This window comes from Empidonax traillii, unplaced genomic scaffold (genome assembly GCF_003031625.1).
Source record: "Empidonax traillii isolate 1590-97213 ecotype Southwest subspecies unplaced genomic scaffold, ASM303162v1 scaffold649:size547179, whole genome shotgun sequence".
Taxonomy (NCBI): domain Eukaryota; kingdom Metazoa; phylum Chordata; class Aves; order Passeriformes; family Tyrannidae; genus Empidonax; species Empidonax traillii.
Genome location: NW_020955842.1, coordinates 46,020 through 174,779, shown reverse-complemented (window position 1 = coordinate 174,779; position 128,760 = coordinate 46,020). Strand labels below are relative to the sequence as shown.

At 39.5% G+C, this 128,760-nt stretch overlaps 2 protein-coding genes across 12 annotated transcripts; one reads left to right on the top strand and one right to left on the bottom strand.

Moving 5' to 3' along the window:
• The first annotated feature begins 11,645 nt into the window (after positions 1-11,645).
• CCDC83 (coiled-coil domain containing 83) lies at positions 11,646-33,136 on the top strand. 3 transcript variants are annotated; one of them, XM_027899194.1, is made up of 11 exons: positions 11,646-11,687; positions 14,973-15,077; positions 17,712-17,796; positions 19,979-20,147; positions 20,778-20,945; positions 23,733-23,824; positions 24,980-25,048; positions 27,481-27,602; positions 28,614-28,696; positions 30,127-30,308; positions 32,093-33,136. In XM_027899194.1, the coding sequence occupies exons 2-11, from the start codon at positions 14,992-14,994 to the stop codon at positions 32,282-32,284; spliced, it is 1,248 nt and encodes a 415-aa protein (XP_027754995.1). In that variant the 5' UTR covers positions 11,646-11,687; positions 14,973-14,991; the 3' UTR covers positions 32,285-33,136. The 3 variants fall into 3 exon arrangements, with proteins under 3 accessions (XP_027754995.1, XP_027754996.1, XP_027754994.1); XM_027899195.1 differs by lacking the exon at positions 11,646-11,687 and adding an exon at positions 11,833-11,891; XM_027899193.1 differs by lacking the exon at positions 11,646-11,687 and adding an exon at positions 11,998-12,172.
• A 4,726-nt stretch (positions 33,137-37,862) lies between these two features.
• PICALM (phosphatidylinositol binding clathrin assembly protein) lies at positions 37,863-105,001 on the bottom strand. Of its 9 annotated transcripts, XR_003572935.1 has the most exons (24): positions 104,651-105,001; positions 78,227-78,369; positions 75,931-76,006; positions 74,613-74,715; positions 72,394-72,487; positions 71,766-71,877; positions 70,373-70,479; positions 69,105-69,146; positions 68,322-68,407; positions 66,873-66,996; positions 66,390-66,526; positions 63,969-64,069; positions 59,004-59,153; positions 57,034-57,114; positions 54,505-54,612; positions 53,480-53,611; positions 53,360-53,390; positions 52,431-52,530; positions 50,655-50,678; positions 48,579-48,638; positions 46,350-46,454; positions 40,503-40,605; positions 39,266-39,561; positions 37,863-38,079 (listed from the first exon to the last, which is right to left on the bottom strand). XR_003572935.1 is itself a non-coding variant. In XM_027899169.1 (23 exons), exons 1-22 carry the CDS (start codon positions 104,778-104,780, stop codon positions 40,513-40,515), a joined length of 2,139 nt encoding a protein of 712 aa, XP_027754970.1. In that variant the 5' UTR covers positions 104,781-105,001; the 3' UTR covers positions 38,106-39,561; positions 40,503-40,512. The 9 variants fall into 9 exon arrangements, 8 of the variants coding, with proteins under 8 accessions (XP_027754970.1, XP_027754971.1, XP_027754973.1 ...); XM_027899169.1 differs by lacking the exon at positions 37,863-38,079 and having other exon boundaries at positions 38,106-39,561; XM_027899170.1 differs by lacking the exons at positions 37,863-38,079; positions 50,655-50,678 and having other exon boundaries at positions 38,106-39,561.
• Between the last annotated feature and the right edge of the window lie 23,759 nt (positions 105,002-128,760).

Genomic DNA, 128,760 nt, shown 5'->3' with positions numbered 1-128,760 from the left:
CAAATCCAGAGTCCCCAAGACCACTGAACCAAGTAAATCCTTCAGAGACTGTCATATATTTTGGTGAACAAGGGAATGTGCATTTGAATCTTCTTGGGTTATCTCTCGTTCCTTCCTAAGGCTGAACTACCAAGGATTACACCTCACAGAATGACTATCAAAGTGGTGTCACAACCTTGCAAGCAGAAACGGAAAGCCAGGTGTGCTCTCTCTCAGTCAGGCCACCACAACTAAAATCAGGCTCTCTTCTGACTTGCCTCCTCATCCAGACAGACCTGCATTCCTGACTACATAGCCCAGTTCTAGTACAGCAGGGGGAACAGGAGAGTAATGTGAAGGTATTAATTTTTAATCCAAATCTCTTAACCTCCAGAGAAGTAACGTAATCACTGTGAAACAAGGTAAAATCAATGACATTTCCATTAACATAAGTTATCTCAGGACTAAAAAAATGTTTTGTGTGGTCAGGGCCAGAATATAAGGTCAAAGGCTCACTACTTCTGGCTGTTTGATAGATTTATGTCTAGGACTTAGACACATACCTTTTGCTTACAGTGCATTAAGTGCAATTACACAGGGTTTTTGGACCTCATCCTTAAATTTTCATAACTGTTGTTCTATTTTTAATGTTATTTCCTAATCACACAAGCCACTTAAATTCATTAGAGAATAGATTGGTGGTAGATTTTAACATCTACAAGCTGATGTTGTTGTACAACCATTTCTAACTCAGGAGTTCTTGATTATGCTGACTTACTATTGGACCACTAGCTACATGGCTGAGATTACACAGGCTAACTGTAGTCCATCCAGCCTGTACAGAAGTAAATCTCTGTCAATTTATCAGTCAGCCAGAATCAGACACTGAGTAGGAAATTTCATACAGATTTTTACCAATACTGTTTGATACTTTTGTAGAACAATATCACCTGGCAGTGAATCGAGGACTTTGTTCTGATAGTTACAAATAAGCATTTACTTTCTTCTTACCTTTATTTTTATTTATACTCAGACATATTTAGAGAAAGATGAAATACAAAACTTCCTTGACTATGAGAAAGAAAAATTTACTTTTAGAAGAAGATTTATACTACAGAGGAACATAGCAAGATGGAGGGGGAAAAAATAGGATTATAGAATCACAGAACTGTTTGGGTTGGAAGAGACCTTAAAGATCATTTATTTACAATCCCTCTGCCATGGGCGGGGGCATGTTCCACTAGACCACATTACTCAGAGCCACATCCAGCCTGGCCTAGAACACCTCCTGAAAGATGAGGAGTTTACAATCTCTCTTGGTAACAAATTGTTAAGTTGATCATTAATTTTTGTGTATAGCACAGGATACTGAGTGGGATTCAGGTCAAAAAAAGTCTGGCATTATCGTCCAGATAAAGAATTGTAAAATAAAGAAGGGGAAGAAATATTCTTTTCCTCCTCCTCATATGTATGTTATACCTCTGCCCTTTGCTGCTCTCAATGCAATAGGCAGAGTCAAATTACATATAGAAAGGAAACCTTATAATATGAAGTAAGAATCTGGCACAGCCAGTTGCTGTACCCAGATGAATTGGAAAGACTCCCTACCACAAGAATGAAGTATGAACAAGACTGCTGAAATCAGCTGTCACTTTCTTTATGCCCAAATAAGCCAAAGCACTGGAGAATGCTAATACAGCAACTGCAACATTACTGGCTTGACATACCATAAAGCATAAGTGTTTTGGCATTGGAAGACCAAATTAAGGAGCCTCCTTAAATTGACTTATGAGCAACCCAAATAAGCTGACTTGAAATGCAACAGCACCAGAAGCACTGATTTCAAGCACCAGAAATTTGCCTACTGTTGTCAGCAGTCATTCATTAGTCAGCTATCCTGGGTGAAAAGCACTTTCTATGCAGAGAAAAAAAAGTCTTCACTATGGTTCAGAACAAGTCACTATCGAATGAAGGGTGATTTCCATGGGACAGAACCATCATTTTTAAAGAAAATTAAAATTAAAGATTCTTTTTCCCTACAGAGAGACTATGAATTGCTTTTGTGTTTCCTTGAAAATAATGTTTTCTTATTAGATTTTTGTTTGAAAAATCCCTTTCTGCCATGAGCACAGGAAACAATACAGGGCAGAAAAGAAGCCATTTTAACTTCATCCTACTGCTTTCCTGGTTAAGCCTTCTTTCTAGATGCAACTGTTAAAATCTCACCTTCTGTGCAAGCATCAAAGGTTTTCTCCAAGTACTAAATTGGAACAGTATTTCCACTTGGGAATCTGGCGAATGCCTCCTGCAGAACAACAGGAGTTTACTCCAGAGAATGCCTGACCATGGTCTCTTATCCAGTATTTTAGAGAAAAAACAAATTCACTTTTCTGTCATTCATTTTTGAGGGCAAGGGAGTTTTGTTTACTTTGGCCTTTGTAAGCATTGGAAACAAGAACATGAAGACCTATTTCACTGAATTTTAAAAGTCTAACAGTGAAACTGATAATACATTATTTTGGGCTGCAAGAGATGCTGGAGGACAGTTTCTTTAACAAGAGACAGGTTCAATGACAGCTTCAGGAAATTCAAGAACATGCCTTACAGCCAAAGTAGAGACCTGCTGCACACACAAGGTAGAAGCAAACTAAACAAGATGCTTATTATTTCCTTGCCTTACACCTAGACAGAAGCACACTAAAATATGGTAATTGGTAACAGTGCATAAGCATTTTTTAACACTGCAACAACAGTAGCAGCAGTATTTTATAACTTAGTATACATAAATATATAAATAACGCACAACCACAAATGAACAGAGACTTGCACTATACTCGTCCAAATAGTGCACAGGAAATCATGTGAAAATAGCAAAATCTGCAAGACAAGAACAAAGGATGTAGAGTGGGTAGGAAAGTTGTCAGATGAAACTAAAATAAAACTGCAGAATGAAGAAAAGATACGTCTGATGGAACCAGAATAACCCCGCAAAACAACTAAGAAAGGTGCCTAGCAACACTAAGGTAAGCTTACTCCCTCAAATAATATAAACTATGTGAAAGGCTGATGAGATCACCTCCTTTTCTTCCAGGGAGGTAGCAAAGGTGCATAACACATTAACAATTAGGAAAGAAGGATGGTAATTTATGAAAATCACAAAACGCTTTCTTTGATTCCAGCTTCTCTTGCCAAGGAGTTCTCAAGTGCTTCACTTGGACTCCGGCAACTGAAACAAATCATCAAGAACTGTAGTCATCATTGCTAAATATAGGGCATCAGCTCCAGGGCATTGTGTACTCCTAGGTTTACTACTACATAAGTGATTGCTAAGAACTGTTTGGGAAATGTAGTGATAACGACTGATGGTAATTAAGAACTAATAACTGGAAAACTGCATTGTTGCTGTATACAAGTTAAATAAAGTGGTTTGTTTGGTCAGTCTTTCAAACACTCCATCACAGAGAGCTTCAATTCTCTGATACATGTAAACTCAAAAGTGTTTTGTTGCAACACTTTGATGACTTCTTTTAGCAAATAAAATCAAGTTTCTTTTCAGAGCATCCTGTAAAGCATGTGTTGTAAATGAATGGGGGGGATGCATCACCACAACATGTTCTAATTCCCTTCCCCTTACACTTTTCGAGAAAGCTCAAAAATACTGGTCACTTGACAATCTGTCCCCAGATTTAGGCGACCTTCATCCTGCAATGGCAATCACATAGATCCTTCTGCTCACACAGGAAAGATACAGCCGAGTGCATTAAACTTTAGGGCCAGGTCCAACTCTGCAAGTCATTCCGGAGACAGCGTGGAAGATGCAAATAATTCAGTGTTTTGAAATGTAAGTGTTTACTATTTACACAAAGATCATTAACATCTCTCAGCTGAGATCTAAGTGCTCTTCTTAAATATAGAGAGTCCTTTCATTAAAGCAGGCTACAGGAGCTCGGTGCAGGTAAGTTCTGACAGTTACTCGGCTCTCAGCCTCGGACAGGGGCCTGGAGCTGCCCCCGGCGGCAGCAGCAGCGGGATGTCCCGGAGCACGGCATCCCCTCCGGAGGAGGTTTCGAGCGCGAGGAAAACTGCTGGCAAGCGGCGCTTCAGCAACAGGGGCCGGGCCGACGAGACACCTGTGAGAGTTCTCCCGACCGCAGGTGAACGGGCCCTGCAAACTGACCACGGCACAAAACCACTCCGGACCAGCACGGCTGCCCAAGCCTTGGATCCAGGATCCCTCATAGGACAACGGACTCGCCCTCACTCTATCCCAGCGCTGCGGGCGCGGGGTTGTTTCTATGCCCTTTTTTTTAACTCCGAGTCACTCTATTTACAAGACACCCCCCGCCTACCCCCAGAGACCCTCTTTAGGGCAGCCTCACCTCTCCTGCCGCCCTCTCCGCGGCTCCCCCCAGCTCTTCCGTCCAGCCAGAGACAGCGCAGGTGACCCGTTCCCCGCCGGCAGCCGCAGCCCCGCACCTCCTCCCGGCTTGTCTGAGGGAAGGGAGGCGGCACAAGGAGAGGCAAAGCCCGTCCCGCCGCCCCGGGCCGGTGCCGGGCCAATGCCGGCGCCGCGTCCCTGCGAGCGGGGCGGCTCCCCCCGCCCCGGGCCCGCCCCACCCCGCGGGCCCGCCCGTGTCACCTGCGGCAGCCACCGGGGCGAGGGAGCCCTCAGGGCCGGTGTCAGCGGGCACCTCTCGTGGAGGCAGGAGCTCCACGGCGAACAGTGGCTGTTCCACACAGCGTCCACGCAGGGAGTATCGCCTCGGCTTGACGAGATGCCTGGAGAGACAATGATCGGTATTTCACTTTACCTGGTGACAGGCAACCCGAGAGGTGTGAACATACGCCCCTGTTTGCAGTAAAGATAGGGGCAGAGATAACAGAGGGTTTAGTCATTTATTTGCCCAGGAAGCCGCTGTAAGTGCTTTTCTGTTTAATTAGTGGCACAAAATACACATGCCGCCATTTCACGGGATGGGGGACCTTGCCGTCTCAGTGCCTGCTGCTCAGCACTTGGGCACCACGGAGGTTTCTGAAGCCAGAGTCCCTCCCTTTGTAAGCAGAGACTCAGCACGGACTCCTGGCATGTGGAGAGCTGGTGTGGTGGTATTTTCCCCTTGCTTATGTTCTTCTCGCGGCCCTTGAGTTAATTGATTTAATTCGGGTTTGGGGCAGCCGGAGGATTTTCGTCTCTGGCGTGCCCGGGAGCAGGACTGCCGTGCCCTGAGGGCAGCCCGTGTGTCACCTGCCCAAGTCTGCTGACCGGTGACCTGGCTTGGTTCTCACTTTCAGCAACTCTGCTTCAGTTTACTTCCCTGTTGTGTTCCCAAGCTGAGTCCATTCTCTCCCACACCCTAGATCATCAGCCCTGGCTTCCTGCTAATCATAAATAATTATGTTTCACTTTCTACACAAACTTGAATGTGGTGAAATAATTTTTAAAGGGAATTGATGTAAAGGTTTGGTAAAATACATATCTTTTCAATTTTGTGCATTTTATACATATCCTTTTCCTATATGACAAAATAAGGGACTAGAGCATGCTTTTTGTGCACTATCCAGTAAAATTCTGACTTAATAAGCCTTTAATAAGTTTTACATTCAGCTCCTAAGAATCAGAGTGAATTGGAGACCTTGTGGAAGCTTAAAAGTTGCTTGCTCCCCTCGATAATTTTCATTCAAGCACCTCTTATCTGCATATCCTGTTTATTCATCCCAATGCAGCATACTAAGCCATAGCTATTCAAGTCCACAATGAAATTCTGTTCAGTGCAGATCAATAAACATCACCTAATTAGAACTGGGGGCCCTTTTGACATTCTGGGTACGTGGAGCACGTTTTTCTCTTATGGAAAATATCTTTTTCCCCTCACACAGCAGTCCCAAAGAATAACAAAGAAGGTTAAGGGAAAACAGCATTTTAGGACCAGGCACACTGTATCAGCTGGCAACTGTGGGTACGCTTGGCCCCTGCTGGATGGAGCTGGAACTGATGGGTCTGGTGTACCCACTGCCCCAAACAATTGCCCCTTTAAACAATGACTTAGGTCTTAAGCTTAGGGAAAAGCAGCTCCTCACTGCAAGAAAGCTCCAGGTGGCAGATGTCTCCAGCATTGTGACAGGTGACTGCTGAAAAACTGTGTACAGGGCGTGTACTGTGTCTGTTAAAATACATAATGTGCTCTCTCCTACTCACATTTACTGTAGTTAGTGATTTGTTCTTGAAATGGATTCAGATGAAATTAGTGGGATTATGTTTGTAAGGGCTGTCCCAGCTGAGATCAGTTCCCAGCTGATACCTTGGGTGTTTGTAGTAACGAAGCAGATGAAAATACCTGAATGACCCTTAGAGTCATTACTCAGTAACTTCAGATGGAAAAAATCTGCAACCAGTATACAACTGGACTCCACAGTTACTCTACAGTACTGTAGTAGCTTTGTAGAATCTGTGCATTTTGTGTAACCACAGAAGGGCTGTTTTTCCTGTGAATTGAGCCTGAACACTCTCAATGTGGCAGCAAGAGAACAAAAACTAGTGATGGAAGGATGTACCCTACCCACCCTCCTCTTCCCCATACACAGTCACAGAGTTAAGTTCTCACCACAGTCAAAAGATATAAGCATGTTTTTGATCGCATGCAACACAAAGCGTTATTACATCTTCAGAAAACAAACAAACAAACAACAAAACAAAACACAAAACCAAAAAAAAACCACCAAAAACAAAACAACCCTGCAGGTATCTTTGTGTAGAGGTATTGCTATCAGATTCAGAAAGTGGATCACCTTCCTTTCTTCACCCTTTCATTTAGCATGTTTATCTGTCTAGCCATTATCCACAGTGAAAACAAAGTAATCCCATCTTCTCCCAATAACAGAAAAACTGACAAGTGTTTCAGTGTGGTTACAAAATGGCAGGAAATAGTTGAAGAGACAGTAATTTCCAGTGAAGCAAATCCACCTGATGCTGCTTCACTTCCTCCAGATTACTCCAGTCAAAATCTCAATCTCCTCTGACACTCTCTGATGAACTAACACTAATCACAGCTAACTCAGATGTTGCTGATTTAATTGCTGTAGTGATATTTCCCTGGCTGGTGGCTTTGACCACATCATCTCTTGCTTTTGATCCTGCATTTGGCTCCTAGGCCCCAAGCTCTACTTTTTTTTTTTTTTTCTTTCTTTAAAATCTTCTACGCTGTTAGGTAGTGGGTTAAAAAGTTCTCCATGTGCACAAAGGAAGGCAGAGGAACAATGGTAGGTGGAGGAGCCTGAAAATACCCTCTCTGGCTGCCCCCAAATCCACCACAGGAGCTCTCAGCACTTCAGCGATCCATCTCTGCACACGTGAAGGATCACAGAGGCAGGAGGGGGAGCCCCGGCAATCCCATCAGAGGCACATCCCTTCCCAGGGAGTCCCAGTACCTGACAGACAGGGGGATCACCACTGGTGTGGGGCACAGTGTGGAATGCAAGGGAAGAGGATTTTAAGGTTGTACAAAACCCACTATGGGATATTCAGGGGACGAGCCAAAGGTGCGGAGAAAAGAGGCAGTAACATGTAAAGAGGGCTGGTAAGTTTGCTTATCTGCCCATGCCCTGCACCTGCTGAAGGCAGTTCTTTATGTATTTAAAAAGTAATTCTTCAAAAATATTTTTAAAATAATTTAAAATTTATTTTAAAACATTACAAAAAATGTATACTGAAGGTGTAAACTGTGAAAGGGAATATTGTGGGTAATTTAGGTGTATATAAGTCTCTGGTAAGAAAGAGATTGGTTTGATAGTAATGAAAGAAATGGCTTTAAAGATCACATGTGCATGACTAGGGCTTCATCATTTTCTTTATCCTTTGCTCTCAAACAAAATTATTTTAAGTCCTGATGCCACTGACCAGAGCATCTTTAAATTTACTATCCTACGCTGCACTGCTAGAGACTGCTCTCAAATGCCTAGCTGAGGGAGAGACATGAAACCCTAATTTGCTGTTTAATGATTTCTAGGAGGTGAGAAGGATTCTAGGAATAACTGCAGTTTTCCTCAAGGACAGATCAAGATAGTGTCTGCTTTGTGGTTGATGAGAAATGCTGTCTCATGTTTAATTATATAGTTCTTTGTCATTAAACTCATAAACTAGATGTTTTCTAGTCCTTTCCTCATGTAGTTTTAGTCTCTGACAATTGTTCTGTATCTGCATGTGTCTGTAAAAATGTGAATTTGCCATTTTGAATTTGATCAGAACATTGAGCCAAAACAAATTCCATGTAATAGTGATATACAAAAAATGGCTCTGGCACTGCATGGAAATTTCCAGTCTCATGTGGCTATACCCTCTCTTATCAGATTTCCAAAGTTAAAAAGAAACACAAAGAGAAAAAATTTAAAGAAACATGAGAACTTTTCCTCCAGTTATAAAGTTAGTGGGACAGTTCATTGGGAAACTCAGCATTAGGGATAGGGTCAGAACAGGAACCAGCTCTGGAGTCAGTTTTATTGGAAGACTTGTCTTCCAATGAAGGTTAGGCAACATGAAAACCAGAGTTGAAACTCCCAGAAGTGGCCCAAGGCTGCACCTCCAGACAAGGTCTTGCCAAGAGACCCTGGGTCACAAAGAAGCAGCCCTGGGTTCTGTCTTATGCATAAAGCTTGATTCTTGTCTACTGAGAGCACTGGCTCCACAGTTACACAGCTATCTCTTTGCCTGTGTGGTCTTCCCATTCCTCACTTTCTGAAGGGAGATGATCTTTGATGACTTCTTCCTTGCTCTGAAGGTATTGCAAGTCTGCCCAGCTGTCCCTTAGGACCTCAGCTGCTGCCTGCAGCTGCAGTAGGATACTGGCCTTTCGGCAGTCAGTGGAGGGCTGAAATGACACAGGAAGATGCATCAACGACCGAAAAATTCCAGGTCAGAATGGTCATGCCTTCCCCCGCATCCTGAGCAGCACGACATTTGGAAAAGCTTGAAAGCCTTCCCTGGGTACAGTCTCATACTCATGCTGAGGTTTGGGGCATGGCATCAGAGAGAAGAGGCAGCATAGATAGCGGAAGGTGGTGACATATTTAATCGGTCAAGGAAACAATGTAAAAGAGGAGGGCAATTTTAACTTACATATGCTCAGAAGACTCATAACCTACTCTGCCAGCTGGGGCATCTTGCCACACACATACCCTTGAAACTCTTTGTGAAGAATGGAGCCCATCATAGCTGCCACATCCCTGCTGATGGTCTGAGCTGCAGACACACAGAAGGGAGAAACTTGCTCCAACTAAACCTCACTGAAGTCAGTATCCCCCAAACACAAACTGCCTGAGCCCAGGGGCTCAGTTTTTCCTCCCTCTGGAGGAAAATGACTTGCTCAACTGGATAAGAAGCATTTCTCTTCTTTAGCACCTACAACCTTTCTGACTGAAGGGCCACTGAGATCCAGATGGTTCTCAGGAGGAACTCTCCAGGCCCACCTGGTGGGACAGGTGGAAAGGTGTGATCAACACACCTAGCACTTCAATGCTCTTTAGCAGCACCTTCCAGCTCCCTCTCCAGGCACGTCTGACCTGTCATTGTTGCACATAGGTGGGTGAACCCAGCATCACAGCTACTGCTGAGGGTCAACAGAAACAGCAACTCACCACTCTTTCACAGTCCAGCCAGTTTCTGACCACATTTCAGACCACACAGCAGAACGAAGAGTAAATCTTGCCACAAAATTCATCTTCCCCTATTTGAGGGAAGGAACGTTTTTTTCCAACCTTGGAAGCCAAGATTTACATCTATTGATCACTCTTACAGAACTGTATCAAAAGATGGGGGCGAAGGGAGGTGCCTATGTAAAGTAAGTACGAGGGGGAGTATCTTGTAGTCTCATCCAGATCTGTCTCAAATGGTAGACCCATGCTTATCAGCATTCAACCCTGAACTAGATTTGGATTTGAGGGCATGTGTGAGGTGTTTTTAAATTCCTCCTTTGAAATACTAAGTTATTGCTCTTCTCCATCTTCTTTTCCTGGTTCCCTTTAGGTAACTCCTTTATACATATATAAATGCTATATATATTGCATATATCACATATATTGGTTCCTAATGACCATTAAAGAGCAAATGGGACACCCATTTTCAAGGGCAAGAAGAAGGATCTAGGAAACTACAGAGCAGGCTCCATGAAGACTACAGAGCAGATGGTGCGATTCTTGGGGTTGTCCTGTGCAGGATCAGGAGCTGGACTTGACGATCATTGTGGGTCCCTTCCAACTCAGGATATTCTATGATTCCATATTCAAGCTTATGGGGGTCAAAGAATAGCTGAAAGCACTACCTGATCCTGGCAGCACTGCCAACCTGAAAAAAAAGGACTCATAATTCTCAAAATATTTTTAGTCTTTCTAAAAGATGTAAGTATTTAAGCACTGTTACCTTTTGGCGTAGTGTGATTTAATGTCGAAGTTAAAGATCTTGTGCTATAGAGTATGAAGGTCACAACTTTGTCTTTGCCAGCTGACATAAGACTCTCTTCTTTCTTTTTCTTTGCCTTGTATTCAAAGTCTGGCTTATGTGTCAGCTGGCTACTATATCCTAATAGTATCAGTCAGTTCATAATACAGGAGAAGGAAATTATAGGGCAGTAGTTTTTTTATGATTTGGGGGGTTGTTTGTTTCTTTCTTTCTTTTTTTGGCTTTCTCATTTGGACAGTTAAGTAGGGGCACTGGATGAAAATAAACAGCATCGTCCTACTGTCTTCATACAGATACATTGCATATTATGATGTCTGCCTGTAGAACTAAAAGTGTTTTGTCCTTACTTTAATAAGTATGCCTAAATTACAGAGATTGTTGTACTATGTCAAACAGGACTTGTCATAGGAGAACACAAGTTCCCATAGGGATGGCCAAAAACTCTGAACAAAGTAACTAAGTGTGAATGTTCAGCGTGGAGAAAAGAGAGACCTACGGAGCTATGGAGAGACTTAATTGCAGCCTTGCAGTCCTTAAAAGGGACACATAAAAAAGAGGAAGAGTGACTTTTTTACATGGGCAAATAGTTACAGGACAAGGGTGAATGGTTTTAAACTAAAAGAGGAGAGCCCAAAGAAGCTGTGGATGCCCCATCCCTGGAAGTGTTCAAGGCCAGGATGGATGGGGCCCTGAGCAATCAAAACTAGTGGTTGATATCTCTGCTCTAGGGGATTTGGAACTAGATGATCTTTAAGTTCCCTTCCAACACAATCCTTTCTATGATTTGATTTTGTCCAAGAATGAGGACAAAGGCTGTTTATTGATTCACAGTTTATTTCTGTGGTTGAGTATGGCTCACAGGGTTACGCGGTCCAGGTACTGATGTCCCATTAAGGAGGACAACATACAGAGCCAGTCCAAAATCAAAGGTGGTTTGCTGTCCAGGATGAGAGAAGCAGAAGTAGTTCAGCATCAGCCTTCCTTCTCATTTTCTTCAGCCCTGTCCCCACCTCTGGGTCATGGCTTTTTGCACTGGTGCCTGGGGCAAAGGGGCTGCAGGCACCAGAGTATGGCTGGTGCAGGAGCCATCCAAGGCTCCACTTCAGTGCCCCGGACAGTTTAGGGACCTTGTTCCTAAGAAAGCAACTCTGCGGTCACAGGTGAGCCAGGTCACATTAGGTGTGGGACTGTTCCAGGGCGGGTCTGGGACACGCCCTCTTGAACAGCCCTGTAATTATAGGATTTCAGCCTGGCACCGCGGGTACCCACTTGAGCGAAACGCGGGCTTTGCCCCACGGAACCCGCCGTCGGGACTCCAACCACCCCTGTGCTGTCGCTGGCACTTTGTATTTCCCGTTTCCCGGGGCAGAGGGCGCCGCCGGCCCCCGGAAAGCGCGGCGGGGCCGGGCAGGGCCCCGTTGCGATGGCGACGGGGGTTGCTGCGGGCTGACGGGGAGCTGTGGCGGTGGGGGCGGTGCGGGAGGGCTCGGGCACGGGGCGGCAGGGGCGGCAGGGCCGGCGGGGGGTGGGAGGGGGGGATCCGGCACAGGGTGACAGTGCCGGTGGGGTCTGGGGGCTTTGGGGAGGGAGAGGTGGCCCAGCTTTGCCCGCTGATGTGCCTGCTGGTGAAGGGGGTTGTGGGGAATACGTACGAGGGAAGGGTGGGCTCGGAGCGGAGTTGTTAGTGTACTCTGGAGACTGGGAAGCGGATACAGTGTGACTGCGGCGTGTCGCAGCGTGACTGAGGTAATTAATTCGCCGGATTCTGCTCCTGGGATGTGGATGTACCTACAGGCTGGGGAAAAAGAGGCTGGAGAGCAGCCCCATGGAAGGAACCTGGGGGTCCTGGTCGATGGCAAGTTGAATACGAGTCAGCAGTGCCCTGGCAGCGAGGAGGGCCGACCGAGTCCTGGGGGACATCAGCCAAGGCATCACCAGCCAGCTGAGGGAGGGGATTGTCCCACTCTGCTCTGCACTGGGGCAGCCTCAGTTTTGGGTGCCACAACGTAAAAAAGACAGTAAGCCATTAGAGAGTGTCCAAGGGAGAGCCGCAAGACTGGTGAAGGGCCTTGAAGGGAAGCCATGTGAGGAGTGACTGAGGTCACTTGGTCTGTTCAACCTGGAGAAAAGGAGACTGAGGGCAGACCTCACTGCAGGTCTCATGTACAACTTCCTCGTGAGGGAAGAGGAGGGGCAGGCACTGATATCTTCTTTGTGGTGACCAGGGACAGGACCCACAGGAATGACCTCAAGTAGTGTCAGGAGAAATTTAGGTTGGATATTAGGAGAAGGTTCCTCACCCAGAGAGTGGCTGGGCACTGGAACAGGCTCCCCCGAGAAGTGGTCACAGCACCAAGCCTGCCAGACTTCAAGAAGTGTTTGGACAGTGCTCTCAGGCACATGGTGTGACTCTTGGGATTGTCCCGTGCAGGGCTACAAGTTGGACTCAATGATCCTTGTGGGTCCCTTCCAACACAGGATATTTTATGATTCTATGATTGATGGGGACTGTGGGAGTGGAGGCTACTGGCAGTGCAGCTGCTTGGCATACAGAGATATAGTGTGAGTGGCACCGATGATAGTGATTGAGCTCATGAGAGTGGTGAACTGCCACACAGGTGGTCTCTGCAAAGAGTGTCTAGAAAGTCACAGTATCTGGGTTGCAGTGTCAGGAAACTGCCTGTTTCTTCTACGGATGCAATGGCATTGTAGTTATTGATTGAGAAAGTGGTGGTAGTGATAATGGGGGTTTGTGAAGAGTTATGCCTCATTATATATTTGTTTGGGAGAAGTAATAGATCTTTCCTTCTGCAAAAGTGTTCCTACTGGTTTAAAATGTGCAGTCAATTCTCAGTCTCCCTAAATATATTCCGCTCTCTCTCACATGTGTGTGTTTTCTATGGTTTGCAAAATCCAGAAAATCCCTTATTGTAGTATGGGGAGATTTTACCTCCAAGAAAGCTTGGAGGCTTTCTTGTTGATCCCTGCTTGGGAAGAATTTAATAAATATATCACTGGAGGTCATCGGTGCCTGGAGCTGAAAAAAAAAAAAAAAGCCCTAAACCTTTTCAAAATAACACTGCTCAAAATTTTGCATTTGTAGCCAGTTTTAAGCACGGGACCTGATTATCCATTTAGAGAAAGGGACAGAAATAAAAAACAAAACCAAACCAAACAACCAAACAAAAAACCAAACAAAATAACCAAAAAACCAAACTTAGGGATTGCTCTGGTGACCTTCTATTTCTGAGGAAAATCAGTAAAATAAGCGGTCAAGCGAAAATGGAATCAATGCAAATCCAGTCAATTCTGCACTGAAGAACTATGACAGATTCTTTGTTACACTTAACAAGTGTAACCTGTACTTGTGCATTTGGGCTGGAAATTCCAAGGGGGTCTAGGAGGAGCAAAGTACCTTATTTCCCACCTTAGTGACATTTTTTTCTTAATTCACTTGTTTGTTTTTTTTTTTAATCTCAGTCTTACAACAGCTATGTGCTTAGGATTTTTAAAAGTTTCGTGAAAAAATATTGTTTTGAATAGGAAACGGCAAGGGTTGTATGTGAAATAGGATAGAAAGTTATTTTTTTTACCGAATGCTGACCTTGCCTTGCTGTAGGGTATGGTGAGTGAGGTGAGAAGGCACGGGCCTGTATGTGGATTACAGTGCCTCTGTCGATAGTTAACTTCATTTTACAGGCTTCTTTATGTGGCTTTCCACTGATATTTTCCTGTTTACTTTTGCTCATTTTGATAGCAAAAATGTATCCAGCTTGCTTTGTTTAGTCATGGAACAAGTTATTATCAATTTCAGCTATTATTGTCAGAATTCAGAAAAGCAGTTTAATATGAAGACAGTTTATATATAATCTTTCTACTCATTCAGTAATAAATCCTCCCATATTATGTAAACAGTTCTGGTTCATTTGATTATGTGACTGCTAAAAGTGAGGTATTTTCATAAATGCCCCTTTCTTGTGACTTTTTAATTTTATTTTATATAATATATGATATTAGTTCCATTACAGAATTATTCATTGACAGTTGAATTCTGAGGTTGGTAGTTGTGACAACGTGCCCAGGGAACACTACTGACATGCATATCCCTTCAGAAAGTGGTTTTGTTCCAGCTCTGACAATAAAAACTGGTATCAGAGTTGCAGTGAAAGGGAAATATTTACAGTGCTAGGAGATAAGAAGGAGAGAGAAAGAGATGCATATTACCAAGTGGACTTGATAAAAAAAGGCTGATAAAGAAGGAAAGGACTAGAAAAAAACACCTGCTGATTTGATTTGCAAGAATCTAAAACCCAGCCTGCAGCAAGGGATACAATGAGTAACTAGTGATAAAGTACTCTGAATCTACTCAGAACTTCAGGTTGCCCCAAAAACACTGAGTGCTATGCTGGGCAGGATTATTGCTGTCAAAAACCCAACTAGTTTTGTTTATTTCAGAACTGTTAGAAACTTGTCACAAGTGACAAAGGCCAGTGAATATATGACATTCTATACATTCATCTGTGTCTTTTTTTTCTTTCACTTCTAGCACAAGTACAACCAGAAAAATGGAAGAGAACAAGAAAGGGGAGAAGCCAGGAAAGCAAGTTACAGAACCTGAATCAGATATACCAGAAGCCATACTAGAACTTCAGTAGGTTTAATAAATTTTAACTTTTCACTTATATAGAATATGTGAATGAAGGAAGCAGATGACAAGGACACCTTATTCATTTTAGGGCCTGAGCTGATTTTTTGGGGGTTTTCAAGGTTATTTCAGAAAGGTACACTTTTTAAACTGTAGCTGTAAGGAATCATTTAGATGTGTCAGAAATAATCTTATGCCATTAGGCTGTAACTTGTGAAAAAATGTTTTATTATAAACAAAAAAAGAGAAGCAGCATTTTTTCTGCTAGAAGCAAGCTTTTGATCAGCATAGACTGAAGTTGCAAGATTACATTTGACTGTATTCTTTAGAATTCTTTGGTGTTCATGGAGGTTTTTTGTCCCCAGCCAGAACTTCGACCTGAAGTTTACTCTCTTCCTTGGTGCAGCTGAGAGCAGAGCACAAAGCGTTTTATTTTGAAAGTAAGAGAGGGATAACTTAAAGGTCTTGAAAAATCAAGCAGAGAAAAATAAGAGCCAAGCAGGAAATATCTGAAGCAGTTGCTAAATAGTCCAATTTATTTGATCTCCAATCTCTTGAGTAGATAATTTAAGGAGAAAAAGTAAGCTCCATGACTTTTATCAGAAATTGAAATAGAAAAGCCTCAGCAACATCCAATATTCAACATTTATCAGCGTTTAGGGAGCAAGAAGTAGTGCCTTGGTGTGGAAGTGAAAAGTGAAGTGAACTGAAGAGCAGCTCTAGTGACATCTACAGGAGTTCACAGGGTTTTTATGTGCTATTTCTGGTTTCAGTTTACACAGAACAGAGTACAATTTTCCACAGTGAAAGATCCCAGATTTAGCTTGATCATATCACAAACATACCATCCAAAAAGTCAACAAACCAACCCATCTATTTCACTAATAAGCAAACTGTATTATTAGGCTGGAAAAAACTGCACCACTTTCTGATAAAATTATTCTTATGCATATTCAAATATCCAAGCAAAAGACTCATTTGTCTGAAGAGTTTTCCACTGAAATGGGTGCTGTGCTAACAAGGAGTGTGTAGTTTCTACAAACAATAGGGAAGAAATGGAAGAAAAGTATTCTTCTTGCTGTTTTTATCTTTCTCCCTCTCCTCTCTTTTCCTTCTTCACTTCTGTAATCTGTAACTTCTCTGTACCACTTGACTGAGCAAAGCAGCATAATCACACATCTGTCACATTCCACTTTAGGATTTGTCAAGTGCTTAGTGTTTATTTAACTTCCATTCCTGTTTTTTCTTTCATACATTGAAGGATGGTCGCTGTTGATACGGAGTTTGTTATTTTGCATTTTCATTACAGTTCTCTGTTTCAGCATTTGTTAGGAACAGCAATCTTATGAATTACTTGCCTTAGTAATATTTTGACATTAGCAAGGCGATGAATATATTAAAGGAAAATCTTAAAGTAGGAGAAAATAAGAGCAGCAATATCCAAAATACAGAAGTGGCTTGAATTGGCTTAAAACAGCAGGTAATTTAGGCAATCGCACTATGTGGCCAAGCTGTCACGTCTGTGACATACTTTTGCTGTAGTCATGACCACCATACCCCCATATCTCTGTTCTCTCTAACTAATATCCTTGTACTTAGAAGAAAACCTGAAAAATACTTTGGAGCACACTGGAACTAGAGGATCTAAATTTAGTAACCTGCAGTTTTCATGATTCAGTGACCCAAACTTAGCAACTTAGCCAGGAAAAGAAAAAAAAAAGAAATTCTTTTAAAACAACTTAATACAATAGGGAGGGGAAAAATAAAAATAAAACAAAGCAAACAAACAAAAACCTGCAACAAAAACAAAATGAAAAACTGAAGGAACAATAACTGTTGAAAGAGTAAAAGATATTGTGATAATTGCAATACTTGCCTCTATTGTGCCACATGGTGAATGAATTCTGGGAACAGAGGGAATGATTACAGAGAATTTTGCAAACAGACATCGTTTGCAGCTTAGTGTTTCTCATTCTAGAAGAGAGAACACCAGAAAGACAGACTTATTTTACAACTGTGGTAAAGAGAATGCCTATGAAAATGTGAAGTCAGGGAGCTAGTTCTTTGATAAAAATATATAAACAGAGCATACTACTCAGGCTGGAGTCCCTATTCCCTTAGTGCTTCTTAAAGGCTAACAAATTCTTGGTGTGCAAATACAGTTTATGAAGCTTGACAAACCACATTTTCAGAAGAATTGAATCCCTTTTAATTCTCCAGTTTGGGATTCATCTGACCTGTATCTGAGTGAGTTGCCCAGGCTTCCTCTATGGATAGTGCTGGGTAATATTTCTGGAACACAATCTTGTCCTAAAAGAGACCTCTGTAATTGGCCAGTTAAGCCACGTGCACAAAGATTTATCCAGTTCAAGCTTCTTCAGAGGTGACAAGGGAACAGTATAACCAGGGAATCTGTATCTCTGTAGAGCACGAAATCCAAACTAAGAAGAAGGTCCAGATGTATATGGGAAATAATTTCTTTATGTGTAGTAAGCAGACAGTGATATCTACCCAAATGAGTCAAGCAATATGATATGAAAATAAACATTTTGGTAGTATTTACATCTAATCCATCTTAAATAGCATTCCTCTCTCTCTTAGTTTTGTAAGAATATCTCTTTCTTTATTCTCTCTTCCCAGAATTGAGACAAAAGAAACAACAATTGATCGGGTTTTGGTTCATCTGGAAGAATTGGAAAATAAGATCATAGAGGATCATAAAAGAGTAAGTGACTGTGCATCCTTCTCCCAACACATTTTATATGTGGTATTTTAACTCACAGATTCAGTTTTATTCTTTCAGTCCTAATACTACATACATTACAACTAGTTATTGGAGTGAATTTGTTACAGTCAATGAAACTAGAGTTAGCGAGTCACTTTATGTGCTAAAAGTAAAGTGTTACCTGAATTAAATGTGACAAAGAGCATAAATATCCTATATTTGACATGTTAAAAAGGAGCTCCAGGAGTAAAATGTCGCAGAATAGGACACAGCAGTAAAGTGAGTTCAGTCAAGGTGTTCAACAACTGCCTACATATTTCATGGAATCACAGAATTGTTAATGATGAGAAAGACCTATAAAATCATTGAATCCAGCTGTTAACTCACCACTGCCATGTTCCTCACTAACACATGTCCACAAGTGCCACATCCACATGTCTTTTGAACACTTCCAGGGCTGGTGATTCCACCGCTTCCCTGGACAGCCTGTTCCAATGTCTGACCACTCTTGCAGTGAAGAATTTTTCCTGATATCCAATCGAAACCTCCCTGGCACAACTTGAGGCCATTTCCTCTTGTCCTGTCACTTGTTACCTGGGAGAAGGGACTGGCTACTCCCACTGGCTACAACCTCCTTTCTGGTATTTGTAGAGAGAGACTAGGTCCCACCCGAGCCTCATTTTCTGCAGGCTAAACACCCTCAGCTCCCTCAGGCCTCTGCACCAGACTTGTGCTCTAGTCCTTTTACCAACTCCACTGCCCTTCTTTGGACATGCCTCTTCCTCTGCCACAAACACAGGACAGCAAACTCCCTTTCAGTAGGTACCTTTCCTGCAGTACATTCAGATATGCCTTTTGACCAGTCCTGCAAATGTTCCTCAGTATTTCAATGCACAAAGAATAAATGGTTTAACTTCATTTTTGTCAGTAGCACTAGCAGACCTAATGAACTACTGAGATTTGCTGACCTCTTTTGATTCACTTCTGAGGTAATGGAATTGCTCAGGTTTCTGTGAGAATCTAGTTATTCATGCAAACTTAGTTACAATAAAAACTGAAGAAAGAAAGAGCATCAGGCAACTGACTAGTTGAGCTGTATATAAATAACCATAGTATGGCATCTGATGACTGTGAGCAGTGAACTTTGAAAGTGGATTATATAGAGGGTCACTTATTGAAATTAATTCAGATTACTCAAAAATCCTTACCCTGGATCATGTTGCAGCCTGCAGATGTTATAGCAGTGAAACAATGTCTCTCTGTCCTTCCCATGCCCAGTGGTTGCCCTGCTTTTATAAGTATCCACGTTTAGCGTTCAGTGGTGCTTCTTTCAGTCTTGAAGCCTGGATGGTGTTTCATTTGTGTCTTAACCATCACTGCGAGTGGCATTTGCTCTTCTTTCTGCAGGCACTTGAAGTCTCTTATGATTACTTCCCCAGTTTACTGCTAGTTCATGGCCTCTGGAGGACTCCTTCATATTTTAGACTGTGCAGGGTACTTAAGGTCATAGTTGAAGCGCTATTTGTTTAATTTACCCATGCTTGGACAGCGCTCTGAGCTCCATTCTTTGTTTCCTGCTTAATGTTTCTGAGTGGTTTAGAGTTAATCCTTCCAGAAGTGAGGAATGCTTGAGACTGTCTCTACTGTAGAGTTAGTTACTGTTGGCTCCTGTATGGTATCCTTTGGGAGCAAACATACACCAGTATCACCTGAGAGGGTCATGGCAAAGGGTCACAGCTGTAGAATCAGAAGGTATAACCAATATAACCGATTTCAGCTCTGACAAGACTCTTTGCTGGGGTTTTATGCAAGCGACCTGATTGTCTCATGAGTTTTCTAGATGAAGGTGGTACATTCACATGAAGAATGTTGAATAGCTCCTACATATAAATATTGTTATTAAATTACTCACAAGCAACTTTCTTTCCAGGCAATGGAGGACTATTGATATACTGCACGGAATATAGCAGTTATTTTTTCCTTCCGATGGTCTTGAAGTTACCAAGGAAACTTCTGAAAACTCTCCCTTCTGCTCTACCCTTTTGAATATGAAGAATAGGTGTTTAGCTGGGTTTCCTTGCATTTCATCTGGCATTAGGCCAGACTTTACTTTTGTTACTTAAGTTTGTCACTTTGAAAACCACTTTGAAAATGTGCTGTTTCTTCTGTTGTTCTTTCTTAGAATGACCACCTGAAGGAAGAACAGCAGGCACTTATCAGGCGCATAATAAAACAAATAGAAGAAAAGGAGAAAAAACGAGATGAAAAGGAGGTTGTAACTAGGAATGATGTGGAAGAGTCACTGAAAGCAATTTTTCAGTATGTGAGGGACAAAGAACAACTTTTTGAAGGTATGTTGTGAATTGGGGAAGTGTGGTTTGCAATCTACGTGGTTGGGATCTTTGTTGTTGTTTTGCATTTAGAGTTTCAACGTACTTGTTACATAAAAAGCATATGTTTTCCTCCCCAAAAATTGGGCTGTCTCAATTTGAAATGAGATTGTGGAGGGCTTAAAAGTAAATCTGTTCCTTCCAAGTGATGTATATTATTGTGCAAGTACGGAGGCTTCCTCTTTTCTGTAAATTTGAAACTTATGAAAACCCTAAGCACTGGCTCCACTGGAAGATTTAAAAAAAAAAAAAAAAATCGATGGCAGGAAAAATGATCAGTTTTGACTGTTGAAAATTCTGGCTGTCACCCCTGTGATTCTCTGTGGGAGACACATGTGTCTTTGGTTACAGTATTTCAGTGAGAACTGTTGTCACTCCCTGGAAGAATAAGATCAAGCTGTTTTCAGCAATGATGGTGGCCCTTCACACTGTGAGCCCATCATGTTGTAATGTACTGTACCGTGGAAGAATCCTCCTTCCTTCTCAAACTCCTGTGAAAGTGCCTTTCTTAAAGAATGTGATGAAGTTGTAAGAATTGTCAGTTCAAGAAGTCAGTAACAAACTTGTCTTTTGACATTCTTATTTTAATAGAACTGCGCTCCCAAATTGAAGAAATTCAGCAAAGAATTTCAGTAAAGCAGCGTGAGAGAGATTATTGGTTGGAGTACAAAAATGTAGGAAGTAAAATACACGCTGACAAGATTAGCAGTTTGGAAAAAGACATTAAGGAAGTTAAAGATGAGCTTCAAAGAACTGCAGGTCAGTTTACAGCTAGTGTAATGCATGTCTTACAGGCTTTTTGCAAATTGCTTGCAGGAATCAAATTATAAATTTAATTTGAGGTTAAGTTCTTGTATCAACTTGTATCAACTTTCCTTAAACAGTGCACATAAGGTGGGCTGTGTAACCCTGAAAAATATAAGGACACTCTTTCTTTCTCTCTATAAAAGTTCCTTTATCAAAGATATTGATAAAGTTTACAGAAATGATGACACTTAAAGATACTGATAAGCTTGTCTTCTGATGATTTTCTTGTAAAATACAGGCAACTCATTTTTAAAACATGTTACTGTGATGGACAGCAGTTTTCTAAAAATAAGTCTACATATATTTAGGTCACCTACACACAGGGCTCCCTTAGCACTCGTACTTGAAAATGTTGACTCTGCTGCTGTTGCTTCTCATCATGTTACAAGGACCTCACATATTGAAAGCTTCTTTGACAGGAAAGTAGCATGAGATCATTCTTGGAACAGTCTTTCCTATGGAGCACACTGGTTTACAAGCAGAACTAGAGGGAGCTCTTTAGCCACTGCTCTGAACTTTGCCTCCTAGTTGCTTAGTCTCCTGTGTGAAGCCCTGCAAAATTGCCAGTGCAGACTTATACAGATACTGGGAATTTTTTCAGTAGCATCACAACAGTGGAATTAATTTGAGAGCTGATATATTCTGAGTGATTATATATGCTGAGTGATTTTTACAAAGAATTCTTTACTACTGCATTATTTTTATATTAATATTTTTATATTAAATATTTTGCTTCTTCATAACCCATGCTTCCAGTGGGAGAAGGATGTCCCGGTTTTCCTCCTTTATGTCTCTCTCAGTATGCATGACCACAGCCAAGCAGCTGGTAGTAACAGGCAGTGACACTGCTCTAAGGGTCTCTCTATATTCTGTGCCAAGCATTACCAGGCATCAACTACTGTGGACAAGAGCCAGCTAGCTATCTTTTTGTCTCTTGAAACATATTTTGCCATGATTAAGATCTGCCCCGTGACTTCTACACTGCCAGATAGCTTGTCAGATACCCATCTCTGTTACAGGAGAGATTGAGTTTTTTCCTTATGCATTTTCTATGTTCTTAATCAGTTTAAAACTTTGCTATATAGATGCTGAAATAAAAAAAACAGAATGGGCTTTTATATAGAATGCCAGAGTGAGCCAGTAGGAACATTTACTCTGGCCTCCTGCATGTCGCAGGGTGCAGAGTCAAAATTTCCTGGTCCAACAGAAGTGCATTTATTGAGAGACTGTTACAGAGGTACATACAGCAGCTGCCTACTTAACACACTGCAAAATGATGCTGCCAGTACTGGATGTTAAGTTTTACTTAATTTCCTAAAACTGAACCTGGAAAGTGTCTGGAGAGTACAGCCCTCCAGCATAAATGTAATAAGCTTTCAGAGCAATGCAGCAACAAATTGGACTTTTTCACACCTCAGATGTGTAACAGGCTTAGGGAATAAGCTTAGCTGAACAGGTTTCTGTCTCTGCATGTACCACTGAAGGGTTTGACACTGGCACAATTTGTGTTGTCTGGCGCTGACATTTTAAACAAAACAGCTGAAGAGGAGAAAAAACAAAAGAGAGCCACACACTTAGGTGAGGTGTGGGGGAAACAGTGTTGCAGTGAGAGATTTGGGAAAAAATAGCCTCCTTAGGAACTGTTCAGACACACTGTTTCTCCTTTTCTTCACTCTCCCAGTACCACTCAGGCTATTTAGCTGTCTGAAAGAATGAAACAGTGAATTAATTATAGTATGGAAGTACTTCCATTTCATTTTGCCAAGTCTAGATGGTGGATTCCAGCTTCCACAGTGTTAAATGAAGAACTAATGCACAACTAATGAACTAATACGCCTTCGGTATTTGACTGCCTTTGACTCCACAGCAGGTCCATGACCAGATATTGATTTACAGCCAGATCAGCAATAGGCTGTCTGCAACACAAGTGCAGAGCAAGGCTGAACTTCAAGCCCCTGCAACAACAAGAAGTGCCTTCCTTTTAAGAAAATTACTGCAATCTCATTCATTCCTTCAAAAGGAGGAAATATCAAGCAGGAGTAGGCTATGTAGGAGAGCAGAAAAAAAACTAAAGGGCTAAAGGGAAGGACAGAATAATTAAAAAGCAAGTGACTACAAGGTGAAGCCAAACAAATTGACTTTGATGTAAAACACTTTCTAAATAATGACCACATGTAATGATACAATAAAAGCAAATCATTGAAGCATTTGCCACACTGTCCATTTTATCCTGTTGTCAAATTAGAACCTTAGAGCCTTAAATAAGTAAGAAAATTTTTTAGGTTCTTTATAATAACTGTCTGGAAAAATGCTATGTGGATAAGATGATCCAATACGCTTCTATACCTAAAAAAAAAGTTTTCTAAGCAAATGTTTCACATCACACTAGGAACTGCTATTGATGAAGACAAAATTTAATGTTTGGATGCCAATGTTTTAGCAGAGGATTGCTCAGCTTACTGCTCAGTTAGCAGTGAATTGCTCAGCTGTTGCAGTTATCAGCAGAAATGTGCAAGCCACTTCTGATTTCTGGTTTTGTAGTCAACACTACTGTCCTTTGGGTTTAGGAAGATAATTTCTGTGGGGAAGGATGTTTGAATCCTTTTCTGTGGGGCATCTACGCGTATGACGCTTGCTGATAAGTTCCAGTTCAGTAACAACATGACAATTATGTATTTGTTGCCAGGAGAAATTGATGTCAAATAATGATTTCTGATTTCCTTTTTTATTGTTTTGAAGAATATTATAGAGATGCTTTGAATGCAGTGAAAGAAGAAAATAAGAGTCTGTTTGACAGGCACTTGAAGTTACTTAGTGAACAGGCTCTTAAGGTATTCCTTCTGCCTTTTTTAAAACTGCTAACTGCATCATAGTTAGGATACACGTACTCTGCGTTTATAACTGTTTTAACTCACATTAAGACTTGAAGCTTTTCTAATAAATTGAGAGTAACAGAAACTGTAAATCTTACTTCATTGTTATACATACATGTACCTTTTTTTTTACATCAGACTAACAATGAGTAGATGTGAGGGCATTTTACAAATGAGGTATGAGGAACTGGGGCACCATGCACTGACATGACTTGTTCAAGAATGTGTTGCTTTTACTGTGACTGATTTTGTCATTTGCATAGACTTCAAAAAACAATAACATGCAGAGGGATTGGCTGCATGAAAATATATGTCAACTTGAAAAAAAAATGTTGTACTTTTAAAGTACAACATTTTTAAAATGCCAAAATAGAGCAGTCTCAGGAAAATTTAGGTTTATCGATACATTAATTTTTTTGGTCATCTCTGCCAGCTCTGATTTGAAAACATGGTATACAAATAATTCTAGTGACAACATCGCACTTGCACAAAACACAAAACATACTTCAGTCTGAATCACTAGGCCCATTATGTGTTTAAATTCCCTGACTTCAGTGCTGGAATTTCCAGTCATGTGAGAACATAATCCAAAGGACTGTGTTTGTGGTGATCTACGGGGGCATCTTCCCTCCCAGTTGCTCCTTTCCACTTACTGACATCAATAATTAAATTGTAGCTTGGGCTCATTAGCACAGACCTGTACATGTTTAGGTCACTTGTCATAGATCAGTACTGCTGCATTTGGGATTTTGCTTGGGATTTTTAGTAGCTAAAGGTTTGATTTTCTGAAAACAGGAAGACTTGACCTATAGTGGGAACACAGAAGAACTTGTTAGGCAAAAAAAAAAGGAGAAATGTCCTATTTTAATATGGGAAATTATAAAATATTGGTAAACTGCTTGACATATAATCTGCTCTAGGCAGGATGATGGAGAAGAAACATCTGGCCTTATGAACTAAATCCCCTTGTAATCCCTCAGGGGATGCTACAGTCTGTTGTGTGGATGTTTCTTAATTATTTCCTGCTAAAGACCAGAAGGTTCTCCTTTATAGTCTGCAGGACTGTCAAAATTCCGCTCTCAGATGAGATGATCTTAAACTGTGTTTTCTCAGAGTGCTGTGGGATACTTAGACAAAAACTGTCGCAGAGAAATTCAAGAGAATGAATGGCTAAAAGAAGAGGTAAGAGGATCACTTGCCTACAGTTTATTATGGTAGTTCATGTTTTAAATGCCGTGGCCTACAGCCATAACTGTTTCCAGTGATGGGCCTCTGAAGAATTCCAAAAGAAAAGGAGAGCAGTTTTCCAGTAATTAATCTGTAATCCTGAGCAGCAAACATATAAGTGTAATGTGGTGAACAAAAGTAAACCGTGAACATCTGCTTTCACAAATGAAGGACCCCTTTTCCTGCCTAAGCAGTTATGTGAAGGACTACCATGTTCCATACAAGTAAGTGTTTACATCTGTGAAGACTGGGATGCTATTTAGTGGGAAGGCTCAACTATGTAAGTATCTGAAGAGTGAAGTTTTGAATTGCATTAAAGTTCTAGTGTTGCTGTATTGAAAGAAAATGGATATGGATGTTGGAAATGTGTTTTGAGAAATGGCTTGAGACAACTTTAAATGGAAGGTAATAAAGAAACCATGGGGGCTACACGCTGAAGAGAGGAAAATCAAAATCGTATATAGTTGTAATTGATTACTTGATAGCTTTTATACTGTCCTTTAATGGCAATTTACAGCTATATATTAGATACCTGTAACTTTTCTTGTCAAGAAAAGACTTTTTTTGTGAGCCAGATTTAGAAAACTAATTTTTCCATGGTGAGAGTTTGATTGTGTTTGCTCCAGTCAATACAGGTTCTTTGTTGCAATCAAATCTAAGCATGAAATTGGTGGGTAAAATGCCCTTCCCCACCTTTACAGTCTCACAAGTTTAGAACTGAGCAGAACTTTTGGGGAAGTTAATAAATGAACTTCTTATTTTTCCATGCCACATCAACAAACCTGGCAGAGGTTTCTACATTTTACTTACTAGTTTAAGATACATGCCAGTATGCAGGGATACAGCTTTCCTTCTTCCCCTTAATGAGCCCTGAGCATGCATCTTTTACTTTCCAGGGCAGGTGTCCAAACCACAGCTTATGAAGCAATGAGGATGGGGGTCAATGGGAAAGAATTAGTGTTTTATTCTGTATAAACAAATAGAAGCTCAAATCTATACATCCTGTCACTGAATGAGTATGAATTATCTTCCCATCTCCCTGTGTCACTGAACACTGATGACTTTCACACACATTAGACAGTGTCAACAAGACAGATCCCCTTTGGAGTACTCTTATGTCCTGACAGGCCCTCACCTCGGAGCTGAGGGATTTGGGTTTCTTTCCTCTCAACTAAGATTCCTATGTCATGAATTACTTTCCTATGTTATGAATTAATGCTTTGAATTTTGGGGCAAACAAAACTATTATCACTAAGTTTTCCAGTCCTCTGAATTCACCCATTCATTTTTTCTGCTTTTCTTACATGGATTAAATATTTTCTCTCAGGCTAATGTTTATATGTAGCTGACAGACTCTTCCAGTAGTTTCTTTTGGGGAGATAAACCAAAAATTTCAGTTTAGTCTTACTTATTTTTTTTTTTTTCCCAGATTGGCCACTGAAATGAAAAATGATTTACCAAAACAGCCCTAAACTAGTTATCTCCAAATTTGAACAGATTTGGAGACTGCAGCCACATTTTCCTGTGGTTACTGTGTCACACCAAGATGGTGCAAAACTTCCTCACCTCACTGTGCCAAGCCACATTCCGTTACTGGTTAATGTTCTGTTGTTTTCACCTTTTTAATCCCTGGGAGAAATTTGAACTACTTTTAACTGCAAATTTGGATGATTACAGCTGGGTTAATTTGGCTCTGATGAGAACAGGTGCTTTTAGGTCACTGGGTACTGCTCTTAAACATGGGCATATGGCTAAGTTTTCTGGGAAGGTGTCTCTCCCATACATTCCCCTCTCCAGTGAAGTGGGTAAGAACTTGCTTGTACTTCAGGAAGAGTGGGAGGAACTGTGAAAACTGAATAACTGGCATCCTTTGGTTAGTCTAACTTCATGGCGATATGAGGGGATTACCAGTGAAAGAAAGTAGTACCTGGGGCTTAGCCAATGTTGTAGTAATTGCTAATTCTGGGTAAGAAGGTTTTATGTATAAGCAGGAATTAGAAAAACAATGCTTGCTGAGCAAGACCTTGAATTTAACTCTGCAAAGAAGGTTTTTCTCTCTCAAAGGTCTCATGTGAAAGCAAAAAAGAAAAATCCAGAGCTGCTGTCTAGCAGACCTGCTTGACTACATGAGAAAGTTGTGCTGTCAGGATTGCATAGCCCAAATATGTCTGTGATTGACAGAGCTGTGATAGTAAGAGGGTTCTAGTAAAATTGTGAAAGAACCAGAGAGATCTTCCCTTTGCCTGAAAAGGTGTCATTATGTTTCCCCACCAAATGTGCAGTCTTGCTGATACAGCTGCAGTCTTTCTAGGTATGTGCTGTTAAGGTAGCTGCTATGCAAGCTTTCCAAAATTCTAAGATTTTATTTTTTTTCTAATTGTCAAAAGGTTAAGATCTACCGAAAGGAAGTAAGTGATTTGAAAGCCTCTGTTCAGCTTCTGGAAGAAGAAAATACCAGTTTAGTGGCAAAACTGATTGATACCAAACTTGAGAACCTGATAGGATCCAGGTAAAATGATGCCTTTACAGAACCAAAAGGGACTTTTTTTTTTTTTTTTAAAGACAATTATACCATCTGCCTCTAAAGCTATTTGAGTTCTCCTATATCAAAGCCAAGGTAGTTTCCTAGTTGAGGAGAAAGAGGATTTGACTATGTGTGGGACTTACATCCTTGTAGGATAACAGTAACATTGTGACCTCCTAAACACCAAAATTCAGGGAAGAAACCTGGTTCTTTAATAGTCTATGAAGACCTAGTGCTACTAACTTTTTTTTTTATTAATTTTCTAACTAATTGTGTTGTAATTAGGTGGTCTCAGCCCCAGCTTTTTAGACCAAGTGCTGAAAAATAGATTTTTTCTTTACTGTTGGAAAAATGTGAAGACTAATATGCAAATACAGCAGGCTGTGCAATCTCAAGTGAAACAGATGACCTGGGCACTGAGTAAGGAAGAGACCTTGGGATATGCCTGTCTGTAGAGGCATCTGTAGGATTGGCTCCTTTTGTACTGAAATTATTTAACTCATTCCCCAGAGAAAGACTAATTTAGCTAAAAAATATCAACATTAATAGTATCAAAAGCATAATGCAACAATAGGAATGATCCATTTTAATTTTCCAGTCCCAGCTCAGTGATTTTAGCCATATTACATAAAAAGTTCCAGGTCTTAAGAAGTGACCATTTGTTTCTCCTTTCCAAACTTTGGATTGCTTCTAAGTGAGAGCTGCCAGCTGTGGTTTGAATCTTGGACTGACTGGAGACTATAACATTTGTTTTCTTTTAGTCTCATGGACATAGTTGAACTTAGACACTAAAAATAAAAAAGAGCAGCTTATTAGCCACTAAGCTACCTGGCGGCCTCCATTGCATTTTTAAACCATTGTGCTGTTCTGCATTTATGGTTAAGCAGCAAATGGCTTTCAGAAAGGGTGTCCTCCCTCTCACCCCCAAACATTGCAGTTTAGAGAGAAATTTCAGACCACTAATATAAGTTTCACTATATCTTTTTTATTCCATAGGCATTTGTTTCTTCCTGAGGCAGCTGGCTTGCAAGAAGGATTTCCTAAGTATGGAATGGAACTGGAATATAGAGAATATGCAGGTAATGTGCATGCCAGCAGCTTTTAAGAACTGATAAGTTACTGAACATTTGCAGACTTTTTATTTCTTAAGGTTTTTATCAAACTGCCTGTTTGATGTGGTGAACACCTAATTTCCCACTTGATGGCAGCCACCACAGCAATGACGGACTGTAGTTGGCTCAAAGACAAAATCACAGTTTACCTGTTATACAGTTTTTAAATCAAAATTGGTGTCTAGATTGTGGAATATAATTACTCCTCTAGAGCTAGCCTGGAATGCAGTTAGCAAGACTGGCCATCTTTTATGAAAATATGGTTCATATCTTACTCAGTTCTTTACTGATCCGTATCATCATAACTTCATTATGTCTTGTCCCTGTGACAATACTCTTTAAATTCTGTGCTGGCTTTCAGTTCAAGTGTATGTGCACTTTACGGTCATTCAGCTCATACACTGGAGGTAAATTATAAATAAATCCCTAGCAAGAGCTGTTGAAGCTCAACCCAAACTGAAAATCTTATTAAGCAGTACTAAATTTTGGACTGAATCTCCATATGTTCCGGTAGGTGTGCCCAGGAAAAGGATATAACATTAGGCAAGAAAGAGCTAGTGAACATCCTTATTTGTTTAGCATGGTTTCTGTGGATTCCTTAGTATCACGTTTTATTTCACATCTTTGTGTTAGTACAAGAAAGGGGATGGAAAAAGTACAAAATAAAGAGATAAGTTACAAAAATTTAAGTCATACAGTTATGGATACATGAAGAAGTCTGTTGAAGTTCTGATCAGTCCGAGCCATAGGTGGGGCTTTTGAAACCATCAGGAACCAGCAAACAGGTTAACTAAAACTTCTGAATTAGATATATGTTTACTTTGAATACCTTTGCAATAGTTACTGGGAGGAGTAGGTTTTGTACCAATAAGCCAGGATCAGATCCCAGGCAAACCTGTAACTTGGCAGTCCACGTCCAGCATCGTCTGTCATCCTGAGAATGAGTCAACTGCAACTGTGAGCTCTTCAGGGGAGTTATAAATAGACTAGCTGTGTTTCAGGAACTTGTGTCTGTATACCTATAGATACATGGATATAGAAAAAGCTTATACTTGTTTTTTTGCTGCCTTTCTTATTCTTTTTAACTATTCAGGGCTCTACAGGACTTAAGTTGACCTAATTGTTTCCCCTGCCCCATCCCACAGACCCATTAGTTCTTACGTCCAATCAATTTCAGTTCCTGGTCTCGATCAGAAATTGTGAACAGAAAACACTTTTAAAAAAAACAAAACAGTGAGAATTAACATTTGGCTTGAATTGCCAATTAAAAATCCTACCAAGCTGTTCTTTGCATCACATGGGCCAAGCCATATTAAAGACTGCAGGCAATGCTCAAACGAAGTACCGATTCTGACTTCCATAATTAAATACACATCATTTTACTTCTCTTTAAAAAGCAAAGGCAGATGGAGAAGAGAGCCTCAGAAGTGCCACAGTTCCCTGTAGGAGAAAAAAAGCCTTTCCAAAGGTTCAGTCTAAAACAGAGGATGAGAAGCCTCAAGACAGTGAAGAGCTGCAGGAAAAAATCTTCACTACCGCCTTGGATCGCTTGCTGTACGAAGATGAAGATGATTTCAAGGTATGAGTTAAAGTCATCAGGTCTTTCACTGACACAAACATTTTTCAGAATGGAGCATGAACTACTGTCAGGACCATTCTATTCCCAGTGGTGCTATGGCATCCAGTGTCGTTTACCTAGTGGGCAATTCAGATGCTTAATCATAAGCCTGTGGTGCTATTTGGGACAGTGAGGTCACTCTGTGTCCTTCAGATGCTGGGCCAAAAGAGCACAGGTTCTCTGTCATACAGGCCAGCCTCCCTTGGATGTTTTGGATGCCTTAAGGCATTTCTGGTATGATGGGAAATTGTTTTGGCAATTGAATGGTGTGCTAGGAATCAGCACAGAGGGTCAGGATGAAATTCCCCCTAGAAAGAATTCTGAATGCCAGCTAGTGACAGTGTTCTATGGTATTGCCAGGTTCTTGCTTGGATACTGGTCCTTTAGAATCTGTGTTGCATAGTAGCATTACAGGATTGACATTCCTTCAGCAGAAAGCCGACATGAAGGTGTTCCTGGGTGTAAACTACAGGGGCTGAGAGAATAAAAAGGTACAGGTTATATGTAAATAGCCAGAGTTTGTGTGGTTCTCAGAGAGGGGATGGTGGTACCTACTTCTGAAGATCCTCAAACCTAGGTTGCAAAAAATGCTTCCTGGGTGCCTTTGATACTCTTGAGTTACAAAAACTTGAATACTATTAGAAAATACATTTCTCTACATCGATTTCTACTCCAAATTAAAGAAGATATAAACATGGTGCAAACTGCAGGACTGTGTAAAGATACTTCCCCATAATGTTTCTTTATTCCTGAATATTCTATTCAAACTTTCTCAATAATGAGTTAAAAGACCCAGAAAAGCAAAACAAACAAAAAAACCTCAACAACTCTTTCTGTAGAAATTTGGCTTTAGTTTTATCAATACCCTGCAACTTGTGTTCAGAGAAATCACCCTGTTGCCTTGATCGCAGACTAACTTACGGGGTGGCTCTGTCCTGAAGAGGCATTACAAAGAGAAGTTTTAACAAAAGACTTCTGTCCAGGTGTTTGTTTCTTTGCAGTCATTGCCTAGGGAGAGGAAGCTGTCCTTCTTTTTCCCTGCTGGTAGCACTGCAGAGCCCACCCCACTGAGGGCCACCGGTGCTGCTGACATGGGTGCTGTTACCTCCTAAGAATGAAGGTGCAGCTGCAAACAGTGGTGTTGCACTGGCAACCATTATGAAAGTATTGATTAAACAGAGGTGCTTTAAGAGCTTGCACTGGAGGGTTTCTTCTTCCCCCTCTCTGGTTTGGCAGTGCAGTACAGCTCCTGCCCTCAGGGAACCCATAGTGCACATCAGCCTTTTCTGTAGCTGATTCACTCTCTAACCCAGCAGGAAAACTTTCCCCCTCTCCCCCTGAATTAATTTTCTGTTGGGTTAGTCAACCAAATTGACTCAGAGGTTTGACCAGAGCCAGTGCAAACGTGGCAGAAGCACATGGCTGGGCTTGGACCTCTCTTTTTGTCAGGAATGAGCTCTTGGATTAGTTTAATTCTTCTCACAGAACTGAACTTGAGAGCAGAAATTGGTTTACAGAGGTGGTGTTATCAGTAAAAACACAGCAGAAGAAGAGGGCAGCATGGCTGCAGCCTCCTATAATGAGCTGGCTTGTAAAAGAAGCCCATTATCACTGACATTACCAAACAGCAGCTTTAGGGCAGCATCTCTACAGTTGCTTTGAAAAAGGAAAGTTGCTGGGTTTTGTTTTTTTTTTAAAAGGGCTCCTTTTCTATCTAATAAAGAATAATATTCTTTCTTCTTAAGGCATACTTAAAACTGGGTCCTCTGAAGAGAAAGCTGTATGTGGTTGGAAGAGCCGCACCTACTCATCATAAGGAACCAGAAGAAATGCCAAGCAGGAGCGACAGAGAGGATGGCAGTGTTGGTAAATCAGATGGGCACATCACAGCTGAGATGATCAGGGCCTTATTTAAAGAAAATGATGATGGAAACTAGACAAGCTGTGCTGTTAACACAGAAATGTAACAATCTCAGTTCCTCAAATATTTGTTCTGTTCTTCAAGGACTGTATGGCATTGGGCTTTGTGGAAACTATTTTTGAGTGCCTGAATCATGATTAGCACGTATAAGTTTAATGAGAGGTAAGTCTGTGTGCAGATGGCTAATTGAAAGGTTCCTTTCCTTACCTCTGAGAGAGGTCTTGTGCACATTTTGGGCTACTCAGTCCACATAGCAGCAACTGTATCTACAAAAGGATCTGAGTCAATATTTAGTTTGTGTTGTCTCCACTTGCAGACTGTCAAATGTGGGATTCCCTCTTGATTGGACACTAATGGGTAAATGCAGGGCTGCCATAAGATATAGAACTGTTACAAAATACTTAATACTCTGCTAAAGCAGAATTAATTTGTCCAGGCATAATTCAACTATTGGTACAAATTGAGTGTTGGAATGAATTATATCTGTCTCCATAAGACCCCTACTTAAATATATGGAAATAAACAAAAATTAATTTTAAAAAAATAAAACCAGCATAAAAATCTTGAAAGTCTTAAATATTTTGTTTTTTTAGAATTGGCTAAATATGTTGTGTAACCCTGTATCTTCGGTTTGTGACTGGTCTCTATGAACATATATCCTAGTGCACTGATGCAGTGGGGGAGTTTTCCACTCCCACTGTGCACCCTGGATACCCTCTCAGGAGCACACAATGCAGTTATTTCCCACAGGTAAGCTCTGATGGGTGTATTTCCTAATTAGAAACTTGTGACAGCATTGAATAATCTCATTTAAACCCCTGACAGGTTAATCAGCTGTTTGGAATAAAGCTTTTCAAAAAATTTAAAACATTTGAAACAACCTGTATTTCTATGAAGTGTCTCGGCTTACCCTGTGCTTCTGTGCAAACATTTTTTGTTTTCCAAGCGAGCTCAGCTGTTCTTGTCCAGCAGGTGTCTACTTGAGCTGCAGGTGAGTCCAGCTGTTCCCTGGGCCCCACTGAGCTCAGCTCCTCCGGAACTGTGCTCAAGAACAGGCAGGTCAAGGCGGCAGGCCCCGTCTCAGACTGACTCTCACTTGCTCTGCCATGTGTTAACAGTTCATAGAGTTTGGACCTGTCCCTGCTGTAACCCAAGTGAGTTACAGCAAAGGCTGAGGTGATTCCCAGCCCTCGAGTGTCCAGGGAATGGGGATCTGGATGCGTGAGGTGGTCGTGTTTACAGCACAACAGAAGCCTCCCCTCAGCTACGCTGCCTTGCTTTGAGTGCAGGGCAAGCCCCATGAAATGGCTGATTTGGGAGATTAGTTCTGCTCAGTGATTAGTTTAGCTCCTTGTTTAGATGCAGAATTAGAATATGGCTTATGCTGAACAGCTTTTCAGTAAAAGAAAAGCCTCTCCTTCCCACCACTCCCCAAAGGGGATTTACATTTTCTAGTGGTGTAAATACAGGGCCCATCTCTAGGCTTCTCATGGCTTATGCCCATAAGGCACCATGTGCAGGACATGTGGCAGGACAACATAAACCTTCATCTTGGAAAAAAGAGCCTTCACCTCCTCCAGTCTCTGTTTAGCCTTTTCCTTTAAGTGCCTGTGTGGGTGAGAGGGAGTTAAAAAGAAATCCCAAACATGCTAATTAAGGTACAAGCCACAGGCAGCCTGCACAAGCAACAGCCTGTAGCAAAACATATTTAGCGGAGTGTCCCAAATCCCCTTGATTTCTATAGGATTAACTTTAGGGCCAGTGTGAGGCTTTCATATGGAGAAAGCTGGATCTCCAGCACAAGACATCTGGATTTGATAAATTTGTTACTGGCAGAATCTCAGAAATGAGCAGCATGTTGTAGAACAGAGGGCTGATCAGCCCTCTTTCCTGCAGCACGGTCAGTGCTTCCAACCTCTACTTAAACAATGCGAGTTCACTACTCCAGTTAGGGCAAAGCTTTCAGGAGTCATCCTTACATTCTCAGCATTACGAAATACCTTTACTGTGTTGCACAAGAAAACTATAGGACACAAGAAAGTGTCCGTGTGTCCCCACAACTACAGTCCAAGCAAAGCCTCAGTTGAGCTGGGGTTATGTACTGAACCAGAACATAGCTCTAAGAAACTTGCACTTTTAACAGGAAGAAAAAAAAAAAACAAGTATTCCTTGGAATTAAGTTAAAAAAATACAAGCACCACTGAAGTTGCACAGATATAAAAGCTATTTTAATAGAACTGAGGCCCATGACCTGGAATTGAGAAACATTAATCCATGGAATACCTAAAAAGCACAATGGGTTGGGGTGTGCTGACAGCCTGTATCCACTCCAGTGATGAAAGGAGGTGCTTATCTCAGCATACTGCTGGCTTGAACCCTCCCTGAGCAACTTCCCTGTGGAGCCAAGCAACTGGATTATATTGCTTTATAGTCTGGCTGTGCAACTACGATCTTCCCCCAGACTGAGCTGCAGGGAATGTGGGTTACTTTGCTTTTGGTCTAGTTCTTGAGAGGTTTGCAGCTTCTGCTGCAGCTAGGTTATATAACAAAGCACTCTTTCCACAGGTTCAGACCTGCATGTTTTGGGAAATGAGGGTAAGAGACTTGTTCTGCAGCATTTGTTCTTGTTTGGCTGCTTTCTGAGAGAGAAGTTATTAAGCACTCTGCTTCTGTGGGCTAAAAGGAGTTTGCCAGAATAAGGTCAAAGCAGAAATTAATGGACTGAAAAGTTACACTAAAGACAAGCACAGAACAGAGCCTAATGGTGTTAGCATCTTTAGCCACTGATGTTTTGCAGCTGGATGTTCCTCTAAAAAATACTTTCCCTTGGATTTTGAGTCCATTGTGAAAGGAAGGATGTTTTTTTGTAATACTACACTTCAGAGCTCATGTTCTGCACTATCCTACAAACACCATGCTGTTTTAGGACATGACACGACAATAAGATGCCAACAACTATTCCCATACGTGGCCCATTGAACAGCTCCACTGAGCCACGGATTAAACTGGGATTTAACATGGTGCTGGATCTATTCCTCACTTTAATCACAAAAAGTGAAGCAAGGAGCTAAAATTGTATCAAGATGCTAAAATTGTATCAAATACTGCTTTTCTAAAAAAACAGTCCTTGGGCCATTGCTGTAACTGGCAGGGGCAAGTTCAGCAGTTACCACCGTGAACAAAGCAGAGATCCACACTATCAAAATAAACCCGAGGCCCAGTGCTCCTTGTGCTGCCGGATATCCAAAGCAATATGCTTGCATCCAGCGTGTTCCCTGTACCATTATCGCCCCACACAACAGAAATTTAAGGAAGTTGGCTCTTTGTTCCAAGGCTTTTTGATCTTCGCCTCAGGAAATTTCATCATCAGAGAAGCAAGAAAAGAAGTAAATGTGTTTTACTCACTCAGACTTATCTGTTATCTTGGGCAGGCCATCTCCCACAAGTGAAATGGATACAGTATTACTCAACCTTCAGATACAAAAAGGGTGCTGAGTGGGTGGCAGCAACGTTACACCTTCAGTGAACCTGCTCAGGATTCTCTCCTCCTCACTCACTCTCCTGATCTAGCCAGGTGGCAGCAGGCAGATCAGCCATGTCCCTTCGCTCTCCAGTTTGAACATGGAAAACATCAGCAATTCTCCTCAAAGACTTCTCTTGCTGGGCAAACTGCGTGGGAGATGTCAAGCCCGTTTCTGCTCTCTCCACGGCGGTGTGAGAGCTCCAAAGGTCGAGTCACCAGATTGCCAACAGGCCAGGGAGAAAGCTCTTCTTCAGTTCACATATGTTCACATATGCTTCCATTAGTGTTGTTTTTCTGTCTGTATTTAGCACATTTCTTCGCTACCCCTCACATTATCTTGTCAAGCTGCTGCTCCCATCAGCATTTACTATCGTTCTCAAGTGTTTTTAGCGTTTAATTCTAATTTCTCTGCCACAATCGTTATCTCAATTGTGTCATGGCCTTCTAGTTGCAATTCATTTAGGTTGCTACAAAATTCGTGTCAGGCTCTGGAAACAGGCACTTTTTCTCTAATAAAAGATGCAGGGTTTCACCCTGTCCCTTCTTCTTGCTGAAGGGCTGTTTGGCAGCTGGCAGAGTCTGTGACTTATTCCAGTAGCTGGCTAAATAGACCCTCTGATGTCACAAAGTCATGCAAAGACAGCTTTTAAACATGTCCTGAGGTTCAGCTCCCTTTAGTTTGTGACTTTGAAACAAAGAACAGAAGCAGCAAAGGAATTTAGATCGGCCTCCAGATGAAGATTCTACATTTGTGCTTTTAGAAAACACACGAAGTTCAGGTTCTTGTTCTGGCAAGAGTAAGAGTCTCAAGGGGTAAATCCAGCTGTTTTAATTATATAATTCTCTGATTAAAAAAAAAAATAAATTAAAAATACTGTGGCTATTCTGAAACACCAGTTTCCTACACAAAGGTCTAAGTGCAACAACATCCCTCTAACCAAGCACTGCATGCTCCCTTGCTTGCTAAGAGCAGGCAGCTTCCCTAGACAGAGTTTGCTCCTCCAGATTAAACAGCCTTTTGAACTCAATTCTGAAGAGGATCAGGTTTTTACAATCCCCCATTATTGAAAAGGGCCAGTAATTCAAAAAAAGCATGTCTATGTGCTATGCTTTTTAAATTAAGCTAAACTGAGTATTATTCCAGTGGTACCAAAAGCAAACATTGTGAACAAAGTAAATGGAAAGGAATGATCAGAAAAATTCTCAAGCCAGTTTGTCTCCAAGGAGTAAACCAAACAGCAAGGGTTACAAGCAAGGCCTTCAACAAGAAAGTTTAACATGCACAGCATCTGTATTAAGGAACTCAGAGAAACAATGAGTTAGCACTAAAGGATAACAGGAATTCGTCATCCTCGCAGAAGAGGTGGTTTAGCATGTTGGGAATTTTTTGTCATCCTCCTGATTTGCAACCTCAAGTCCAAAGCTGCACAAAAAGGGGTCCAAAGGATCAAAGAGCTCTAGGAACGCAAATCTATTTACAGTCAAAAGCCTCAAACTAGACTTAAACCACTCTGCAGAGAGCACCACAGACCTAAAGAGATGAGAAGTTGGAGTCTGTTTTTATCATAACCCAGCACATCAGGCTATGGAGGAGGAGGAAGGTCTGCCTTCATCCTTCACACAAACTCTGGACTGCTTCAGAACAGTCTGTACCCTGGCAGTTACAGGTTTAGCTCACAGGCCACAGATGTGCACCTTTTTTTCCAGCTGACCCCCGATTCAGATAATTCACATCTTTTATATTCTCACCACAAGCAAAAACTGAGTTGTTCTTTGAGGGCACAGTCCCACGCAGTCTCAGTGGTAGGAAGACAAAGATTTAAGGAAACCCCATATCAAACTCTTTGGACTGGGGCATGTGCATTACATACTCTAACAGCTTCAGGGTTTCTTTATTCACACTTTTAGAAAGAAACTTTAAATCTACCATCCTGTTCTGACCATTTTATGATGTAAGCCTTCAGGACAAGCCTGAGGTGGTTGTGAGGAGCAAATTTGTGTTTAATTAGAGATGAGGGTCCCATCAAACTGCCCACACCTTTTCCAGCATTACCTTTTGCTAAAATATTAAGGAATTTGGGGGGAGGGCATATTTATGCCTTTGCTCAGTTATGAACGGTACAAGTTTATTTCCATGAATATTTTGAAAAATTAGAAGACAGTAAAATACCATTTTAGATCAGGAAGAATGAGAGAACTTGTTACTGGAACTGAAGGCATCTACAGCGGCAGCCCCGCGAAGGTGCCGTATGGATTCTGTCAGTCACAGGTTCACAGTGCTGCACTTCCTGCAATACAATATGCACATATGAAATACATTTGGTATTTTATTAAGTAAACAAAGCAATTATCAGTGCACATTTTAAGCAGCAAAAAGAAAAGAAGCACCTCAGACTTTCATACCGTAACAAAAGTTCTGTGGAAGCTGCATTGTATTTGAAAATCCACCCATTTTTGCTAACATACATTTTAATATTTTAAACAAAAATAGAATCTGCAGAGACAATGCAGCAAGTATGCTTAATTCATGTACAGAATTGCTTTCACATCACTGACTATCCTTCTGAAGGCCCCACTCCACCCAAAAATTATGATGTATTTACACAAAGCACCGATCAACAGTGCTACTTTAATTCTTCGTGAACTAAATACCCACTAGACATATGTAAGGAAGCTACTTCCCCTTTTTTTACTTTTAAAAGGTACGTGATCATAAACATGGCACGAGCCAAATGAAAAGGCTTTCCCCCCAACACACAAATACCTTGATTTTTTTTTTTTTTTACAGAAAAGAAGGAAAGTCTTAAAGTGAAAGCAATTCCTCACATTCATTTTGGAAAGGCCTTATAATGTCAAATGTAAAAATAATGACATGCCAAGCACAAAGCAATAAAGTTCCTTCCCAATGCACTAATGCTGAATTAAAAATGTAGTGCTTCTTCTAGTCAGTTAACTGTTCCCTTGCAAAATCCTAGGCACAGAATTGACTATAAGGATTAATGCATTTTACAGCTCTTCCCTAATTCCCATATATGCTGAGAATTCATTAGATTCAGACCTTTAAAATATTTAGTGCTCTGTATGTCAGCTGAAAAGTATTCTGAATCAGATTCATTCTTTGTGGATAAAAATCAGACATACTGTATACATCCATACTCATTTTCATAAGGAGGTTTTTTTGATACAATATTAATGTTAAATTGATAATCATAAATAAATACAAACAATAATACATAAGGAATGTCTACTGCAAACTGAATATATAATTTTTAAAAAAAGTTAATTTCCATTACTGCTGTGCCTACGTTTGTGAGGACTGAAGAAAAGGTAACTGCAGAATTAAGAGTTAGGATTTGACCCTCCCCTGCCCAGAGTCTTGTTTTGAGTTACGGTAAAGGACACATCTCCACTCCAGACAGCATTTCCAAACATCAATCTCAATTTCCAGAGTAAAGGCTTCTCTTCGTACGTTACCAATTAAGGACATTATTAGAAGCTGAGAGTATTGACGTGTTAGTCACCAGGACAAAAAACAGATCTTGGTCTTAATTCATGGCAATTCTCGGCTTTGTGTTGTGTACTCATGTCTTCTTATGGAGGTGACCCAGCTTCCTTCATTGGTCTTCATCATTTCACTGCATCACTTAATGGAAGAGGAGAGTTTGAGAGACTGAAGTTCATTTTTTCCTGGAAGTGGGGGTTTACTGCTGAGCACATCTTTTTGGAAGCGTTCCTTTTTCTTCCATGTAATACAGTTACATAAACTGAATCTGGAAAGACGAAAAAGCCTTGGGTTAGCATCCAACAGAAGTAGGACTTCACTATAAATCTGCTTCCTTCAGACATTTCCATTCTTCTGATGCCCAAGCTACCCCATGATCTGAAGGTTTGAATGGAAATAAGACATTTTACAAAATCAGGGCCAGGAAACAACCAAAAGCCATCAGGATGTTTTTCCAACTACACCAGCCTTTGGAACATCCCCGTGTTAACATTAAAAAGCCCCCTAGTTATCCATACGACACTGTCATCAGCCTAACACAGACCAATGCCATTATGGAGAGAATTCAAAAGTCATTTTTCATGCTGAACCAGAAGAAGTGCACCAAGAAAAGCAGCTGCTGTGTGCAATAAGCCTGCTCTTTCTTTATACTGTGAACTCTTGAATTTTTTCATCTTTTCGCTCATTTTAGTATGTAATTCCCACCTGCCCTTGACTGATAAAAAAGAACACAACTCCTCCAGTGCACATCTGTACCAAAACTGAACCCTTGCACACGTGAACCGAGCACCTCCTCCTGCAAGAAGTGAACTCTTTGGTCAGACCATGTGGGGAAGCGCAGTCTGCCAGCGGCACTCAGGTCTTTGCTGCTAACCATGAACTCTGATCATTTTCCTGATGGAATGGTGAACACCAAGCAGCACCAGTTCCTTCTTCCTAACTGCAGCAAGTAGCACATGAGCCATCTCCTGCCGTTCGGAAGGGAGCTATCAAACTTCATTTCCAATGGACTGAAGCAAAAAAACCTCAATCAGCCTTTAAAACCCTGCAGTTAAATACAGTTTCCAAGTCACTTCCACAATGCTTCCAACTCAACATGACTTGTTTGTATTTCTTTCAGAAACAGTTCTAGCCATCCTAATAAAACTTGAATTAGAACTTTGTTTCATATCACAAACACCAGCATCTCCCCAGAGTAATGGACAATACCTAAGTTGTTCTACAAGAAATCCTGGAGAGAGAGCTCTGCAAAGGGATCCTTTCCTGAGGCTCTGTGAGGACTCTGACTGGAAGGGCTGGATGCTGCAGACAGCTAGTAGGAAAGACGACAGAGAAAGGGAAAGAAAAAGAAAACAAGGTCTCAGAATGACAGAATATGAAAGCTGAACGTGTAATGAAAGGACGAGGGGAGGTTAAGAGGCAAACTTGGCAGAAATCAACTACTAAAACAAGGTGTTTGGTCATATGGAAAACAAAGCCTCTTCAATGGTTGGTGTAATGCGGAAACGAGCTGGACATGACCCTCCAGAAAGGAAAAGCCAGTGGTATTTGCCAAACAAGCAGATAACCTCAAACTTTCACAACAGCTTTCTTCAAAAGAAGATACAAAACACTCAGCCTGACTTCTGTGAAACAGGTTAATACTCTCCCAGCTTAACTGGGAAAACTACGGACTGGCAGGGAGAGACGAGGCTGAGGTCTAGCCAGAGCATGGCAGCTCTCCACATGTTTTCTCCAGAAGAAATAGCTCTCAGTATCTTTTCCTGTCAAAATAAGATGCATATAAAAAGAGGCTGGAGAGCAGAGAATGGATAATTCTCAATTTGGGACCTAGAAGGAGAACACGGGATATATTCTGCGAGTAGGGAAAAAAAAAAAAAAAAAAAAGGAAAAAAGCTGGGTTCATAAACTGCTGTTGTTTTAGGTGAGAACTGCAGACTGTGAATGACAGTCTACAAACTCACAAAAATCACATCCTAGAGCCACGACAAACTTGGCCACATAAGGCACATAATTTAGAAGTGGCTAATATTGGCATTCGAGCTGCTACTGCTGGAAAGGACCAATAATCTGCAGGCTGTACTTGCAGAGGATCTGCTGTTTGTTGATTTATTTTTCCTTCTTTGTTAGTACTTTCCCAGTTATAAATGGTGCTCTATTAAATTCTATTTGCCCTCTCCCCGGACAGAACGTGCATGTTTTTGCAGTTACAAATAAATGTCAGCATCCTCCAATTCAGGTCTGTCACTGGAACAGTTTGTTCAGAACTGAGGCACTGATCACCAGTGTGTACCTGCACTCCATACCCACTGGAAAAAACATGGCATGAAGATTTATTTCCTTTGGAAATACCGGGTGCCTGCTAACCCATGCGTGACAGGGAACGTGCTTATGGGAACTGCTTGCAGAAGTGCTCAGAGTGTAAGTACTGCCACTGCACATTTAGATTTTTCACATGAATGTGTATCTCAGAAACCACATGAGGAGGAGAAGTTCTTTCAGGGTCAGCACACTCTTGATCTGCATTGGAATCTTCATCTCCTCCCAGAACCCCACTCCCAATGGGGTACTTGGATCCAGTCCCCATAAACAGATTATGGAAGAATCATGAGACAGAATGGAAAATGCTTGAGAAGCAGTTTCAGGATGTCAGATGTTCCCCTCTTAAACCTGGTTCTTCCCTTTGGAAAGCCATAGCCCAACACACCCCACCACTCTCTGGGATTTGAGCCAGACTAATGATATGGTCCAATAGAGTCCTAACTTCAGCAAGGCATGCCTGCTGCCACTTGATTTCAGGAGACATTCTTTCTCTTCATGGTTAAATGCCTTGAAGTCACATTTTAAAATCTTGTTAAACTGAGTTGGCAAATCTCCAACTGATATCAAGTCCAAAATAATGTCCCAGTTTGAAAGCAGTGTGGAAGACTGGTAGGTTAAGAGACATTTGTGCAACATCAGCATGAAACCAGTAACGGGAAATGTCAGGAAATGTTCAGGTTAAAATCTGGGAAAAAAAAACCCTGATAATGCTACCTGTATGCTACAGTCAACAAGACACAGCATCTTACAGTAAATATGTATTTTAACAAGATTCCTCTAATTATTAAAAAGGAGGGCCAAACAGTATCTGGCAAGTACAGTTAGGCAGTTTCCTACATTGTACCTTTCTAGATTACTGTTTCTAAATAGATCTGAAAATCAGGACCTACCTCAGCAGTTTCTAAAGAGAAATACTTAAAACAGAACTGCTGGCCACCAGTTTCTGTAGCGCTGATGCACCTGGCACAGTGGATTTAGTGCCCTTACTGCCTGATGCTTGCGTGATCTGGAATGTAACACACTGCAGTGCTCAGACAGCTCAGTCTCACTTCCAAGAGCACCTCTGACTGCCTCCAACAAAGACAAAACTCCCTCGAGTCACAGCAAGAACAAAGAACCCATCCGTAAGTGAGTGCTGGGCTGACTCCCATCATTAGGTGCATTCTGGTTTCTCATAAAACAAGCCTGTCAAGCTGTTTTAGTATATATTTTAGAATAATGTGCCAAATTGAGCATCTGTAAAGTCTACTTTCTGGCATAAGTCCGTCCTGAATTTCATACTCTGTTCTTACAAACACCCCACAAAACAAAACAAAACTCCTCCCCTCCAAAAAAACCCCCAACACCCAACCAAAAAACAACCACAAAACACATCCACCCACAAAACCAACTTACTCATTTGCACATTTACCTTTTCTCCATCACCCAGGCAATCACTCCTGCTACTTGCCCTGCACAGTTCAGTGAGTTAACAACTGCAGCGTTACAGTTTGCACAGATGCCGGCAGGAGGCTGAGTAATTTATTTATTCTATTTTAAATCCTTTATTTTTCATTAGCCAGCTGCTCCCGCCTCCTAAGGCTATGTCCTTTCTGGGGGTAATCACACCAGAACACGTGATGCTTCAAGGCACACCACTGATTTGTCATGACTGTACCATTTTATACCAGCCAACATGGTACCATTTTGGCTGAACATTCAAGCTGCACATTGCAGCACTGGGGCCCTGTGATGGGCAGCCACATTTCAGCCACTGCACATCAGTCAGATCTGCCTTGTCTGAAATGCTCTGTGTTTGCTGTACTGTATCACATCTGCCATCCCTCTACTTGGACACTGCTTCAGCCTGCCCCTTCCTCAGACTTACACACACACTCTCCAGCTAAAATCAAACAACTCCAACCATTCTCATTTTGTGGGTAGCACAATGTAACAGTCTGCAGTGTGCAAAGCCTGATATGTTATTATAATGAAAACTGTTGTTTTCTTTCTCAAGTAGGAAATACTGACCCTAATGCAAGTTAAATTATTTCAAAGATAAAAGGTGCACACCTTTTAAAACTATGTCTTCTGCACCTAGACTGTCAAAGAAACAACTGTTCTAGTCTCACTCTCAATTATTTCAAATTATTTAGACCTTAAAACCGAACTACCCTTGCTTTTGACAGCAACAATTAGAAATAAAGTTGCAAGGCTGCAAAGAGAACACTTGCCAAGTAGGTATGTCTAGAGATAGGAAAAATGTATTTATTAAGACAAATCCTTAAGAGTATCCAATTAAGAATAACATCGTGATGCTCATTTTCCCAGTCTGTTTACAGAGCAGGAGGAGTTCTAAACATGCTACAACTTGGCAATGTAATTTTTTGGCAACAACTTCATATCTGTCATCATGCTTTTAAGTACCTTCAGGTTTCTTTACTGTAGACAACAACCAAGATCTATCAGCAGACTAGAGGTGATAAAATCTGGTGCTTTAAAAGTAAATACAAAAAATAATTTAGCTTTTGACAATGATGACACCATAGACGAAACTAGTATTCAAATAATGGTGTTTAGAGTGATCCATGTGAGAGGTTTGAACTGTGTGCCTCTCAGATAACCATTATTCATTGAAATGTGTTTACTTACCCCAAGAACACGTTTTTATTTCTTTATTTTCTTATTTCTATTTCTGGCCCAACAGGAGCACTAACTAAACCTTAAATGACAAATAGGCTCTCAGAAGAGCCTCAAGACTAAGCATACAGTAAATTTAGTGTGATAACAGTGTAACTCCCCTCTGTGACTATACATTAATAAAAGCCACCTCTGCAGTGTATGGAGAAGTTCTCACATGCAGCCTTTGTTTCACTGAAGTTGATTTATTGGTGTCAGGCTTTTGAAAACTAAACAGCAAGACCAAAGCAAGACCTGCCAGCAACATAGACTCTGTGTCTCAGGAAAAACCCTTACAGTCACACAGCAAATGCTGACTCAAAGGGTGTGTTCTCTATCAAATTAATTCTTACAGGAGCCAAACATGTTGTCAGATAAGCAGAATAAATATAGCTCCACACACCTCACTTGTGACTAATTCTTCTTTCTCCTGTTATGACAGCCAGCTGGGATTCAACCTAGGCCAAGCCTTGTAATGTCAAATGAAGCAGAAAGGCTCACTGAGCTATTCAGACCCACCTATCTGTTCATAACTGAATCAGGCAGGTAGGCAGATTATTTTTTAAGGATCATTTCAAAATTAATTTTTTTTGATGTAGAAAAAACTCTTATCCTTGAGGATCCTTTCATTTGGTCTCTATTTAAGAATTGTCATAAACACTACTTTTCCCCTTGAAATAGTATAAAACCCATGTGAAAGATACTAAATCACTTAAATGACAGTGAATGTGCAAAGCAGCTCTCAGAAGTCCAAAAGAAAGTCAATTGAGAACTGCATTTCTAGCTAAAGAAATCTAACTGCATCCCTTAGAGATAAAGCATTTAAAAATAATTTAAAAAAACCCCTATCCACAGGGCAGTGTTTTGAAGACAATGGACACACTGCCTGCTGGCAGCACACAGCAGAGCCTTTCCTGTTAAAGGATCACACTGAGGCACTGGAAAAGGCTTGGGGCTGTTTTCCCTTACAGCTTACTGCTGAATTCTCCCCTCTCCACATTCTAGTCCCAAACTCCACAAATAAACCAACTATACCTAACTAAGTTATACATGCATGCTTTTAAATAGTCATCTTTAGAGACAGAGCTCTTTATAGTAAGGTCAAAATATACAGGGACAATATATATTTCATTTTTGTAGTAGAATCATGATGTACAGGGTGAACTTTGAAAAAGAAGCATTTGACAGATACGTAAAACCACACTGTTAAACCACTTCTGTAAAAAAACTAACCACCCAAATAAAAAACAAGCCCTCTCTTCAGAAGGCTATTGGATTAAAAAAGTACATTCAGATAGAAGGCTCCCAGTGACAGAAGTTTCTAAAACAAACAATAAAAGGTAAATATTTAACTCCAGTATTGATGAAATTATTCTTAACACTCAGAGTTGTCCTTTGGCACACTCACTGCAGCATGTTAGGTAATGAATCTGGACACAACATATCCTTAGAAACAGGTCAGCAGGTGACTTAAGGAACACTCCATTTAAGGTAACACTCAACAGGAAAGGCCACTATTGCTATTGCACATCTTCGCTATGCTGTAAATATGGACTCCTGCAAAACCATGGAGGAATAGAAAAGCTGCTGGAGACTATCACGGCTAAAACTAGATGAATGTGCCAAGGGCCTCCCACTGAGGTGGTCAGAACCAACAACCAGGTGCTGGGTTGAGGTTTCACCAAGTTTCAGAGCCATCTAATACAGCCATAAATATTAAAGGCTCCACACAACCTGCTGAGCCCCTGCAAAATGCTGTAATGCAAGCAGGCACCTTACACTTGGTTATATACTGACATAAATCAGCACGGAATTGGATTTTGGGGAAAAGGCCTATCTGCAGTAAAGAGCACAGACATCAACTTTTCTCATCCTTTCACTAAAAAATTACCCTCTTTGCTTTTGTAACACAAGCTTGAGGCTGCCAACCTGGATACAAGCAGGTAAGAAGCAAGCCAACCATGGACCACTGTGTCTGTGCAGAACATTTGTCCAGCACAAGGAAATATTAAAATACTTTCAAAGAAACTGCCTCATGCAATTCACTCCCAGCAGCAATAATTTGAATATACACACCTGTGCTCCCGGTACAGGGCTGAAAGGGTTTGGTGGTCTCATGACTGGCTGACTGTATATTAAAGTTGGCTGTGTCATTACTGGTATGCCTCCCATCTGTGATGGCTGAAAAAATGCAGACAGCATCAAATCACACACAGCAGTAACACTTTGAAAGCATTCAAGGAGAGAAAACAGAAAATGGGTGAAAAGCCTTTATTATATGAGATATGCAATCATGTAAGATCTTTCTACAATATTCTGCAAATAAATGGAAGGAACATTAGAGCCCATTCAAGGAATTATCCAACTGAGCCTGTTCAATCTCTTGCTGCAACGACCTGAAGCGCTTGTTTAAGCACAAGCATCCGTGCTAGTCCTCCTGTTCCCAAAACCAAGGTCTGACAGCACTTCCCTGACTGCCTCTGAAAGCACAAGCACAGTTTTACAGAGAGCAATGCAGAACTGACACAATTCAGGAAAAGCTGAAAATTGAGAACTATATGGGCAGTTAACATGAAGTCATTATGCAATCAAAGTCAAAATGTTACCGACACTCTAGCTGAGCCAAATTAGGAGTTCAACATGTACTAATGGTCTTACAAGTCAGGTTACATTTAAAGCAGATGCCCATCTCTAGCACAGCTTTTGGCACTCCCTCAGGCTTGGATTAACAGCCAGCAGCAGTCCTACTGAAGCAATCCCCATTCCAAGCAGCTTTTCCTTGACTAATACTGGTGATGGTACTCCTCCTATCCTGCCAACCAGCTGTTTGGGCAAACATAGGGTAAACCTATTCAAGAAACTCACCCTGGTGAAAACACCCTACAAAAAATATAATTTAAGAACAACTGCTGGCCCAAGAAAGACACAGGAACACAGGAACCAGCAGCCAGAGAATGCCCAGGCACAGCACTATGGCACTAACAAAACTGCCTGTCCCAGCGTGCCTGCACCAGGGGAAAAGCCTGCCACTTAGAAAGGGCCACCCTTAGAAAGGGATCTAGAACTGTGGTCCCTACTACTGCTTTTAGGATAAAATAAACACAAGGGTAGTAAAACACGCCAACATTGCAGAGATTCCCAGTAGCAAATGTCCTGAGTAAAGTCTGAATGAGCCAGCACAGTTTCAGGATGTGTTACAGAGCCCACTGGTCATTCTGTATTTCACACTGGTATTTATACCCCACGATAAAAGCTGCTTGACATAACCTGCAAGATTGCTTCCTGTACACTACGTATGTTACCTTCCCCAGCTGCTGAATCAAAATAACTATGAATACACTGCTGGTCCCACCAGTGCAAAGTTGTGTAGATAAAAAGTCTGAATCCACCCTAATGCTAGTTTAGCCACAAAAACGCTGAAAAAGAATATGGGAGTCCATGGATATGATATTCTCCCAAAAGACCCTCAAGAACACAGTTGGCCACTTCTGCAGTTCATTTACTGAGCATCTACAAATTATTAGTCGTTAAACTTATCTGGTTATATGATGAGACATTTATTTTTTTTTCTCTAATCCATGAGGCATTTAATAGAATAACTGTCCTACTGAAGTCTTCTTGCCTTTTATTCACCCAGCAGAGCTGTGCTGCATCAAAATCATACTAACAGAGTTAAGGGATATTATTTCAGAAATATTCTAAAATTTGAGCTAAGAACAAAAATTTTCAGAGCAACAAGCTGGAAGGTTGGGTTTATATCAAAAGCCTTGAGGTACTGGTGCGTCAATAAGATTCAATTCTCGACCAACACCACGTCACATGGTAGTATTACAAACCTGTAGTTTTGTAGCATTAATCATTACAGGTACTTGATCCCAGCTTCAGCTGAAGGTACCTAAGGAAGGCTTCACTTCACCGACAAAACACTTCTGTTCTGAAAGCAGCTATTACTCTCACGATAAACTTATTTCTACCCCAATAAAGTCTCCCAAGAATAGACAGTGCCTTAACTTTCACAGAATCACAGAATGAACTGGGTTGGAAAGGGACCTTCAAGATCATCTAGTTCCATTTAAGAAAGTTTACAAAAAAACAAGTGAAGTAAGGAAGGCAGACTTAGTTTCACACAAACACCACTAAAGTAGCTCAGAAAATCAGAACTTAATGATTTGATGAAGAATTAACCAATGGGAGCTGAAATTCAGTCTTCAGTAAAATAGTTCAGAAAAACAACTGCTACCAAACTGCAAGCAATCAAACAATATAGAGCATCTGACTCTATCCAGTTGTAGGAATTCTACTCACCATCACGTAGCCCATCATTCCTGTTGGTGTTGTGGCAGGATAAGCCATTACAGGAGGTGCCTGGTGTGAAAAACAGTGCTGAACTGAGAGGAGGAGAGATAAACTGCGTGCTGGTAAGACATTGCTTTCTAATGATCAACTGCAGAACTTAGCTTGTCATAAACATACCAAAGAATAAATAGGATTTGCGGTCTGGTGTTAAAAGGATATCCTAATTAATTCAGATGGAATACGATACCTAAGCTCAAGTTTCTAGACCATCTTGGCAAATTTTAGTTATGTATTTGGTTTTAACCTATCAGGATTCTGGCTGTCTAAACTAAACTGCAAGCTACCATTCTTTCCTGTTCAGGGGACACGGTACAGGACACATAGAAGTTTGAGAGAAAATATTCATGAAGCAGAAGTATTGTTTTAATCCCACAAAGTATATACTTATATTTCAGTATCAGAAGTAATGGTACACAAGGAGTCTTAAAAGACAATTTTAAAGACTGAAAGACCAAATTACCATTGCTTCTGCTGACACTACAGTAATTCTCCTTAGCCAGGATGGACATACTATGGGAATCATCCTACCATGCTTTGATATAAATTAGACTCTCACAGGAATATCCAGCTTGCATTCCCTCTCCCATACCTGCTTCACACTATGAATTTGAACAGACTAAGTCCTCTTAGTACTTGGTAGATATGTTTATATTACCCTTATGTACTTACTGTACTTTTATGAAGGTACAATTGCTGTCAACAGACAAAACCTGGGGTGAAGTTAAGTTTTTTAAACAGCTTGGCAATATATATGTAGAAAAACAGCTGATAACTCTTAGAAAGATAGATATAGAGAGGGTTCTGCATCTCCTAACCATGTTCTTTGCTCTACAGTTCATTATTCACTTCCTAAATTAATATTAACTCCTACAAGGACAAAAAAGTTGTCACTTTTTTCAGACTCTAAATTGTGCTTATAAATACTCATATAACTTGCTGTCTATCCCCTCCACCTCCTGTTAGTCTTCCTTTCTAGAAAAAAGAGACTATTATTCATGCTATTGCTGTGGGGATTTCTAGTCACGAGAAAACAAACACTATAAGCATTTCTTGGTACACAGACATTACCGATACTGAAAAAAATGGAAATGATAAAATAGTAATCATACTGGATTAATTAAAGCAGCTAAATTATATAATCCAGAATAGGACATCAGGAAAGCTGCTTCCGAATTCAATTCTAAGGTATCAGCTGCTTTTTCTTATACAGTAGAGCCAGTGCAACTGGCATTTCAACTGCCATCAAAAAAGATAAGGAGTCATTTAGAGACAGTGTACCATCCATGTATTTCACACAGTGGACAAAGCCATCCTGAAAACTACATTTTTTGTTTTGTTTGTGTACACACACCTACACAACCATGCCGAATAATTTTTTTTTTTTTGAGTGCTCAAGTATGGACCTACCATCCTTTAGTTACTCTGCAATAAAAACAGAATACAGGGAAAGACCAATATTGCTGTTGACATAAAGAAACAAGCCCCTTGAAGTAACAGCCTAGGCTCCTCAGACAGCAAGCACGGGTTATTGCTTGTCCTTTGTACACTATCTGCATGAATTTTTTTTTCACTAATGACATATTGGTCTCTCCCCACTTAAAAATAAAATAAAATTAAAAAAAAAAAAAAATTAAGATCTACCATAAATGTGGATTGAGTGCCAAATATAACAAAAGCCCGTGAGGTTTCATGCAGTTATTCAAACACAATATTTTTATCTTCATTCAGAATTCACCAAATGCATTAAAGGCAGCACAGACACACACCCCAGCTCTCTGGCAGCAGATGGTACAGTTTAAAGCAAGGAAAAATAATCTTGGTATTTCCCATGCCATCATTCGAGTCAAGAGCCTGCACACCACCTATGAAGTTTGTGTATGCTAGGAGAAGCTCAATTTTTGGCACACCAAAGATTTTAAAATGAGAAATGTGTAAATAGCAAGAAGGTTATGAGATTCTGCAACAGCAGTGGTTAATATCAGCATGCCAGTCGATTGCAAAAAGGCTGTGGGTTGTTTCACTTACGTATTGTGGAAAATGCATGCCATTCTGTATTTCCCAGGGAGAACAATTACATAATGCAATAACACTGGATTAGAAGCAAATACTTACACAACAGAATATACACAGATAGCATTTTAGTTCACAAATACATTAAATGTTTACCCCAACACATTCTTGTAATTCAAGTCATTTACTGAGACAACACACACCTGTGATACTGTCATTGTTATTGGGTTTGACACTGGTTTGCATAGTCCATTTATTTGGTATATGCCTTTTTTTTCCAAAAGATTTTCAAAAGCATATCTATTTAGCAAGCTGCAGCAACTCCAAAATAAATAGACCAGCAGAGGAAAATAAAGCTGTTTTTTTTTTCCCCTTACATTATTTCTGTTGCAATGTTTTTATGTTTAGAACAGTGTCACAGGAAGAGAAGTGTCTCAACTGGATCTCTAAATAATAAAAGCCGTTAAATGTAATGACTTATCACAAGAAGATGCATATACAGGACATGAGTTATTAAACAGATTCAAGCACACAGGTAAACTCAAACCACCAGTCATTAAAGCAGGTGAGTAGTTACAGTTTCTTCAATATCTACACACCCTCCAGTAAGATCCACAAACATTCCTCCCTATATAAATGTAGTGAGTTGATAGGGGACACCTGCTAAGGAAGAGGTGGTGGATGCAGGGAGACAAGTTCTCTTTCCAAATCCACAACACTGCAGCATTACTACACTGAGGATTCAACCTCCAGCTAGAGAGTCAGATGCAATAAATACTTGGGGGCAGTTTCTGTCCATGTACAGTTCTCCAGGCTGCTGGTGAAAGGGTGAGTAGGATTCACATGCAAAAATGTTCTGTGAGCATTGTGAAAACTACTACTGTAAAGTCTTGATTATGTAATTCAGAGCCCTTGTACTACATGCTACTTCCAAGTCGTTGCCAATACTACCCGCTACAACAGACATGAAGTTGATCAGCAAAACTGCCAAGGATTAAAAACAGCTGCACGCACCAGGGCAGGAAAGCAGTAGTTATGTACATTAAGGAAGCTATAGCCCACATCACTGCACAGACAGCTCTGCAAGTATCAACGGGGCAAGTTCTCACCCCTAGAGCAGGCTCAGTTGTAATGTACACAATACAGGATGTATCAGTGCACCTGAAGGGTGTACTTTCACGCTTCTGCTTTTCTTGACAGAAAAGTACCCCCTCGCCCCCTGGAATTCACAGTTTTATGTCAAACTCATAAAATGGTTTGAGTTGGAAAGGACCTTGAAGATAATCTAGGTCCAATGCCCCTGCCATGGGTAGGGACACCTTCCACTACATCAGGCTGCTCAAAGCCCCATCCAGCCTGGCCTTGAACACTTCCAGGGATGGGGCAGCCACAGTTTCTCTGGGCAACTTGTGCCAGTGCCTCACCAGCCTCACAGTAAAGAATTTCTTCCTAATACCTCATCTAAACCTGCCCTCTATCAGTTTAAAGCCATTCCCCCTTGCCCTGTCACTTGAGAAGTCCACTGAGCGAAATCCGAAGGCTGCTACCTTGCCATGAGAGAGGCTGTTCAAACACATGCTAAACCTGCATGTCTCATCACAAACTGTTTACTAGTATCACACAACCAAGAAAAACAAACCCAAGCAGTGCACATCTCCAACTGACCACTTCTTCAGTTTTCTATTATCTTTTTACTGCAACTACAGATCACTTTCAAATTCATCCATTATACATCACCCTGCATATCTAAGTTGCAGGGAACTCATTAACTTAAAATGAGTATTTGCTTACCAACGTTGGAGCGTTCCACGCAGTTGTAGGTGCAATCTTGGGTTGCCAGTTGGAACCACCTGTTAGTTTCTTTTCACCTGGCTGAGTCCAGTTTACATCACTTCAAATAAATTTTTTTAAGAATCATTAGAAAACATTGGACTTTCTTACAAAACTTCCTCAGGTAAACACCATTTCCACTTGGGAATGAGACTTCTTTTATTAGTGAAGTTCATTCAGCAAAGGAGTTGATAAAAAGTCTCATAACAACACATTTTGGCTTGGAAAAGTAAGATAAGATGTTCAGCATGAGCCTCCTCAGCTGTATTTAACCTTAGTCGAGTTCCCCAGACTAGGTAAGTTAGTGCACCTGACTTCCTTTGGGACAGATAGTTTAGTTACGAGCAACTGCATATTAGATTTCCCAATTATTTCAGAGTTGGCACAGGTGGTCCCAATAAGCCTGAAATTTGCTAATCCCATTTCTCAACTTTGCTGCTGGAGCAGATGTTCACTACTCTTGAATATACACACCCTGCTTCAAAATTCACTTGTCTAAAGGTCAATCTTAAGACAGAAAGTTGTCGTTTCACAACCTTTAATACAGCTCTGCACACGCTCAGATCACACAAAGTATGTAAGGTGTGCCCTAATTACCTACAACTACAAAAAACCCATTTTGATGAATTCATTTCTTCAATATAGATAATGTCTAAAAGGAATCAGAGACAGGACACCTTGCCTGCTGCTACCCACTGTCACTACCACTCAGTCTACAGCCACCTTCCAACAGCTCTCAACAATTCATTTTCCCTTGGATGAGAAGTACAACCCCAAAAATGCTCTGAAGGTTAACATCATGTTGTTATGCATAAGTTTCAGTGCATACATTCATAACAATTTACTATCATGAAAATCAAAATGCTCAACTTCCGATTAAGCATACTCACTTTTTAGTAGTTCCATTTCCAATGCCCAAATCTGTCACAAAGGAGCAAAAGAGACTAGTGAAATTCTATTGGTTTAGAAGAATTAAGTAAGTATTTACATGTTAGTGGTTCCATACTTACTGCCTACAAGATTGGCTAAAGATGAATCCAGATCATCTGACACTAATTTATTAGGCGGTACTTTGGCAACTGGAAGACTCTGGTTTTGAGAGGCCACTGTTGGTTTTAGGAGACCACCTAGTTCATCAAAGCCTTGGAATGAGAAACATAAGTGATTTGAATCACAGGCCTTCCACAACTGGCATGACATTCGATTAAATAGACAGCAAGGTCAACACAATGGCTAAAATACAAAATTTAACATAGTGATGCTATTCTATACAAGAAGGACAAAACTTATTACACCTCTTGATAAAGGAGATATTTACCATGGAAGTGAGATTTCACTTCAGTAATTTAACCTACGCGACATCAACTTTACATGGAATGGATTGCCAAGGACCATAAAACAATCAAAACGTAAACCAAAGAAAGAAATATCTAAAATAGTTCAATCTTGCTTAGAAAAACATGTATGTATCTGGTTTTAGCAAATTACTGGTTTATTAAAAAAAAGAAATCCAATGTTAAGAGTCTAATATCAAAAGAAAATATTTACTTTCCAGATGCTGTGAAGAACAGAAAGAGCCTGATGACTGCAATTCAAATTAATTGTGTATGTTTTGATAACTGACCATTTTCTGAACTAATCTTAATGTCAAAAGAATAGGCAAAGAAGCGCCAAAAAACATATTGCATAGAAACATAAAATGAAGATGCCACTTTACCTCTTCCAACCACACTCTACAGACTTAATTTCAGCTAACAGCACATAAAAAGGAAGGCTGTTCACTGTGTGAAGTTTTAATGCACAAAATATTTTAGTGAAGGAAATCAGTTTAAACATTTCAGCAGGGTGCACGTGGAAATAGTATGTAAGGAAAAATTACTTGATTAATGCTGTTATTGACCTTTTAAAGTCAGCTTTCTTTTCTCCAGCTGAAACTCTGTCCCAGCAGTATTAGTAAATACAGATTAAGAGATTTATACCTCAAGAACAAATTAAGTTAAAGGACATGCGTCATCTATTTTAGCAAGTCTCTTACCACCAGAATCTGGGACAACATTAGAAGATTTGTTTCCAAACACAGACTCAAAGTCAACATTAAGGCCAGCTGATGGCTGTGGTTGAGCAACAGGAGATGGAGTGAACCCTGCAGGGGAAAAAAGAGAGAAGCTGAATGTTTTTATACAGCATTTCCCACAAATCCACCTTTACGCAAGACAAGACAAATAAACACGTAGATTATTTCAGTACTGCAGAAAGACCAGAAATATCGCAAAGGTTCAAATTACACTCCAACACTGAGCAATTTATTTGGTCTTTATCTGAAGTTACTCTTCCAAAGAAAGGTTTTGTCTCAAATTGGACAGAGAGGCCATAGAAGACACACCCCTGCAACTGCTGAATTTCTGAATATTGACATCTTCCTTATTCTTTTACCACATACTTACAATAAAATTACAGAGGAAATAATCACCATGCTTCTCCAGGAAGACACTCTTATAAGAATAATCATTTTCACAGGGGTTACTGAGATATTTCTGGACACACTTTTTGCAGTTGACCACATTTTTCAGGTAAATTTCTAGAAATTGTGGCAAGATAAGGGGAGTTACAGCCAAGTTTCAACTCTTGTTTCTGTCTAAACTTACTCCCATTTGTCTCATATATATCTGTAAAGCAGTGTTCTACAGAACCACAATTTTTTTCAACACTGAAAATTTATTGCAGTACGAAGCATTGCATATGATGTTCAGCAGCACTGAGTTGATAGTTCAGTAATACAGAGGGGAATACTGATTTGTTTCTAGAATCTTTCAATGCTTTATATGATCACACACAAGCACATGCATGTACATCGCCTTGATATTCAGGCAATGACAGAAGTAATTATTAATTTATATGAAAAGGACAAAAAAAAAAAAAAAAAAAAGCAATGCCATCTTGAAAACTACCTCTTCTGGTTTCTAACAAAAACAGGATGACGCAGAGAAATAAAAGGATCACAGATACATCAGCAGTAAAACACTGCAGTGGATAGAAATAACTGACAAAGAATACTTTCATTTAGCCTTCTGTGACAGCACTTCATTTCAATCTTACTGTTTTACTGAAATAAGTCACATTTCTCCTAAAAACTGAGTAACTACAGGATGCTATCCTTGAGCAGAAACTTCACAGAAAAAAACCCCAAATACAGATTACCTCTTCTTTCTATTTGTCTTAAAGGAACATAAAACTTCTAACTCAAAAGTATCCCTAACTAAGAATTTTGACAACATAGTTTTCATTAAAAACAAATCAGAGGAAAACAGCATACAACAAAACATGGGAAGCAGTAATGTGGGAAAAGATCATGAGTAAATAATCAACTAACCAAAATGAGTATCTTTATGACACGTACATCACCAAGCTGTAACAAGCCATTTCAGACTCTGAACTGCAGACAGAATTCTTTTGATGGGATGTCCTGCAACTCTTAAAACCGTGTCTGTACTAATACAAAACTTGACTTAAAATAGCTCATATTTTGCTTTAACAAACAGCCTTAACTGAACCACGCTGAGTTTTTTATGAAGCTAGCAAGATGAGACCAGCTCCAATACAATACACAAAACTACTTTGAATCAGTCTCTGGAAAAGATCAAATCCTACTCCTGGTATCAACCACCAGCCCAGGGCATTCTGTTTAACATGGATGTTTTGAAAGGTGTAAAGGCCAGTATTTTTAATGTAGTTCCTTCAAGAGAATAAACATGCAGGACTTGACAGAAACTAATCATCCTGCTTTCTGGATATGGAACAAATTAATTTGTAGTATTTAACCTTCGGTTAAATGACTCAAGCTGATTTCTGTTCAAAGACACTGAACTAAACTGTGGCTTTATGGGGCTTTTACGAACTAACCCTTCCACAAATCATTTACTCAAGGTATTCCTAAGACTTGGATTTCAGCAGTGTTAACACACCCTATTCACCTGGTTTAGACAGATTATCACCTGTCACAGCCCACAGCCTGTCTAATAACTGTCAGGACAGTGTTTCAGAACCAGCATCAAAATGGGGGTACTACACAGACATTACAGAGCTGCACATATAATTTTTAAATTTTATTTATTAATTTAATGCAGTAGATACCTCTTTTTCCTGTTCTGTTGCAAAGCTAGTTCTAGTTTAGTGCACTGTTTAAGAGTAATACACCAACAAAACTGCCATAAGCAGCATGAACATCTCGATCCCTTTACCTTAAAAGCAATGAGGTAGAGCAAACGTGACAAGATACTTATAAACATGCATGTCTTTTGTGTGGTATGTAGCAGCATGTAAACTACAAGATATCCTGAAATGGGGAGATACTCATTTCGTGTTATGACTAAATAAGCCTTAGTTTAGCACAAACTAAAAAAAAAAAAAATACATACCATTTGTGACCGCACACCTGGCACAAGCACAGGAATAGCAGTTGGAGCCGCTACAACAATGCACTTCTGTAGCCAACAACCTACTAGTTCTAGGCACACAACACGTTCAAACTTCTGTGTCTGTGGTAAGGCTGGATCCCATTACCTACCTCCAAATAGACCAGCTACAGAAGAAGGCTCATTGCGGAAATGAGAAGCGCTAGGGTAAGCTTGAGGACCACAAAAAGAATCTGATAAGGCGTATCACACAAGAGAGAAAGCCATGAAAGGAGAAGAGGGAGAGTTACAGAAAGAGAACCAAGATATATGGTTTATCTGCTATTCAGAACTCTAATTTCAGGTCAGTCTATAAATCCACGTAACAGTCTAATAACATAGAACCAATGGAACGAAATCAATACACAGACACACAGTAAGAAACAAGTTTACACACTCTATAACACAAAAGGGGAAAGCACAGTTTCGAAGTAACAGCTATATTAGGATGAAAACTTTTTTTTCCTAACCAAATGCCATGTTTTACACCCTTGAAAGGAATGAGTGTAAAAGCTTCAAGGCATTTTTCTTATACCTGAAGTATAAGGATACAGCCCAATAGTGGATTCATATTTGGTTGCCACAAAAGGATTTAGTTGAGTAAACGGATTGTAATGATCTAAAGAACCAGAAAGAGTTATTTTAAATCCACATTCACGTTATCATAGCACCTTGATTGTGCTACAGCTAAAACTGCATTTACATTTCACATATCAATTTGCCAGGAGTCACAATTTGGTTCTAGATATATCCTTAAAGCATGAGACACTGGAAGGGGATGTAATGTATCAGTGTCATCCATTTCCAGTGACTTCAGGGCTGTCACGTAATAAATACTACTCAGACCAGCAAGTGCCACAAAAACCCACCAGGATCGTTGTTCTGCACTGCCCTGCACTGCAACTCTTTGTATGACTGCAGAACAAACTATACAGAGGAAACTCATCTGACTAAACAACCATCCCACTAAAAAAAAAAAACACAAACCAACTGTATTTCATCAAATAATCACTCTACATTCATCTGAACCATACCAATTTTACTGGAAGCATGGATAAATTAGAAGCACAGAGCAGACTGTTACACAGTAGTACCAACTTAAAGTATTTGTATACTACTGCTTCAGTCAACTAATCCTCCCTGGGAAATCTGGAGAGAAGCTCACAGTAAGAGTTTCTCAGCTTGATCTTACTCACTTTCTCTTTCCACTAAAGGCAGACAAGCTAGGAAACTAGTCAGCTGATGTGACCAAGTAGAGGTGGTATTAATATCTCTAAAGACACCCCTTGGGTTTATCGCTGTTAACAAGTATAAAATGTATAAAGCCCCCTCTCTATTGTAAGAGTCTAGATTTTTCTTTTTATCAATTGTAGTGGATTTCAACCAGCATAAAGACAGCCTGTGGTGTACAACTGTCTTTAAACCTAGCTTTGCTTATCAGAACTGACATGTAATTAATTGATTTTTAGTCTATGAAAACTAACTGAACTTTTCATATTGAAAAGTAATTGAATTACTATACAGCTACTCCAACAGAAACGTCAGAAGGATTTCTAATGAGACAGCCATGCTGAACCACCTCCAAATTAAGATGTCAACAGTTTTTAATAGGTGAGTTATTAGTTTATTGCCTTGTAGGTAAACAGTCTGAGTTGATCATGCACCAAAATGTGCAGGACTCTATCAGCTTTGTTAACGGCTCAGGAAAAACATCCACTACGAAACAATTCCTTTTTTAAAAAAGAACATTTCAACTTGAGGAAGAAAGCAGCAGCATTTTCTTTCCATTCCAAGACACATGTAGTATTTTACACCAAAATTCCCAAAGTAAAAGAGACTGTGTAAAACTGCACTCAAGCAACTGCTTTAACTAACTTTCTTTACATCGGGGTAGAATCCCATCTAGGAAGCCAAGCAAGGATTATAACACCATTTTCATGGCCCAGCTACTAAATCAATTTCTAACATAGCACAAAACCAGCCCCAAATGACCAGCTTTTAGTTTCTGACAGGCCCAAAAAATATACTAAAATAATGTTAAATTTTTTAGGAAAGAGGAAATTAGTTTAAAATGGTACTTTACCAACAAACATTTCATGTGTGGGTGTCCTACTGGTGAAAGTAGATACATCAGAAGACACAGACAGATGAGCAGCATCGTTAGTTTTTGTAAGGAAAGGATTTAGGTTTGGAATGGCATCATCAACACTATCAACAGTAGCAGAAAAAGGATCTGTTCAATTCCAGAGAGCAAGAGAAAGAAGAAAACGGAGATGGATTTAGTTACATGCTGCTTCCTAGGTACAGAAGAGCAGAGTTCAGAAGAGTCCAGGAGGTACAGTTTTCTCCTGACACCTCTAAACTCAGGATGACCTACCTAACTGTTGAATTTTCAAAATATCCAGAATTACGTATTCTCTAGTCAAGAAAAATACTACAGATATTAGCCACAAATTTCTTTCTTTTTTTTTTTTTCCAATTAGTAATACTTTGGTCTTATAAACTGCTTCTTCCTCAGTGTGTTTTATACTGAAAAAAAGTATGACACTTGCAACACCAAAGTCTCCGGAGCAGAGACTGCCTGTCAGCACAGCAGAACCGCAGGTGCTAAGCAAGGATTCGATGCAATACCATCCTCAGGGCAACTTTAAAAATCCCAACATAAACAACTGAGCTGTGCTGTTCCTTCTTCAAACTGTGCTTATGGATTTTTCTGGTACTGAGCATCATGAAGTTTTCACGAGCTATGAATACACCAAGGTAGCACACAGGACATAAGCAATTCCTTCAGTACCTGGGGCATGTGGAGCTACAAGCTTGTTGTGGATATGCCATTACATGGAAGCAAGAAAAATCCTGTTCTGCTTTGAGGGACAACAGCTAGAAAGCTGCGATGTGGAAAATGTTCCTCACTAAAAACCTGTCAGACCTTACTGGAATGAAGGAAACATGGATCTATACAAACGACTTCCCAAGGTATACAGGAGAGTTTCAAGGCTTCCTGAGGATGGATGCAATTGCCAAGCTAAAATACCCCTTTACTTCAGGATCCAAGAGATAAACAGGATAGGAAAGGCAGCTACAGTAATTGACAGAAGGAGCTGTGGCTGAGCTGCGTGGTTCCAAAATCTATGAATCCTTGATGGAAAACTCAAGAACACACTAGGTGAGATCAGCAAGGGTTGCATCTAAGCCCTATTTGTTTTATCACAGTGCCTAGATCTGCAACTTACTCTTCTATGCAAAGTCACTACAGAGAAATGTCTGAATAATAATTAGAGGAGAGATTTCTTAAGTACTTCAGTTCCTGGCCATTTCTTTTTTTTCTTTTTAAAACCTTGTTAGATTCCCAATTTGTCCACAACTCTTGTAAATACTATCATGCTGTGTGCTGCAGTTTCAAAGTGTAAGTTATCTTACCTCCCTGAATCTGACCTGATTCTTAGCTATAAATCCCACAGAGCTTGCTAACATGTTCAGTAGTACACAAATCCTAAAGGAAACAAAATTTAAAAACTATCACTACATTATTCTTTGCAGGCTTAATGCACACTTTGATTTTCTGCAAGCTCAAGGCATCTTATTAGGTAAGACCTGACTTCTCTCCCAAATTGCTTGGCTACGTTGCAAGAATGGGCGAAGTACTTTAGAAGACCTTTCCCTAAATCATTCAGTCAGCAAAATGACTGTGTCCAACACTGAATAAAGGATAAGTAGAACAAGCTAATTTAGAATTTGTAATATATAACAGCAACACAGAACTTTGTGTTGTCTTATGTATATTTTATATAGTGGACATGCCAATCAGCCAGTCACCTGAAACTAAGACCCAGCTTTCAGGTACTCCTTAAAACTGCTGTCTGCTTTGAATCCTATTCTACAAGCTGTAGAATAAACAGATCTGACAATAATCCTTAGGTCAGCTCCTCCTTGCTTTTTCTGTTGCTGCTTCACATTCTTCTGATTCTATTAGTTCTCCTTGTAATTGGAAAAAAATTCAAACAGAGAGGTCAGATCATTCACTTCCACACTGATACATTTGTTTTGCTTCAAGTTTGGGTGCAAATATACCACACACAGCTGGAATACTCTCCAACCAGTCCCATTAAACAGCCCAGATAAAACAATAGGGAGGAAGTTAAGAAGGACAAAAACTCTTTAAACCATATTTGTCTAAATCTACTGTCCACTGAAATTATTTTACACATGCACTCGTCAGGAAAACTCCCACATACTACTTTCTGTTCCCAAATCCCAAGGTTGTATATGGAGTTTCCTGCGTTTTGGGTAGTAATACAATATAATGCATCTTTAGATAACTGAGATTTCCTAAGGAATGTAATCAGCTCTCAGACTCTTTGCTTGTCTGCCTCATTCTAATTCTAGCCAGTGTGTTCTGTCTTGTCCGAGGTTCAGAACTTGCCAATGGTAGTGACAAAGGTAACCGACAATTAATTGGGTTTGGATAATTCATATCCTTGCGTATTCAGGTTTTAAAAATTTCTGTCAGTCTCGACAGCAACACCCCAATGTTTCTAAAGCCCAATTTCATCCTTGAATACACATGGCATCTGTTTGTGTCAGTGGAATCACTCTGCACCTGCATGCTATCGTTAGGCATTAATGATTCAGGTGCATTTGAAAGAATATTTTGAATTTTACAAACTTTCAAGTTATCCCACTAGATTTTACCTGAAAGGACAGCAACAAAGGTTTTTCAGCAGAATCTGTTACAGTTTGAAAAAGGTAAACTGAGAACATACAACCACAGAACCCATTCCCCAGGAGTTTAACCTCGTTAGTTTAAACATTTTTAGAAGCACAAGACTAAAGGCAGCAACCCAAATATAATGCTTCTGCAACAATTTACTGGTTTATTACATACCTATGAGCTGCTGCACAAAATTTTTTACATTAACTGATTGTAGCTGATTGTAGTTGATTTGATACTCTTCTCAAAGTCACCATATACACCAAATACAAACATCATCATGTCAGAAAATTACCTAAGGGAGGGTTGCTGTGCAGTGGTTAGAGCACAGGACTGGAAATAGTTCAGGTTCCATTCTTGGCTCTGCCACTGACTTGCCGTATGACTTCAGACAAGTCAGTTAATTGCTCAGATTTCCCCATCTGTAAAATGTGGAAAGCACTTCTTATCTACCTCACCTGTGTGAAGTGAGTGTTCATGTCTGTAAAGCTGAAGAGTTGGGGTTTTTTTATGAAAGGTAACACAAAAAATGGTGATCCCAGAATTTTAGCCTAAAATTTTAGCAGACAATCCAAAACCTTCACAGTTAATTAAGTCTTAAAAATATTTAGAAATGTGTCAATAGTAAGCAAATATATCAATGACTATTAGTGAAGACTCACACCATGAGTAACACAACATTGAACAAACACAGACTTTCGGGCTAAATTTTCAGGTTAATAAAGAAATGTGACGTGACCTTTGAGAGGAAGATAATTTCCCCTTTTACCTGTCACCCATTAAACAAATAGGACCAGTTGAAATAGAAGATATTTTGCAGAAAGCATTAAAGATGAGCCAAAACATTTTTCTCCATTTCTAAACCCTAAGCCTATTAAGAGCTGAAATCTGCATGCCTAACTCCACACACTCTTCACTGCATCTTTCTCAGAAGATGCTCTGCTCAGCAAAACTAAAGGACAAGTAAGCTACTTTTATTTATTTTAGAAGCTACCACATATATTAGCATTGCCTCTGTCACTCAAAATTGTGTTATTTCCCTACAAACAAATGTGAGAGGGTGCACAAAAAAACCGCAAAGTACACAGAAGAAAGTAAACAGGATAGCAGAATACATACACTGCTTATTATGAAGATATATTAGATAACTGGAAAGATGTTAAGAAGAGCCACAGCTCATAAAAAGAAACAGGGAAGTAAAAGTTTAGAACAAGGTTGTTCTGGTGTCTACAAAACTTCCTGAAGCAGGAACTCCTAATGTTTTGCATCATAAAAGAAAGCATTTTCGCAAGCATCTAATTAAAAAAAAAAAAAAATCTGAAAACAGCCACATAGTTCAGGAGTTTACTATTTTTTTTAGTGTCATTTATGTAGAAAAGTAAAAAAAACCCAACCAACCAACCATCTGTTATAAAGATTTTTAATTGTTCACCGGTATAACCAACAATACAAGCAGGCAATATGTTACTGTATCTGAATTACTCTGGAACACTGCAAAGTAGCCAAGAACTTTGAGTGAACATCTAAGTGCTCTAGCACTTCAACTTATCTTGAAGTAACTTTCATGACTTTCTAGAATGCTCTTGCTTGGCTCCTTGGTTTGATGGCTTGCCCGTATCAATGGGATCATCTCTCACCACATTCAATCCATCCTAGAAACTCAGCAGAACAATAGTTTGGGTGTTCTGAAGTAGACTTCAGAGGGAAAAGTAAAAATTTTGCCACTGTATTTAAGAGATCCAACCACAGCTTTCTGCTAATTTGCTGTTGCAGTTAAATGAAATACAGAAGAGAATTTGTAAAGAGGAGCCTTATTATTTCAATAACCAAGTCTGGCTTTTCTTTCTATGTATAGTTGTCACAACTGTCTCCTTTCAGGCCTCATCCAAGTTCTGCTTTATCATCACCAGCAAATTTGATTAAACATTAGATAAAATTTAGAGTATTTATTAAAAAAAAATCTGCATTCCAGTTCCCATGTATGTAGCACAGGCTACCTGGTAGACATCTTCATAGAACCAGCTTCTCACAACCACGTTTCTGCAGCTTGCTATGTGACTCTTGAAGACTGCAGTTATGAGGCTGACAGAGCTGGCCAACAATTAAAGTAACTTTGCTAATAAGAACTCTCGTATCAAAATTATTTAGAATTACCACATGCTGCTGCATTATTTTAATCCATACCCAGATTTGACTTTTTCTGCTTCCTTCACCCAATTGAAGCTTGTCTTTGTAAGATGTCTCTCTTTAAAAAAGAGATAGCCCTCACACTAGGGGAAACATTTACAGGAACACAGCCATAGCAATTAGAACCTTAATCCAGCTCAGAATTCTTACCTCCCCAGGTACTTCCTACTTGTGGAGCAGCAGATATGGGATGTACAGACGGATGAAAAGTTGGCTGCAAATCAAGCAGATCATTTGGCAGCTTTGAAGTGCTACAAAGATAAATTAATACAACTGTTTGAACTACATCACAGTTTTCAATATAGGCAAATGGTACCGACTGTCAACAGTAATGAAAGCTTTGTTACAAAATGGTTATTACAGAACAGGTAGAACTAAGCCAAAATTCCCAAGGCTGGTGAACTCCATATTTTCAGTTCTGTAAAAATGTGTTAATTTAGCAAGATGAGTTGTATGTTACGCCAAGTGACTTTTGTCAAAGCTGTCTAAGACAGAAAGACTGGCGGTCTTCTCATCTTTCACACAGTCCAACTCCAGGGCTAAACCAAGTTACGTTCAGCAGTCTTCAGCAAGTTTTAAATCACTTCATGAGAGCCCTACACTATGGCAAAAACAGACTGACAAAATGAACTATAATGGGCTGTGCCATCAAAATGTTACACCTAAATGCCACAACTCACATCTCTCCACCATCAACCATTGCTGAGAAACTGCCTTACATCTATGAACTATTAAAGAACTTTGGGGAAAGCAAAATAAAGCAAGCCTTGAAACATTTGATCAAACCTCAGGCATGTGAATGAAAACTCATTTAAATGCACATTTTAGATCATTCAAAACCAAACTGAAACCTCAGAACATCACATGGAAACAGAGTGAAGGCTTCTATACAACTGCTGCAATAATTTAAAGAATCTAACAGGAACAGTAAAACTCATCCACTTGCAGAGAGTTCATTTCATACTTTAAATAAACCTTGGAGTGCTGTGTTCTCCCAGAACTTTTTAGTACACAAAATGAACCAAAATTTGCACATATGGTTACTCCTATGGACACAAGCTGTGTCACTATGACATCCAAGCATCTCTCAAAATGAGATTGGCACAAGAGCTTAAGGGCTAGTAGCGATGTCCTAGATCTCTGTATATTTTCTTGCTGACCCAATCACTTGAATAATTCTCAGTTTTTTAGTGTTCCATTCCAACAGTGATTGCAATCATATTTTGCCATCACTGCTCCCATTAAAAAGCAGCATGGTCTAGCACTGCCCTGTAATGTGAGCAGCTGAACCAAGATAATTTTCAAGGTAAAGCTTGTTCAAGGTAATGACAGGGATTAACCAGACACATTGCATTTAATAGCAAGCAACTGAACTTCTGACCCTTCATGACAGCTCCTGCTGTAAAATCTGTGCTTTGCTCATAGCAGTCATATTGCCAGCAACTGAACTGAAACATGAAGAAACACTAACATTTAGGTTTTTTAGAGGTAAAAGCAGCATTTCTGTCTGTCTGAAGAAGCTTCATCAGATGTTTCTCTTTTTCAGACCTCTTAAGAAGCAAGATCAGATATTCAAGTTCATATACTCATTATAAATTCTCTGGCCTCTAAAAAGCAATTTTAAAGAAAATCTCTTTTACAAGGCAGCCTTACAGTTACTAACACTGACAGGTTCTCTAACTCCTTATATGTGATTCAGCTATTTTCCACGTACTTCATGTCAAGTAATTTCCTGCAATAACTTTCTAATGGAAAAAGAAAGCTGTCAAAGTGCTGACTACCTTAAAAGAGGAATAGATTCTTATGTGAGCTCTAATGAACCAACTAAGCAATCCTTTAGGTTTAGGATCACACTAACAGCAAAAATATGCCTTCAGAGAACCATTCCTTCTATACTGACAAAAGCAGTGTACCTTCTGCTGCTGCCTAATTTGACAGGTATTTCACAGAACGAAGATCACACACTTGCTCACATCAACAGCTCCTGCTAGTCAAAGATCAGGATTAGCGTGCAGTGAGTACTCATGCACTGTCTTTGCAGGTCCTTGCAGGCAGAGATGTTCTAGATACAATGCAAGACTGTAAAACCTACCTCTCTTATTTCAAACCCTGTTTCAGGCTCTCCTTTCTCCAAAAATCTACCAAGAATATTTGTTGCCACTCTACTTTTCAACATCTAGAAATGTACTTTCTTTATGATCTCTCAAACGGAATTTTTATTTGACTTCTCAAATTTACTTGCCAGGTTCTCTGAGGACAAAGTATGTTTTTTACACGGACAAATGTGAGTTTTAAAGTTCCAGCTGTCTGGCTTACTAAGAACAGCTACAAGTGTTGTCAGCATTGGTTCATACCAGAAACTATTCTTCAAACAGATGATGAAAACACACTTCCTATGTTATTTATGGCAATAGAATATTTTCCCATCAGTTTTACCCAAAACATCATTTCCTATCGCGTCACTAATGTACTCCACACCCAACCAATCCTCTGCAATATACACTGCACCAGATACTTAGAGGAGACCCTTGCTTGCAGTGCATCTCACAGTGAAGCAAGCATTCAGCATACCTGTTTGAGGAGCTAGGGGTAGAAAAAATATCAATGGCTGGTGTAGTCATTATGCTTCCTGCTGCTGTCGACACAGGAGAAGCTGCAGTTGTTAAAGAGGTATGAGGTTTCTTTGCAAGTTCCTTTAGACGTTGTTCCTGTTGGGAAAATGAGCTGGCATAAGAAATCCAGAAACAGTATTTGTGTATATGACACTGGAGGTAAATAAAGCAGAACTAAAGAATTGTTCTTATTTATTCTACATACTAGTGTCAGCCACTTATAATTACAAGAATCAGAGCTTCTACAAATCCTTCAGAAACTATTTTAACAAACCGCAAGTTGTATCCCCTAAGTACACACGGTTCTACTTCCAGCACTTTGCCAAAAGTACATGTTCAGTAGTAATCACTCTGGTTTTCCCTTTGCTCCTGTAAGAATCCTAATAAGCTATCAACAAGAACATGGGAAAAGCATTTGCAATTAAAAATTCTGTGCGCCTACCTTTAAAGCTTTTAAGCGAGCCTGCTCTTCCTCTAATGCAGCTTGTTTTTCCCTTTCATCAACTTTTGTGAGGGACAGGCCAGTGCTTGCAAGGGAAGAGACTGCATTGGAAAGGGTGGTAGCCCTAAAGCAATTGGACAGGAGAAAAGCTGGCTGTTAACAGATGACATGTGATTGGAGCTTAGAACACTCTGCTTGTATCCACCCAGTCTCCTTCAGAACTCTTTATAACACTGGTTATATCTTACACTGTACAAGACAAAGTGGTAAGTTTAAATAAGATACACCACCTGAAATGCAAAACGCCCAGAAAGCACGCTATCTACTCTTGCACACTGGCTTTTGGATTTTCCCCCTTAAATGTTTCCTCTCCAAACTGTACCACAAAATTCATGTTTGATGTGCTCTTTTCCTGTTTGCCTAAGATAGCATTATTTGTAGACATACAGGAATCTCTGATAATCTGGGCTCCAATTCAAATTGTTGTTAATTTAACAGGTTTAGCTAACAAACTATCAATGCTACTAGTATATCCCAAAGGAACTTTGCAATTTATCATAATTTTTAAGAGTATGCAAAAAAGATTTAAAACAAACCCTTAACTTTTACAAGAGTAATCTTATAAAAGAAAGCAAACATTCTAAAAAGAAGGTAACAAAATAGTGCCCTAATATTGTCACTACCATAAAGAACTTATAAAATATTACTTACTGCCTTATTTTTTGAACATATAATAAAGAAACGCTACTCAAATTTGATGTCATAGAATATTCTGAGTTGGAAGGAAACCGCAAGGATCATCAAGTCCAACTCCTGAACGAATGGCACAGATCAAACTGGCAACCTTGGCATTATTAGCACCATGTTCTAATTGAGTTCTCAGGTAAACAATGAAGTTTGGTGTAAAGAGGACTCCTCCAGATTGTGTGTTGTGTTTTAGAAAGTACTCAAAATCATTTAATGCCTTTTACCGTATACATTATGGCTTTAACCCCCAATTACTTTAAAATCCATTCTTAATTTAAGGACTTCTCAAAGTGTTTCCTTGTTTTTGACAAAAAAGGGATTAAAGCCAAGATATAAGAGTCTAAGGACATTTATTTATTCATGCTGCATACTTCAATAAATACCTAATTATTAACAAAATTATTATTTGCAGGCAGTACATGAAAGAAACTTAATTTCTCTTCAGACGTTCCGGATTAAATGTTAAAAGTATAAGAAGGGATGCTAGAGGAAGTCCTTGCAGCTCCTTAGATTCTAGTTCTGTTGACCTGGAAGAAGCTGTTTTAAGTAGACAGCAAAAGCTACGACAAACTGCCATTCCATAACTGCTCATATTTTTTGCCTTTAACAAAGCCTACTCAAACCTTAGTTTATAACAAAATTGAAAATAACTGACTTAACACTCGATTTGACAACTGTTCAGAAGGACAAGGACATAAGCACCTGCTTGCAGCTGTGGAATCTTTAATTTTCTTCCCCTCTAGAGAAGCTAAGTGTTGTTCCAAAGCATCAAGAAGGCTACTTGGTGCCTGCAAAGAGAGACATTAGGGAACAGATTTGAAGAAATCAGTGGTTAAAATACTTCCAGAGAATGCCCCAGTGGGGCAACAGGCACAACAGCTCAGAATACTTATACCCCATCTTGGCACTCTGTACCTATTTAACTACTTAAAGTATCAGGTGATGTACTGTCTTCACTACATTACTCCATCATAATGATTCATCAGTAAGGACTGAAGTATGTCAAAAGATGTTAAAATTAACGGCTAGGAAACAGCAAGCAGACAATCAGAAGCAGACAATATTTCAAGAGACACTGAGAAGGAAATTACACGGAAAGTCATTTTTATGTGCAAGGTCTGCAAGCCTTCACATTAATTTCAATAGACATATAGCTAGTAGCAAGGCTGCTAAAAACCACAGCTTCATAATATCTCATAAAAGTTCCATGATGTGAACTCACAGATATAAACTGCATCTTGAAGCATGACAGAAATAAGGTTGCCTTAAAACCCAATTAGAGAATGACAGAAATTATATAGAACATTTTACAACAGGATGATTGAATATAAAAGCCAGGCTCTGACAGAGCTTGGATTTAATCACAAATTTAGAAATAACTTGGTATACAAGAAGGCATAAGTGAATGCCATAATGCCAAGATTTTCTGATTATGCAACCCCCAAAACAGACATGCACTGGCAAACACATAATAGGTTTATCTACCTGTGAGAGATCTGGTATGTCTCCTCTGTCAATTCCAACTTGCTGTAATAAAACAAACGAGTTTTAGAACCTGTTTGCTTTTGATGAAGGCAGAGATGCTCAGAAAGTAAACAACATTTAGATAAAGTAATGCAAAAAGCACAAATCTGTTCAACATATTCTTTAAATTTCCACAGTCTGAACTCTATAATGGTTGGTTGTAATAAATTCTTGTTAAATGTATACACATTTGAAGTAGGTGTGTTACAAAGATATTTTAACAGATAGAACCTTAGAAACAAGAGAGTAAGAATCTTGTGTTTCAGAACTTGAAGGCTGGAGAAGTTTGCCTATCTCACAGTTTACATGGTAAACTCTCAGATCTACTCATACAGAGGACATGTTTGCTACAACAAAGCACTTCTGAAGTTTTGGAAAGAAACTCTTTTCTAAAATGCAGATCAAATTTAGGATGTTCTGCAGCAGGACATATATGGTTACAACAGAAAGATTAATACTCTCAACTTCAGTTGATAATGTTATCAGCTGAAGAGAGCATCTCCGATAGAGATACTCTGTCAGGACACACAGCAAGCCAAGCTTTAAGGCTTACATTTTTGTTAGGAGAGATATGAATACAAAGGAAATAAAGACAAGAATAGGGGTACATCTCAACTGAGGAATTCCATAATACTAGGACATCAATTCAGCAATGTTCAGAAATAAGAATGCAACAGATTAAACACTTTTTTTTTTTTTAATAAAAACCCACCACAAATCAAACACTTTGCAAATGAACTGCTTTTTCCTCTGTGAACACACTTACAATCAAGAAACATAAGAAAGAAATCACATGTTCATCTACTTGTCTACAGTTCACCTACAGTTTCTTATTTGTGAAACTGTTATTTCATCCAAAATTTATGGTAGAATTGTGGGTTTCAAACTAGAATACAGGTAGAATCACAGAGAGCAGATCGCCATGAAGTTACTTTATTTGTTTAAAGCAAAGCTATTCTTCAAAGAAAGCTCACAAGTATTATGCAACCACGGAAGTTTTAAAATGCACATTAATACAACCTCCTTAAGCAACAGATAAACCAATAAGTACTCCCCAGTCAGGTTTTTCAATACAGTCCTCAAATGAACTAATCACCAGCATAGAGATTGACAAGATGACCCTTGACGTAAGGGCAATTAGGCAGGAAGGAAGAAGTGTCTGCTTTATAATAATAAACCCTTCACAAGCTGTTTCAAATAAAGGGCAAAATTGACTGACTGAAGTTTACCTCTGCAACTTTAAGGAACTCTGAGATCCGCGTCATTCTAGTGAGGAACTTCTTATATATATCAAGGCCTTCTTTGCACTGGTTCTTTTTCATATCAAAGTATTTTTCTAGAGACAGTAAGAATACTTGCATTAAATACTTAATCAAGATTCTGCAAAGGCCTGCAATCTGTTATTGTGACAACTGCAGAAGTCACTATGCTTAACTCGCACCAAATGACAAAAGCTCTGTCGAATGTAAGCTAATGATTCCATGCATGCAAATACACCTTACCTTGCAGGTACTAGATCTCACAAAAGCATAACCACCCTGAAGAGGACAATCAAGTTTAAGAATAGGTCACCCAAAGAAAAGTAAATTCATCTTCTTGGGAAGAAGAAAAAAAAGAAAAAGGCAGTTTTACAATCTGGCAGTCAAATATCTACTCTATTCCAGTAGCCAGATATTAGGCAAGATTTTGACCTTCTCTGACACACTGATGTCTCTTGTTATGGTCTAGTGCAGTGAGATATAACTGGTTACAAAACAGCAGTACTGAGAGTGAGAGGGTCCCACTCCACTTCTGAAAAGCCCTTTCAAGGTCTGTTTCTACATTAAGCTTCACTCAAAGCAGGAGTGAAAGCAATTGCTTCTAGAAAAAAAGAAGCTGACAGTGGTTTCAGACTGGAATGCTGACTAACTTACTCTGGATTTTGCTTTTCATTTTGCAAGCACTGGGAAATGACAGCAATCAGGTAGCTTGATCCAATCACAGACTACAACCAAATCAAACAAGTCAACAGATTGCTTTCAACTTAATTATTTTCTAAATTTAGGCTCTCCTTCATCTCCAGTATGTGCAAGTGAAAGGGCCAGAACCCTGAATTTGTAATTCCCCTTAAAATATAAGATAAGCTCTAGGAACATAAGAGAACCAATCATTAAAACTCAGCAACATGAAAGTTTCAATAGCCAAGCAATCACAGATGATGTGACAGCAAATTTCTAACTGGCCATAACTTATTCCACTTCAAACAAAACACAACCTGATCTTGTTGCTTAAAAAAAAACCAATTCAACATTAATATAGTGATTCAAGTTTGCCATGTAGTTCAATAAGACAAAAAAAAAAACCTCTGAGAAAAACACACACACAAAAAACCCCACATCAAAGCAGTGAAAGGCAAAAATTAAGCAAATAAAATCTTGAATGGGTTTTGCTTTGAGATTTTACCAAGCCTTGTACACAACACAATGAAAAAATGAAACTGGACAGATAAACATTGGAAATTAACAATAAAATCTTCAAGTTTTACAACAAAACTATTTCAGTTTCTCAAGAAAGCAGCTATTTTCAAACATTCCCTGAGCTCCCTCCCCAAAGCTGAACACTGCAGAAAGCAGTTATATTTACCCAAGAGGTTAATAATCCCTTCGTTATATGCCGCAAACAGTCTAATGGCATCTTTGAAGAGGAGCATGAAGGCAGCATTAATTACACCATTTGTAAGTTCATTGCTATTAACCTAGGAAGATCAGAAAAAAAGTTAATGTAACTGAACTCATCTCTTGATGGAAAACTTCTAGTTGAACTCCAGTACTCTATCCCAAGACATGCTTTCCAATCATCCTGTTGGCTAGTAGGGGAAAGTAGCAGCACAACAAACCAACATAAATTCTCTCAGCACAGAATTAAATCGAATCATTTTGTCAGACATTTTTGTTAACCAATTTTAATGTTAACATAACTAGAAGACAGAAGGCAGAAATAGTCAGCTTTTAAATGAACAAGCAATTCTTACATAAGGTACACAATAAACACAGTAATTTAGCACAAAGCATTCTCTTCAGTGAGCATCGTATTTACTTTTTCTGATTTCTTGGGGGAATCCCAATGAACAAAACTATTTGTGCTCTTTAAGGTGTGCAGGTAACATGGAATCAAGTTCAAGACCTTTAATCTTGACCTATTTTACAAGCTTGGGCAGTTTTGTACAGCAAAGTCGAGTGTAAGTTAGAAATATACATGCTGCTAAACTTACATTAAAGTCAAGAAGTGCATCCATTTGATTTTGTATAATTGGTACAGTTTTTAGGAGTTTTTCTGTGCTCATTGTTCTCATCACTCCATCAGCTCTGTTGTGAAAAAAACAGAAAACATTCTTCACATTAATTTTGAATTCTTGTTAGTAAGAAACAACATAGAAAATACATCAGGTCATCAGAGAAAACATTTAAGTTTTTGTCATTCAAAGCAGGCCTTTTGGCGTTTACGAATGCTGTCTAGCCAATACAAGTGGCAGAAAGCCAACAACTTTTATTTGGTCAAAATATGAATAGAAGATGAATTTTTAATTAAAGGAAATTAAACTGACAGTGGTCAGAAATATAGCTAAAATGCAACAGGTAAAAAAAAATGCTCTGAAGGTTATTTCTACAGAAAAATTTTTAGCTACTCTTTTTCTAATCACCTGGTTATTCCTTTGTGTCAGTTTGGATGTTTTTCTTTTCAACTTAAAACAGTAAGAAAGAATTAACAAATGTGGTAGCATGTTTTTCAGGCTTTTTCCAGAAAATTCTAAAGACTACACAGAATTCTCTTTTAATTGTTGACTATGAATATTTGGTTGTTTATTAATTATTCAGATTGAACAGACTTAAGATTGGACACGAACTTGAAAAAAAACCTCATCAAGGGAATACCAAACATATCCAAGAAAAGCAACAACTGAGGAAGAGATTAAATCACCTCAGTGACATGAAACAACTGCTTTCTCTAAGACAAATCAGACAGCCTTGCAGTTCATCAGCATGCACATGGCAAACCAAATGTTTCCTGCAAGTGCAAATCTCACAGTGCATCTGCAGAGAAAAGGCCATGGCTGTTCTCCAGGCTGGAAAGCAGTGGGGAGCACACTTCTTCCAGCTCTCTACTTGTGCTGTACACTTGATCCAAACAGTAAACAGCAACTGCAAGAAACTTAATGGGGCAGGACATGGGTGCAAAGGCCCTGAGAAAAACTGAGGTGGGGAAAAGGCACATTGCTGCCACCAGAATAGCTACTCCTACTGGTTCACAGAAGGACCTCCAGGCACATGTTGCAGGCTAAATAATTCACCTCATTATGCCTAAAACATCTGATAAAACAATTATGCATCTCTCTAGAGAAGCTGCAGCCACCTGGACACGCACAGATCCTAGGTGTGGAAAATGCTGTTTTATGTTGTTGGCGTTCCAAGCATCTCTCAAGGCAAAAAGAGCAAACAGAGCCCAGCATCCTCCTTTTACTTTACCATCACACTTCAAAGTAAAATGACTCTTACATGTTAGCAAGGAAGCATAAAAGATTTGGAGAGTGTTCTGAGGCCCACTGCAAATGCCTTTGCAACATTAATGCAAGATATCGTTAGACAGCCCACTACTACAGTTAATTCATGTAACAGTATTGTTGGGATTTTTAGCTTCAATATAAACTAACCTGTGTATGGATGATATAGGATGCCAAAATGTAAAACTAATGTTTTAAACTTTAAAAAGAGGTAAGAAAGATGGAAAGGCTTCCAACCGTGATTGGTACCTCCTCTCCAGCCTTCTCAATGAAGAGCTCCAGATAAATTCCATTGTTCACTATAACATGCAATTTACCCAGCTACCAGTGCTTTGGACTGTGTTATTTTACAGGTAAAGAGGTATCTACTCTCAAACAACATTTCTTTCAAATGAGCTCACCTTCCAGGGAAAATCTCAGTTCGTGTGGTCAAACTCAGGATAGCACCTACTGCAATGTTTTACTGAAAGTACAAATTGCACTACACCCTTCATAAAGGTGGTAAACTTCATACAGATATTTTGGGACAAAAACAGACAAACACCAGGAAAGACTGCACGGTGTTTCACCTGCCATTTAAACTTTCCAGAGCTAGAAGCACAAATAAACTGCACAGTCCTCTATATTATTTACAAGCCAAAGTACATGACGTATTGTGAGACTTGCTCAAACCTCTCACTTTTTTTTTTATATAGACTTTGATACAGACCACTTCATTTCTTTATATTAAAATGTCAATATTTGAAATGAAAAATTACAACGACTGAAGTATAATATTTTTGCAATATACATGACTGGGCAGTTGAGCCTTTGTGTGTTGTGACAGATATCAATTGCCTGTACTAAGCCTGAGCCGACATCAGTATTTTTCACTTGAATTACAGGACATAAGACAAAACCTCAAGGTAAACCGAAGAGAATATCATCCTTACCCTCTTTTTACTTTTGTGAAGTCAAAAGCCACTTGTCTATAAGAAACTGCCTTTTCATTCAGATACCTGCTATACCGTCTGATAAACGTTGACATGTCATAACCTAAAAAACAAGTTTCAGAGGTTTATGACTTTATTATCGAATCAATTAATTTATAGCAGTGTTCTTAAGTAAAAGATATTAACACAAGACAGCTCCATTAACTATGCAAAATCAGGCAAAAATATAATCTGATAAGAACTGTGTACGTCATCATATTCACTATGTAAATCAAACAGACAATACTACTATGTAGAAGTTTACACTTCACTTCCTAAGGAAATTGCTTCCAAAAGCAAAACAAAGTAATTTTTACGCAAGTTCTCACACTACAATAGAAATTACTACCAAAAATTTAAGTGATGCATTCACAAAGATGTTCACATCAGCTCCACAACACATTCTCTCATTTGCAACTGAACAGAACAAGAGGCATTGAAGGAAACGTGAAGATATGACAGAAACTTCTCTATGTTAAGACAGTAGTGATAGGAAATATTTTGATAACTGTCAGTCTAGGAATATAGACTAAAAAAAGATCTGTTCATAGTCTACACTGAGACCATGGAAGTTAAGACTCAATAAAACGACACAATTTAGTGTGGCATTGGTTATTACTGAGAATACTTGGGTATTACTGCTTCTGTCCCTGGGCAACCACTTTGTCTGTCTCAGTACACTCGTGGCAAAGATTAGAAGTACATAAAACACAGCGGAGAAAGCAAGGAAGCACTTCAGGAGAAAAAACAGTGATGGCTGCATGTATGGTCAGAACTGCAGCATAACAGTTTGGAAAGGTATGTCAGTTGAATAATCTGAACCACAGAAAAACCTATCTGCCCATCAAATTAGTCTCAAAGATGGATGGAATGGTCTTTAATCACTTTCCCAAAAAGTTAATTTCTATTTATTTAGACAAAGTTCTTGTCTCACTGACAAGTTGTATCTGACATATGTAAGGTATATTTTTTAAAATTTAAGTTACCCATCAAAATATACCTCTTCAAATAAGGCAACCTCCTCAGAAATAAAAGTTGGATCTGATTCACTAAGGAAGTCGGAAACATTTAAGTAAATCTTTTCTGAAAGATGCAAAAAGTTCCTCCAGCAGACATTATCTACCATACCACTACAGCATTTTAAGTTAAGAAATGCAGTCTGAGGTAAAACTGACAGAAAAGCTACTTCTTAAACGACATGATCCATTAGAGTAGCCAAGATGGGTTTACTATCCCCCAGCACATTACTAACTTTTAATGAAAAAAAAAGATGCCTTACCTTGCAATCCACTTTTGTCTAGGAAATTGCTCAAATTAAACAATGTGTTTCTGGACGCCAGATACTGGATAAACCGCTAGATGAAAGAAAAAAAAAAAATTGAATGCTTTTGCTATGTTGCCAAATGAGAAGGAGCTGAGGTTAACAGTATTAGAAACTTTTTATCCAACTTATGAAATCAAGCCTTCCTGCTTTAAGACTGATTTCAAATCTGTAAACTATTAAAAAAACTCAGCTGAACTATCAAATTAAAATAGTTCTTTCACAGATATAAATCTGTGGACAAAGTCACATAGATATTATATTACATGAAGGTCTTTGACTGAAAGATGGTTTATTTTAAGCCAGATTATGGAACTGTAAACTTCTGAAAAAAACCCCCCAAATACATTCTCATTTTACATGCTCACAGTTGTTTCACTGACTTCCATTTTATAACAGCTGATTTAATTTCATCAATTAGCAAAGCCATCTTTGTTCATCATAGAATTGTAATGGTACTTAGCTATGAAAATAACATGATATAAATGTTAGTTTGCTTATAAATCAAATCTCAAATAAACATAAGAATCCAGATAAAGCATTAACACAGTATCACACTTAGTACTTGTGAATGACGCTATTTTTATCTTGTAAAGACACTGTCATCACACCTTAATTTAGCAGTAAAAATAGTTTTGTCTTACAAATGATTGCATAGAGCTGCTACAAAAATAAAGCAATCATTCACTTTGACAGAAGACAAAGATAGTTCTGATTAGTGTAACGTACTACTTTATTATTTTCATTAGCATACATAACTTACACAGAAAAAAGACTGAAGAAGGGTAAAGACAACCAGCACCTAGCTATAAATGAATTAAGCAAAAGTTGGAGGACCAACTGCTTTACAGTTTTTCCCAAAGGGATTTACAGCTTCTCCATAAACTTCTAGACACTTTCCTAATTTCAAGCACTGGAGCAGGTTGCCCAAGGAAGTACAGGAGTCACGATCCCTGGAGGTATTTAAAAGATGTGCGGCACTTCAGGACATGGTTTAGTGGTGGGCTTGGCAGTTCGGGGTTAACAGTTGGACTAGATGATCTTAAAGATCCTTTCCAATCTAAATGGTGCTTTAAGTACTCAATTTCCACGCTCATTGTTCAAAGTACTTTTTCTAGCTGTGGAAAGTTTCATCTTGAGCAGCAATCTTACCCTCACTATGTTTGTACCACACTTGCCAAGCAACATTTGTTTGGCAGTTCTATTCTTCAAATGGAAAGTATTTCATATAACAGTAGCATGAAATACCTCTAATTACTATGAACTGCACTGGTATCAGTTTAAAATTCCTATGACTTAAAGTGCGAAGTGTATAGTGTGTTTTGGAAAGTGTCAATTATCCCAGTGATAAAGTTTAAAGCTTCAAGTCAACAACAGAAGTTTGCCCTCTTGTGGCTTAGTTGGCTTCACAGAATAGATTTTTCACCCAGACAAGCAATAACCTGCAAGAGAAACCAGTGTATTTTTGAAAAACTTAACCTCCCATCACAATCAAGCAAAATCAGCCAGAGGAAGTGGTTACACAACCTATAAGAACTCTGAATGCAACCTGAAAAGTTTGGGTGATTTTCTAAAGCAATCTCCAGAATTCATATAGCTTACCGTATTCTGACTGTTTGAATTAAAAAGGAATGTTTGCAAACACTTTCTAAGAAAGCCTTAGAAATACAGTTCTGTTTTTTTTTAAATGCAGAAAATCAAGCTGCTGCTATGCTTGGCATTTGAACAACAAGGCCCCATAGAATTCAAATTGTGAAACAAAACAAGCTTATTTCTTTCAGGGTAACTTTGTTAAATTGTTCAATGGTATTTGGTGTTATTTAGATGTTCACACTCTAACTCACAGGCACACATTTGTCTTCGCTGTAAATGGTTAGAGGGAGATGGGAGAAATCAATTTAGAATTAAGTTATCCAGGAGGAAAGATCAGAGGATTAGCTACAACATGAACCTAAAAATGCTTTCATTTTCAGCTTTTAGAATCCCATGAGAATTAATTTCTGTTGATTTTGTTTGTTTGTTTCATCGTTAGAATAAGAACACTGAAAAAAGGTACCTACAGCATTTGGGACACTTACTTTTGATTCTAGAATTACAAACTTAAAGTAGACAGACAGAAAATGAGATCCATGTTAATGCAGGGTCAGACAATGATGTAAAAATTAAGATTTTCTGACAAAGAGAATTAGTGGAAGCATTTAGCTGAACAGGAACAAAAGGCTGCAAGTGTTCTCAAACACAATTTTTTTATTACCTCATTTCCATACACCATTAGATGATGGGTTGTGATAAGAGATTTGAAGACCACTACCCAGCTACTGTTGGTCGTTCTTTCAAACAAACTGTCCGCCAGTTGTGGGATGTTCACATTCATCTCATTTGTGCACTGGATTAAATCTGCAATACAGAAATTTTTGTTGTTATTATTACAAGTTCTGTGAAGGAAGATCAGTAAAGCACAAAAAACCCCAAAAAACAACCAACAGTACATTTATTTTATAACATAATATTTTCTATGAAAACTGAGGGGCTTTTCAGTAAAATAATTCAATTATTGAAAAACGCCACGGGATTAGTCTACCAGAACTTTGTAATACGAACTTCACCCTGCTCACAGTCAAGATTTCGGGTCCTCAACTGCTTTTGCAGCTGCCTTAGAAGGTCCTGGAATGATTTGCACATTCAAACACCTAAAAGCGCTAAACAGTAAAATAATTACTGCATGGTACCATTTAATTAAGTTTTACTAGAAGATTATGACTAGAATTAACTGTAATCTCAGATTTCTGGCCTCTTAATGGACCAGTAAACCCTATTAAACATGGGTTCAATGTGAGTAATAGAAGATTCAAATACTGCTTAGTCTTGACAAAATGCAATCAACACCTTCAAAAGGGCAGAGGAAACATTAAGTGAAAAAGGAGCCTCTAGGGACAGCCAAGAAGCTGACAGACGAATTTAGTTAAAACAAAGCAGGTTGTTAACCAGAAAGATGGTTAGGAACACAACAAATCCTGAGGGTGGCTAGCTAAATCAAAACTATCCAATTTCTGTTCAGCCTGGACTTGATTGTAGATAAAATCCAGTGGCTCTTCAAATAATTATTAAAAAAAAAAAGTTACTCTTTCTTCTAGATTTGCTATTGTCACACCTGTATAAACATAGGGAGCCCTACTTAGAATACAACCAGTAGAACAACATATCATCCACTAATTTATTTCCAAATGCTGATAAAGATAATGACACTATGCTGACAAATATAATAGGAACAACTATATTAACATCCAGATATGATATAATACAGCCTGCTATTATTTAATAGGAAGCTTAACTTCATGTAACATACTACTGATGACATTTTACTACTATTATCACCCCAAAACCAAAACAGTAACTTTCACTCAAACTGACAGCCCTGCTAAAGGCCATAGCTCAATAGAAATCAAGACATCAGTAAATCCTATGTCTGACTGTCTAAGGGCTACTAAGACATACTGGAAATATCCATTTAATTTGAAGTCAAATGCTTAACCTTTGAAGACAGTTTTGTATCTTGCGATGAACAATCATTCATCTTGAAGGACTGACTCATGAAAGACAGCGAGAGCAGGAGGTAAGCATGGCTATCACACACTCAGAACTAGAACAGTCAGAACTGAAAAAGCTGCTATTTCCATGTTTAAGTATTAAAGGAAGCGAGCAGGAAATGACTTCCACATTTATAAATGTAATGAGATGGAGAGATAAACCATTCCTTTATCTACAAGTAAAACTGTGATGACTACAGGCATTTATGACCTCATTTTTAAGTCACGGTTATCTATTATTGGATGATGATTTGGGGTTGTTAAGACAATGCCAGGATATTACTCAGCAAGAGACGTGCTCTGAACTAGGTCATTAAAACCAAGCCCTGCAGCTTCTTGATCTTCAGGTCTTCCCACCTAAGTAATAACACAAGCAGTTTTGTGCAAGGCTGTCTGGCAGGAACACACAAATACAGAGGTGTACACAGCACCGGATGTCAAGTCATACATTTTGGCATATAAGAAAGTGAGAACTTCTGTTCTTAAACGCAACATTTGCCAACAGGTTGACACAAAAAAAAAAAAAAAAAAAAAAAAAAAAAAAAAAAAAAAAAAAAAAAAAAAAAAAAAAAAAAAAAAAAAAAAAAAAAAAAAAAAGCCAAACACCCCAAATAAATATCCATTGTAGATGGTATTTTGTGCTGGGAGAAATGTTTTCTGAAGTGCCATTGAACTTTCAAATCATGATTTGGTATCTGTTGCAGTGTGTAAAAGGAAACGGGCTCTGAAATCCAGCAGAAAATCATCCTTCACAGAACTGAACTAGTAACCAACTGGGAGAGAAGATAGGCAAGAAGAGAAGCACCCAAGCAAGTGTAGCCTTGAATGGAAGGAAGTAAATTTGCAAATGCAAAGAAGGGAAAGAGTCATTACAATACCACAGACACTACAAACTAAGTTTAGTAAAACATGAAGTTTCTTTCTCTACAAAGTACAGGTTGAACAACAAAATAATCTCAATAATCTGATATGTCTTAATACCCCAAAATACCTACATCATATACATCTCAGAAAAGTTACATCTCAAAGCTTCTTTTGGAAGTATTTCCATAAGCAATGCTAAATAGGTAAAGAAATATTTGCACAAGTAATCCCAAATTAGATCAGCAATTTTTGTGCCAACTATAGCATAAGCAGCATAGTACAGACACAGCAGAAGACAGTACCCTGCATCCCACACGGCTGCACTGTCATATACTGTGTTTCTTCCTATTTATCCTATTCGCACAGGCACCCTTCATTAAAGGAAAGGAACAAATATGAAGTTATTTTCACATCCTACATTTAACACAACTCGTCTCGCACCCACCTATGAAAATACTAACTACGTGTGTTGAAACCTAAGGGCCCCAAAGCAACATATCAATAGTGCCAGTTACTGGGTACTGCTGTGAACAGCACCACAGGCAGATACATAACCAAAGGGTACAGCACTAAGGGGGGAACAGCTTTCATCTTAGAAAAGAACAAAAACAAAACAAAAAAATAATCAGGCAAACAAAAATAACCCTTGGTAAAAGTGCAATGCCCATTTCTTTGATCATCTTGTCATAGGAGTGAAGGATGATTGAACCCTGGTACCAAAGCAAGTGTATTGCCTAAATGTTTTCAAGTTAATTACTACAAAACACATATTAAAATACTGTATAACACTCAGGCTTTGAAAAATAATTTATTTGTACTCCCAACAAAAACATCTATAGCCTTTCAATTGTTCAGCCTCTCTTACAGGAAAGAACCAAATGATCCATTGCTTTACAGAATTGGTAGTCAGTGAATTAGTACACAATTTCACTAGGTGAAAGAAGTATAAAGGTAAAAAGCACAGTAAAAGTAGAGCAAGACTAAAGATCCATACTCAAAAAACAAGCTGCAATCATCTACACAAAGCAGTTACTATAAGGCTATGGTGTCGAAGTACTGCATCTACTCCACACCAGGAATGTAGATGTGGATTAGCCAACCCCAGTAAACGACCATGAGTCGTGACCCATGGCAAACACGAGGCAGTCAGGCTGGATAATAAAGCATCAGAGGCGTCTGCCCTAAAGTACCCCAGAGGATGTATGTGCTTTCAGCATGTGTCTGTGACCCAACTCCTTGTGCAGAACCTCTTTTTGCACCAGGCAGCCAGCTAAGACAAAGCTATGAAAGACTGGTTTCTTCCCCACAAAAAAGAACCACAAGGTATCCTGAACAATTTTTTAATAATTTCTTTTCCCAGAATCTCATTCACGTTATTTCCCCGTAAGTTTATAAAGAACTGGGATGAAAATGGCTTTTGTAACAGTTTTGGTTTCAGATACAGTTTCAGACTGGATCATTTGCGGTAACTTGACAAGTATACTGGCTGAACATAAACCAGAATTACGCACTTCCTGTACAGTATCCCATTATTTCCAATGGTTTACCTGTAGCTCTCATTTTGAATAATGTTTTTTCTCATAAGTATCAACCTGAAAATATTTACAAGAATCAGATCTTCCAGGCCAGAAAGTGCGCCCCACACGCCTAGCTACTCCAAAATAGGTCAAGCAACTGTGACAGATATTGGTATCCATCTTGGTAGTTATTGCTTTTCAATCCATTTTTCATCCACAGATGCCATCTAGAGTGAGCAAATACCTTGTTATATCCTTCAAGTTGCTGATAGTTGTTCCAATTTTTTAAAATATATATAACAAGAGAGTATCATTTCAGTAAGCAGGTGATGGAAAATACTGATCAGCAAACACAAGTAGGCAGATAGTGCCAACTGTTAAACACATCATATTTTACAGTAAAAAACAAAACAAACAAAAAACAACACAAAAATCCCTAAAAACATAAAAGTAATGTAAAAGACATCCCATTTACCTAATTCTTTATTTACATATTCCCTCAGCTACAGATGAAATTCTTTCAACCCCTCACATAATAAGTTTTGGTCAAACGTCAAAAAGCTGGAATGCTGAACTCTTTTTTCCAATAGTCACCTTCCCATTTTCTACATCTCACTGAATCTGAATTCATGTTCACTAAAACGATTTAAAAAAATTAGATGATTCCGTTGCAAGATTCAGCAGCCAAGCTTGCCCAGGAAAAACTGCTGCAAAAAAAGCTTTCTACTCACTTCTGTGGAAATTACTTGGGGACTGAAATTACTGTAGAATACATCATGCCCCCCTAAGTTGGGAAGCCACAGTAGAGTGAGTGATGTAAGGAACAGCATCTCCAAGTAACATTTCCAATGAAGGAACTCATTGCCAATGACAAAAAATTAGGCAAAACGACGACAATAAATATAAGTTCTTCCAGACTGGCTAAAATTTGGTATAAAACAGGACCAAAAAAACCTTCACAGCTCTTCATGCACACACGTATGGGTTTTATGAGATCGACTCTCAAACAATTAGGAAAAAAGTCCTGCTATCCTGGGAAGCAGCTTGTATGCAATATTCAGACTAACTATAACTAGATGATAAGTCACAAGTCTGCCAGAAACTCACTAAGTTTTCACAGTAAGAGTTAGCCCAATTTATTTATTTTTTTAGAAGTATTAAAAGCAGCGCTAAAAGAGCTCAACAAGACAAGTAGATCAGTTTCCTACTGCTCCTGTTTAAAGGATGTAGTTTTCCCACTGCAGTATCCGATGTGTGAGCCTCTTTGCTTGGACGGTGTGTTTCCTGTGCCCTGCTAGAGGCACTACCACTGAAAAAACCCAGTGTCCCCCAAAACTGCTTCTTTAAAGAGTCAAGCCTGTGTTCGACATCCACCCGTGGGTCACACAAATTGGTATCACAAAGGGAGCATTGCAACTCACTACAAGACTCAATATGGAAACAGCCTTCTGAACAACAAAAAGGGCAAAGTTTGCCTTAGTATATAGTTTAACTTCAGAAACTAACCAACATTAGAAGCACAAGGCATGATTAAAGACATGCATGTCTACCTTTAACACATTAAACAAATACTCCATTTCTCCCAAGCCAACACAAAATCAACATACAAAAGATATTATGGATGATTAATCAAGTAAACCACATGTAACAGCCTGAGCTTATATATTCAGAATATGCACACACTTGGCTCCAGGTCCAATGAGAGTCTCCAGTTTATTCTGTGATCTTCCACAAACACACATTTGCACAGCTATGCCCAGTAACAAGTGCTATATATGAATAGTTCTTAGATTTAAGATTATTCAAGTACCACCTTAATAAATTAAGTAAATAGTTAATTTCTTTCTATCATTACCTTTGGGTAGATGTGCATGTTACATATCTCTGCCCTACCCCAAGGTATTGCCAGAGCTTAAAGGCCATTCTGAATCACTTTTCAGATAGCATATGCTGCTTTGTTTCAGATAAACTCAACAGCCAGATAAGGAAAATACAATGATAAAAAGATGCATACACAACCACACACAAATTAAAACTTCCACAAAAAATTTTCAGTACTATATTCTCCCGGAATACTCAGAATCTAAATGCTCTAAAATACAAACTATCAGAAGTTCAGCATGCCAAGAGAATTCAAATTACCCAACAAACTACAAAGTTGTCAGGAAGCTCTTATTTGCCTTAACACTTCACCTTTTCTTGACTGGATGAAAGCTAAACAACATTAGAATTCCAATACATACCGGTGGATCCAAAGTATAAGCCAATGTGCATCAGATCACATTTGCTCAATTAGTAAATTTTATAACTGAAGTTAAAACACATAGTAAAGTGGTTTTTAACAGTGTGGGGTTTTTTTTTTTCTGAAAACCAGAAGGAAATATAAAACATTTCTTGCATGAATGTTTATATGTCTTATGTCCACATAGGGGACACAATTAATTTAGTATATGGATCACCTTCAAACCAAAGAGGTAACATGCCAGTGACTGACACTTCACTCACATGAGGGAACAGTTATGGTTAATCATGAGGGTGAAATACAGGGCAGTGCCTACCCTTAAGATAATTCTGCTCAAAAGTGTGCATTTCCTTATGATCAATTCCCCTTTCACCTAAGGCCATACAAAATAATTTTCAGATTTGAGCAGAAGTTTTAAAAAGCTATTGATATATGATTATTTTGCTTTATTCCAGGGGACCAGTTTCTCCACAAGACATAACACTTTCATTTTATCATCCTCATGAAAATCAGTGGTAAAAATGTTAGTGTCTCGAGTTAACCCAAATGCTGAAACAACAATAAAATGCTAATAAAGAAGATACAGTTATCCACAGTGCTAATAATACTCAAGTCCAATACCCTTCTCCAGTTCTCTAGATTTTAATTCATATCATCATTTTCAAGTTATACCACTTTCCTCCATGCTAGGGTCTCATTTTCTTACATTAAATACCTCTTGTTCTACACAAGTATTTCATCACTGGAAAAGAGCTGCTCCCTCATTTGGCCAGCAATCAATCAAAATGCAAATCCTGATTATAAACATCTGTTAAACAGCTAAAACATTACCAAGGAGTAGGTGAGGAAGTCAGCAGTGATGTGACCATTCCCATGCAGTGACACACAGTGTAGCAGAAACTGACACTGTCGACTTTAGGAATTTGGTGGAAAATTTCAAAGATCAGAAGTCAGCAAGTTTGCGTCAAATTGGTTAATGATCTGAAAAATGATTGGTTTTATGTCATCAGGAAGTCAGCCACTAGACAAAAAATCCCTTCAGTTTTCTGTTAGGAATACAAGCAAGCACTAGCAGTAGTGTAAAGTTTAATTTACTTTTACTACTTCTAAACAAATGTTATGAGTTTAAGATAAACATGCCTCCTGCTTCCCCAGGCTCAAACAGTTCATGAGCTATATGCCCATTTTGATTTTAAATAGTCCTGTCACAGGTTCTGGGAAAGCACACGTCATATCTTTCCTTTCCAGGAGGATGCAGAAGAAGTTATGGAATAGGGGTTATTGAGGAAAAAACAAAGAAACAAACACAATCCCATTACACTAATGTAACATTTGTCAGCAGATCTTAAATTAAGGACAAACTGAACTTAGCAGCAGCAAAGTTTTCCATGGTCAGCTTTTATCCTGGTATTTACTGAATTAGAGGTGAAGTGGTTTGTGTGAAACATAACATAAAATATTAGAAACATCTAACCTCTGTATATTAGATATTTTTCTAGTTGTATTATTTTCTTCAAATTTCCCTAACAGGTCATCTTCCTTCTCTGAATAATTGGCAAGCCAAGATAGTCCCCTGTTTTCAAATGTTCAGCATAAAGGATCAAGGAGAAGAGTTTGTCAACTGGTTGCTGATGACAACAAGTATTTTGGATTATGGAGTGATTTTTTCTACTCACCTTGATACAATGATTATGAAGAGTTCACTCTAATTTTATCGGTTACAAAAACTAGAAACAAAACTTGAAATGACTTCACAAATGCATACCAGTTTTACTCTAGCAAAACTTCTTGAAAACATTTCTAGAACATTTAACAGACATTGTTCTTTATTACTGAAATAGTAAAGGATTTAACTGTGCATTGGAAGTCCAGTTATAAAATAAGAAATCAGAAATACTAAAATAAGAACAAAAGATAAAGGTTGTCTGTAAAATCTATAATTAAAATCTACTTCTACATATTAACAGTTCTAAAAACTGGAAACCCTGACACATTCAAATCTGATTCTACACATTCCAAGTCACATTTTAGAATCCGTTAACTTAATGCAAGCATATGGTAATTTTTTAAATAATTTCCCACCTCCTCCATAGGTGATGTCCTTATTTAAATACGGGAAATAGAACTGGAAAGTAATTTTCATTACAGAACCAAACTATTTGTCTAAAAATCCCCCTCCAAATAGTTCTGAATATTAATGCAAGCAGGTAAAATGGTCAAATTTTTGAGATTTATTTCTTCCTCAAAGAGATATATTCGGTAATTAAAAGTTAAGCTTGTGCCAAAACACAGAAGCCCCAAATGACATACTGGAGTGATCAAGCAAGGGAAGAGCGATGGTCTAAGTCACTCAGTAAAAATTTAACCTGCTGGAAGAATATTATATAATAAGCATATATTTGAAAACTGAGTGAATACCTAGGTATTTTCTTAATTAATAGAAAATAACTGCATTTGCAGTTTAAAACAAAATATGCTAAAAACACTATTTGCTCTAAATTTAGTTTTGTTTCTCTTCTGAACAAACCCACTTGTACCAAACTACTTTACTAGAAGTAGTTTACTATATAAGATTTTCCAGTGGCTTCACCCAAGTCCCCTTGAGAGGGTGGACAAAGAAATCTGGACCACACATTTCTAAACTAAAAATTTCAGTTGATGATTCTTCCTCTGCATATAACAGCACTTTAACAGCTAGATACACTGACTCAGGAAACAATTTATGAAAATTAAAGAAATCTGAGAAGACCCATTTAATTCTGAGCTTTCCATGTTTAAGAAGAACTGTGATTTAATTTAATTTATATCAGATAAGCAGGATAAAAAAAATGCAGAAAGATTTATTACAACACTGAATAACTTGTTCCACAGCCAACAATTTTTATTTTCATTTCATCAAGCTGCATCTTGCCTTTTTCTTCCAATTCAAATAAGACTATCGTGTCATTTTATTTAAAACTGCTATTTCTGACTGCAATTCTTAGAAATTACTTTAAGTCTCTACCAGTAACCCTGTGAACTCAGCATTCCTGCCTCAGGTAACTCTTAACTCTACATTTTTCTCCTATGGCAACACTTGACAGACCTGAACAATATTTCCTTTTAAACTTGTTAAGTACCCTCAACACACTTTAAAGACTAACATTAAAATACAGCTAAATATTGCCTCAACAGCTCCAGCCACAGACTGTAAACACAACATTCTTATTTCAACTAGGTTTGACTCATTAATCCAGAACAGTTACAACCACACTTAGACAAACATTCAGTGTACCATGACAGCACATAAACAAGCTTGAGCAGTTTAGAAACTGAATATACCAACACCATAATCCTTGTTCTTATCTGCTCATCCAATCAGATACATTTATCCTTCAAAAAAAATGACAACTTTAAGCTGTTCTGTTCATCCTACAAAGAATCACCACTTTTTTAAAAAAAGAGGCGTTGATTCTGTGAAATTCAACAGAAATTAAGAAAATAACCTGAACTGCCAGATCAACATAGCAGAATAAATAAAATTAGTTATACATACTTAGGATCACCAACTTATAAAATAATTCACGTTGGTCAGAAGCTTTGGACATCATATAAACTCCACTCAGCTACTGCAGGCTCTTGACAGAATACAGAAGCTGTGGAGCCTGTGGAGCTCTGAGGAATGAGTTTTTAAAGACATCCAAATGTGGAACCAGTATCAGTGACAAGTAGTTTTGTTCAGGGTTATGTCCTTTCCTCTCCTTTTTTACATAAGGAAAAGGCTACTAAGGTCACAACAGAACAGACTCGGCACTAATGAGCCTGGCTTATGCGGCTATTGCTACAAGGTAACTCATTCCTTCACTACCCCACATTTCTACTCTTCAAACTGAACACAAACCATAGCTTAAGTCAACTATATGTTGAAGAAAGTTGAACACATCACATGAGGTTTTTTTAGACCAACACCAATTCCTAAGATGTATAACTCACAGAATATGTTTTATGACACAAAACAGGGTGGTCCCATTCCTGTCTCTACCTGCTAAGTCACACATTTCTATTACTTAAATTTTGTCAGCACTGGTGTACTTCTCGGAAACATTAATTTCCCTGAAAAGAAGAAAATCAAACAATAAAACCAACTTAAGTGGTGGTGGATGGGACAATGGAGATGACACATGGGGTGACACAACCCTGCATAGTTTTTTCATTATCCTACAAGATAAAAGACGGCTCACAGAAGACCAAAACTGGCAAAAGCCACCACAAGACAAGGAGATGATGACATGCAAAAGTAGGAAGAATGAGAGGAAAAAGAAGAGAAAAGTCCTCCCACTTTCGACAATAATGAGCAATAATGTTACTCAACCGTCCAACTACAGTCATTCTCTGTTCCCTAAGGATGTATGCATTGGCCTTCAGTGGTTACTGTGCCTCTCCATAATTCCAAGTTTCCTCAGACTTATATCCCAAAAGTCTGATGTTCTGGTGCAGATTAAAAAAGAAACTTCCTCTTGTCCTTCTCAGTGGAGTCTGAATTGTCTCCATAAAAAAACTTCAAAACAATGGAAAAACCACTATTTTCTTTCTCAATGAAAGAAATATTTTTCTTTCAATGTTTTATAACTTTCCAGTCTTCTTAATTCCGGTGATCTCCGCTGAATTCTCTACAGTTTCACTAATTCATATATACATATTTAAATACAGTGTTCCAGTTGGATAATGGATACAACTTTCTGTCCCATAATACATTCTTACACAGACATATGGATGGATGCCCATCTTTCCTGCATTCTCACACTGATGGTTTATAATGAAAATTAAATGAGCCAAAGCCCCTTGCAGTGCTCCTGGACTTTCAGATAATCCTTTCATACTGAAGTTTTACACCGTCCTTACACATTTAGAACTCTGAACTTGCAAGCAATCACAGAACACTGCTCCAATTTATTAGGGTAATTTTGTTTTCTAATCTTGGTCTGAAGAGCAGCTGCAAACATTCCCAGCATAACGCTATTGTATGTTGACACATGGTGTATACCAGCATACCCCTGACTAATAAAAAGCATCATCAGAACCAGATATGGGCATAGTCTCCACTTTAAATATACTCTAATTGTGGCCAAAGTGATGTATGCAGTCTATATTGAAGCAGCACTCTTATGCTCTACTAAGTTTGAGACTCATGAATTAAAAACATGCCAAAAACCCATGGTTTGTACCTGTACCCATCAGTTGTTATAACAGGAGGAAACTATCTTGTTAAAATATTAATCAGTGTAAAAGTATTCAAAAATATATTAGGTATCTTTCTAAAGACTAATTTTCCAGCTACCGCCCACTCTTAAGAAAAGATTAAGTTCTTCCTCAAAACAGAACAAATCAACTACTGCTTCAAGCTCCTTAATACTGAAAAATATGCAAGACATACTAAAGCTACTGAACACTTTTGCATTACATTCTATTCCTACACTACCCTTTAAAAGCATTTTATCATGAAATCTAATCCAAAATAAGCATTAGCTCCCACACTTATGGTAGCGCATTATTCCCACTGAAAAGTATCTGTAAACTTAGAGCCTTGATCCTATCTTTAAGAACATGCTTAATAATGAGCCTATAAATCATAAAGACTCTTGATTACAAGATGAAAAATGTCTGTATCAGACAACCAACATGACAATTCTTGCATAAGCTGTACATTCAATCTGAGTATTTAACCACTGCCCTATCTGGACCAGGGAGAAAACAAGATTATTTCTCACTGATCATATGTTAATTTCAATGCATTTATGAATGGCTTTGTTCAACAATAAGTCAGTATTTTCAGAATGCTTAACTGCAAACACTTGAGGATGCATCCACTGTTTCAGATTCTGATGAGCTAAAAGCAGAACCCTTAAGGTTTCTGTATAAGTACTGCTTTTTAAGAATACATTAGGACAGATGGCCAGGCAGGCTTTGGTTCTGAAAGACAGCCAGGGGTTCAATATTTTAAAAAATAATATATTACAGTATAATATTAAATTACTATATTAAATAGTATAATGAATACTTAAGCATCCCATATAATATTTATAGTGTGAATAGTCACACATGGATGGATGGATGGAAGCACAATGAACTGCATTAGGCAGCACGTTTTTTATTTTGATGAAGACTAATTACTTTGAAAACTGTATAGCTTTAACATTGCTTTCATCTCCTACTGAAAACATGAAGCTATTTCAAGGGAACAGTCTGCATATATGCAAGTTTATCCCATGATTTCACCTTAAGGTGCATAGAGAAGGCACATAACATGGTTTATAGATAACTGAGAGATCAGTATGTGATGCCAAAGATACTGGTCTCTTCATCACCACGGACACATTGAATATGTTACCATGCTGTTCTCTACCTTCCTTCCTGACAGAAACAGTGCTCAAGCATACTGTAAATAGTGCCCTTGCATACTATATATTTTTGGTTATAGTATGCACTTAAAGCCCTTTCCTTCTGCTCCAAAGAAACTTAATCTGTAAATATTCTACAGCTATTACACCTCTACGCAATAAAAAACAAGTTGTGCTGAAGGACGTGTGTTTAAAACAAGACTTGTGAAACACATGTACAAGCTGCTATTGTACTACCAACAGTATGCAATCAGTCCTTGCAGATTGCTCTGGAATACCTCCCAGACTCACACAAAGTACTAAAAATGGTCTTACCTGGCAGCTTGCTAGCAGTGCTAGAGTAAAATTATTGTAGCCCAGCCTACTGGAACAAAGAAACCATTTTGTTAACAGCAGACAGCACAGAAAAAAGATCCTCAATGAACACAACTCTACTGTAGTTTTGCAGCAAGACGACTTATTTTTTCAAGGTGAGCCTTTAATGTAACTAGGGTTCATTTCACTATTTAATCTCCTCAATCCTGCCAGGAACTCTTGATCTCAACTTCACCTCACCTGGCTCACTGGTACTCAGATTGCACCTGTTAAAAAGTATACCCACAGGCAGCCAAAGCACCTATCACAGAACCATAGAATGGTTTAGGTTGGAAGGGACCTTAAAGATCATCTCATTCCAACAACCCCACTATGGGTAGGGATGCCACTCATGATCAGGCTGCTCAAAGCCTCATCAAACCTGGCCTCGAACACTTGAAGGGATCCACAATCTCTCTGGGCAAGGTGTTGCAGTGCTTCACCATCCTCTGAGTAGAGAGTTTCTTCCTAATATCCAACCTAAACCTGCCCTCTGCCAGTTTAAAGCCATTCCCCCTTCTCCTGTCAGTATCTGCCTACATAAAAACTTCCTCTCCCTCCTTTTTATAATCCCCCTCCAGGTACGGGAATGCTGCAATAGGTCTTCCTGAAGCCTTCTCATCTCCATGCTGAACAACTCCACCTCCCAACACCTGTGGCTGCCTTGATCCTGCACTACAGAAGAGCAAACAGAGAAAACATGCCCGACTTCCAAGCACAGCACATTTTGTCAGTTAACACTTCCAGCACAGTTTCTAAATCTAAATTACGTATCTTCTAAATATACAAAGCATTCACACAATTGTAATTTAGGTATTTCTTAGATGTTTAGCTTCTGCATTCCTTTGCTCTAAAATGAGCACCAGAAGTGATTTTGTAGTAGTGATGTGCCATCACTCTACAGCATAGTGAAACTGAAACCACCACCCACCATTAACACCAGTCTGACCTCCTGCCACCACATCTCACTGAACAGATTCTCAAGCCAAAAAATTCAAGACCTTTGTAATTTTAGAACTAATCACACACATGTAATTCACATTATTTTCCCTCTGAACAGCAGTGCTGCATCTTTAATTAGACAGTTTAATAGACAAAATCAAAGATAAGAAAAAAACAAAGCCATCTGATCTTTCCTACTTCAATATACTTGTCTCATTTCAGTAGCTCAGAAGTCTTACTCACTCACTCTGGAATATCTGTTATTCTCTCCCATTTTAAAATAAGACTTTGGAAATTAAATTTCTTTCTGAACAGAATTTCACTTAGAGCAATAACAGCACATTTTTCCTGAATGCCTTTGGGAGTTGTTGGGAAGCATGTATTTAAGTTAAAGGAGTTATGCCCCTATATTTGCCTATCTCCATCAATGCTGAAACTGGCGATGAACGTGTGTACATCCACCTCTGTGCAGCAAAGTTTTCCAGTCTGATTATGACCTTCTCTACATCAGAGTTTTTCCAGTTTCCGGAAAGCACTCATGGCAAAGTAAATCTTCTACTATGCAGCCTCCCAGACTGTGTAAGGTTGGCAATACACTAAGTGTTCTGGCGTTCTCAGCAAATCAGAAATTATATAGGACAATAAATTCAATTTAACCATAAAAACATTGAAATGCATGGTAGAACATATTTCTTGGCAGATATCACCCTCTACAGCTTCACCTACAGTAAAGGGCAAAAAAACCCCCCAAAAAACCACCCGAACAAAACAAAAAAATAAACCAGACATACAATTTTGTGGAAATACACTTCTTGCCACAAGTTCACACTAGTATATTGTAAGAAACAGCTGTACTGTCAAGAGATTCTAATGGTGCAACAGCATCTACTACAGGTCCTTCTCTCCCTACAGTATACTGGTTAGAAACCAATTGCTTTTCACGTAATTACACAAAGTAGCAAAATTAACGTAACAAAGGGAAAAAATCTGGGAAACTTCTGCACCTAACACCAAGGAAGCTTAGGATATACTACAAAATGGCATGATTACTACATAATGCCCTTCCAACGTCATAAAGATGTAAAAATGACCAAGTAATTTGGGTTCATTTTAATATGGGAGGTATCACAAGCACAATACATAAACTTACTGCAAATGGTACATTTCCCAGCATATAAGAAATAGAAGGAAGCTTATATTATTTAGTTGGGTTTTTTTTTAAATAGTGCTATTTATTTCAAGATAGTGCTATAAGCTTTTCCTTATAAACAGCACAATGCTCACACATTGGAGAAAACCACCTTAGACAATAGGCTTTAGCCCACATTCTTACTATGGATAAACACCTCATATTACAATCCAGTTGTGCAATATTTCCTATTTTGTATGGATAATCTGGGTATCTTACTTTTCTACTGATCTCCTAGGAAATACATCCAGCAGTGTCCTGTCAGATGATCACTTACTGTTATAGCTGACTAAACAGAGTTTAACAGGTCCAAATTAAAACTGCAGCTCTGATTTAAAGGCTTATAAACGATTACATAAGTAGCCCTACAAATATCATACAGTGTATTTTCTTACAGAAAAAAAAAAGTTTCTTGACAAATTATCTAAATGTGCAAAGCAGCAAATCCTCAAACTTTGAATATTTTATTCAGTGAAAATACAACACCAACCTTCTCCTACAAAGCGACCAGCAGAACACCACACAGAACAGCACAGGTTTACACAGTTAGGTACTTGAGGTAACATCTCACAGATCAAACAGGTCAAATTTTGTACTCCATGGTGTCATACAAAACAGTCTGAACACTCAGTTTTGCAAAATGTGTCTGAGATTTATCTTTCTCTATAATGAAAATCCAAAATAATAGTCTGCACATCAGACATTTGTATATGACTTCTGTCTACTCCTAAGTGGGATTAATCTTCATTTTTTTCCCCATTAGGAATACGAGAAAGAAGCATAACAAAAAAACATGGAGCTGCTTCTTCCATGCCAACCTATTCGGTGACATGCAAAATTCTGTCATTTTGGCTAAAAAAGTGTCACTACTTTCTAAACTATGATTTCTTATGCAGCTAGAAGAGTTCAAGATACATGGATTTAGAGCACTTTTGCAGCCATTTTAGTAAAAGCTCCATCAATTCCATGCCATCTATTTCACTTTTTGCACTTGAAGTAGGTGAACTCATTAAAGGAGATTTGTCGCTGACAGCCACTTTCATACCTTTTCTTTTGGCTAATAGCGGCTCAGATTTTGACATGAACTGTTAGAAAACTGGATAAAGCAAAGCACCAGAGCTCAAAAAAAATTACTTCTCTACCCCATCAAATCACAGGTTTCACCACAAAACTGTTCCAACTGACACTCATGTACTGTAAATGTGCAGTTCTCTCATGAAGGAAGGCAGTCAAGCAAAAGTACAGCTAAATTCTTCCATTCTATTAATAGAAACGTTGGAAATGCCTGCCTAATTTAGCTTTTACTTCCTTCTTCAATTTAGACTAACATCTCCCATGAGATATTTGGAGCTCTCTGACCAAACAAAACTCACTCTGGCTCATCCAAGTACATCTTTAATGCACGTTTGAATAGCACCTTTACAAAATGGCACAACAAAACCATCCCTCACGGCCCACATCAGAGCTGCTCAGAGTAATAATTTTAAAATATACTGTGATAGAGGTTAGGATGGAGCAGAAATGATATTTATTTAACATGGAGAGAGAAAATGAAGCTGAATTTTTCCAGCATCATGCACTAACCCTTACTGATTCTCAACAGCTACAGTCAAGGATCTTACAAAGGAGAACCCATCCTCTTACAGCAAGACTGTTATGTCTGAGTTTCATAAATCCAGATCAGCTCTTTCCTTTGTCCCCCAGTTTTAGAGACTGTTCCTGAGCACTTCATAAGTTATCAGGTTTCAAAGTTTCAGAGCAAACTTGGAGTTCAAACTCCTAAGTTTGAAACTGGATGGGTAAGGGAAACTATACACAGAAAGAACTTCTCAGTATCCACAGCTTTCAGACAGGAATTTCTCTATTTACCATGCACAAAGACATGTCCCTATCACAAACAGCCTCTAAGATAAACTAAAGCCAAGAGCAGAAGTAAATAACATCTGCCTTTTGGTCTTCAGTAAAAAGAAAAAATACCTTCAGTCAGACTATATCCTTAAAATAAAACTGTTTCAGAATAAAAGCTCGAAAAAGACAAAAAATAGTTATTTAATTTGCTTCAAAGTAAGGTTTGTTCACTGCTTAAAACTTCAGGGAGCTATAAAGAATATGAAGCTGTAGTAAAACTAGGTGTTAAGACATCTTGTCAGCCCTACTATATACCAAGACCACATTCCTATCCGCTAAGACTCCTCATTACAGTTTAAAATAAGGACAAAAACACCTCCTCCAACACACTGTATTTTACTTACAGATCATTTAAGATGAAGAAAGTCTCCTCAAAAACTGTGTGTAAACAAAAAGCAAATAAAAAAAAAACCCCACAACAAAACAAAAGAAAATCAGCCCCTGGAAATGCATTAGTTTCAAATTCATAACAATGAAATCCCAAGCATCAGAGGTTAAACTAACTGTGCTGTTCCCTAGTATTTGAGAACTAACACAAAAGGTTCTTTGGATTTCTATCCACTTGCACACCAAATTCAACACTGAAACAAACTTCACGTATGCCAGATTTTTAATGCAGAGTAACCTACTCAGAAATTGACTTATGTTTGAGCTTTAATTACATTTGACAGGCTAAATGATTGCGGCAAAGCATTTCAGCTGAACAGGTCTGGAAGACAATTTGGGCTAGCTCCTTATTAACTATCAAGAACCTAAAAATAGAAGTCTGTATCCAGACCACTGTTTTCCTCAAAGCCCAACACAGTGTTCTAGTCCCTGTGCGTCACAGTTTACAGGTAGGAGTTGTGCATCCTGAGCTTTTCCATTCAACATCTAATCAAATGTGGCAACTTACAATGTATCACATATCCTTATCATAAATAACTACAGCCCATGATGCAAAGGTGGTCATATTTGGTTTCCACTGATTCTTCTTTCATTCATACAATTAACATCCACTTCATGTGTATTTTTGATACTCTAAATTTTATTCTGCAATGCTACACTGTGACACTCATGGCTGAAATGCAAGCACTCTGGGGAGAAATAACCCCTAATGAATTTAAGATAAGTTATTAGCATATAAAAGAAAAACTGATTTAAAGGATAATAAATTCAAATTCAGTCATTTTAATAAAAATAATCTAATGAGAACATATCAATGAAAGCAGTGACATGGACTGTCATCCTGAGAATTAATTAAAAATTAAAATCTACCTAAGGATTTCAGTATATTTCTAAAGAGTAAACAAACTTGGATTGTGAAGAGAAAAAAGAACACAAGTATATTGTTCAAAACCACATTTTTCTTGTTTACCTGCAACTATGATTTGAACAGTGCTAGTTGTGGTTCATGATGAATAAAGAGCAATTGCAAGTAAATTAACTGAATTTCACCCTTAAAACTTACAAAGTGATGTAACCACTTACGTAAATATTAAACTTAAGTGCCCCTTTTAAGACAGAAGAAAAGAATGAAGGCATTTCATGAGTAAGCAGGACTTAACGAAGCCAGTTTTGAATCAATCCAGAAATGAAAAACTGCTTTGTGAACTACAGCTGTATATATGTATGTAGCTGCAATATGTAATCAATTAGATATTCCTAACAGACTGATTTTTAATGAAAGTTATTTTTAACTTCTTCATAACAGTATACATGCTGAATTATGAACACCAGTGGTTTTTGGCAAATAGAAAAAGGGACAGAATTAGACCAAATCAAATTACACCATTCTCTGTATGGAGGCTTAACCATCACAATAGTTTAAATAACTTTCAACACTTCACATAAAAAATAAGTTCAGATCTAGAATACACAGAATTATGGATCAGAAAAAGTCAAAGTTTGAAATACGTTGCAATGATGGCTGAAACTATTATGGTCACGTTGGGCAGGGAGAGAGGGAAAGGGGATAAATCAAATTCAAGTGTGACCCCATTTCCAACTAAATATTGACCCATTTGTCAGCAAGAGCAGAGCCAAATAAACCCAGTGCAACTGCAAACAAATGTAGGTGAAATGACCATGTGATTTCTGAACACATGGGAAGAGAGGGACACGCTACTTAACTAAACCCAATACAAAAAGCACACATTTGAACAGCAGAAGACAGGTACAGAAACATTGCCATGTCATTTTACAGCTCAGTATCCACCCCAGAAGAAACTAAACACTACCAACAGCAAAACAAGTTATAAGCAACCCTTAAGAATGCCAAGGAACATGGTGATTTCTACTTTTTCATTGTCAAGACATTCAACCTTCTCATCTGGCAGACAGAGTAGCAAGTCACAGACAACCAGAATTCCTCTGAGTGGATTTACAGACAGATTAAAGGCAAATATTTTTTTTTTATTAAAAACAAGTATTTAAAACACATTTACTTCTGTTTGTAGCCTGAGTTTAGTTTAAAACTTTATATGATACCAACTCCAGGTCTGGAAATCCAGTTTACTATTGTAACTTCAGAAACTTATGCTGTGCAAATGAATCCCACTGGGTTGGTTTGGGTTTGTTGGGGTTTAGGGGTTTTTTGAGCAGAAGTAATTAAGGAATGATATGAACCTCATTATAATCTTTTTTCAAATGGATAAAAGAATACCCTTTTTACAACTTATTAATACGGAAAACTTTTTTTATACACTAAATATTTTACTAGGAAATAGTTTTATTAAGGATTCACAATTTGTGCTTTAAAGCATATTAGCTATTAAAAAATCGACAAAGGTTACAAACAATAGAGAAACTTTGTTGATGTCGTAACACACAGCCAAGCAAGTGGAATAGCTGAGCTACAAGCTACTGCAAGTACCATATTTAGAGTAAATATGTGAAATAGCAGGAGCAGTTTCAACCCGTGCAAACTTCTCACTTCCCACATCAGCAAAAAAACCACTCCTCCCAGAACGGCCCTGTTGCTACAGCACACGGATGTTGTGACTGAAGGACTTGCTTGGGAGGAAGCAATAAAGGACACTAAGTGAAGACTTCAAAAGTGTTTTTCAGGAGAAAAGGAAAAAGGGGTTGATGTCAAGAACTCGTCCTCAGTCAGTTACCATAGGTCTGAATGAAATTATGTAGGAGAGCTCAGAATGAATACAAAACTTGCATTTTGGGGTTTCTTTCTTTATTTTATTTTATTTCAGACTACTTATGACATGAACTAGAATCTCTGGATTTCCCTTTATGCCACCACTGTTCACTGCAGTAAATTCCCTTAGGCTTCATTCTATGAATTACCACGCCCAAGTTAAATTTTGGTGTAGATCTTGTTATTTTACACATTCTGTTTGGAGGTAAAACTTATAAAAGCTTAGTTTATCCTTTTATAATATTGCAAATTATCCAGATAAGCATTACTTTAACAAAGCTCCTTAAGCAAAACAGCGCAGGAGATGTTTAGTCACAATCAGAAAATCCAGTGCATTTGCTAAATCTGCATGAAATGCTTAACTTCATTAAGTTATTCTCACATAGTTAAATACAGCTTAGTTCCCTAATTTCTCAAATCCCTACACCCGATTTGTCATATATTACTCATAACTTGGATTTACCGTTAGCCGACTTGAGAGCGCCGCACATTAGCTCCGAACTTACTAATACTATTCTTACATTTAAAAACTACCAGCTAATTAAGAAAGCTCTGATATAAACCTAGGGGTAAAATACAACCTACAACAGCATTTCTTCTTCCTCTGAGTTTAAAAGGATACAGAGTTACTAAAAGTAACCCTGCTCCTTCATGATCTTAATTCATAATAGAGAGAACTGCTACAAGAGCAAGGAAAACATCAAACCCAACAATTTTATACAACAAAAGCTTCTTTCCACTTGATTGCATATTTTTTTGCCAATTACTTCCTGGTTACTTCTAATTGGGTGCATACATAATCAGTGATAAAATCTCTCTCCCACCTAAATCTTTGCAAGGTAACATTAAGCTTCAAATTCCAACTACTTCCAGAGCTAAGATCTCAACCAGTAGGAAATTTAAATGATTAAATTCACATACTCATGGACAAAAACAAAACAAAACAAAACAAAAAACCAACAAAAAAAACAACCAACCAAACAAACAAAAAAACCACAAAAAACCCAAAAACAAACAAACAAAAACCCAACAAAAACAAAAACATCACACTAAAACCCCCCCAAAAACCCCAGTTTTTCAACACAAAGCAAAGTTTGCAGAAAAGAGTTTGCTAAAATACTCAAAAGTAAGAACATGTACTTGATATTATTGCTTTAAACTTGTAATACAAACTATCTGGAAATGTTTAGTAATTGTTCCACTACAGGACTTCAAGATTTCATAAACAAGTCATTTACAATACTTACCTGATTTCTTCTAACATGCTGGAGGAACAGATACTTAACAGTTTACAGAAAATAAGAGTGCACATATCCTACCAGTAGTAAACCAGTGCACTATTTTTAAAGTATTAATTAATGTTTGAGATGTTTAGACTGAAAATATTTAAAGGTATTCAGAAATTTAAATTTAAGAAGGCTGTTTAAAAAATTAAGCTTTCAAATACAAAAGGTGTCTCTACTTCAGAAAACACGTTTCATTTTCCAGGGGGAACAAGTGAACTTTCCCAGAATTCTACTATCGTCGACAGATTATGTACTTCACATAAGGCAATATACACAAAGCAAAAACTGGAAGCTTTAAATTCCATGTTGGATAAGTCATCTCTTTTGTATTATGATGCAAACTAGCGTTACTTTGTGAGCCAAGTCATTAGGAACAACTTAAAACTTTCACATCTACAAATCAAAAACTGATTTTAGGATTAGAAACTGAAGACTCAAATAGATCATTAGGTCACAGGCTGAACTGCAGAAGAATGCCTCTCCCAGGCATCACTTTTAGAAGAGATGACTGCACCACTTAAAAAAAAAAAAAAAAAAGTATAAAAATAAATGAAGAAAGAACACCCCACCACTAGAGCTACAGCCCAAAGTTACATGACACCTGAATAGTCACAGCTTATGGGAAATAATGGCAGTATGGAGATTCACAGTAAGCTGATTGCAGGTGTCCTACAGCTTCTCCTCCTTAGCTCCTGCCTCTTACTTCATCCAAAGTAGAATATTGCTTCAGGCTAAGTAAAATAAAACAACAGCTGCACAACTAAATGGCTATTCTTTCTGCAAATGAGCAGCTGTGGTAGAAAATTGGCCCTCTGGCAGAGTAGAAGAGTATGATAGTGCTCATACTCTACTAAAAGGCACAAACAAATATTCCAAAGGAATCCTAATAAAAAGAAAGAAAAAAGTTGGCTAAAGAATGATGAAGGAATCACAGAAGAACTCAGAAAGAAAAATGAATACTTCAAAAGAAAGTTGTAATAATGCAATTATCTGTATTTGAAATAATTACAGTTAAACAGAACATTTCTAAGCAAAAATAACAACGGGCTGCCTCCAGAAATTTAAAGTCAACTATAAAATGGGAAGCAAAGCCACTTGAAACTTCAGGTAATTCTGCCAAAACCAGAGACAAAATATGAATTTCTTGAAGTACTACAGCACCATAAAAGTACAGCACCATAAAAGGAACATGGGTAATCTGTTTCTACTGGAGAACACAGAAGTATCCACACATATCAGGAGTTAATTCACCACATCACTGAAACAAATCAGTTACACTTCTGCATGTAAAGGCAAGAAAACACTCAAGAGGCTGGTTTTCTCAGCTTTTTTACAAATCTCTTGGGTGATACAAGGAAAAGCAATGATCCTTATCCCTCAGTTTTACAAGTTACCCTCTTCATACCGTCCCATTCTGAAACAGAAGTTGTCCCGAGCACAGAAATGAAGCAAATCTTTAGATGGACTTTTATCTGTGCTAGTAAATAGCCTCTAGACATAGTCAAAACAGCTGACACTAGGGACTTGGGAAATAAGTTCCCAACAAGCTCCCTTAAGTTTACTTTCACTTACACAGTTTCTCACAGACATCTATCCAACACAGGGTAGGGTTCTGCTTTACTGTCTTCCTTAAAAATACACATTTTCCTTCACAATAAGAAGTCAAGGGAAGTTACACTCGGGCATAATTAGAGAGATTTCCTGTTAAGAATGGATAATTACAGCATCACAACTTCCTTCCAAGCTATCCATCCACATTCTCCTCTAAAGAGCAATACTCCATTAGCTACCAGCAGATAGGGTCACTATGCCGTACTCAATCAAGAACCCAACCCCAAGCGTGTATCACAACAAAGCTGTTTTAAGTACACCCCACAAAATGCTCATGCACACGAACACTTTTATGCTGCTCAGCTATCACTGCTACAGCAGTTTCACTGAACCAACCCAGTGAAATCTATCTGGCATTACCTAGGTATCTTCATGTATTCCTAATATTAATTATCCACCACACACAAGAACACATCCCCATAATAATCATGTAAAAAAAGGAGTGAAACTTGGCAACAAGTTTTCCAGCACCATTTATATTCAAACAAACTAAAGCCCTTGTTCTTAGCATCACTATACAGCACTCAACACGGCAACAAAAAGCCAACTTGAAAGAAAGGGTTGTATAAATCTCAGCATGCAAGTTAAACCCACAAACCAGTTTAGAGCTCTCACTGCTCAGAGAGGTGTGAAAACTAGGACAAAGTCCTAGTGAAACTGGGTTTTCCGTAAAAGAGATTTCATGAACTATGCTTTCAGGGTTCCAAGACTATTAAAACAATCAGATTTCTGTAAAACAAGGAATCCATCATTACAAAAGCAGCACCTAGATTACCAAACAGCATCCTTATCCCGGCCGAAGGACTGGACTTTCAAAATAGGACAAAAAAAAATACATTGTGAGTTCAAGTATACAACCTCAAGATGATGTTTTTACCTATCATAAGTCAACTTGTAAATTAAAATTCTTTCTCCATCAAACCAAACAAGCAACTAAGCTTTGTAATGGGAGAGGAAGAGAACTCTTTGAAGTAATTATATTTTAACCATTACTGGCTAAGAAAAGAATGCCTTTTTACCTTGGTTGATTATTATGATAACTGTCACTGAGGGAAATACAGAGGGAATATACGAACCTATGATAGGAAGCACTTCAGTTTCGGATCTCCATACACAGTCAGGAGCAAGATAAATAAGGATAGGAATAATCACGTGCATGAGTACCTCTGCTGGCTTTCCTCTCATTTATATGAGTTAACATGAGGCTGAGCTACTTAAATGCATTCATGACAGCCCAAGCTTAATGAAGAAAGAATTTCAGTAACAGGACAGTCAGAGATCTTGAGATCTGTACAAGAAATAAAAAGACCATGTAAACAATAAGCTATCATGGTCACAGAGAATGCTACGGAACTAAGACATCATTACAGGACAGTATAGGAAAACTCAGCTTATCCACTCACACAGGACACATGGAGGTAAGTTTTAACTGTATTGTCACAATAAACAGTAATCAGAAAAATATTTAAGCAACATGCTGCCTATGAAGACTGGTGTATTAATTGTCATTCACAGTGAGACATCAGTTCATAGGACTCACCTGGGTAAACTGTTTGTTGTAAAAGTGAGATATGTACAAATAATTCAGAGGTGGGGCTTGAGTCACAGCCTGGGCAAAAAATATTTATTTTTAAACATATAACCATAAAGGGTATGAAAAAAGAAAATGTTCAAAATACAAGACCATGTGTCATTTCCTGATGCCAGGAACAGAGACTCCTAACAAACATATTAGGGGAAGCATATAAAACTTATCTACTCATGATCTATTTTAACTGCTAAAAAAAAGACTAGTAGTGAAACGAATTTTAAAAAAAAGTTTGCCTTGCTCTGATAAAAGAATTCTCAGAGAGAGGCAGAAATTAGAACTTGTGAATATCTAGAGTAGAAAAAGGAGACACAGAAACGGTTTTCTCATCCAGCAACTACCAGACAGCTTTCTAAGGAAGTCTAAGCATCCCTCTGCAGCAGCAGCCTGGAGATCTCAATTAGGATGACCCTTAGTAGCCCTGCTCAGAACACCACCCTCTTACACACACCCCCGCCCCAATCTGCAGAGCAGTTTTCTGGCCAGATTGTTCTTTTTCATAAAGCTTATGGCATGAAATAATTCAGCTCCTAAACTCCTTATTACTGAAATTGTACTTTTAGCACTATCACAGGCTAAACCTGACAAAGTTTGTTTTCCAGAAAGCCTCACTTCTGCTGTGTGAAATCCAGTAACATCACAATTTCATACATAAACCATATGACAAGGTGTTTTCTCCACCTCAGAGTAAGTTCTTTGTGCCCAAAGATTTCCTCAGTGTTCTAACACCCCTGGCTGACCAAAAATAACGAAGTCACTCAGTTACTACCATCTTCAGGCAAGAGATTAAATGGATGAGGGAATACCAGAACTAAACAGAGGCAGCTGTTCTGGAGCTACCCTAAAAAATTGATCACATCCCTCTCTGGTACTTGCAGAACAAGCACTTCTTAAACCTTTAATACAGATACATTTAAGTAGAAAGAAGAAAGAACTACAGCACAATTAATCCTAGTACTGTCATCTGGTCTTGTCATTTGGATACAGAGCGATTCAGAAGGCACAAATTCAAGATGCATGAAGACTCAACCTTCTCCTCACAGATGTGGGTGGGAGGAAAGGAGAAAGCACACATATAGAAGGCATAGACACACATCTCTATCTGGTATCTTTCGTTATATATTGGAGAAAGTGAAGGGTGGGGGGGTTGTCCTTAAAAGGCCTAGAATAAACAGATGCAAGATAATCAGGTATTCAAGCCAAGAACTTCCTCAGTCCTATGACCTTACAGCTTAGTGGAAGATACACTAATGTGAACTTTAATGCTTATCATTCTCTTCGTAATCACCTGGTTGGATCAGAGTTGATAGGAAACCTTTTAGGCCTTCCCACCTTCAATCTATTTTTTATACCAGCTGAAAAATGGCCCATCCCTGTATGGAATGTTAATTTCAGGTACTGAAGTTCTACAGAAGTACTCTTAGATCTATCTTCCCAAGTGAATGAGACAGACTAGAAAGAAGAACTAGAAGAACATCCTTACTAGGAGAGATCTGCCCCTCAAGCACTCATTCCACATATTTTCCTACATGGAAGAGTTACATGATTGATAGAGAATGTTTGGGGTTTTTTTCCTAGTAGACTACCTGGAAAAGAATTAAGATCACTGATCAGCTATTCCTTCCTGAAACTCCTGCACCTCCTCTTGAGAATGGGGGAGTGCTGCCCCTAGCAAGACACAAATAAGATCAATTAGTAAGCAAATTGCAGCCCACTCCTCTGCGTGGCCTCTGTGGTTCTCGCTTCCCAAGAAAGGCGTATGGGGAACTCCTGTCCTTCAGAAGCTCACACTGTCCAGGGCCCTGTGCGTAGGGGAAGATCCAGCAAGGCCCCTTACTGAGAGCAGATACACTGAGCAGCCTCTCCCGAGCTCTCCATCGCCACGTCCCCGATCCTACCCCCCCGCGCTCCGGGAAAGCCCGATGCTGGAATACAGAGCTCCTCCGCCTCAGCAGGCTCCCCGTCCCCACGAGGCCGGTGGGAAGGGCGGCAGCCCCACAGCGGGACCCCGGGACAGGCCGGACAGCCCCGCTCCTCGGCGGAGAAAGCCCCCGGGCCGCCGCCCCCGCCCGGTACTCACAGTCCAGGTGCTTCTTCTTGGGGCCCATGACCTCGTGGGTCGTGGCCTTGCATACGGTCTTGGAGACGGCCGAGCCGGTCACGCTGTGCTGCGCCGCCGTGATGCGGTCGGTGAGGCTTTGGCCGGACATGGCGGGTTCGCTGGCGGCGCTGGAACCGAGCGCGGCTCCGCTCCCTCCTCAGGGGCCGGGACGGGAGGAGTCGCCGGAGGGATGGAGCTGCGCGGGCTCCTCACCCCGCCGTGCCGCAGGCGGCCCCCGCTCCGCCCTCAGGGACGGACCTGTCACCCGAGCAGGGACCCCTCCTCCTCCTCCTCCTCCTCCTCCCGCCCCCCTCCCCCGGCCGCCGTCCCCTCCCCCTGCGCGCCCGCCCGGCCGGGGACAGGGACACGCACTGGGCGCCGCAGGAAAATGGCGGCGGCCGAGCTCCTCCTCGGGCCTGGCCGGGCCTCTCCCGCCTCACGTGACCACCCGGCGCCCCGCCCCGCGACACGCGCCGCCCCCCCAGCGCTGAGGGGCGCGGGGGGGCGGGATCCCCTCCCAGGGCGGGAACCCTGGCTGTGGCATCCCTCCCGATGGCATCCCCTCCTCCGGGCATCCCCTTCCCTTGGGCGGCACCCCCTGCCCTGGGGCACGCTCCCCTGGGGAGGGTCGGTGGGCCCCTGTTTGGATTCAGCGCAGGATAAAGTTTTCGTGGAGCGAGTCTGTGTGTGTGTGTGTGTGTGTGTGTGTGTGTGTGAGGGGGGGTGTTCCACCTCTGAGAGAAGTAATTTCGTATTTCTCAGCCTTGAAGGTTTTTGTGGAAACTCCTTTCGGTGTCACCTTAGGCAAGGAAAAGCGTAAAGGGAAAAAAAAAAATCCGTTCTCAGGCAGCAAATGGTCCAGAGCCGTCTGGTTGCTGCGATCGGGCTTCTGTTCAGAGTTATTTTTATTTGAAAGCTCACCAGAAATGTCTTGAATGTATATCACGGCCAGCATAAAAACATTGGTGGTTCTCAGGTCTTTCATGATTAGCCTCCCACTGTTCTGCTATTCTACTAATACTTCTCAGGGCTCTTGAACTTAGTCAGTGGTTCTCTCCTTGGCAACCAGGGATTTTGTATGAAGTTACTTGGTTTCTGTTCATAAAAGTGAGCTAGTTGTTCCTTCAGGTGCATTCTCCAAGCCTGGTACCTACATATGTAAACCTGGTTATCTATATCCCAGTGGTGGACAGCGAGGAGCAGCTACCTGGAGTCCTCACCTTCTATGGTGCATTGCCCAAGTGCTGTCCCAGCCTCCCTCCTATCTGCAACTTCCATTACTCCTTACAGCAGGGCTCTTCTCCATCCCAAACACGCTGCAGCGAATAATACAGCAAAACCGCAGGATTCCAGCAGACAAAAGTTCTTCCTCTCCCAGAAGGGCTTCCTGAGGAGTTGTCTTGTAACTGTCCCTCATCCATGAAGCCAATGAAATATTTATTAGGCAACTTAAAGAGCAGCAGTATACAAATGATACTCAGCTCTGTCTGCTTGACTGGATGTATAAGTAGAATTATCTGTTTATAATGCATAAGGAAAATTGGTGTCAGAGGGAGGACATCTGGCAAAAACTGAACCCAAACAATGCCACTGGGGTGTGTATGTGTGTGTGTGCGCGTAAAGAGGGCTTGCACATGTAGAACCTGCTTCCTTCGTATTGCCAAGCTCTTTGAAAATACTGTTGTATTTGTATTTCTTGGCTCTTTCTGAACTACTTTTGGAGTCCCAAGTATCCATGCTAGGGAAATAAATCACTGACATATGCAGCAGCAGACTCTGACAGAAGACAGCTTTAGCATAAAGCTGCCCACCATGAGAACAGAAGGGCTGCTATAGGCTACTGATACAGCAACACACATTGCTGTGATCATCTTTTTATATTATTTCTAGATTACACGGTAAATCAGAGATATAAACAATTTTGACACTGCTGCTATTTTTTTATGCCTACTTCAGCTAGGAGCTGGATTTCAACACTCCAAGTTGCTGTTTGGAGAAATTCCATGGAATTGGCCTAAGTAAATTAGGCTCCATCAGTTCTTCTCTGATGATACCCATTTTTTTTTCTCTAGGAACAGTGAAACTATCCAAACAGAGGAAGCTTGGGACTCAGGAGTTACTGAGACCAGATTTGGACAAAATATTTCATTCCTATGGGAACAAAAAGTGACCTTGGTCTTAGAGGTCCAAACCAAAAATAAATTTTGCCTTTTTTTACAGCCCCTCATGTACACAGAAACCTCGCAGTTTTACTCCACAGTTAAAAATTCTGTTTGTTATGTTTGTTCATAAGCAGAAATGGGAGATAGGAGTTATGGGAAAATATATTTTGGTAATTTTTGCTTTTTAATTGCTTGGGAGCCACTAGATACCATTACAGTGAGGAGCTTTAAGCTCTGTGATAGATAATATCTGAGCACCTCCCAAAGATTTGGAAATTGAAATCAAAATATTATCTCTTTTCCTTTCCAACCTGAAGAAAACAAGTTTGATTAGTTTATAACTCATTTGTTTTTGTTTGTGTGCCTGGGTGTGCTCGGGAATGAAAGGAGAAGGGAGTACATATCTGAAGAGAAACTAAGGCAGATAGGAGTCCTATATTTACTGAAGCAGCAAACTTAAACAACATTCTTTTCTCCTGTGAAAAGTTCTTCCATAATCTGGATCCAGCGCTTGTGAAAATGCTGTATCTTGCGTTCACAAGCTCCCCAAAATTGTCAGTATTTCACTGTCATCCAGCTATCCTGGAAGGACAAACAAGCTGACAGGGATGTTTCTTCCCATGTGTATTGTGCAGTGCTGAAAACTCTGCATCAGCATGACCTCTGTAATTTATTATGTATATAATTTTCTTGCCATACTGTCATTTCTACTCGGTGAGGTGCCTGCCACACTGTAATGCCTGCAATCTGCCTGGGTGCTTTGGTGTTCCCAGTGCTGCTGGCATCCATGCCCTTCCTCCACACTTCATACTATTGCATGCAATTAGGAGACGTGGGTTGGGGCACTATTAATCAGAACCGGCTTCCGATTTAAAACAGGTGTTTGGGCTGAATTTCAGGCCTATTTGAAATCAGCCCTTCTGAGGCACAAAGCCAGTGAGAGACAGAAAGCTGAGCACATGCTGATAAACTGTCACAGGCTCATTACCAAGGATTTGAGGGCATATGTGCAAACAGCAACACCACCACAAAAACCCAGCAACCATAATCTGGGAAGTGAACAGGGCCAGGGAAGAGAAGCTGCAGAGAGGGAACAGGTTTGAAGTAGGGCTGGATGACTCAAGAGCATGGTGAGAGTGATGGGGCAAGAAGGGAAAGCAGGAGCAGAGAAGCCACCTGCATAAGGTTGGGAAACAGTCTATCAGTGTTGTATAAATGATTTGGAAACACATTACAATCCAGATGTTTCACATGACCCATTTCAAGGATCACTGTAGTTTCATTTACTCTTAAGGGCCATAGTATTTTCCCCAACTTTTCAGGAAAGGTGAATTTGATGTCAGCCCCAGGAAGTTAGCATCTGTTTGAGTTAGAGACATAAAATATAGACCAAGACAGCAGGAAATAGAAAACACCAGGTTCCCAAATGTAGCTCTCTATGACATCTGCCCGTGTCCACGGCCACTGAATGGTCCATTTTTTCATGCATCTCTGGCCATGTAGAACTCCAGAGCAGCTGCATGGCTAGAACCAGGCCACTCACTGACCAATAGGCAGTAATCTAGGGCTAGTGATGAACTTTTGAGTAGCCTAAATTTGCCCAGCCTAGTAGAAATCTGTCCATTTAACTCCAGTGTAATAATTTACCCAAAGTTGCTTTTCTGTGACTATAGTAGGAATTCAATATAATTTGCATCACCATAGCAACTTCATCAAATAATTTTATGGACAATAGAGAATTTTTTCCAGTAACACTTCTAAGAAGATAAACAAGAAGAAACTGGGACATAGAAAAGTTGCAGTTAAAGTAGCACTTGCTAGCGGCACAGTGAAATGAAGCAGCCCAGGCGCATGCGAGCGGAGGTACTCAAAGTGGCCAGATTGCATGGGTGGGGGAAAAGGAGGCAAAATGATTATTGAGGACTGTTGGAATATTGCAAAATAATCAAAAAGCACAATGGAGTTAGGATACGTTTTAATTGATACCCCTTTTCACTATTCCAGATGAGCTTGTTCACAGGTTTTCCTTTTGCTCGTCGTGTATCCAGTTTGTATGAAATGATGTTTCTGATCCTTCAAACACTTACTACTGGTCTCCTTCCTTTCCCAGTGATCATTATTCCATGTTCATTCCCGTTTCAAATACGTCACCCTCTTCCATCTAAATATCCACCTTGAGCCTATGCAGAATTTTCCCGCTGAAACAGGAACATTCAGCTATTGCTCTTCAGTCCTCTTATATCACCCACTTTTCTTCAAGCTTCTCACTGTCCTCACATCTAGTCGAAATCTTGTTCTTGCAGATAAAGCCAACTTCCTCAAGTCCATGGTGAATCAGAGATCTCTTTCCTAATTCTCTTCCCTCTTTCTGGAAATAATGACAGCTTTCATGTTTCCTTCGTTCCTTTCACATTTCCTCTTTTGTAATGCCAATATCCAACATCCTTCCTCATATGCACTATTCTGAGCTCTGCAGCTTGTGTCACCTTGTCATGCAGCTCCAGTCATCTAGTAGTCAGTGTCTCCTTTGGTGTTCCGTTCCCCAAAAGGAAGTTGATTTTGTCAAGGAATAAAGCAGCTGCCCAAGAGCTAATGTAATTTTGACATGAGAAAAGCATGTAGGAAGGGAGAAAAATGAGTCAGTACCATTTCACAGGAGGGGAACAATCAGAACTAATTTACTGCTTTCATTTAGGAGCAGGATATCTGGGTAGGAGCTCCCATGCCATATGAGAGTATCTAAGTGGATATGGAAAACAAATATGATGCTTCTGAATTAATTTGTGTGTTATAACACCTTTCTCCTTGGCCTGACATGAGACTTGCACCTTGCAAAATCGATGGTGTCATTAGCACTATAAGAGAATTTTTACCTGACTGACAAATGCATGCAACAAATGTCTTCCAATGTGAGAGGAAGGAAACAAGCTCCCTTACATTTTGTTCACACTTCCCAGTGGAACTGTCACACACTGACACCTCTGAAGAGTGAGAGGCCTGCTGTCCCCCGTCTCTTCATTGCACTGCCCATCAGCAAGAATACCTAATGCACTCCTGCTGCTCTTTCATGCCGTGTATTTTTACGCATCCTTTTTTGGCAGTGGGCACTCTCACAGCAACTTGCTCCAGATACTGCACAAGGAAAATCAAACCTTACAACATAGCTTTGCCAGCACGATAACTGCACCCATACACTTCCATAAATTTCTGGAGACTGTGTATCATACAGAGAAAAAAAAGTGGCCCTGTCCCAGCTAGTGACACTTGTACTCATTCCTTCCCCCTAGTGTGATGTTGAAAACTAGGGCCTTGCTGCCAAATACTTCTCCCCAGCACTGCAGGCTGGCTTGTGAGACTTAGCAGGAGACAGCATTTGATAAGAATCCTTCTCTGGGCACTTCTGAGAGGGCACTGTCATTCATTTCACTCCCCTGCCAGTTCACAAGCACCATGCCAGCAGGGTGAGTGCAGGAGGAACTGCATTCCTTTTGGGCTCCTGTAACTCGGAAGCCGCTCCTACAGTTTTCTTCAGTTATCTTTGAATCAAAAGCAAGCAGAACACACTTCAATCAATCAAGGAATAGTTTTAAGGAAATTTACAAGCAAACAAACTTTGAGGGTGACAATGAAGCAGCCACTTTAGCCAAGCTATAATTGGTACTTACGCTCACACTCTTGCACACACATACGTGCAGCAGAGCTTATTCGATTCCCTCATTAATGTTGAGGCTCATGTGCTCATGCTCTGTGTCTGGGAAAGCTTTACACCCACATGAATTTTGATGTGGAGCCGAAACAAAAATGTTGATGCTGGCAATGCCAACTATAGAGAGTAAATAGCTGAGTCCTGCCAATGCTGACTTGAATGGGGCTTCTCACCCAGAAGAAAACCTATGTGTGAAAAGTATTCTCACGACTGGATCTGTGCAGCAAAAGTAAATCCTGGTTCTCTCCTCAAACCAATAAATCCATTTATGCCAGTGAGTTGGTTTCAAGCCTTGTATAGGTAGGTCCCACTCCCTGGTCTTCATGTGAGATCTGAATCTTGCCCACTGAAGTGAGTCAGGCTATCGGTGTTTGGCTCTATGCTTCAGGGGTCAGTGACTGCATTTACACGTAGGCAGACTTCATGCTGATTAAGTCAGTCTGCTGCACTGAAAAGAACATTAACTAAATGCCTCCCAACATTCTGATGGTGTATAAGATATTCTGAATCTTAAAATCAATAGAGGATCTATCCTAATTCATTCCAGTAAACACAGGCACATAAAACATGAAATCCATTCAGTGAAATGGAACAAATGCATAGAAAAAGAAATTAACTGGAATTTAAAATTGCTTTGTTTTTGAGGATCTGAGAAGCAAAGAATTACAGGTAATACTGGAATGAATGTTCTCACCTCCTCTGTCATCCTGTGTTTCCTAGCTTTATTTCTTACACCAATACTTTCTGAGCAGCAGTGGTGCAGGCTTGCCTTGAAATCGTACTTCAGCCACACCCCCTCATCAAGAAGTGATTGGATTGTAGGTTCTGCTTGTTTCCTCCACCAAGGCCAGAGACAGCTGCAGGCCAGATGTGAATGGCAGGGATGCAGTGCTCCCTTCACAACTATATGTCAGCACCCCCCTTTCATCAGCTCAGTGGCCTCGGGGAGATCCTACAGTGGAGGGCCAAACGCAGGAGAATGCGCTCTCACAGTTCCACCTCAGGTCGTGCCTTCTCTGCGACTCCCCACTGCTTGCAGATGGGGTTGAAGTGCCGGATAGGGGATGAGGTGATATGCTGGGAACAAGGCAATTGTCAGGACTACAGCAGTGGAGTGGGAGAGGGGCTACAAGAATGCTAAAATTCCCTTGGTAGCCTCCTGGTAAATCCATATGGGTTTAAAGCTACAAGTGACTCTGGCAACAAACTTCTGCGACTTCAGATCATAAGTCGCCTGCTGTGTTGGAAGTTGTGTGATGTGGATATTTCCACTGGCAACTGGCTGCAGGCCAACAAATTCACTTTCCATGGATCACAAAATCACCAAAATTTTTACTGGTCACATCTTTTCTGAATGCCGAAGGAAAAAGTGGTAGAGGATCTGTGTTTTCTAACGCATCCACCTATCCAGTTCTCTTTGGACCACTTCTGTGTGCCTTCACTAATCAGTTAAGCCCTCCTCTGCTTTTTTATACAGCGTCCCTTTTCATTGGAAAGCCAGACATGTTGGCAGTACTTGCTACCGGAGGAATAAAGAAGGAATAATGATCCAAAAGAAAGTATTATAGTCTCTGAAATTGCACTGGGATATTGTCAAGTCAAACACTAACCCTGCATGTGTTGGTATTCACTTTTAAGATTCTCCAAGAGAGCCTGTTCATTGCTAAAGATTTCATGCATTGCAACAGCCGAAACTTAGGAAGAACTGCAAAAGCAAGACACTGATGAATATTCTGTGCTTTTTACAACCAGTGTTTTTCAACCCTTACAACCAAAAAAACAGCAAATGATAAAGGGCAAAAATTGATATCAGATGCATTGAACTTAATCAGATTAGATAACACAGTTGGAGGAGGGAGGAGAAGATAAGGAGTTTGTGCAACATCTTGTTGACCTGAAAGATCAGATGCCTAAAAGAATATTTTACTAAGGGTAGTTGTAAAGAAAACAGTAGTGTAGGCAGGTAAAACCACAGATCAAATACTTTGCAGATCCATATTTCATCAAACGCAGTATGCTTTCACATGCCAAGTTCTGTTCGTGTTGAATCTGTGGCAAAATGCCCACTGACTTCAAACAGAATAGGTTTTGTCCCTGAAAGCTATGAGTATGGCCAGCAATACCAATTCAGAATAGAAATAAATTGTGTAGGTGAGGAATAGGGAGCTGGTACTGCAAATTTACCGCCTGCCTGATCTTAATGCTTTTATTTTCAAATTAACAAAACCCTTTTACTCTTGGGACATTATATCAATCATATTTTTTTAGGTCCACAATATTTTTAAGCCTCTTGGCAGGAATGATTAATGCTAATAAATTTTATTAGTTTATATCAGTAAATATTTTTGAAATAGTTAACCTAAATGTTCAGAAGCATTAGAAACATTCTTTTTAAAACAGGGCTTTCTGGTATTGCAGCAATTCTTGTTCAGTAAAGATCTTTAACCTTGATACTGCTATTCTCTTTCTTTTACCTTCTCCTTCATTCCATGACATTCTGTTTAGTGAAGTTTATCAAAATCTATATTCTTAAGGCTTATCCTGAAAGTGGATTTGATAAATCTTTGTAATTCTTTGACATCTCTTAGCATGATGGCATATGTCTGAGCATGGCTCTGTGCATGGATGTGAAAATGAATAGTGGAAGACAAACTACTGAACTTCTTTTGCAATTAAGTAATTTTGCGTCAAAAGAAGTAAAATTGCCAGCAGTATATCTGTAGTATTTTAAAATCAGACAAAAATAGGATTGCTGTATTCTTTAATTAACATAGCTGAAAGTTAGCCAAATCGGCTTCGGACACAGCAGGAGACGTACAGTTTGTCCTGATTTTGTGGGGAATGAAAGAAATGTAATAATTGGCACATGAACTAACTGGGCTAACTCAAAATGTTACCAAAACATGTTCAACTAAATCAAATATGGTGGTTTACCAGAGATTAGCTCACATCTTTTAACGGGACAGAAGAGCACAGTTTTAAAGTTGTGAGTTACTGAAATAAACAAAATCTCTTTCTCTGTAAGTGATTATCAGTGACATGAAAATTTTGAGGAAAACTACTTACATACTGAAATCAGTAAGATCCTTTGGCCAAATCCTGGTATTCTTACTGTTACAGAGTAACATCATTCCCTACAAACTGTTTTGTTGATTTGGGAATCCAGTCTTTTATGGCAAATGAAATTTCAAGATGTTTCAACTGGAGTGAACATTTTCAGTTGAGAGATGTTGAGATGTTAACAACCACTACTTCTTAATTTCCTATTGTGCCCAGTTGCATAAGATGAGTTTTGATGAGGTTAGAGGTATAATATTAACATTGGGTAAATTGTTTATTAAAGATAAACAAACATCAATGGAGTAAACATCTTATTAGTGCTTACAAAATCTAGCCCAGATGTAGATCCTGCCTGTATGTGATGAAACTGCAGTGTCTTACTAAGCAGACACTTCCTTGTAGAAATTTAAGGGCAGAATTCTGTCATTCTCAAATGCACATCCTTAAGAAAAGACAACCCTAAGGGTCATGAAAAACTTATGGAAAGTCCAATAAGAAAACCTCTGATGAAACTAGATGTGGGCTTCAAACCAGTCCTGTTACGAAAAAGATAAAATGGATTCTTCCTGAGCTAGCGAGGAGTGAATCCAGAGAAATTCTTTGAGGAGTGGCATTGCTACCCTCCTGGCAAAGTTTTACTGTTTTAAATTGCAGTTCAAATTCCTACCAGTAAGGTGAAGAGAATATGTATTAAATTAGTTCATGTGGCAGTTGCTCTCACCATTCACTCCTCTGTAGACAGCCCAGCTCAGTTTGGGAGTAATACTGGCCCCTGTGCTAGAGGCCTATGTGCAGACAGCTACCAAATTTACATTTAGTGGCCTTTGCAGTCCTCAGATTTTTTTTCTTCAAGAACTGAATTATGAAGATTGCCTCATTCCCAGGTGTGACATTTTGTAGCTTTAGAAGAAACATTTATCAGAATAACTTTTCTAAATTGCCTCATAGACCACATCTCTTAGTGTTTCTCTAATCCAGATCATTTTGTTTCCTAGAAAGTACGGCTTATCATTTCATAGGACTGACTTTTCCTTGCACAGATGCTTTGCTTGTTAAAACACTTTCCTTCAGAAACCGCAGTATACCAGGAGCACCCTTAGGGTATAGTTCCCAAATTTGGGCTTCTGTCTTTTCATGTGACTGTAGTAGTCCTGAGTGAGGTTGTGATTATAGCCAAAATTAAGTAAGCTATGGAGTCATGGGGCTGTGAGCCAGTCTGAAGAGGAACTTGCAACAAGAAAAGGAATTACTCCAAAGTCAACTGGAGCACACCTTACTCTTTTACCAGCTTCCATCTTTTTGGGACTCTGACAATTATACACATCAGACTGTCTATAAGATGCATTCTACAGTCACAGTGGGTGACGATTATTATAGCCCATGCATTTCACAGACAATAAACACCAAGACAGGAAACACAAAAGCAAGAAGTGTCTCAAAGATCAAAGGGTGATGCAGAAATCTAGCCTTTCCTCCAGTCAAGGCCAGTGATACACTTTGCAGGACACTCGTCAGAGCTGTGACCTCTTTAGGTGAGACACAATCTTCCTCAAATATCCTCAGATCTCTTTTCTACGCTGATGCCATATCTGTTTGGTGGGAGGAGGCAGGATGGCTCAGTCACCTCGCAGGCCCTCTGTCACCTGTCCCTGATACATACTCTCAGCAAAAGCAGAATCCAACCAGGTTCTTTGGTAAACAAAGGGATATGTGGGAGCATTTGTCCCCTTAGAGGCTTAAAGACTTTGTATGAGTAGAGGGAGCAGTGTTGAAAACAAAGACCTAATTCCAGTGCTCCTGCAAAAACATCTGGCCAGCACTGTCTCTTAAAAAAAAAAAACAAACTGGAGGAATGTAAACATATGTTTGGCCAGTAAAGAAGTCGTTACATAAATGCTAATTATGAAGAGGATTTCCCATGTATACAGGGCTTCTGACAGAACTTTGATCTCATGCAGGACACAAGACTGGGGAGTCACATGCTCTGCTTTAGAACTATGCCGACACTTCTCTGAGCCCTAAGAAGCTGCAAGGACATTTGCTGTAGCACAGGAATAGAAGAAGCTTTGATGATTGAAAATGAAGTTTGCACAGCATCATCTTGAAGCAACTCCCTGTTTAATTAAGTACTTCCATTGGTCAGAACTTGTGAATATCTAGCTGTAATGCTTGGATGGCCCATGCATAATGAAACACTGGAAAAAAAATTCTAATGAGCTGCCCAAACTCTCTTGTTCCCCATAATCTAGCTGAAATCAGACAAAAGAACCATCTATCTCACCTGCCCAGCAATATATTGTCTTCTCTCCAGTGCCTGCCTTTGGTGTCCCCTTACCTCCTGCACCTTCCCAGAGGTCTTTATAATGCCAATACAATTCAGGCTACACTTACAGAGCACACTACAGCAGGTAAGTGTAGTATTGAGAGGGATTGCTGAGTGATAATACCTACAGTGTGTACTGCAATCCAGCTAGTTTCTTCACTGTATGGACTAAAGACTTCACTGTAAGGTCTTCTGTATCCATTTCTTCCCTCTTGTCCTTGCCTCCTATGCCTTTCTCTTGCTTCCCTCTCCCTTCTTACCTTCCTCCCAAAATTGTTTGCCCCTCAGTCTTTGTGTAGCACTAATCTTGACATTGCTCTCTTCTGCTCTCTTCTCGGGACACACTTTTTAAAACAGGATGCATTGAAAACTGCTTCTCCCTTAATGAACATCAAACAAAATAGTCAACAAAGGCCATATATTCGCATTAGAAAGGGCAATGGAGTCATTACATTTTTGCTTTTATGGGTGTAAGTTTCTTCTCTTTGCTTCCAATGTTTTGAGCTGTTATGATCTGACTTTCATGCCTTTTTCCTCCACAATCAGGAGAGATTCAGGTTAAACTGACCTTTCCAGAGGGATGGTGAGATTCTCACATGAGTAACATGACTCCAGGCTCCCACAAAGATCACAAGAACGGGGGAAACCTTAGGCTTTCTTTGCTGTGAATAGTGCCATTTAGCAAAGGGAATGACTCACCATGTCCAAAGTGAAGCCTGTCCTCAGACCCTTGGGGTGAAGGCACCAGAGGACAAGTTTAATAATCAGCTTGTGGCATTGCTTAAGCAGACAATGTGACACTCCTCCTGCCACTGCGGCTACCCCTACCTCAAGCACTGCCCTTGTTCATGCAGTGTTTGTGCTGCTGGGTGATGAATCTGACCAGGGAACTAATCTGACCAAAAAATACCACTGGTGCTTTATCAACCCTTTTTTTGCAGAGTTACTTTTTCAGTTGGATCAGAGTTCCCTGTTCCAATTTGTGATGTGGCTCCAAAGTCTGTCAGCAGAGTAAAGGCGATGAGAGGTGGGAATGTACAGGCAAGAGTGGGAGTTTAGGGATATGAAAACCATAGGTCTTTGGCAGTCCAGTGACAGAATATTGAACCGTGCTTTGGGACTGAAACCTTCTGTTTGCCTTGCCTGTTAAACTCGTATGTGGTGTGGTGCTCTATAAATAATGTCCTTTGAAACTATAGCAAGCCTATTTTAAAAGAGAAACACAGTTACTGAATTTCCACTGTGATTTATCTTCCAGCCCTCCTCCCTTCGCAGTTCCCTGTGGCTGAACCACTCATTAATGTATTTCACAAATGCGAAACAGAATACTCTACTGCTTTTCCCTCCATTCTTAAATAAAATTGTGAGAACCCAGCCTTTCAAAATGACTAAGAAAGGCAACAGGACTTCTGCTCAGGAAGAAAGGGAGAGACCTATGTTTGAGGCTTTAGGGGGTTTCACATAGTGAGAAAGAATTGAAGCTTTTAAAAACCAGAATTCTTAAGTGACCTTTTAACTGAAGATGTGTTTTATATATCAGAATTTCTGCCTATATGCAAGGGGAGCTGTGTACTGGCATCAGAGAGAGTTTGTAGTCACAGGGCAAATGTACACCTTGACTTAGTTAAGATATTAATGTTGAAAATAGCATTTTATTCCCAGCAATAAAACATGAGCTATGGTTCTGAAGTTGACAAAATTTGAAGCATATTTACTTGCAGTAAAAATCTGCCTCTGAAGGAGCACATAATAGTTTGTTGATAATATTGATTCTGAAATAAACTCAGTGGTGTCAGAGGTACATCTTTTCCAAGAAGATGATCCTGTGAGTGCCATTGGTACCCGCAGAGCAGGTGATAAATTAGGCATCCTTGATCTATGGCTTCTAGCCACATTACCTTTTCTTCTAGTGATGTAATAACAAGCTCCAAAAAGGTGTCAAAACTCCAGCTGTATTTAATGTTTACTCACAAGCTTTTGTCACAGGCAAGAAAGATTTTTTGGTGTCTTTGACACCCAAGAAAGAAGGATGACTGGGAGACCTATAAATCTCAAAGTCCTGTCTTAGGCATAACAGTGTGAAGGAGAGAAAATTATGACAATGCAGCATCTACATGGTCAAAGTACTACAGTTGTAATAACAGGCCAAATAACCTTGTAAAGCTAAGGAGTAAACACTGTTATCTCTATACAGAAGCTTGCCAAAGGTGATAAGCCCTGGAATTTATTTTAAGTAAGATAGAACTCTTCAGTTCCTCTCTAGAAACTAACAAGAAGTTGCAAAGTAAACCTGTAGCAGAATTAAGAATAGGTACTGTGTGTCTTGCTGGAATTCAAGCCCACACCACCCCACAACCATAAAAATTTCCTATCCAAGAGGTGGCTGGAATCTGTATCAAAATCTCGAGTTTATTCTGTTGTTGCTGTGGGGTGGACCAGTTGTCTCCTGCAAATTGTCCTTCGTTTCACATGTCCCTGAAAAGAAGTAATCTTTGTTTCCACTTCTGATGATAAATCACAAGTTAAAACAAGCAAGTTTTTCCTTGAATGCCAACCAGCTATTATTATACAATTTGTTATCAGATCAAAGCAAACATGACCTTAGCCCTCGGACAGTGCATCATAGCGCCATGACTTTCACATGGAAAGGAGGAGGAAGGGGGAGGAAAATACATATCCTGCTTTCCTCTCCAGATGTGACTGCAGGTATTTTAAACTGGAATTATGGAGCCAGCTAAGCTCTTTGGCTTTCAGACTGCTGGGATGTCTTGCCTCCTCAGTCTATTTCTGGGTGCTGCAAATATTGCTGTTCATGTAGCAGGAAAATACCTGAGCCACAGACATGTTGGCTAATGACTCAAAAATGTGAGGACAGATAGAAGCTACACCCATTTCTGAAGTCACTTGCTCAGCAAATCAGGAGAGATTGAAGCAGCCTTTATATCTTTGCAATGGTCCTTGCTGCACCTGAGGGTTCATGCTGTGACAGATGTCATTCCTCAACCTGCCCCTTTCCATGCCTTGTGAGAAAGACAGACCAGAGCTCAAACTTGCCACCTGTAGGAAGCCTTTGCCAAGAACAGAGAATACTTTCCCAAGCTGATAGCTCTGTTGTTGACATTTACAATTCTTTGCATTTTACATTGAAGCCCACCTTCTGGAATTGAGTGATTATGGGAGAAATTCAACTTTTATTTATTTGTTTGGAAGGTTTCTAGTGTTCAGGTTTTCAAAGAAAGGACTTCTGAATTCAGGGCTCAGAAGTTAGGAGGAAGGGTAACCCCTCTCCTCAATTGCTACCTATAGGAAATGGTGCAATTTTTAAGCAAATCTCATGGTAATGAAATCTGAGTCATGATGTTTTAAGATCTGGGCTGCTGATAGTGTCTCTTCTAATGTCCTTTGCATAGTCCCACAGACTCTTTCACATCTGGTCGTAGACCCAGCGCACGGTTTGTGCTGTGTAACAGCAGCACAACAGGTTTTCTGATCCCTGCTTGCATCTCAAAAGTCATGTCAGGTAGTCACTGCTTGCACTTCCACAACTACTTAACTTCCTTTTGAGCGAAGGAAGAGCTTTAGGCCAATATGAATGGTACGTCCCACAAGTGGTGGCTTTTCCCTGCTCTCCTCAATACAGTGTTTTCATCAGCATTAAAAATGAGCGCAGTACACAGCACTGCTGTTCTTAAAAAATGGTTCTTTCTGTAAAGCTTCAGCTCAGCATTGTTTGGGCTCTGATGATGATCCTCCTTTCACATGCTCACACTTTACATTATAGCATTTTGAGCAATTACAGAATATGTTACAGATTAATTTATCCCTCACAACACCCCTCAGAGCTGCACAAATGTGTTTTAATACCTCTCCTTTACTGATATAGAAAGCAAGACATAGAGATAAAGGTGATATTCTTTCCTTTGTTTTTGGAGAAGAGCCAAATTTATTAAATTCTGGCTGAATGTGGGGGAGGAAAGTCAAGACGTGGGGAGCCTGCTAAAAGCAGCTCTGCCACAGCCTTTGGAGATCAGGTCTCTGGGAGACCCTGGAGATGACAAAGAGGGGCTTTGAGATGAGATAAACTTTCCATCAGTCTGAGTTGAAGCTTGCAGTTTGTCACTGCAGAAATAGGAGGCAGCGAGTGACGCAGAATTTTTAAGGAGTCTCTATTTACAGGGACAGCAAGGTGTCTCCATGAAGTGACAGGGCTTCAGAGTTCACTTAATTCAAGTGGACCTTGAGAGGAGGGGCCATTGATAAAGAATGGGGAACAAATCCCATGAACAGCAGAATGGTGGAAGGTTTTCTGTGACACTTGCTATGGTTTAGCTCACAACACCAGTGAGCCCTCTCTGCTCTTACTGCAGCTGAAGTGTTCCTGGCTTGCAGAGGGAAAGGCCAGTCCATTAGGAGAGAGAAAATTGAATTCATTAAATCAAACAGAATTTGGAATGCATTCATAAAGACTGTAACTCCCAGTGAACAAGATGTGTAATCCAAGTATCGGGGCAGGGCAGGGAGGAGGGAAACAGAACTTTTAACTTAATAGGAAAACTATATTCAAGTGGGAATGTCAGAGTGATAGAGAGGTATCGTCCCCTTACCCTTAGAACAAGGAATTCCTTGAGGGATCTGGATAGGATTCCCTGAGAGAATTATGAATTTTATGTTAGATGAAGCAGCTCCTATACTTAGAAATCAGCTGAAGGAGTCTCTAAAACTAGTACCTGGCAAAATATTTGTGTTTTTCATTTAAATTTGTGCCACAAACTGATCTCTCTCCATCCAGCTGCCTGTCCTAGGCTCCTGCTTCTGGAAAAGGAAGGAGAGGCCTCTATCCATCACCTATTTAGGACTCAGTTGACCTACCATGTCATTCCAGAGGAGGAGAGAGAAATACGTTGTTCCTCTGAACTCTGTAATTCTGTAAATTTGTTTGGGATTTAGAAAACAAGGTGATAGATGTCTTCTAAATGTCAGAGACAAGACAGATAAGTGCTCCCTCCTTAACCTATCATTTTCTTTTAAAGTCTCCCCTTCTGTTTCCTGTCTTCTTGTTCCTTGTGTTAATTGTGGGCTTTAGAGCTAAGACCTGCTGGCGTATACAGCATGGACAGCCCTGTGGCCAGGATTCCTGACTCCTCAGCACTACCAGAACTATACTGGTCACGGCGTCAAGCTCTTTTGAACACACATGCAAAGAGAGCCCCGTCATCATTCATATGAAAGCTCTGTGCGTTCACTCCCTATATCCAGGAGTCATTAGCCAAGATGCTCTCTCCTGAGAGTGATACTACTTCTTCTCTTCCTGTTTTCTCATTCACTGATTTTAGTTAGCCTGGTATCCACTTTATATTCTGATATAATCCCTTTCATCACTGTAGAAAAAAAAAAAAAAGGAAAAACCCCACTCAGGCAGGGAATTTTTTTACAGTAAGGGTTGTGAGGCACTGGAACAGGTTGCCCAGAGAAGTTGTGGCTGCTCCATCTCTGGAAGTGTTCAAGGCTGGGTTGAATGGGGCTTTGAGCAACCTGGTCTAGCAGAAGATCTCCCTGTCCCTGACAGGGGATTTGGACTAGACGTTCTTCAAAGGTCCTTTCCAACTCAAACCATTCTATGATTCTATGGTTCCATGACAGAAATAAGTTCATAGAGCAGCTCATAAGCATAATTATGCCTTTTTTGCAATATGAGGGCTAGCACACATTTGGATAAGGCTTATCAGGCTGCATTCCCTCTTTCTGCTCCCACAGAATCTCTTCTTGAGGCTGCACTTTTCCCCCCTCACATTTTTATTTACTTTTGCCCCAGCTAAGACCCCATCAACACTGTGGGACCTTCTCACCTACCTCCTTCTGGCCTTGGCCAAGCCGGTCAGTTGTGTTAACAGGAGGACTGAGCTTGACTGATCCCCCCAGTGGTGAGGTTTCTCTTCATTTGTCTTTTCCCCCTGGAACAGAATTACACTGCTGTTCCAGCAGCTTACCAGAGTGTTGGTGCTGTTGGGAGTCCTTTGCCCTTTGTGCTTCTCCACTTTTAAGTTTTTAACCTTTTGTTGTCATCTCTTTCCTTCTTTTCAGTCATTGTTCCCTGTAGTTCTTTGTCTTCTCCTTTTCTTTGCATTCTCTGCTTTGATGGTGTTTCAGAATTGGGCTAATCCCCATCCCTAAAACCCAGGGACAAAAGGGACAGTGGCCAAGCTGTGTTGGGGTAGCCCCCCAACCTAAACCTTAATTCTAGCTGCTATTACATATGATATCTACCTTCAGTCACTGTTGGAACCCTACCACTTTTCCAGTCACTGCTAATGATTGATGAGGTGCCCAAGATGAGCTATTCCCTGGGTCATGTAACTCACACACTGCTACTGATCTTGTTAACATAAGATTTTGGTGACTGCAGTTGAATATGCTGCCTTGAGATCTCCAAAACGTGTTTTTCAACAGATGCTAATCCTGAGCTACCAAAAAACCCACAGGTACAGGAAAGGCAGATCATGTTCTGCAAATTATACAGTGGGATCTAGCCAAAGTACAAAAGAAACTAAACAAAAGCCTCAGCCAGGACTTTGAAGATAAAACTGTGCAAAATATTTGCTTCTGCTAAAAACACTCTGACCACTTTTTTTTTTCAGGTGTCAATCTCCTTGCAAAATCATTTGCCTTTTTCCCCCTAACTTTGGACTCAAGATACACACTGTGGATGGCTGCCAAAATGGTGAGGTATCTTCTTGTAAAGAAGCTTCTCCTCACTTTAAGAGGACATCTGGGCATTATTAGTTGGATTTTGTAACACAGTGAGAGGAATATAGGATTTTTCTGCTTCCCTAGTGGTCCAGTCTCGTGTAATACTTTCAAGAAAACTTTGTTTTCACTGCTTTTTTTTTCAGAAGGGGCTGTGTAATGAGCTAGCCAGAAAATTAAAGCCAGGCTGGTTATCTCATACAGCTTACAACACTACTGAGGAGCCATTCCCTCGTGGCTAAGATTTTCCAAAGATATGGATAATCTGAGTACACTAAAATCTTTAATAGTTAAATGGCCTCTACAAAATATCTCAGAAAGTCTGATTTTGGAAAAACTGTGCTTCTCATCTGTAAAACTGAGTCTTTTTCAGTTCTCCCAGTGTAAATGGGCTGTAACAAAAACCACAGACTCTTCTGAAAATCTTGGCAAAGTTATTCTTTGACCTTATAGTTATTATGTATGTTTTAAAAGAACCTGCAAACTTGTTTGTATTATTAGAATCTACCCACAATAATCCTGAACCCTTCTCGGACCTGTCTTATTTAGATGTGGATTTAGGCAAGCAAATAAGAATGCATTTATTATGGAAATGGGGAGCACTTCAGCAGAATTATCAATGCTGACTTTAGCTTATTTCCTGAGGTAGACATGAGTAGGATCTTCCCCATTAACTTTCTAGCTCCTCAATAAAACATTATAGAGAATTAGGTTCTTCTCTGTTGCCAATTTGCACAGGAAACATTTAGTGCTAGTGAATAATAAGTATTTCCCATATGCAAATTTGCTCATTTGCTGCCCCTAACTTCTCGTTAAGGGAAAGGGTCATTTATTTTGCTTAAAGCTTTTCCTGGGAGCTATTCAAATTAAAAAGATGCTAAGTGGTTTACTGAGGAGGGTCTGTAATTTCCTCAGCTGGTACAGCTGGAAAATCCACATTTATTTATTCTCTGCTCAGAAATTACTGGGACAGAGACATGTACTTGCTGTGTAAACACATTGTTAGTTTGCTGGCATGTATCATCATGTGGGTCAGAGTTAAGAAGGTTAATGAAATATTTAAAGTGAATTTTTGCATAGTATTTTTTTAGTTCTGCAATGGATAAACCACAAAACTAAGAGCATGTTTGTGAAAGATATGTAATCAGTTGTTTTCATCCTGCAGAATGTATAGAGGCTATTATCAAGATGTTCTTATACCTCTTGAATGAGATTATGCTCCTCATAAATACTCTTTTAAAGGCAAATTTGAAATTCACTTTTAAGGTTGTATTGCTCTAGTAATGAGCAGCAGAGCTGATGTCTCTCTGACTTTGCTTTAATTTATGCCAGAGGCCAAACTGGCTGTAGTTGCTCTTAGGCTTGAGCTTTTTAGTGGAGAAGCACCTGTGTTCACCCCTGTAGGTCCAAAAATCAGTGGAGCTCAAGGGGTCTGAGTATGTTGTGTATAATGGAGACAGTATTTCTGACTAGCTCCCCTGGTCCAAAACACCCAGACCAAGGCATTATGTAATGTTGACTTTTTTCTCCATTTCCCTGCAGAACTCCTCTAGCAGTGAATTTCTTGAATGTCATCAAAAGAAGCCAAACCCAGATGTGGACTGAGCCTGCTCAGTATGTCAGAAGTGAAACTAGCTTTCTGTAATTTCCTATGCTGCAGCGAGAGAAGGATTAAAAACTAAGGTATTTGAACATCATTAAATTACCTGTAAATGGAGTATTCATAAGGACTCTTTGCAAATAAACAAAATAAAAGTCACCACTTGGATACAACAAGGCTTGAAAATAAAATGCCAAGATCAAATAGCAGCTGTACCCGCTGGAGCTGGAACTGAAACAATCTGATCCACTTAATTTGCTACTTAGCAAACAAGAGTTTGACTGATAAAAATGCTCTTAAGCCTTTCTAGCTTTGTGGTAGGTACGAGATCACTCCAAAGTGGCTTTACAGGAGCAGGCTGTACTGGTGGAGCGTGGCAAAAGTTTGACTTTTTTCTAAGGAGTGGGTTTGGCATCTGCTGAACAGGTTGTACAATCATAAAATCATAGAATGTTTTGGGTGGGAAGGGATCTTTAAAGATCATTGAGTTCCAGCTCCCCTACCATGAGCAGGGACATCTTCCACTAGGTCACATTGTTCACAGCCCCATCCAACCTGACCTTGAATGTTTTCAGGAATGGGGAATCTACCACCTCTCTGAGCAATCTGTGCCAGTGTCTCATCACTCTCACAGTAAAGAATTTCTTCCTAATATCTAATCTAAACCCTCCCTCTTTCAGTTTAATGCCATTTCTTCTAGTCCTGCACTACATGCCCTCTCTCCATCTCCCTGTCATGTCTCTCTCCATCTTTCTCCTAAGCCCCTTTTACTGGAAGGCTGCAATAAAGTTTCTTTGAAGTCATAACAACCCCTTCTCTCAGCTTTTCCTTACAGGAGAGGTCCTCCAGCTCTCTGATAACTTTTGTGGCCCTTCTCTGGTCCCACTCCAACAGGTCCTTGTTTTTCCTTCACTGAGGACTCCAGGGCTGGATACAGCACTTCAGGTAGGGTCTCACCAGAGTGGAGTACGGACATGAGGCTCACCACTATGAGCCAAATACATGGTCTGAAAACCACCACAGAGTCTAGATTTCTGTTTTATTTCCATCCTGCATTTAGAAGCAGAAGCTGCTGTCTTCAGTGAACTTGTCATTAGCAGGATGAGAATTATATGGGACAAATCTCTGACCCCATTTCTACTACAGTATAGCTGAAGCAATTCTGACTGTTGGGATGTTTTGCCATGGGTGAGCACTTTTGGGCATTTACTTTTTTATTTAGTCCCTTCAGCAGAATCACTGATGTTAACAGTAGCCAAGCATGGCCTCAGTTGGGCAGTTATTAGATAAAGGAGATAAGATTGCAGTTCTGGGCAAATTTGACACACACAGCAGCACTGATCTTCTCACAGTGATACGGTGTAGAAAGATAAACTGTCCTGGTTTTAACAGTATAGGAACCAGGCATATGAGAGAGAGATGGTTCTCACTTGGGTACTTTTAGAGGCATCGCAATCTATTTGTATGGCAATTTGTTTGATTGTTGTTTATCTTTTAAAAAAATAGGAAATCAGCTTTCTTCTTTGAGGCAGCAGAGAATTTTTCATCATTTTCAGCAAAAACAATATGAGGCTAGAAGTCTTGAACAGGTTGATTTCTTTGGGATGTGTGTCAGACGTTGAGTTAATGGGTAGCAACAACAGAAATAAAATAAAATTCTACCTTAAACAGTAGACAAAAGGCTTTATCCTGCTAAGACTTCTCTTTTATTCACCTTATGTAAGACTTTTGCAAGTTCTGCAATCTCTTTTCCAGGATAAAAGTAAACCACATTTTACAGAAAGACATAAGCTCCTCTTAAAACCTTCTGCAGTCATCATAAAAATCGAAAGAATTACATCAGCCTTAAAAATATCCACCTAAACTGTCAGCTGAGAAGCATGTGGTTAAGACCAAAAATTTGCCCAGCAAATTTGCAAATTCTGGTGATTTGTATTTACAAATAACCCAGCCATGCTAGTCAGGGCACTCAGTATTTTTGACACTGTAGGTGGATATGCTCAACAAGTCAGTGTGAGCCTCAGCAAAACTGGGTGACAGGAATCCACAAGCTTAAAGGCAGGATTACACTACGCGCGAAAGGGAAAAACCTGTTCAAGTAAACAGTCTCATTTGTATCTCATAGCAAATTAGGTTCCTTCAAAATCTCCTCAAGGGTGTGTGGCATCATGAAGCCTTTCATCAGGGCCCCCAGACTGGGCTCTGCTTCAAACTTCTTCAAAAGAACAGAACAAACATCCTCTTTCCACTGAGCCGGATGTTTTCTGAAGGTGGAACAAGGTATCCTCTGTACCTCAAAGGGAGGAAGGATCACATAACACCAGGCATAAATGTGGAATTACCCGTTTTCACAGGCTTTTTTATTATTATTACTTTTTTAAACCAGGAAGCTTTTCCACATCCCAGTTAGAGCTATGAAGTTCTATGGGTTTCCTCTGCTTTGGATGTACTGGGACATTGAAATCCCAGGCTCTCAAACAATCATTATGTGCTGGGCATCTTAGCAGAGAGGGAGGTGGGTAGAACATTTCACTCTCATAACAGAGCTATGACAAGCACAGAAATGGTGTATGTGGAAAAATATTTATCAGGAAGCATTTGTTGTATTTTTAGGTTCTCCTTTAAAGCAATTTAGCAAGGGAAAGGAGAGAAAGTTCCTGGCATACTGCCAGTAACTTCTCTGTAGCCTTCAGCTTTGGAACCTGGTGCTGACCAGCTACACCTGAACTTGTTCTCAGCAACTCAGATCAGGGTTGAAGCACCTTTCTTATGGCACCATGCAAGCAGTGATTCTTGCTGTTTTCTTCCCTTAACTCAATATCCTGTGAATCCTGTTTCAGGCATTGAAACAGACTGCCCAGGAAAGTGGTGGAATATCCATCTGTGGAAGTGTTCAAAAGGTGTGTGGATGTGGCAGTTTGGGGACATGGTTTAGTGTCACTGGATTAATAGTTGGACTCTACGATCTTAGAGGTCCTTTCCAGCCTAAACCATTCTATGATTCTAATCAATAGAGCAAAAGTTATTTCTGTAAACTTTTTCCTATATGGATCACTCTCTAGAATGAAACAGGTTTGTATTCCTGTTGTAGAATTCTCCAGAAGGATGAAAAAAAAAAAAAAAAACATAGCAAGGATCTGTTTCTCTAGCAAACTGTCTAAGTTTCAAGAAGGAACCTCTGTGACATTTGGTTGTTTAAAACAGCTCACATTCCTCTGGACTTTCTTTTGTTGTTGCTTTAATTGTTTTGCATGTTTTGCCCACATATGCAGAAATACTTAGATGGATATGTTGTTAAAAACATTCTAAGAGAAAATTAATTTTTTCATTCATGCCCAAGAGAGGAAAGGGCGTGATTAGCTTAAGTGATTAGTAAAAAGGGATTTGAAATTTTTCATCTAGTGACTCACTTCTAGGCTGCCAGTTGCAATGACTTCAAAACTGGCCAATGTTTCACACTTGCAGTCCCATTTCCCTACGTGGGACTGTCTGTCATAAACCTCAAAACACCTGGTGTTTTCTATAAATTTTTGAATGTTTCCAATCTAATAGACTGAAAGATGAATGTTAGGGAGATGACCTTCCACTTTATGTATAAAGTATCTATCTTAAGGACAGAAGAAAGTAATTCTATAGGTCTTTGTGATTAATTAATTATCTTGATAATGAATGTTTTCTCTTTTACACAGTCAGGTTGTCCACCTTGTAATCTCATGTTTATAGAATAATGTGTCTTTTTAGACATTATTAGAAACAAAAACTGCATAACCAGTAGCAGTGGAAGTTTTTACATCTCTTTCATCACATGTTTAGACTTTAGTAAAGCCTTCAACACAGCATTTTCCTTGAGGAACTGGCTGCTCACGGCTTGGACGGGTGCACTTTGGTAAAAAATTTTCTGGATGGCCAGGCCCAGAGAGTAGTGGTAGATGAAGTTCCATCCAGCTGCTGGCCAGTCATGAGTGGTGTTTCCAGGGCTCAGTGTTGTGGGAAGTTGTGTTTAACATCTTTATCGATCATCTGGATGTTTGTAGATGACACCAAGTTGGGCAGGAGTGTTGATCTGGTAGAGTGTTGATCTGGTGGAGTGTACGAGGGCTCTTCAGAGGCACCTGAACAGACTGGGTCGATGGGTTGAGGCCAGCTGTACAAGGTTCAACAAGGCCAAGTGCTAGGTTCTGCACTTTGGTCACAACAACCCCAGGCAGTGCTACAGGATGGGAGTGGCTGGAAAGCTGCCTTGAGGAAAAGGACCTGGGGATGCTGGTCAGCAGCCAGCTGAACATGAGCCAGCAGTGTGCCCAGGTGGCCAAGAAGGCCAATGGCATCCTGGCCCGTATCAGCAACAGTGTGACCATCAGGACCAGGGCAGTGATTTTACCCCTGTACTCAACACTGGTGAGGCCGCACCTTGAATGCAAAGAACAGAACAGACCCAGAAGCCCTGACGAAGAACAGACTTTTGGCTCAGCTGGCTTCAGAAGATCATCACAA

What these genes read in the sequence shown, in the direction of transcription:
- CCDC83 (XM_027899194.1), top strand. Translation starts at nt 14,992, where the DNA reads ATGGAAGAGAACAAGAAAGGGGAGAAGCCAGGAAAGCAAGTTACAGAA. An exon ending in TCATAGAGGATCATAAAAGA is followed by an intron (nt 17,797 to 19,978) that starts GTAAGTGACTGT and finishes GTTCTTTCTTAG; the next exon opens with AATGACCACCTGAAGGAAGA. An exon ending in ATGAATGGCTAAAAGAAGAG is followed by an intron (nt 25,049 to 27,480) that starts GTAAGAGGATCA and finishes AATTGTCAAAAG; the next exon opens with GTTAAGATCTACCGAAAGGA.
- PICALM (XM_027899169.1), bottom strand. Translation starts at nt 104,780, where the DNA reads ATGTCCGGCCAAAGCCTCACCGACCGCATCACGGCGGCGCAGCACAGC. An exon ending in GATTCCACAGCTGCAAGCAG is followed by an intron (nt 66,997 to 68,321) that starts GTGCTTATGTCC and finishes CAATTGCTTTAG; the next exon opens with GGCTACCACCCTTTCCAATG. An exon ending in TGTTGTCCCAGATTCTGGTG is followed by an intron (nt 53,612 to 54,504) that starts GTAAGAGACTTG and finishes TCTCATTCCAAG; the next exon opens with GCTTTGATGAACTAGGTGGT.